This window comes from Aethalodelphis obliquidens, unplaced genomic scaffold, assembly GCF_003676395.1.
Source record: "Aethalodelphis obliquidens isolate GAN/ISIS:26980383/991018 unplaced genomic scaffold, ASM367639v1 scaffold116, whole genome shotgun sequence".
NCBI lineage: Eukaryota > Metazoa > Chordata > Mammalia > Artiodactyla > Delphinidae > Aethalodelphis > Aethalodelphis obliquidens.
Window position 1 is genome coordinate 1,607,857 of NW_020838060.1, and position 142,976 is coordinate 1,750,832.

At 43.2% G+C, this 142,976-nt stretch overlaps 3 protein-coding genes and 1 pseudogene across 55 annotated transcripts; 2 read left to right on the forward strand and 2 right to left on the reverse strand.

Moving 5' to 3' along the window:
- The first annotated feature begins 1,900 nt into the window (after window positions 1-1,900).
- Window positions 1,901-86,402, forward strand: SNX27 (sorting nexin 27). The gene is given in 13 exon segments (XM_027097841.1): window positions 1,901-2,335; window positions 2,337-2,392; window positions 25,809-26,040; window positions 55,008-55,200; window positions 56,807-56,871; window positions 58,686-58,790; window positions 61,742-61,820; window positions 64,068-64,231; window positions 72,182-72,271; window positions 80,601-80,750; window positions 81,078-81,206; window positions 81,590-81,649; window positions 82,536-86,402. Coding segments are annotated over 13 exon segments (1,632 nt in total). The 5' UTR covers window positions 1,901-2,074; the 3' UTR covers window positions 82,584-86,402.
- LOC113615425 (protein FAM117A pseudogene) lies at window positions 48,838-51,008 on the reverse strand (annotated as a pseudogene).
- Window positions 86,403-91,510: 5,108 nt separating the features above from the next.
- On the reverse strand, window positions 91,511-105,994 carry CELF3 (CUGBP Elav-like family member 3). Of its 50 annotated transcripts, none has more exons than XM_027097698.1 (14): window positions 105,539-105,683; window positions 104,226-104,308; window positions 99,068-99,116; window positions 98,506-98,631; window positions 98,289-98,368; window positions 97,100-97,240; window positions 96,754-96,895; window positions 96,358-96,507; window positions 95,876-95,941; window positions 95,628-95,633; window positions 95,511-95,569; window positions 95,432-95,450; window positions 95,116-95,199; window positions 94,197-94,324 (listed from the first exon to the last, which is right to left on the reverse strand). In XM_027097698.1, exons 1-14 carry the CDS (start codon window positions 105,681-105,683, stop codon window positions 94,197-94,199), a joined length of 1,278 nt encoding a protein of 425 aa, XP_026953499.1. The 50 variants fall into 50 exon arrangements, with proteins under 50 accessions (XP_026953470.1, XP_026953499.1, XP_026953476.1 ...); XM_027097675.1 differs by having other exon boundaries at window positions 95,056-95,199; XM_027097692.1 differs by having other exon boundaries at window positions 95,511-95,572.
- A 5,272-nt stretch (window positions 105,995-111,266) lies between these two features.
- Window positions 111,267-120,675, forward strand: RIIAD1 (regulatory subunit of type II PKA R-subunit domain containing 1). Of its 4 annotated transcripts, none has more exons than XM_027097743.1 (5): window positions 111,273-111,458; window positions 111,953-112,029; window positions 116,860-116,906; window positions 117,492-117,649; window positions 118,028-118,132. In XM_027097743.1, exons 1-4 carry the CDS (start codon window positions 111,375-111,377, stop codon window positions 117,596-117,598), a joined length of 315 nt encoding a protein of 104 aa, XP_026953544.1. In that variant the 5' UTR covers window positions 111,273-111,374; the 3' UTR covers window positions 117,599-117,649; window positions 118,028-118,132. The 4 variants fall into 4 exon arrangements, with proteins under 4 accessions (XP_026953546.1, XP_026953543.1, XP_026953544.1 ...); XM_027097744.1 differs by lacking the exon at window positions 117,492-117,649 and adding an exon at window positions 118,764-118,872 and having other exon boundaries at window positions 111,306-111,458; window positions 118,028-118,155; XM_027097742.1 differs by lacking the exons at window positions 117,492-117,649; window positions 118,028-118,132 and adding an exon at window positions 118,764-120,675 and having other exon boundaries at window positions 111,272-111,458.
- Window positions 120,676-142,976: the final 22,301 nt, after the last annotated feature.

Sequence of the window (142,976 nt, forward strand, 5' to 3'; positions counted from 1 at the left end):
GCAACTAGAGAAAGCCCGTGTGCAGCAACGAAGACTCAACGCAGTCAAAAAAAAAAAAAAAAGTGCTTAGAATAGTGTTTGGCACATAGTTACGTTGAGAGAGACAGTCCTTCATGGGTCTTTCATGCTTCTACCCACCTTCCTGGGTATGACAAGAATGCAAAGCCCTGACTGCTTTTTACCAGGGTCATTTCTCAGGGTTATGTTTACAGTTAGCAGCTGTGAGTATTGAAGTAAGCTCTCCCTCCAGGACAAACAACAGGTTTGCTTACTGCTTCCTACAAAACAGCGGGTTCCCCAGCTGTGATGTAAGCCCACCAAGTGCACAGCATTCATCTGAGCCCTTCATGTCATCCCTGTGGCACTTGGCGGGGCAAGAGGAATTGATACAAAGGGGCTGAAGCTCAAGTTGCTCCCTATGTCGCGAGTAAAAGTCCTTTGTCTCTGACCCAGGAATTCTGTGTCTTTTATCAGCATCCATGATACAGTAACAGATTAATTTATTAGCCTGCCAGTAGAGTAAAATCAAATACCAGACTTGAGCAGTTAAGTGCTTAAGTAAGCTGTTTTTCATTATTTTTGCTCTTGTTCTTCTTACTTGCCTTTGCCAGGCATTCTGCACAATATCTGCAAGTTTGTGTTCAGGTAGGTAGCCAAAAAACATCAATTGCTGCCATATGCAAAGAACTCTACTGTGTTGTTGGGGGAAACAAAATGAATTTGAAGTAACGGTAACTTCAAAATCACTGCTCAATACTGTATGCTATCATTTATACGTGGAGTCTAAGAAATAAATCAAAGTAGTGAATATAACAAAAAAGAAACAGACTCTCAGTTACAGAAAACAAACTAGTTGTTACCAGTGGGGAGAGGGAAGGGGGGAGGAGCGTGATAAAGGTAGGGGATTAAGAGGTACAAACTACTGTGTATAAAATAAATAAGCTACAAGGATATATTGTGCAGCACAGGGAATATAGCCAATATTTTATAATAACTATAAATGGAGTATAATCTTTAAAAATTGTGAATCACTACGTTGTATACCTGAAACTTACATAATATTGTAAATCATCTATATTTCAATAAGAAAAAAAAATGGATATTTTAAAACTTAAAAAACAAAATCATTGCTCAATTGAAATTATTACTTGGACACTCTAATGTCCAGGTCTAAATCACTGAGACCATATAGTTTCCTCTACATATGCTTTTTTACATAGATGGGGCAAGTTTTTATGTAGTTGCAATATATGAAAAGAAAGTTGCACAAAAATAACTGGGCCTTGGTTCCTGTTACTTAACAGCTGGATGACTTTGGTTCAGTTTCCCAATACTGAAATAGAGAAGCGAATTCATGACCCAGTTGTCTCACAAGATTGTTGGGGTCATTAAATAAAATAATGTATATAGGGACTTCCCTGGTGGTCCAGTGGTTAAGACTCCCGCTTCCACTGAGGGGATGGGGGTGGGGCGCCGATTCCATCCCTAATCAGGGAACTAAGATTCCGCCTGCGAGCCCGCGGGGACTGAAAAAAAAAGTATGTAGACACATAAGGTACTGAGCAAACGAGTTGTTATAATTTAAGACTATGTTGACACAAACATCAAGTTGTCCTAATATTATTGTTTTTTAAAGATTATGAAATGAAAGAAAAATAAAATATCCTCCACGTCAGCAGATGAATCTGTCACCTCCACTCCAGGCTGGGTTACCTGCTCACCACCCAAAAGGACACTCCTAAGAAGAGCTTGAAAGGTGAACTACAACCCCCAGCAGGCTTTGCGCCCAAATTGCGTCACATAACCTCAGCTCCGGCCCGGGCCCAGCCCTCTCCCCGCCCCCACCATTCAGAAACTACAACTCCCAGGAGGCTTCACGGCGTCTAAACCGTCCTCTTTCCCCCCGCCCCCTGTCTCCCCTTTACCCGCGCCGGCAGCTCCGTGGCCGACTCGGGTCCCGCCGTCGGCGGAGCGGGCGCGCGCGCCGGGGGTCGCGCGGCTGCTGAGAAGGCCGAGCACGCGCGGAGGGAGTGGAGGCGTAGGGTGGTGGGAGTACGGCTTGCTCGCTCGCAAGATGGCGGATGAGGACGGGGAAGGGATTCACCCCTCAGCCCCTCACAGGAACGGAGGTGGCGGCGGCGGCGGCGGTGGGGGGTCTGGGCTCCACTGCGCCGGGAACGGCGGCGGGGGAGGCGGCGGCCCGCGGGTTGTGCGCATCGTCAAGTCCGAGTCCGGCTACGGCTTCAACGTGCGGGGCCAAGTGAGCGAGGGCGGGCAACTGCGGAGCATCAACGGGGAGCTGTACGCGCCGCTGCAGCATGTGAGCGCCGTGCTGCCCGGGGGGGGCGGCCGACCGGGCCGGGGTGCGCAAGGGGGACCGCATTCTGGAGGTGTGAGTATCGGGGCTGCCCGCCGCCCCACCCCTTCCCCTCTGTCTGTCCCTGCATTTCCCCTCTACCCCTGTCACCCTCAGGCCGCACCTCCCCTCAACCCCCGAACCGGCCCCCCGCCCCTCCATGGAGATTGGCCCTTTTACCTCCCCACACCCCGGGTTTCTGGGACCTCCGCACCCTCCCTGTAATCTCCAGTGTCCCAGCGCCCCTACTGCTTTTACCCCTGCCCCCATTGCTTTGGCTTCTTTTCTGCCCCCTTGCCTTCCCCTTTGGCATGCTGCTTTCTGCTCCTCGGTGCCCCTTGCTTTCCTCTTGTTGAACCTTTTTCTGCTTCTGACTGACAGCATCTCCTTTTCTGACCCAGCCACTGTGTGTCCTCCCCAAGTTCTCATCTTGAGCATCATAGTTTCTTGTTCTCCACCACTCCTTTTAGCCCCCGTGGACCGTCCCTTCTGCCCTCTAAACCAAATAGGCAGGACCTTTGGTCGGCTTCTACTTTTCTTCCGGAAACATCATCCCTCCACGCTGCACTCCTTTTTCTTTCCTTAGTTACCCTCTCCTTATGGTTAAGCACTCTATATTTTTCTGTCCTACCGTGTGTCCCTTTCCTCCCCTCTTTTTTGTATTCATACTCTGAGAATACCTTCTTTTCTGACCCTTGCTTTTTTTTTTTTTTGATGGTGGTGTCGTCTTTGACACGATAGTTTCTCTTCACAGTAGTCCCCTTATCACACCAGTATTTTGAATCTAGCGTCTCCATCACCACATCCCTCTGAGAGCATCCCTGTTCTGGCCCCTGTCTTCACTTCTGCACCATACTCATATTTCTTTTTAGTCGGGTTTATGGTAGAGCTCTCCTTAGCTCCTGCTTCCCCCCAACTACAGCCCCTTTTGGGTCTTTGACCTCCCCACTTTTTCAGGGCATGCCATTTTCATTCTCTCTTCTAGTCTGTTCTCTTGTGATATCATGCTTGACTTTATCCTATTCTTTCTCTCTGAGGTTGTTTTCCCTTCTTTCTCTTTTTTAGGCTCCTTCATGTTGAAACCCATCCTCTTTCCTTGCTGCAGTGCCTCCCGCTTCATATTCCTTCATCCTTACTTCCTCACCGAATACCTTAAAGCTCTGGCAGGATGCTGCCCTGTCTTGCAGTTTCTTTGCAGACCTCCTCCTACTCCTTTAATCCAGGTGTTACATTTGTGTTTTTATACTTTGTATTAAGATTTGTATAGTGATTGCTGATTGACTGGTAGGTGGTGTATGCTCTCATTGTCTCCATTCTCCTCAGCAGTCTTCAATCCTATATCTCTCTCCTGCTTACTGACTCTTGTATATTCTTTTTTCACACTTTTGCCCTCTCTTTCAGTGCTAGGATTTGCCCTCATGAATCTTTCTCTCTCTTTTTTTGGCTGCTCCGCGCGGCTTGAGCGGTCTTAGTTCCTCCACCAGGGATTGAACCCAGGCCCACCACAGTGAAAGTTCAGAGTCCTAACCACTGGACCGCCAGGGAATTCCCTCTTTCTCATTATTATAAATGTTATTTTAACCATAATTTCCATAACCTTCAGTCTTTCCTCTAGTAGAACAGTAGGTTTATACAGTAGGTTTGATCAATGTTTCAAGGGGATAAGTATTTTGAAGGACCTATAGAGTAGTCTGTCCCTTCTTATTCAGCTTATGCCTCTTACCCTTATCCTTGACATTCTTACTCTATGGTATCCATTCATTCTGTTTCCTCTTACCTTCCACCTCAAGAAAGAGTAGTTCACCAAAGTAAGTGTTTGAAGCTATTATACCTATCCTCTGTCCTTCCTGTAAATAGATGCGTTCTTTTTTCTGTTAATGTCCTATGACTTTTCTGGTACTCTGGCAATATATTCTTAATTTTTTGGGTGTCAGGGCATTCAGATGCAGAATGCAGTAGTGACCTTTTGCTTTGTACCTGGGCACCTAATTCTTTTCTTTCTAGATAACTCAAAATCTGCGGCTGATGTTTCCTTCTGATAGAAGCTCTTGGAATTGTCATTTTCCTTTCCCTTTGGAAGTTAACTTTGTATCCAGCTGTTTATTTTTAAATTTAAAACTGAAGTATTTATTTAAAATTATAAATTTATCATAAAGTTCTAAATCATTTACTCTTTACTGGAGTAGAGTACTGTGGTTTTTGCAGCAGAGTCCAGATATAAACTAGGTACTCTAAAGGAGACCTCAGATGATTCCCCAGACAGACAGAAGGACTTGCCTCAGGCCCAGGTTCCAGTCTAGGCCCATTTCTTCTTCTAGAGAAAAGACATTACATTTTAGTGGTGATGAGTATACAACTTTCTCTCTTTTAGTGGGTGGGGCAAAAAGAGCACTCTTTGCTTAGAGAACCTTTTTCTGGAATGTTGTGATGATTGGACATCTACCTGGCATTGGATTCTCACCTTCCAACTGTATTTTGATTTCCAAATTCTTTGAAGTTTCTCTGCTACTATAGTGAAAATAGTAATAGTTGTAACAGAGCCAAGATAGGTGGTAAATTGTTTGGGTCCTCAACTATACAGTTTCTTTCTCTGTCCTTCCCTTCTTCCAAAGTCTACATCTTCTCCTTAGGTTTTAAAGTGAGAGGAGGAAAACAGAGAGCAAACAGACATTGTTCTTGAGGGATATCTGTATCTGCTACTTGTTTTGATCTTGGTTAGGTTGATGCTGATTTTCCTAAAGCATTCTTTAGGCAACACTTTTTTCTGTCTCTCACCCATGTTCCTTAAATTAACCTCTCTGTTGTCCCAGGTAAGCTTTGCATGTTGATGAAGTGCCATCATGTTGATGAAGTAGGGTCAGAGTAGGCATAGGTAGATTATTATTGTGTAGATGTAGTTTGTATCGAGTTATAGGTGGATGTCTGGACCTTCTTAAACAGATCATTGTTGATTAAGACTTTTCCCAATTTTAGACACTTTCCTCCAATATGCAAATTATTGTATTCCAATTTTCATATATTGCAGTAGTTTGGACAACTGATAGAGGTTTGAAAGAACAGATGAGATTTACGAGAATAGAAGCTTGGACAAAAAAGAGCATTTTTTCTGTGCATTTCTTTAAAGGCTGCTTACCAAGGCCTTGTCCTAACTGAATCTAGGAGAAGTCATTAAATTAAATTCAATATGGTTTGGTTTGTCCTTTCTCCCTTCAAAACTGACTAGATTCTAACTGGTTAGGGAAAGAGTCATGTTGCAGGGCTTGGTGCTGGAGTATGAACAAGCCTTCTGGGCTCTGAATTTTACTGCAGATGGAAAGTTTTCTTGAATGGCAATGTTAGCCTTCACCTTGTAATTTTTCCAGTGTAACATATATTGAGTGTCTTCCCTTTGATGTATATACACTTGGAGACTAGTGAGTGAAGGATGCTTTCAACAAATAGAACCAAAATAAATATGTCTTTGCACTAATCATATAGCATGTGGAGAAATATTAGAATTCAGGTGATTTTCTTAAGGTTAAGATAGTTTCAAGGGCTCTTGATTGATTTCTTGAGAGATGCCCTTAGGAGGGTTTAAGTGTGCAGTGGATATGGATATTGTACTGTCTATTTTTGAGAGATTAGGTTTGTCTGTTGGCTAGTTTGTTTTGTCTCTTTGGTGTTTGGGTAATATGGTCTTCAGTAAGCATGGACCCTAAGGTTGGCTTGTAAGCGTTCAATATCATGATATATTTATGCTAGGCAGAGAGTATATGCCTTACTTCTTTTTTAAAAAAATTAATTAATTTTATTTTTGGCTGCGTTGGGTCTTTGTTGTTGCGTGCGGGCTTTCTCTGGTTGCGGCGAGTGGGGGCTACTCTACGTTGTGGTGCACGGGCTTCTCATTGCGGTGGCTTCTCTTGTTGCGGAGCACGAGCTCTAGGTGCGTGGGCTTCAGTAGTTGTGGCTCGCGGGCTCTAGAACACAGGCTCAGTAGTTGTGGCTCATGGGCTTAGTTGCTCCGTGGCAAGTGGGATCTCCCCGGACCAGGGCTCGAACCCACGTCCCCTGCATTGGCAGGTGATTCTTAACCACTGCACCACCAGGGAAGTCCCACCTTACTTCTTGATAACTACAAGATAATATAACTTTTCTGTATTAAAGTTAAACCATAAGAAAAAGATGTTTGTGGGTGTATATATATTTGTTTAGTGATAATTTATTTTAAAAACGTATAAATATGTCATGGGCATTCTTTTTTTGTTTTTGTTTTTTTTAAATTTTATGTGAAAATTTGAAAATTGACTAAAAAGAGGTTGGGGCCACACGAAATATTTTTATGAGTTAAAAAAGTACATTCTTAGGATCTGCTTTCTCAGTTGTAGCTGAATTCTATTTGGCTTAGATTTTCCAGGTAGGTTTTGTAAATGGTGTTTGAAATCATGGTTATTGATCAAAGGAAGTTTTTATGGCTGTGATCCTCAAGCTTTAGTGAGCGTAAGAATCACTGGGTGTGCTTGTCAAAAGTATGGATTCTCAGGCTCACCCTTTAAAGGTTATGATTCAGTAGGTCTTGCACGGGGCCTAGAAATCTTTATTTTTTACTCCCTGGCCAGGTGTGGGTAATGCAGCCAACATACCCACCCCATACCTGGAGTGAAACTACAAGCCTTTAATTCTCAGTTCATTTTATTGTCGTTATGTAGAGAGTCATTAGCTAAGACTATATGAACAAAGTGATTTATTAGGCTCTTGAAATCCCAGCCCTTAGGAAAATCAGTTCAGTAGATAGTGGACTAACTGTTGTATCTAATCATCTACACTTTATTTTTTGAATCTTGATAAGCTGTTGTAATAAAGGTGAGGGTTAAGAGGTAGAGCAAGTTAATAATAATTATTATATTACTTTGCAATTTGTATAGTGTTACAGTTTGCACAGTGTTTTTACATTTGATCTTCACAAGAGCCTTGTGAGATAGGGAAAATATAAGCTCCTTGGTGGCAGGGACTATGTCTATGCTGTTTCCGTAGCTAAATATCTAGCGGCACATAGAAAGTACTCTTCTATAAACGCTTGCTGAATGAATGTACGAGTATTATCCCTGTTTCATAAGAGAGGAAACTGGGTGTTGCACTAATGAATGTTAACCAGAATTAAACCCAGGTCTTTGGAAGCTAAATCCAGTGTATTTTCCATTTCTTTGTTTTCTCAGCTATTCTTGACTGTTAATAGTCAACTATTCTTGACTGAAGTCACTTAAAATTCTTAAAATTCAGTCATATCCCTATGAAGTTGGATAGCAGTTGAACTTTGGTTCTATGATTTTGAAATGTAACCGTGTTATATCTTTATTTACCCTGTCTCTCTTATTGTTAAATTGGGTAGAAGACGGGGGACCAAAATAGGCATTCTTTGCCCTTATTTGTTGCTATCTTTATTGGTTATCAGTGAAGAGAGCATGACGATCGTAATTGCAACCCCAAGAAATACTTTTAATTCCATAGGTAGTGGAGGCGGCAAAATAATAAAACTAAATTTGAAAATAGCATTATCTTACCCACAGAAATGTCTTCTGCAACGTTGCTGTGACCAGGAAAAGATTTTTTGTTAGTAACGTGAAGATTTGTTTGGGTCATATAAGTTATGGTGAAGAACAGTTCTTTTTCCAGCCACCACTTTTCCAGTTTGTTTCAGGAGAGGGTTTATTACCACGCTCTAAAGGATAATTGTTTTTTTAGATAAGTCCCGTTGGGAATAATTCTTATGATCTGGTAGATAAGCAAAGAGACTCAGTTGACAAGCAAACATTTATGATTTATGATCACTGCACGGTGCTTTGGGAGCATGATCTGTGGTAAGTTCATTGTTAGATGCTGACATTGCTGGCACAAAGGATATTGTAGTGGTTTAGGTTAGCGCCAGTTAGGGTCATTCTGTTCTTCTACTGTCAACTATAGAGATGGTTTCTGTGCTTCACTTAGGCAGTCTAGTAAGAGCCAGTGTATGGGTGGTGCAATTCCAGGCCCACATTTGGAAAAAAAAATTTAGGCAGTTTAAAACCATTTTTAAAAAAATTGAAACTCATAGATTTTGTATTACACCCAGTTAAAAAAAAAAAACCACCTGAAACAAGTTTCACAAAACTGTGTTTATTAGTATCATGCACTCTGGTATTTTTTAGTCCGTCAGTATTTTGGGTTTTTTGTTTTGTTTTTTGAATGCTGATGGTGGCCCACTGCATTAATTTCATGACTCATTAGGTTGTAATCCACTGTTTGAAAACCAGTGATTTAGGATATCAATTTTATGATGTTGGCTAATAATCACCTCATGTTCAGCCTGGTACCACAATTAAGCACAAACTATATGTAAAGTACTGTTAGGCTTGTATGAGTCACAGAGTCCCTGCATCCCTGCCCTTGGGAAACTTACACTGCGGTGGGGAAGGTGCATGTAAACAATTTACTGCATGTAAAGCAAAATGAAATAATGGAGATAAATGAAAAACACAATGGAGTTTAGAGGTAAGAAGAGTGAATATGCTTGAGAAGATTGGAAGATTGGTGGGTGGATGGGTCATAGAAGGCTTTTAAACTGTGATTGAAGGACAGGTATAATTTTAGTAGGCAGAAGAGGGGGAAAGATTTTATAGGCTGAAGTAACTGTGTGACCAAAGGGAGGATCTTAGGATAACAAGGTATCGAAAGTTGCTGTTTGTTTTTAGACACCTGTGCTTCAGGTTAGATCAAATGGGGTTTTGATTGCCATGCTAAAAAGTTTGGATTTTATTCCGTTTTTGAGGTCAGAATATCGTTATATGTGCATTAATACCCAAGACTCCCTGAGAATTTAGTTTTTATTTAATTATTTACCTGAAGAGGTTGAATAACATTTCCAAGGCCAAAGAGGAAAATCACTGTTAGAAGAATTTCAGAGCATCTACTCTCTTGGGCTGTCTTGTACTATATAAAGAAGGGAACTAAAGACAACTAAGCTCTAATGCCCAGAGCTGGGAGCAGCTGGTGAGGAGCTGGTTGCCTTTAATTTGTATATGTATTTTACTCACAGCACAATTCAGCTTCTCAAATATCTGTTTCTCTTTCTCTTATGTTTTATATGACTGTACTTACTATTGTGTTTACAGTTGGTAAGTTTGATCCTATATGCCGTAGGTCCACTTGTGCTCTGCCCTACAGATGTTCTGTTTTAGCTGTACTCCTCTGATTTGAAGATGCCTCCTTTAATTTAAATCTTTTATTTTGGCAGACAGCATGTTGCTGGGAATTGAGTGGGACGGAAGACAGACAGAGAACTTAATATGTATAGTACTAAGATTTATACCTGAAGTCTACATTCAAAATGAAAATTCTTACAAAGATCCTTCAAATAAGTTTGTTTATTTATTTATTTGTATGTGTTGGGTCTTCGTTGCTGTGTGCGGACTTTCTTTAGTTGTGGCAAGTGGGGGGCTGGTCTTCGTTGTGGTGTGCGGGCTTCTCATTGCGGTGGGAAACATTCTCTTGTTTCGGAGCACGTGCCCTAGGCACGCGGGCTTCTGTAGTTGCAGCACGCCGGCTCAGTAGTTGTGGATGGTGGGCTCTAGAGTGCAGGCTTAGTAGTTGTGGCGCACTGGCTTAGTTGCTCTGCGGCATGTGGGATCTTTCCGGACCAGGGCTCGAACCCACGTCCCCTGCATTGGCACGTAGATTCTTAACCACTGCGCCACCAGGGAAGCCCCAGATAAGTTTAAGAATTGGTGGTGACCGTACAGTGAATTTCTCCTGTCAGTATTGTGAGGGGTACTTCAGAATTAGATTTTGTGATATGGTATCAGTCAAATGCTAGGTAGTATGTGTGTAGTCTTTTTTGTTTATTATTTATTGCTCCCTGCTAACTAATAAGGTTTTCATATAGTTGAGGAAATATACCTATCTGCAAGGTATTAAAGTTGCAGAGTAAGGTACTGCATTTGAGTACTCTTATGTGTACTTCCTTTAATGAACTTCCGTTGTTATGAAAACATCTTTTAAAAAAATGGTTTTTGCTTAAGCTATCTGAAATTGCACATTCGTATGTCAGACCTCAGAGCAAGACTAGAATGACAGGTCTGTGTATTCTGTGGACTTGAAACACAAGTAATTAGTTTACATCTCTTTGGAAAAGTACAGAGCAGTCTGCAGAGTCAGCTGCTTGTGTGGATTTTCTCCCAGCTGCTTTGAAGAGGCTGATTACTCTTACAGAACTATTCAGTGTGATTAACCAGGAAGCTCTCTCTCTCCCCTCCAACCCCCTGCCCCCGACAGTACTTTTATATCTGTGGGCCTATCTAGTTATATTTATTTAGTATGTTTTGAAAATTGATTAACTTAATATTTGGAGATGTGATGACCTCTGTGAAAGTCTTGGAAACTTCTTCCACTTCTTTTGCTGATCAGTTTAATCATGATAAAGTTTGTAATTTAGTGTGCAGTTTGTCTACTGAATGTATCATGCAGGTTACTTAATTCTTTTTACCCAAAATTATGATCATTTTGATTCTGGTAGGGTTAAAAACTATTTTTTGGATCTGTTTTCTCAAGGTAGGTAACTTGCATCTCTTTTCTTAGAAACGACAGTGAGTTTTGTTCTCTTTACCTGGTGTTTTGAATCCAAGGAAATGTGACACTAAAGTTTCCCTTTCTGAATTGTGTGCTAATAGATTATTTTAGATTTCCCTGGCCTACCAAATTATCCTTTATGTTTCTGATTTGGAAAAGGTCTTACTGTAACTTTCTTCTTATTCAATATGCTGAAATAGACTACAACTTAACAAAAACTGTACTGTAGTCTGTGTTCCTCAGCTTCCAAAAAATTGTGCAAACTTAATTTGGGTTAAAAGATGGTATTTGATTGCTGAAGGGCCATATGACTTAAAAAGTATCTATCTTGTTATTCATTTCTAAGGGCTTGTTACATAGATGAAGGTATTTTGAACTGTTTTTTCAGTAGTAGTGATAGATTTACACTTTTCCTCACACTCAAATACAGTACCTCTGGAGACAAATTGAATATTTAGGAAATGGGTGTTGGGATTCAGGGTGCAGTTTGTCACCGCAGAACAGACTTATCAGATCACATGAAGAATCATGTTTTTAATTGCATTATGTGAATAATTCAGAAATAGTAGTGAAATAGAACTTTAAAATATTAAGATTCCTCCTTTGGTAACTTACCTGACTTGCAAACTAAGGTTGTTGATAAAGCAAGTAGATTTTATTCTTTAATTAACTTTCACTGTACACCAAACTAAAAACATTGGGGAGTTGCATTTAAATTGGCCATTTAGGCAATGGTTCAAATTATAGCAGATCTCAGAGACTGAGCTGGTGTTGAGAAATGCTTTAGGACTGATTATGTTTGTTTTGCTGGTGAATAATTGATTGAGGGGGCCTGAGAAATAGGGTAGATAGGAGGAGAATGAGTTAGTCAGGTTAGGGAAACCATTATGGCTATTAGCAACTTTCTTACCTTTATCTAGCATTCATTATCCCCGCAGTGTGAAGAAGTAACCTATTTTCACATCTAGCTTTACATTTAAATTGAACCATAGAGTTGTTATATGCTGATCAAGTTTTTAAAGACCAAAGTTGAAAAGTGAGCAAACAAAAAAATCTTATCCAAACAAGATAAATGTATACTTTTATAGCTTTAGAATCGGGAAATTTCTTTAAGACTTTACTGGTAATACTTTAGCCTCTGTCGTGTGAGGAAACCCATTGTGCTTAAATTTTTTGTGTGTGTGTGTGGTACGCGGGCCTCTCACTGTTGTGGCCTCTCCCGTTGTGGAGCACAGGCTCCGGACGCGCAGGCTCAGCGGCCATGGCTCACAGGCCTAGCCGCTCCGCAGTATGTGGGATCTTCCCGGACTGGGGCACGAACCTGTGTCCCCTTCATTGGCAGGCGGACTCTCAACCACTGCGCTACCAGGGAAGCCCCTGTGCTTAAATTTTTTAACTAAATGTGGTACATTTAGTTTTTATGAGATGAAACAATATAATTATAATAGATTATTCCCAGAATTAACATAAAATACAGGCTGCTTTTTAAATGTCAACATGTTTATTTCTTATTCCTTCTTCTTACCTCATTTTGCTATCCTTGGAATCAGTGTTTATTTTTTAAAAAATTAATAAAAACAATTTACTTTTATTTTCAGTATATTTCAGTAAAAGAAAACATAGCCTCACTTTGGAATTGCTTACATAATTGAATGTCATATTTTACTCTTAACCATTATTTTTATTGCTACCCACAATAGAAAACAAAATGATCACTAATACTAAGGCTTGAAAAATGTAGAGCTTGCATAATATTTTTAGTACTTCCCTCTAAATAGTGAAACCAGTATAAAAGTTAAAAATAAGGAATTAAATTATGGAAGTGCATGAAGGAAAACCAGTATTGAGTTTATGTGCTAATCTTAATAATTTTTTTCATTCACTCAGGGAAAACTTTTAATGAGTGCTTACTACATGACACATACAATATTAGACACTGGGGATAGGAAGCTGAATGACATGTAGTCTTTGCACTAAGGAATTTTAGGTTTGGTGGAGAAAGCGGCAGCCTTAGGTTATTTCTTAAGCATAGTTGACCTGATTCTTATTCCTCCTCCCTAACCTCCCCCCGTCCTGCCTCACCACAATGGGATGAACAAGTTTAGAGCAATTCCTCCAAGCCGCCATAAGTACTCTTCTGCCCTTAGTTATCTAAACTAGTAATGCAAGTGCCTAGAGACTATGTGCATATTCACAGGAGTCTTCCAGACACAAAATGTACTAAAACTAGGAGGACTGTATAGTTTATTGTCCAGACCAAGACACTTGAAAGGGGCCCATTAATTATGCTAGGATAAAAGGTGTAAACTAGTTGTGTCCTGGCCCTGTGGAGCACAGATCCAAAGCCTTAGTAATTTTAATATAGGAGGCTGTTTTAAAATCCTAAGACTAGAATTTTGTATTTTATTAGGAGGGAAATGAACAAGTTTGTTTTACTCTTGGTGTCAAGTTGTTACATTGGCTTTACAGATAATTATCAGATAACAAATGAACTTCTGAATAGCTCGATTATAATTTTATATTGATTTTTAAAATACCTTAAAACCTTAAGCCTTATTATACTTTTTTTTATTGAATGACAAGATTCGTTTATTTAGAAATAAGTCTACCTGTGTAGATTATATTTGTTTCCTGATTGCCTTGGAACTAGAAGTTTTGAGGAATCTATTACTCCTTCCCAAGTAGTAAACCCTTGTTACTTGTGGCTGGAGGTATTATGGTCGAAAGACAGATGATGCTTATTTGTACTTTTCCTGCCTCAGGCAGCATTCTTTGTGAATAGAACACCCAGCCAAAGGTAATGGTGAGCAGCTTATTTGACACGTTATTTATTCTTTTTTCCCTCTTTGGGAAGACTAGATGCTGATTGACATACCTCTCAGTTTCTCAACCCTGCCAGGGCCATACTTTATCGTTATTAGTACTCTCTTTTGCCCAGCATTAAATTTTTGGATGTAGGTGCTTTAAAATATTGGTATAAATGTTGAATTTTGCTTTTGCTACTTAAAAAAGGCTTCGGTAAGGGTTTGTGAATTAGGGCTCTCCATAGAATGCACAGCCTCCACCATTATAAACTTCCCCCACCAGAGAGGTACATTTGTTAGAATTGATGAGCCTACATTGACACATCATTGTCACTTAGAGTCCATAGTTTACTTTAGGGTTCACTCTTGGTGATGTATATTCTATGGGTTTGGACAAATTTGTAATGACAGTATCTGCCATTGTAGTATACAGAGTAGTTTCACTGCCCTAAAAATCCTCTATGCTCTGCCAATTCATTCCTCTCTCCCCCTAAGCCCTGGCAACTACTGATCTTTTTACTGTCTCCATATTTTTGCCTCTTCCAGATTATCATACAGTTGGAATCATATAGTATGTAGCCTTGTCTTCTTTCACCTAGTAATATACATTTAAGTGTCCTTCATGTCTTTTTATGGCTTGATAGCTCATTTCTTTCTAGTGATGAATAATATTCCATTGTCTTCTGGATCTACCACAGTTTATCCATTCCTCAACTGAAGGACATCTTGGTTGCTTCCAAGTTTTGGTAATTATGAATAAAGCTGCTTATAAACATCTGTGTACAGGTTTTTGTGTGGACAAAAGTTTTTGACTCCAAAGAGCGTAATTGCTGGATCCAGGTGGTAAGAGTATGTTTGTTTGTTTTTTTTTTGCGGTACACGGGCCTGTCACAGTTGTGGCCTCTCCTGTTGCGGAGCACAGGCTCTGGATGCGCAGGCTCAGCGGCCATGGCTCACGGGCCTAGCCGCTCCGCGGCATGTGGGATCCTCCTGGACCAGGGCACGAACTCGTGCTCCCTGCATCGGCAGGCGGACTCTCAACCACTGCGCCACCAGGGAAGCCCAAGAGTATGTTATTTTTATAAGAAGCCACCAAACTGTCTTCCAAAGTATACCCTTTTGCATTTCCACCAGCAATGAATGAGAGTTCCTGTTAAGCCATATCCTCATCAGCATTTGGTATTGTCAGTGTTTTGGATTTTGGTCATTCTAGTAGGTGTTTAGTGGTATAAAATTCATTTTTTAAATTATAAAAGTAATGTATTAGTAATGTTAGAAAATTTGGAGACTAAGGAAAAAAAATCACCTATCTTATCATCCTAACACAACTACTTTTTGTATTTTGGCTGTCCTTTTTTAATGTATTTGTTATGAAGTCATACTGTTACATATAATTTGTGATCTAATTTTTAGAATTAATAGACCATTTTCTAGAATAGTTTTAGATTTATGGAAAAATTGAACAGATAGTGTAGAGTTTCCATATATACATCCCCCACTCCCACCATACAGTTTTTCTCTTATATATGGTTATTTGTTACATGTTTAACATTTGTTAAAATAAATGAACCAATGTTGATACATTATTACCAGCTGAAGCCCATAGTTTATTCTGATTTCATTAGTTTTTACCTAATGTCTTTCTATTCCGGGATCCCATCCAAGATACCACATTACATTTAGTTGTCATGTCTCCTTAGGCGCATATTGGCTGTGACATTTTCTTAGTCTTTCCTTGTTTTTGATGACCTTGACTTTTTTTTTTTTTTTTTTTTGTGGTACGCGGGCCTCTCACTGCTGTGGCCTCTCCCGTCACGGAGCACAGGCTCCGGATGCGCAGGCTCAGCGGCCATGGCTCACGGGCCCAGCCGCTCCGCGGCATGTGGGATCCTCCCGGACCGGGGCACGAACCCGTGTCCCCTGCATCGGCAGGCGGACTCTCAACCACTGCGCCACCAGGGAAGCCCCTACCTTGACACTTTTGAGGAGTACTGGTCAGGTATTGTATGCCTGACTATTAGAATTTGTCTGATTTTTTTTCATGATTAGATTGGAGTTTTGGTGATTTTGGGAGGACAGTCACAGAGGTAAAGTATCATTTTCATCAGTTCATATCAACTGTACATACTATCATCATGATTTATGACTGTTGATATTGACCTTGATCATCTGGCTAAAGTAGTTTGCCAGGTTTCTCGACTTTAAAGTTATTCTCCTCCTCCTCTCCCCCCTCTTCATACTGTACCCTTTGGATAGGAGTCACTATATGCAGCCCACACTTAAGGAGTGGGAAGTTATGCTTTTCTCCTTTAGTATGTAGTAACTGTATAATTTATTTGGAATTCTCCATAGGAGAAGAATGTCTCTTCTCCCCTGTGTATTTATTCTGTCATTTATTTATATCAGTATGGGCTCGTGGATAATAATTTTATACTTCGGGTTGTATAATCTGAGACTGCCACTTTATTTTGTTGCTCCAGTTGTTCCAGAATCAGCCATTGGTAGCTCTTTCAGTTGGCTTCTGTGCCCTTCTACCATACTCTCATCAATGTGTGTTTTTTTGTTTTGTTTTGTTTTTGAGCACTTCCTTACTTTCTGGTACTACACAGTGCTCCAGGCTCATCTTGTGTGTTTCCTGCCCCAGTCCTAGAATCAGCCATTTCTCCAAGAGGCACTGGTTCTTTTTACTGGAGAATGTTATTAGAAACCAAGATCTAGGCATTAGGTATGGTTCTTGCTAAGAGGGTGTACTTTCAGGCCCTCTCAGCTGTCAGAGCAAAGAAATATATGAGTGTTTATTAACCCCTGTATATACACATATCTATAAATATTTCTATATGTAACCATCTGTATCTATATTAAGTTAAACATGAGTTCTTACTGATGTCTATAGCTTTTCTTCATTACCATATAGATGTTTTATCCCCTTCCCCTTGCTGATTTGTACATTTCCACTCCAACAATGAGAAACTTGGCTCCCTACATCCACCATTTATTTACTTAATTTTTCAATTCCAGTATACATGTGTAGTAATACCAGAATTGTTAACCTGTACCCCTGCGGGAAACAACTTTACTAACTAGAATACAGTACTTATGTACAGTCCCTTTGGCCTTTAATCTTACAGAATTCATTCATTTCCAGTTACTTAGGTCTGTACCTTTTCCCTCCTACCCGCTTCCATGAGGTTTTTTGAAATAGAGGCCCGCGTACTGCAAAAAAAAAAAAAGATTTGAAATACAGTTAGAGTCTCTTGTTATAGCCTGGAATTCTCTGAACCTATGATTTAAGAAAAAGTTGCATACATTAAGGTTTACTCTTTGTGTGGTAAAGTTCTGTAGGTTTTGACAAGTGCATCCTCTCATGTATGCAGTGTTACAGTATCATAGGGAATAGTTTCTCTGCCCTAAAAATCCCCTGTGCTTCACTTATTCATCCCTCTCCTCCCTCCAAGCCCCTGGCAGCACACTGATCTTTGCCTTTTCTGGAATGTCATATAATTAATTGGAATCATACAATATGTAGCCTTTTCAGATTGGCTTCTTTCCCTTAGCAATATGCATTTAAGACTCCCGCATGTCTTTTTGTGGCTTGAGAGCTCATTTCTTTTTATAGCTGAATGATATTCCATTGTCTAGATGTACCACTTTTGTTTATCCATTCACTTATAAAGGACATCTTGGTTGCTTCCAGTTTTTGGCAATTATGAATAAAGCTGCTATAAACATCTGTGTGCAGGTTTTTGTGTGAATATAAGTTGTCAACTCAATTGGGTAAATACCTAGGAGTGTGATTGCTGGATCTTATGGTAAGACTATGTTTAGCTTTTTAAGAAACTGTCAAACTGTCTTCCAAAGTGGTTCTACCATTGAATGAATTGCTGTTGCTCCACATCTTCACCAGCATTTGATATTATTGTGTTTCTTTTAACCAAATAGGTATTTAATGGTATTTGCAGTTCTCCAATGATGAGTGATGTCGAGTAACTTTTATATGTTTATTTACCATCTGTATTTCTTCTTTAGTGAGGTGTCTGTTCAGATGTTTTGCCCATTTTTTAATACATTAAAAAAATTTATCTATTTATTTATTTAATTTGGCTGTGCTGGGTCTTGTGGCCCACGGGCTTCTCTAGTTGAGGCTCATGGGCTCTAGAGTGCACAGGCTCAGTAGTTGCAGAACTCGGGCTTAGTTGTGGTATGTGGGATCTTAGTTCCCCGACCAGGGTTAGAACCCGGGCCCCCTGCATTGGGAGTGCAGAGTCTTAACCACTGGACCACCAGGGAAGTCCCTGCCCATTTTTAACTGGCTTGTTTTCTTATTGTTGAGTTTTAAGGTTCTTTTATATTTTGGATACAAGTCCTTTATCAAATATGTGGTTTCTAAATATATTTTCCCAGTCTGTGACTTGTTTTTCTTAACAGTGTCTTTCACAGAGCAGAAGTTTTTAATTTTTATAAAATTCATCTTAGCAATTTTGTCTTTCATGGATCACATTTTTGTTGTCTAAAATCTCATTGTCATACCCATCACTAGATTTTCTCCTGTGTTATCTTTTAGAAGTTGCATTTTTATAATCCACTTCTTAACATAACAGTGGCCCAAACATATTTACAGATTATTTTGTTCTTCATATTTACAATTTTAAATGGTTGCTTTATAGTTAAATTGTTTTGCTGTAATTTTCTTTATCATTCATTTCCCCCTATTGCTGACTTTTTATAAGAACAGAAATTTGGAAACAACCTAAATAATAAACATACTTGTACCTTGCTTTTTCTGTGTTCAGGATTATTTCATTTCTTTCAACAAATACTTGAGAATGGTCCAAATGCCACTGTAAAGTTCTTGCCCTCATGGAGCTCATATTATGATGATTTCCTTAGGATAAATTCTCAGTAAGGCCATTTTGGGTTGAAAGAACACGAACATTTTTATGACTTTAGATGCATATTACCAGTGAAATGGCTTTCCATTTTCTACCTGTTTATGTAGTCATCGTCTCATTTTCCACATAAGTTAACATTAAGAGTAATTGAGATAATAGTTTTGTGCTTTTAAAATTGTTAACCAGATTGTTTATTAGAAAAAATGCAAGCGTTTTAGAAACCTTTGACCATTTACTTTCTCTAGTTGTACTTCTCTTGTCCTGTCAGTAAATTAGGTGTTCTAAAATGTTATTATTTCTGAAACAAAATTCCAAAAAGTTCTTGGTATTTAGTGGTCTGGCATTGTACTTTGGTACAGACACGATCAAGCTTGACTTCCTTTGGCTATTTTTATTGCTTATGCATGTCTGAATCCCTTATCTCCAGAGTGTAAGGGCAAAGTACAGCATGATTGCTAATACAATTAGTCAGTTATGTGATTTGATTGTTTGCCTAAGTTAGATATCAAAGAGGCAGAGGTGGATGAAAAGGAGTCAACCTAAGCCAGCCAGATGATTTAACTGCAAAATTTAAAAGGACATGTCTTTACATTTCAGTAGAGTAGTTCCTTGTTTTTAAAGTCTAGTGTCTAGTATAGATGTACTCAACAACTGGGCAATGAACCAGAGAAAAGTCAAAGGAAGGGTTGTTCTTTTGATGAGTTAAGGGACTGTTTTTCTCCAACTTGTAAGATCTTCACCCAATTTCCAAGAAAATATATTGCAGAGAAGATAGGGAGTTTGTTTAAAAAGCTTTGTGTAATTGAAAAGATAGAAAAGCTATGTTAAATTTTTAAAATTACCCATAGTTACCCTAACTTAGCTATTTTCATAGTTTACATACTGTGTCTATTTGGGGGCAGAAATATCTTATGTGCTCATAAGATCACAATGGACGATATTTTTATATTTTAAATGCAAAAAACCTCAAACAATATTTATAGTCTTTGTTTTTTGCATTTTACATATTATAAGGACTTTTCCATGTTTGCATATAGTCTTCTTAAATATTTTTTGAGTTGTAAGTTCATTTGCTTGATGTACTTCAATGTTATTAGAAGTTTTTCTAATGTTAGCTATTTGGCTGGACAAATTCTTTTTCAAATACTCTGTGAGAAGAAAATGCTTTACAGCCTTGAATGCTTAAAAATCTAAAAAGGGGATTCTAGGACTCCTAAAAAAGATCAATTATATTTATAATGTAATACAATAGGATTAATCAAGTGTTGAGTGAGTTTGATGTTTCTCACATTATGGCTTTAATAAACTAGACAGAGATGCTGTTGCTCTCTGGCTTAATTTTATAATCATCTGTTGCTGACATTCTTAACTACACTAGGCTTGAAATACGTGTCCTGTTGTTTTTAGGAGGTTAAGACAAAAGGCCAAAGCAGTAGTAGGGGTAAAACTAGCTCTGGCTTAATTTTCTCTTCATTATTTTGTTGAAATAGGCTTGTAAGATGTGAAAGTATTGAAGGCTTAGCTTATTTTCCACAAAGATATGGGAGGTGAAGGAAAAAGGGTGTGTTTTATCCATTAAACAATTTTGTACTGCAGATATGTGTAGAGATTCATCTATTGGGATCTTCATAACAACATTATCAATAACAGCAAAAAAAAAATTCAGAGTAATCTAAAAGTAGAATAGGGGCTGTTTCACTCTGATGATGGACTATTTTACATTTCTAAATGAGGATATTATATAATTTTATTTTAAAATCAACTTTATTGAGGTTTAATTTACATACAGTCAAATGCACACATTTTGAGAGTTTTAAATCTGAGAAAAGTATAGATCCGTTTAACTACCACCCCAATCAAGATATAGAGCACATACATTACTTCAGAAAGCTTCCTTGTGTCTGTTGTACCCCCTACCCCTGCCCCCTCCCTGACAGACAACCACTGATCTGATAATTATCACTATAGAATAGTTTTGTCTATTCGGAACTTCAAATAAATGAAATCAAATCAAACAGACTCTTTTCTGTCTTCTTTGCTCAGTGTATTTTTGAGATTCATCCATATTGTGGGCATCAGTAGTTTGGTCCTTTTTATTGCTGAGTAATACTCTGTGGCATGAATGTGCCACAGTTTATCTGTTTACCTCTTGATAGACATTTGGCTGTTTTCAGTTTTGGACTATGATGAATAAAGCTTCAGTGAACATTCAACTATAATTGTCTGTATGGACATGTTTTCATTTCTCTTGGGTAGATACGTAGGAGTGGAATTGGTAGGTCATATAGTAAATGTGTTTATGTTTCACATTATAAGAAACTGCCGGATTGTTTTTGCTTTATGCTCCCATCAGCAATGCATGAGAATTCCATCTCTTCCACATCCTTGGCAAAACTTTTTTTATTTTAACCTTTCTGTGAACATGTAGCCGTTGTGTTTTAACCTACAGAATTGAGAAGTGTCTCCTACTGCTTGCAGTTATAGGACTTTATTGTCTGTTTTTTACAGGCTGCCTCTGGGGGACTAACTACACTTTAATTACTTTCCTGCGTGTCACAGGGGGTCAAAATAATATTCTGCTTACCACATAGAATGGCTCCTTCCTGTGGCACGTATAGTGATCGGCTGTGTCATACTTCCATCCATACCTAGTTTCATTATATACAGGTTCCTTCATAAACAGTATACAAATCCTGACTATTTAGAACTTTTTTTCCCTGCTTTTTTGGGAGTGTTTATATTAGCTTTGCAGTTTCCTCAGCTGGCTAACTTTAGTTGAATAAAAGTCTTACTTAAAGCCATTCCTGTTAGCTAGCTAAAGGCCTCTCCAGTGGGGTCAAATTTTGGTCTTATGTAAAAAATGAGGGGCATTTTATTAAAATTATCAAGTGTATCTTTACAATGCTGAAGACACAAAGTAATTGGGTATCATCTAGATGCGTAAGGAAACTAAATTTTGGTCTTAGTTGTGGATGGTTGGATTTTTTGGTTGCCTTCTTTTTTCCCTAAACATTTAATTTATTTTTAAAATTAATTAATTTTATTTATTTATTTTTGGCTGTGTTGGGTCTTCCTTGCTGCGTGCGTGCTTTCTCTAGGTGTGGCGAGCGCGGGCTACTCTTCGTTGCGGTGCGTGCACTTCTCATTGCGTTGGCTTTTCTTGTTGCGGAGTATGGACTCTAGGCACGCGGGCTTCCGTAGTTGTGGCTCGCGGGCTCTGGAGTGCAGGCTCAGTAGTTGTGGCGCATGGGCTTCATTGCTCCAGGGCATGTGAGAACTTCCCGGACCAGGGCTTGAACCCTTGTCCCCTGCGTTGGCAGGCGGATTCTTAACCACTGCGCCACCAGGGAAACCCTCTCCACATTTTATTTTGAAAAATTTCAAACATACAGAAAAGTTGAAGGAATTGCACGAGAATACCCGTTTACCACCTAGATTCTATAATTAACATTTTACTGTATTTGTTTAATCACATATCTGTTGAAAATATTTGATGGTGTGTTTAAGCCTTTCTTTGTAGAAAAAGCATTGATGGGTAGAACTTACTGGGCAGTAGTTACTTTTGTGTGGTATAGGACTTAGTGGTTCTCTGATGCGGTAGTTCTCTTTTGAAGTTGACTGTCTTGTGTTTCCTATTATCATTGGTTGAGAGCTCAGTCATTTATTTTCAAATGAATTCCATCTAGATTATGTTACAAAGACAAAAGAAAAGCAAGGGAAATTGGTCATAGAAAGGGTTTGTTTGTATCATCAGGAGGCCAAAATACTGCCAACCTGCTTGCCCAGCTGATAGAAATGCTGTCACATGAATAACTACCTTTTATTGAGTGATTACTGTATTCTAGAGCTTTATCTCATTTGGGGTCTTACAATAACTCTGTTATCTTATTAGCCCCATTCTATGAGTTAAGAAATTGAGGCTTAATGAGATTGAATCATTTGCCAAATGTCTCATCTCTTAAATGGCACAACTGGTATTCAGACGGAAGTCTCTCTGACTCCAAAACCCATGCTTTGAACCAGAAGTCTTTAGTGCTGAAAGTTCCCTTTCTGCAGAATTTATAGTTTACATTCATTTTTGTCTTCAGAATCGGCCAAATTGGGCCACACCTAATATGAGTCTGGTATAGTAGCATTCTTGTGGAAAAGGGGATATCATATAAACATTTTTTTTTTTTTTTTTGTGGTACGTGGGCCTCTCACTGTTGTGGCCTCTCCCGTTGCGGAGCACAGGCTCCGGACGCGCAGGCTCAGCGGCCATGGCTCACGGGCCCAGCCACTCCGCGGCATGTGGGATCTTCCCGAACCCGGGCACGAACCCGTGTCCCCTGCATCAGCAGGCGGACTCTCAACCACTGCGCCACCAGGGAAGCCCCATATAAACATTTTTATGACTATGAAGGGCTCTTAATTCTTGAGGGAGGGCCCTTTTTGAAATCAGGCATCCTGGGGTTTTTACTGACCTATTTCATTCTCTGAAGAATTAAGGAATTTCCAGCTTGTATTAAATTGTGGAATGTATAGAATTCCTTCTACAGTTGAACCAGATAAGTATTAGCAAGTGTGTTTAGAATATGACACTGGTAGTTCTTTCCTGTTTTTTTTGTTTTTGTTGTTATTTTGGTTTTTTTTTAAGAGGGTTTTGGGGATGATAGCCAATTTGAAGCTTGGTCTTACTATTAAAGAAGTGAAACCTAAGCAAGCTTCCTTGCTCCCTGCCTGCTTTTGGAGTAAGCGTCACTTAAGTTTGCCAATTTTCAGGGCTTATTTCTGTGAGTGACCCAAGGAACAGTGTATTCTAACTTGAAAACTGAATGGGTGGAGGTATGCATTGAAAACAATAGTTTTTAACCTTTCTGGAGATTACATACTCCTTTTTTGAAGCTGATGAAAGCTGTGGGCCCTCTTCCCAGAAAACAATGCATATATGTAGACAAATATAATTTTACATACAAAGTCTGTAGGGGTTCACTGACCGCCGCCCGCCCCCAAGCCTATCGACAGAGTAGTCCAGATTAAAAATCCTTTAAAATTAGGAAAAATTAGGGAGCTGAAAAATAAGATTTGAGCATCAGTTCTTAAACTTTTTTCACAAATGCTGATCTTATAAAATTGATTATACTAACATAAAAATCATGTTTTAGTATCCAAGATATTTACTTCAGTCTCTACAGTATTAGTTTTCCTCACTTTGTTAAAAAAAAAAAAATTAACAAGGATATTCGTGAGTTAAGATTCCTAGGGATAGATCAAATTCTCTCTGTTGATTTTTAACTTTTGCCTTTTCCATTTTATTTCTTCTACCATCAAAATATTTTCCCAGAACTAGTAATTAGGTCAAAGATTCAGATGAAATGCTTTACCAATCCCCAACTTTAGGTTTACATTTATTCTTTAACCAAAATCTCTTCATAACCCATAGATACATAGTACTTCTTTCCTTAATATACTTTCTGGTATGAGTGTTCAGGCATTGATCTTGGCAAGTTACATGTTTTATTACATTAATCTTCACAACGACTCTGTTAGGGACTTATTATTGTCTCTCTTTTATAGATGTGGAAAGCAATGCTAAGAAAGGTTAAATGACTTAAGACCAGTTCTGGCAGGGCCAGGATTTGAACCCATGTAGATCTAGCTCCAAAGCCCATTTTCTTCTATTTTACCATCCTGCTCTGTGATCAAAGAACTGACCACTTTTTCTGGCCACTGGTCTGACCTGATCTGAATTTTAAAAGCTCAAATTTCCATCAGTGGAGGGAGCTCTTTATTTTCTTCTATAGCTAGCCAGTTGTAAAATTGCTGTAGTGTGTGTGTGTGTGTGTGTGTGTGTGTGTATTTAAGTTAGATTTTAGGTTGTGAAATGTCAAGAGCACTGAATTTACTGGCTAGATTGTTAAACCTAGAATAAGGAAGGAGGCTTAGCTGGATGATCTGCCTGTTCTGTTTATATAAATGGATGTTTCAGATACCATACTCCAACAGACAATTCAGTGATTGAAAAGTTTGTGGAAGGCTTGTTACTAAACCTAGCATCATTTGCAGGAAGGAAAAACCCTAATGGTTTGGAACAAGAGTGAAAAAGAGTTTAAAGCGTAGATAAGCTTTTATGAAATTGACTAAAGGCCAGGTGTGTATTTCCTAACCCTCTTGGGATAGCCATGGGGGGAACCTCCAGGTCAGCTAGCTGCCTAGTGGTTTTTGCTGAGATAATGGGCGGAGTCAGCATTCTGGGAAGGTAGTTCAGTTTGCTGAGTGAGTTTTGTGAGACTCAGCATCTTTCTTGACAAAATTATTGTTCTTCCAAACCTTGTACTTTTCCTAGTTTCAGCCTTTTTATACACAGTGGAACAGGAAGGAGAATGCGTAGGTTGATTTACTATGTAAACTTAGCGATACATTTTTTAGTTTGAACTGATTACACAGGGCTTTAAGTGAGATAGCACAGAACAGAAAAAAAAGTAGATACTAATTGAAGTGATTGGGAGAACAAAGGAAGTTGGGTCAGATAATAAAATTTTAGAGAGTTTATCTCCTTGCCTTTTTAAAAACTGAGTGATAGAGGAAACTAGTGTGTATGAAGATATATATCATTTAATTCCCAAGGTGATGAAACTTGGTATAAAGGAAAATTAAGTTGACCGATTTTAAGATATGGGGAGAAATCAGATACAAATGTAAAAGAACTATCTTAAGTCATACTTTTTGGGTCTTTACAAATTAAGGGAGCATATTTTGTGAAAAATTTCTTTTGACAGAATTCTGAATTCTAAGAAATTTAAAAAGGACGAAGAACAGTTCAAATGGCAGGATTGTTAAAAGCCACTTTATTGTATTGTATACGTGCTTAGTTAGGATGAGGAAATTGGCTTTAAAAGCTTTGTTCCCTCATCAGCTTCACCCTCCTTCCCTTGTGTTTTCCTGAGGCTGTGTGCGAGGTTTTAGCATAGAGGAAGGGTAGGTCCTTTCACCTGTTGCCATTTTTTCCCCCTGCCATAAGTTCACACACACTTTTTCACATTATGATTTGTAAAAACATAAACAGCTTTTCTGGAACCAAACTGATCTTTTTATTTTGTGGTTCATACTTCATGACACTGGAGTGGGGGCAGGAGGGTGGAGCTATAAGGTGTTTGGACCCTTCTGGTTTATGGGATTGTCTTTTTCCCTTTTTCCCCTTAGGAACGGCGTGAATGTTGAGGGGGCGACACACAAGCAGGTGGTGGACCTGATCCGAGCAGGCGAGAAGGAATTGATCTTGACAGTGTTATCTGTACCTCCTCATGAGGCAGATAACCTAGATCCCAGTGACGACTCGTTGGGACAGTCATTTTATGATTACACAGAAAAGCAAGCAGTGCCCATATCGGTCCCCACATACAAACATGTGGAGCAGAATGGTGAGAAGTTTGTGGTGAGTGTCAGCCCAACTCCATCCTCAAACACCTAGCTTTTGTTTCTCCCAATCTTATCATTTATGATATATATTAGAGCACTAGGATAAATGACTGCCACCTAGGTCAGTTTGCCTACCAGGAATATGGGTTTACACATAAATAAAAGACACTGGCCCTGATTTATTGCAGGGAGTGAACTACAGTAATGGAAGAAGAGGCATATTTCTGCTTAAGTATAACTCCATTTTATTCTAGACAGTTTTAAGTTTGGATTTGGGCCTTTTGCAATCATGTGTGAGTTTATTTTGTTTGTTCTTTTATTGGTTGTCATATCTCTTTGCTAATAGCAGTCTCTCACTGTTGACTCTGTAGAGTTATAGAGCAAGATTAATTTTAAAGTGTGGTGTGTCTTCCAAAACATTTGGGTAATACAGAGTTTGTCCATGTCAGAACCTACAAGTGCCCTATACCCCACTTCATATCTTGTTCTTTTTCATTTTCTTTGGAGATATCTGTGTGAATGATTAATTCTGGTTTTCTCCAAGGTCCTCATTATATTCTGCATGCAATTCACATGGGCTATTTTATACACTTCCAGTTTCTTGCTGTTGTAGATATGCAGGAAAGCCCATCTTGAATTCTGGATGATGTGTGCCAGCCCCTTTCCCAAATGCCTTTGTTTGTTCTTTAAAACCTAATTACAACTGATAGCCCAATCTGCTTAATTTTTCCCTTGGTTGCAGTATTCTTTATTTGCCTTTGATTATTTTGGGAGTGATGGTATAATGAGAAATTCATTAATCTTTGTGGAAAATGCAGTGCATTCTGTAGGTATTGGCAAACAGACTACATGTGTTTAAAGCTGATCTGCTGTTTAATGTTGCAGTCTCTGAAACTGAGATTTGTCCCCTGTATAGGAATGAGCTACTAGATATTTATGGTAAATTCTTTTTAATGGGGACATGAGAAAAACAAGCAAGGAAGCCTGAAAAGTTCCAGAAGGATCAAATAATGTTTGACTGCATCTGTAATTTAGCTGGAGATGATAGCATGTAGGTTTTATGTCAGTCTGGTCTATGTATTTTCCGAACCATACACACAAAATTTAGAGTTTTGTGTTTCAGAGGTGCTATACTTTTTTTTAACCATTTTTTAAATTGAAGTATAGTTAATTTACAATGTTGTGTTAGTTTCAGGTGTACAGCAAAGTGATTCAGTTATACATACACATATATATCTATTCTTTTTCAGATTCTTTTCCATTATAGGTTATTACAGGATAGTTCCCTGTGTTTCCCAAGTAGGTCCTTGTTATTTATCTATTCTATATATAGTAGTGTATATATGTTAATCCCAAACTCCTGATTTATCTCCCCCACCCCAACCTCGTGCCCCACTATCCCCTTTGTTAACCATAAGTCTGTTTTCTGTGTCTGTGAGTCTATTTCTGTTTTGTAAATAAATTCATTTGTATCATTTTTTTTAGATTCTGCATATAAGTGGTATCATATAATATTTGTCTTTTTCTGTCTGACTTACTTCACTTAGTATGATAATCTATAGGTCCATCCACGTTGCTGCAAATGGCATTATTTCATTCTTTTTTATGGCTGAGTAATATTCCATTCTGTATATGTAGCACGTCTTCTTTATCCATTCGTCTGTTAATGGACACTTAGGTTGCTTCCATGTCTTGGCTGTTGTACATAGTGCTTCTATGAACATTGGTGTGCATGTATCCTTTCAAATTAGAGTTTTTCTCCCGATATATGCCCACGAGCGGATTGCTGTGTCATATGATAACTCTATTTTTAATTTTTTAAGGAACCTCCATACTGTTTTTCATAGAGGTGGCACCAGTTCACATTCCCACCAACAGTGTAGGAAGGTTCCTTTTTCTCCACACCCTCTCCAGCGTTTATTATTTGTAGATTTTTTTTAATGGTGGCCATTTTGACTGGTGTGAGGTCATACCTCATTATAGTTTTGATTTGCATTTCTCTCATAATTAGCAATGTTGAGCATCTTCATGTGCCTCTGTGTCTCTTTGGAGAAATGTCTTTTTAAGTCTTCTGCCCATTTTTTGATTGTGTTGTTTGGGGTTTTTTTGATATTAAGCTGTATGAACTGTTTGTATATTTTGGAAGTTAATCCCTCATCGGTAGCATCATTTGCAAATATTTTCTCCCAGTCCGTAGGTTGTCTTTTCATTTTGTTTATGATTTCCTTTGCTGTGCAAAAGCTTTTAAGTTTAATTAGGTCCCATTTGTTTATTTTTGTTTTTACTTCCATTACTCTAGAAGATGCATCCAAAAAAATATTGCTGTGATTTTGTTTTGTCAAAGAGTGTTCTGCCTATGTTTTCCTCTAGGAGTTTTATAGTATCTGATCTTACATTTAGGTCTTTAATCCATTTTGAGTTTATTTTTGTATCTGGTGTTAGAGAATGTTCTAATTCATTCTTTTACACGTATCTATCCAGTTTCCCCAGCACCACTTATTGAAGAGACTGCCTTTTCTCCATTGTATATTTTTGCCTCATTTGTCATAGATTAATTGATCATAAGTGTGTGGGTTTTTTCCTGCGCTTTCTATCCTGTTCCATTGATGTATATGTCTGTTTTTGTGCCAATACTACACTGTTTTGATTACTGTAGCTTTGTAGTACAGTCTGAAGCCAGGGAGCATGATTCCTCTAGCTCCATTCTTCTTTCTCAAGATTGTTTTGGCTATTTAAGGTGTTTTGTGTTTCCATACAAATAAAAAAATTTTTTGTTCTAGTTTTGTGAAAAATGCCACTGGTAATTTGATAGGGATTGTGTTGAATCTGTATATTGCCTTGGGTAGTCATGGTAATTTTAACAATATTGATTATTCCAGTCCAAGAACATGGTATATTTTTCCATCTGTGTCATCTTCAGTTTCTGTTATCAGTGTCTTATAGTTTTTGTAATACAAATCTTTTGCCTCCTTAGCTAGGTTTATTCCTAAGTATTTTATTCTTTTTGATATGATGGTAAATGGGATTGTTTCCTTAATTTCTCTTTCTGATATTTCATTTTTAGTGTATAGAAATGCAACAGATTTCTGTATATTAATTTTGTATCCAGCAACTTTACTGAATTCATTGATGAGCTCTAGTAGTTTTCTGGTAGCATCTTTAGGGTTTTCTATGTGTAGCATCATGTCATTTGCAAACAGTGACAGTTCTGTTTCTTCTTTTCCAATTTGGATTCCTTTTATTTCTTTTTGTCTCTGATTGCTGTGGCTAGGGCTTCCAAAACTGTGTTGAATAAAAGTGGTGAGAGTGGGCATCCTTGTCTTGTTCCTGATCTTAGAGGAAATGCTTTCAGCTTTTCATCATTGAGTATGATGTTAGCTGTGGGTTTGTCATATATGACCTTTATTTATTTTATTTTAAAATTTATTTATTTAATTTATTTATTTTGGGCTACATTGTGGCTTCGTTGCTGCGCGCAGGCTTTTCTCTAGTTGCGGTGAGTGGGGGCTGCTGTTCATTGCGGTGTGTGCACTTCTCATCGTGGTGGCTTCTCTTCTTTCTTGTTGCCGAGCACGGGACCATGGGCTTCAGTAGTTGTGGCACGCGGGCTCAGTAGTCGTGGCTCGAGGGCTGTAGAGTACAGGCTCAGTAGTTGTGGTGCATGGGCTTAGTTGCTCCACGGCATGTGAGATCTTCCTGGACCAGGGATAGAACCCGTGTCTCCTGCATTGGCAGGCAGATTCTTAACCACTGCGCCACCAGGGAAGTCCCTATATGGCCTTTATTATGTTGAAGTATATTTCCTCTGTGTCCACTTTCTGAAGAGATTTTATCATAAATGGATGTTGAATTTTATGAAAAGCTTTTTCTGCATCTATTGAGATGATCATATGGTTTTATTCTTCAGTTTGTTAGTGTGGTGTATCACATTGATTTGCAGATGTTGAAGAATACTTGCATCCCTGGAATAAATCCCACTTGGTTATGGTGTATGACCCTTTTAATGTATTGTTGGAGTCGGTTTGCTAGTATTTTTTTAAAATTAATTTATTATTTATTTTTGGCTGCATTGGATCTTCGTTGCTGCGCAAGGGCTTTTCTCTAGTTGTGGCGAGCGGGGGCTACTCTTCATTGCGGTGTGCGGGCTTCTCATTGCAGTGGCTTCTCTTGTTGCGGAGCATGGGCTGTAGGCTTGTGGGCTTCAGTAGTTGTGGCATGCAGGCTCAGTAGTTGTGGCTCGCGGGCTCTAGAGCACAGGCTCAGTAGGTGTGGTGCACAGGCTTAGTTGCTTTGAGGCATGTGGATCTTCCCGCACCAGGGCTCGAACCCGTGTCCTCTGCGTTGGCAGGCAGTTCCTTAACCACTTTGCCACCAGGAAAGTCCCAGTTTGCTAGTATTTTGTTGAGGATTCTTGTATCTATGTTCATCAGTGATACTGGCCTGTAATTTTCCTTTTTTGTTATATCTTTGTTTGGTTTTGGTATCAGGGTGATGGTGGCCTCATAGAATGAGTACTAGTAAGTGTTCATTCCTCTGCAATTTTTTAGAATAGTTTCAGAAGGATAGGTGTTAACTCTTCTCTAGATGTTAGTAGAATTCACCTGTGAAGCCATCTGGTCTTGGACTTTTGTTTGTTGGGAGTTTTTAAATTACTGATTCAATTTCAGTACTGGTAATTGGTCTCTTTATATTTTCTATTTCTTCCTGCTTCAGTCTTGGGAGATTGTACCATTCTAAGAATATGTCCATTTCTTCTAGGTTGTCCATTTTATGGATGTATAGTTTCTCGTAGTAGTCTCTTATGATCCTTTGTAGAGGTGCTATACTTTTAATCATAAGACATGTAAGAAGTAGAAATCAAGATTGGGCCCTAAAAATGGAGCAGATTGGATATTGAGACCTTTGGGGAATTACCTGAGACCTCGAGAACCTCTGTAGACTTAGAAAAGGAATGAAACTACTAATTGTCCTTTTTTAAAAAATCAACTTTATTGAGCATAATTTACTAACATTAACATTCACCCATGTTAAATGTCTAGTTTCATGAGTTTTAATTAAAGCACATAGTTTTATAATCACCACAATCAAGATATAGAACATTTCATTGTCCTAGGAAGTTCCCTCATGCCCCTTTGTAGTCAGTCCTCTTTCCCTTCCACTGCCTCTGTCAACCACTGATCACCTTTCTGTTACTGTATTTTGCCTTTTTTAGAATGTCAAATAAATGGAAGCATACAATATGCAGTCTTTCATGTCTAGCTTTGTTCACTTAGTGTAGTCCTTTAAGATTGATACATGAGGGCTTCCCTGGTGGCGCAGTGGTTGAGAGTCCGCCTGCCGATGCAGGGGACACGGGTTTGTGCCCCGGTCCGGGAAGATCCCACATGCTGCAGAGTGGCTGGTCCCGTGCGCCATGGCCGCTGAGCCTGCACGTCCGGAGCCTGTGCTCCGCAACGGGAGAGGCCACAACAGTGAGAGGCCCGCGTACTGAAGAAAAAAAAAAAAAAAAAAGATTGATACATGTTGTTGCATATATCAATAGTTTATTCCTTTTTAATTACTGATAGTATTCCATTGGATGGATTTACTACAGTTTATTTATCTGTTCGCTTGTTGTTGCCCATTTGTGTTGTTTCCAGTTTGGGGCTATTATTAATGAAGCTGCCATGAAATAACATTAATGTGTAGGTCTTTATGTAGATTTATGTTTTCATTTCTCTTGAGTACATACACAGCTAGAAGTGGAATTGCAGGGTCAAATGAGAAATTGTCAAACTGTTTTCCAAAGAGGCTGTACTGTTTTTGTATTCTCATCTGTAGTGGAGAGTTCCAGTTGCTCCATAACCTCTTGAATACTTGGTATTTTCAGTTTTTTAAATTCTAGCCATTCTAGTGAGTATAGTGGTGTTTCATTCTGATTTTAATTTTGCATTTGCCTAATGACTCATGATGAGTGTATTTTCATGTGCTTAATGGCTTTTCTTATATCTTCATTGTTAAAGTATCTGTTCTGCTCTTGCCCATTTAAAAAATTGGGCTGGGGCTTCCCTAGTGGCGCAGTGGTTGAGAGTCCGCCTGCCGATGCAGGGGACACGGGTTCGTGCCCCGGTCCGGGAAGATCCCACATGCCGCGGAGCGGCTGGGCCTGTGAGCCATGGCCGCTGAGCCTGCGTGTCTGGATCCTGTGCTCCGCAATGGGAGAGGCCACAACAGTGAGAGGCCCGCGTACCGAAAAAAAAAAAGGGCTGTTTGTCTTATTTTGTTTTAAGTGTTATTTATGTATACTGTATATAAGTCTTTTATCAGATAAATGCTTTGTAAAATATTTCTCCCAGTCTGAGGCTTGCCTTTTTATTTTATTTTTAACAGTGTCTTTCAAAAAAACAAGTTTTAAACTCTGATGAAGTGTAGTTTGTCAATTTCTTTCTTTTATGAATAATGCTTTTTGTGTTCTAAGAAATCTGCCTACCTCAAGAACACAAATTTTTGTTTTCTTCTAAAAGTTTTATAGTTTTAGCTTTCTGATTTTGTAATAACTTTATTTCGAAGTATGATTCACATACCATAAATTCACCCATTTAAAGTGTACAATTCAGTGGTTCTTAATATGCTCACAGAATTGTGCAACTATCACCACAATTTTAGAACATTTTCATCATCTCAAAAAGAAACTCTAGGGGCTTCCCTGGTGGCGCAGTGGTTGAGAATCTGCCTGCCAATGCAGGGGACACAGGTTCGAGCCCTGGTCTTGGAGAATCCCACATGACGTGGAGCAACTAGGTCCGTGAGCCACAGCTACTGAGCCTGTGCGTCTGGAGCCTGTGCTCCGCAACGAGAGGCCGCGACAGTGAGAGTCCCGCGCACCGCCATGAAGAGTGGCCCCCGCTCACCGCAACTGGAGAAAGCCCTCTCACAGAAACGAAGACCCAACATAGCCATAAATAAATAAATAAATTTATTTAAAAAAAAAAAAAAAAAGAAACTCTATACCCTTTAGCCATCATTCTCCAAACCTCCTATCCCCTCTAGTCCTAGGCAACCACTATTCTACTTTCCATCTCTATAGATTTGCCTATTCTGGATGTTTCATATATGTGAAGCCATATGTATTTTCAAGGTTTATCCATGTTGTAGCATGTATCAGCCAAATGACACTCCATTGTATGAATATAGCACATTTAATTTATCTGTTCTTCAATTGATGGACATTTGGGGTTCTTTATATTTTTTGCCTCTTGTGTATATTGCTGGTATGAGCATGTGTGTACGAGTTTTTGTGTGGATACCTGTTTTCATTTCTCTTGGAAAGAAATACTTAGGAGTAGAATTGCTGGGTCATATGGTAACTCTTATGTTTAACCTTTTGAGGAAATGCCAAACTGTTTTCCAAAGTGGCCGCATCATAGTTTTATTCTTATGTTTAGGTCTGTGATCCATTTTGAGTTGATTGTTGTATATTGTATGATATAAGGGTCAAGGTTATTTTTTTCCCCCATATGGGTATCCAGTTTTAGCAACTTGTGTTGAAAAGAATATTCTTTCCGCACTGAAATACCTTGACATTATTGTTGAAGATCAGTTGAACGTATACGTGTGGTTTTATTTCTGTATACTGTTCTGTTCCATTGAGTGTATGTCTGAACATTTTAATATTTATGTCATTTTGATGTTGTTCTCTTTTTAGTGTCTTTTTCATTGGGAATGGGTCATATCTTCTTGGTTCTTTGTACAGTGAGTAATTTTGGATTGTATCCTGGGTATTGTGAATGTTACATTGTGTAGACTCTGGATTCTGTGATATTCCTCTGAGGAATATTGATGTATTTGTTTTACTTGGCAGTTAACTGTAAGCTGTGTCAGCTTCTGTGAGTTGCACTTCAAGTCTCATTTCAATTCTTTCAGCTTTTGCTGTGCTACTTTTGAGTCTGTCTTGTGTATATATCATTTAGGGAGGGATCAGCCTGAGATGTATGTGATGTTCGTTCACAGAATTAAGGCATCCCCTTTTCTGGTTCTGTCTCTTTTGGGATTCTCTACTCATTTTGGTGGCATCCATGATTGCCCAGAACCTTTCTCTCTTTCCTTTGGCCAGAAAGATGTCACAGTTTTTCTTGGAGTTTTAGTTGCTTAAGTTATGCTAATTTGTGACTGATGCCACCTCTCAGGGCAAAATCCCCTAAAAGCAGGAAACTCCCCAACTCTGTCAATTGCTTCATGTTTTGACTCCCCTTTACAATTTTAGTGTACCATTCAGAATCCTCAGGTTATTGGTTTTTGTATTTTTTGTAGAGCTTGTAGTTGTTCACTGGGAGGGTTGGTCTATAGAGAGTTTACCTGAAGCAGAATCTTCAGTTCTATCCATTTTTTCTTTATGTATAATGAAGTCATTATGTCTTCTTGATGAATTGACACCTTAAACATCTCTTGCATTGTTCTTTGTTCTGAAGTCTCTCTCTAATATTAACATATAGCCACTAATAGCCGCTTCAGCTTTCTTTTGGTTATTGTTTTCATTGGATATCTTTTCCATTCTTTTACTTTTAACCTATCTGTATAATTATACTTAAAATGGGTTTCTTGTAGACACCATATAGTTGTATCTTGCTTTTTTTGTGCAATCTGGCAATCTTGGTCTTTTACTTGGAGTGTATAGTCTGCATACTTAGTATAATTATTTTATTTATTTATTTTTAAATTAATTAATTTATTTTTGGCTGCATGGGGTCTTCTTTGCTGTGCGCGGGCTTTCTCTAGTTGTGGTGAGCAGGGGCTACTCTTCGTTGTGGTGCGCGGGCTTCTCATTGTGGTGGCTTCTCTTGTTGCGGAGCACGGGTTCTAGGCGTGCAGGCTTCAGTAGTTGTGGCTCGCAGACTCTAGAGTGCAGGCTCAGTAGTTGTGGCACATGGGTTCAGTAGTTGTGGCTCGCAGGCTCTAGAGCGCAGGCTCAATAGTTGTGGCGCACGGGCTTAGTTGCTCCGCGGCATGTGGGGTCTTCCCAGACCAGGGCTCGAAGCTGTGTCCCCTGCGTTGGTAGGCGGATTCTTAACCACTGTGCCACCAGGGAAGTCCCAGTATAATTATTGATGTAGTTAGGTTTAAATCTACCATATTCTTTATTATCTATATCTCATGTGTTCTTTATTCCTTTTTTCCTCCTTTCTTGCCTTCTTTTCGATTAATAGAGTATTTTTAATGATCCCATATTATCTCCATATAATTGTTATTTTATTTTGTTAGTGGTTGTTCTACATTTACAGGATACATCTCTTTAAGTATTATCTTCAAATAATACAATATTACTTCTCATTTAGTATAAGAATTTTATAGCAGTACATTTCATTTCCACCTTCTATCCTTTGTGCTGTTGTTATACATTTTACTTCTATATGTACTATAAAGTCCATGATATTTTGTTGTTGTCTTTGCTTTAAATAATTAAAGAGGGGACTTCCCTGGTGGTCCACTGGGTAAGAATCTGCACTCCCAGTGCAGGGGGCCTGGGTTCGATCCCTGGTCTGGGAACTAGATCCCACATGCATGCCACAACAAGGAGTCTGCATGCCGCAACTAAGAGTCCGCACGCTGCAACTAAGAGTCCACGTGCTGCAACTAAGAGTCCACGTGCTGCAACTAAGAGTCCACGTGTGGCAACTAAGAGTCTGCATGCTGTAACTAAGAAGCTCGCATACTGCAGCTAAAGATCCCGCATGTGGCAACTAAACACGCCACAATGAAGATCCCGTGTGCCGCAGCTAAGACCTGGCACAGCCTAAGTAAATAAATATTAAAAAAATAATTAAAGAGATTGAAAATGAGAAGAGTTTCTTTATATTCAAGCACATATTTACCATTCCTGGTGTCTTTCATTCCTTTGTGTAACTGCAGTTTCCATCTGGTATCATATTGATTCTGCCTGAAGAATTTCCATTAATATTCTTGTAGTGTAGATCTGCTGGCAATGAATTCTCTCAGCTTTTGTTGATCTGAAAAAGGCTTTATTTCACCCTTATTTTATTTTTTTTTCGGAGTTTGTAAGTTGTGTTCTGACACCTTTTTAAAATGTGCAGTTATGTCAGGGACACAACTTGACCCAAACTAAACCTGTGATAAGAGCTGGGTTTAAAAGGGTCTAGTTTCATTTTCCCTTAGGAGATTTTTATTTATTTTAAAAATTTTATTGGGGCTTCCCTGGTGGTGCAGTGGTTGAGAGTCCGCCTGCTGATGCAGGGGACACGGGTTCGTGCCCCGGTCCGGGAAGATCCCACATGCCGCGGAGCGGCTGGGCCCGTGAGCCATGACAGCTGAGCCTGTGCGTCCAGAGCCTGTGCTCCGCAACAGGAGAGGCCACAACAGTGAGAGGCCCACGTACCGCAAAAAAAAAAAAAATTATTGAAGTGTAGTTGATTTACAATGGTGTGCCAGTTTCTGCTGTACAGCAAAGTGACACAGTTATACATACATATATCTATCTATCTATCTATCTATCTATATATACTCTCTTTCATATTCCTTTTTTCTTTTTAAATTTTTGAATTTTTATTTTTTTATATAGCAGATTTTTATTAGTCATCAATTTTATACACATCATTGTATACATGTCAATCCCAATCGCCCAATTCATCACACCACCATCCCCATCCCCCACCCCCCCGCCGCTTTCCCCCCTTGGTGTCCATACGTTTGTTGTCTACATCTGTGTCTCAATTTCTGCCCTGCAGACTGGTTCATCTGTACCATTTTTCTAGGTTCCACATATATGCGTTAATATTACGATATTTGTTTTTTTCTTTCTGACTTACTTCACTCTGTATGATAGTCTCTAGATCCATCCACGTCTCAACAAATGACCCAATATCGTTCCTTTTTAGAGCTGAGTAATATTCCATTGTATATATGTACCACATCTTCTTTATCCATTTGTCTGTCAGTGGGCATTTAGGTTGCTTCCATGACCTGGCTATTTTAAACAGTGCTGCAATGAACATTGGGGTGCATGTGTCTTTTTGAATTATGGTTTTCTATGGGTATATGCCCAGTAGTGGGATTGCTGGGTCATATGGTAATTCTATTTTTAGTTTTTTAAGGAACCTCCATACTGTTCTCCATAGTGGCTGTATCAATTTACATTCCCACCAACAGTGCAAGAGGGTTCCCTTTTCTCCACACCCTTTCCAGCATTTATTGTTTGTAGATTTTCTGATGATGCCCATTCTAACTGGTGTGAGGTGATACCTCATTGTAGTTTGGATTTGCATTTCTCTAATAATAAGTGATGTTGAGGAGCTTTTCATGTGCTTCTTGGCCATCTGTATGTCTTCTTTGGAGAAATGTCTATTTAGGTGTTCTGCCCGTTTTTGGATTGGGTTGTTTGTTTTTTTAAAATGAGCTGCATGAGCTGTTTATATATTTTGGAGATTAATCCTTTGTCGATTCATTTGCAAATATTTTCTCCCATTCTGAGGGTTGTCTTTTCGTCTTGTTAATGGTTTCCTTTTTTTAAAAAAATTTTATTTATTTATTTATGGCTGTGTTGGGTCTTCGTTTCTGTGCAAGGGCTTTCTCTAGTTGCAGCAAGTGGGGGCCACTCTTCATGGCGGTGTGCAGGCCTCTCACTGTCGAGGCCTCTCTTATTGTGGAGCACAGGCTCCAGATGCGCAGGCTCAGTAACTGTGACTCACGGGCCTAGTTGCTCCGTGGCATGTGGGGTCTTCCCAGACCAGGGCTGGAACCCGTGTCCCCTGCATTGGCAGGCAGATTCTCAACCACTGCGCCACCAGGGAAGCCCTATGGTTTCCTTTGCTGTGCAAAAGCTTTGAAGTTTCATTAGGTCCCATTTGTTTATTTTTGTTTTTATTTCCATTACTCTAGGAGGTGGATCAAAAAAGATCTTGCTGTGAGTTATGTCAAAGAGTGTTCTTCCTATGTTTTCCTCGAAGAGTTTTATAGTGTCCGGTCTTATGTTTAGGTCTCTCATCCATTTTGAGTTTATTTTCGTGTATGGTGTTAGGGAGTGTTCTAATTTCATTCTTTTACATGTACCTGTCCAGTTTTCCCAGCACTACTTATTGAAGAGACTGTCTTTTCTCCATTGTATATCCTTGCCTCCTTTGTCATAGATTAGTTGACCATAGGTGCATGGGTTTATCTCTGGGCTTTCTATCTTGTTCCATTGATCTGTGTTTCTGTTTTTTGTGCCAGTACCATATTGTCTTGATTACTGTAGCTTTGTAGTATAGTCTGAAGTCAGGGAGTTGAATTCCTCCAGCTCCGTTTTTTCCCTCAAGACTGCTTTGGCTGTTCGGGGTCTTTTGTGTCTCCATACAAATTTTAAGATTTTTTGTTCTAGTTCCGTAAAAAATGCCATTGGTAATTTGATAGGGATTGCATTGAATCTGTAGATTGCTTTGGGTAGTATAGTCATTTTCTCAATATTGATTCTTCCAGTCCAAGAACATGGTATATCTCTTCATCTGTTGGTATCATCTTTAATTTCTTTCATCACTGTCTTATAGTTCTCTGCATACAGGTCTTTTGTCTCCCTTGGTAGTTTTACTCCTAGGTATTTTATTCTTTTTGTTGCAATGGTAAATGGGAGTGTTTCCTAAATTTCTCTTTTGGATTTTTCATCATTAGTGTATAGGAATGCAAGACATTTCTGTGCATTAATTTCGTATCCTGCAACTTTACCAAATTAATTGATTAGCTCTAGTTTTCTGGTGGCATCTTTAGGATTCTCTATGTACAGTATCATGTCATCTGCAAACAGTGACAGTTTTACTTCTTCTTTTCCAATTTGTATTCCTTTTATTTCTTTTTCTTCTCTGATTGCTGTGGCTAGGACTTCCAAAACTATATTGAATAATAGTGGTGAGAGTGGACATCCTTGTCTTTTTCCTGATCTTAGAGGAAATGCTTTCAGTTTTTCACCATTGACAATGATGTTTGCTGTGGTTTGTTGTATATGGCCTTTATTATGTTGAGGTAGGTTCTTTCTATGCCCACTTTCTGGAGAGTTTTTATCATAAATGGGTGTTGAATTTTTTCAAAAGCTTTTTCTGCATCTATTGAGATGATCATATGGTTTTTACTTTTCACTTTGTTAATATGCTGTATCACATTGATTGATTTGTGTATACTGAAGAACCCTTGCATCCCTGGGATAAATCCCACTTGATCATGGTGTATGATCCTTTTAATGTGTTATTGGATTCTCTTTGCTAGTATTTTGTTGAGGATTTTTGCATCTATATTCATCAGTGATATTGGTCTGTAATTTTCTTTTTTTGTAGTATCTTTGTCTGGTTTTGGTATCAGGGTGATGGTGGTCTCATAGAATGAGTTTGGGAGTGTTCCTTCCTCTGCAATTTTTTGGAAGAGTTTGAGAAGGATGGGTATTAGCTTTTCTCTAAATGTTTAATAGAATTCACCTGGAAAGCTGTCTGGTCCTGGACTTCTGTTTGTTGGAAGATTTTTAATCACAGTTTCAATTTCATTACTTGTGATTGGTCTGTTCATATTTTCTATTTCTTCCTGGTTTAGTCTTGGAAGGTTATACCTTTCTAAGAATTTGTCCATTTCTTCCAGGTTGTCCATTTTATTGGCATAGAGTTGCTTGTAGTAGTCCCTTAGGATGTTCTGGATTTCTGTGGTGTCTCTTGTAACTTCTCCTTTTTCATTTCTAATTTTATTGATTTGAGTCCTCTCCCTCTTTTTCTTGATGAGTCTGGCTAATGGTTTATCAATTTTGTTTATCTTCTTAAAGAATCAGCTTTTAGTTTTATTGATCTTTGTTATTGTTTTATTTGTTTCTATTTCATTTATTTTTGCTCTGATCTTTATGATTTCTTTCCTTCTGCTAACTTTGGGTTTTGTGTTTTCTTCTTTCTCTGGTTCCTTTAGGTGTAAGGTTAGATTGTTTATTTGAGATTTTTCCTGTTTCTTGATGTAGGCTTGTATAGCTATAAACTTCCCTCTTAGAACTGCTTTTGCTGTATCCCATAGGTTTTGGATCATTGTGTTTTAATTGTCATTTGTCTCTAGGTATTTTTTGATTTTCTCTTTGATTTCTTCAGTGATCTCTTGGTTATTTAGTAACGTATTGTTTAGCATTCATGTGTTTGTGTTTTTTACTTTTTTTCCCTGTAATTCATTTCTAATCTCATAGCATTGTGGTCAAAAAGATGCTTGATATGATTTTAGTTTTCGTAAACTTACTGAGGCTTGATTTGTGACCCAAGATGTGATCTCTCCTGGAGAATGTTCCATGTGCACTTGAGAAGAAAGTATAATCTGCTGTTTTTGGATGGAATGTCCTAAAAATATCAATTAAATCTGTCTGGTCTATTGTGTCATTTAAAGCTTCTGTTTCCTTATTTATTTTCATTTTGGATGATCTGTCCATTGGTGTAAATGAGGTGTTAAAGTCCCCCACTATTATTGTGTTACTGTCGATTTCCTCTTTTAGAGCTGTTAGCAGTTGCCGTATGTATTGAGGTGCTCCTGTGTTGGGTGCATATATATTTATAATTGGTATATCTTCTTCTTGAATTGATCCCTTGATCATTATGTAGTGTCCGTCCTTGTCTCTTGTAACATTCTTTATTTTAAAGTGTATTTTATCTGATATGAATATTGTTACTCCAGCTTTCTTTTGATTTCCATTTGCATGGAATATCTTTTTCCATCCTGTCACTTTCAGTCTGTATGTGTCCCTATGTCTGAAGTGGGTCTCTTGTAGACAGCATATATATGGGTCTTGTTTTTGTATCCATTCAGCAAGCCTGTGTCTTTTGGTTGGAGCATTTAATCCATTCACGTTTAAGGTAATTATCGATATGTATATTCCTGTGACCATTGTCTTAATTGTTTTTGGTTTGTTTTTGTAGGTCCTTTTCTTCTCTTATGTTTCTCACTTAGAGAAGTTCCTTTAGCATTTGTTGTAGAGCTGGTTTGGTGGTGCTGAATTCTCTTAGCTCTCACTTCTCTGTAAAGCTTTTGATTTCTCCAGCGAATCTGAATGAGATCCTTGCCGGGTAGAGTAATCTTGGTTGTAGGTTCTTCCTTTTCATCACTTTAAGTATATCATGCCACTCCCTTCTGGCTTGTAGAGTTTCTGCTGAGAAATCAGCTGTTAACCTTATGGGAGTTCCCTTGTATGTTATTTGTCATTTTTCCCTTGCTGCTTTCAATAATTTTTCTTTGTCTTTAATTTTTGCCAGTTGGATTACTATGTGTCAGCATGTTTCTCCTTGGGTTTATCCTGTATGGGACTCTGCGCTTCCTGAACTTGGCTGGCTATTTCCTTTCCCATGTTAGGGAAGTTTTCGATTATAATCACTTCAAATATTTTCTCTGGTCCTTTCTCTCTCCCTTCTTCTTCTGGGACCCCTATAATGCAAATGTTGTTGCGTTTAATGTTGTCCCAGAGGTCTCTTAGGCTGTCTTCATTGCTTTTCATTCTTTTTCTTTATTCTGTTCTGCAGCAGTGAATTCCACCATTCTGTCTTCTAGGTCACCTATCCATGCTTCTGCCTCAGTTATTCTGCTATTGATTCCTTCTAGTGTAGTTTTCATTTCAGTTATTGTATCGTTCATCTCTGTTTGTTTGTTCTTTACTTCTTCTAAGTCTTTGTTAAACATTTCTTGCATCTTCTCGATTTTTGCCTCCATTCTTTTTCCGAGGTCCTGGATCATTTTCACTATCATATTCTGAATTCTTTTTCTGGAAGGTTGCCTATCTCCACTTCATGTAATTGTTTTTCTGGGGTTTTATCTTTTTCCTTCATCTGATACATAGCCCTCTACCTTTTCATCTTGTCTATCTTTCTGTGAATGTGGTTTTTGTTCCACAGGCTGCAGGATTGTAGTTCTTCTTGCTTCTACTCTCTGCCCTCTGGTCCACCCTTATGTTTTAAAGATATTTTTACAGGGCATAATATTCTGGGGTGATGGTTTTTTCTTTCAGTACTTTAAAAATGTCACACCAAGGAACCAGCTCTTAGTTTCGTCAATTTTTTCTATTGTTTTGTTGTTGTCGTTGTTATTTAGTCTCTATTTCATTTATTTCTGCTCTGATCTGTATGATTTCTTCTACTAACTTTGTTTTGTTTGCTCTTTTTCTAGTTACTTTAGGTGTACAATTAGCTTGTTTATTTGAGATATTTCTTTTCTCCTGTGGTAGGCTTGTATCGCTATAAACTTCCCTCTTAGAACTGCTTTTCCTGTGTCACATAGATTTTGGATCGTTGTGTTTTCATTTTCATTTGTCTCCAGGTAGTTTTAAATTTCTTTGATTTCTTCAGTGACCCATTGGGTGTTGAGTAGCACATTGTTTAGCCTCCATGTGTTTGTGTTTTTTGCAGGTTTTTCTTGTAGTTCATTTCTAGTCTCATAGCATTATGGTCAGAAAAGATGCTTGATATGGTTTCAGTTTTAAATTTACTGAGACTTGTTTTGTGACCTAGCATGTTATCTATTCTGGAGAATGTTCCATGTGCACTTGAAAAGAATGAGCAATTTGCTGCTTTTGGTTGGAATGTTCTATATATATATCTGTTAAGTCTATCTAATCTAATGGGTCATTTAAGGCTGGTGTTCTGTTATTGATCTTTTGTTTGGATCATCTGTCCATTGTTGTAGGTGGGGTGTTAAAGTCCCCTACTGTCATTGTGTTACTGTCAGTTTCTCCCCCTCTGTGTCTATTAATGTTTGCTTTATGTATTCAGTGCTCCTATGTTGGGTGCATATATATTTACAGTTGTTATATCTTCTTCTTGGATTTATTCATTGATCGTTATGTAATGTCCTTCTTTATCTCTTATTACAGACCTTGTTTTATAGTCTATTTGGTCTGATATAAGTATTGCTATTCTGGCTTTCTTTACATTTTCATTTGCATGGAGTACCTTTTTCTATTCCCTCACTTTCTGCCTGTGTGTGTCTTTATATCTGAAGTAAGTCTCTTTTAGGCGGCATATATATGGTTCTTGTTTTTGTATCCATTCAGCAACTCTATGTCTTTTTTTTTTTTTTTTTTTGTGGTACGTGGGCCTCTCACTGTCGTGTGCTCTCCTGTTGCGGAGCACAGGCTCCGGACGCACAGGCTCAGCGGCCATGGCTCACAGGCCCAGCAGCTCCGCAGCATGTGGGATCCTCCTGGACCGGGGCACGAACCTGCATCTCCTGCATCAGCAGGTGGACCCTCAACCACCGCGCCACCAGGGAAGCCCAACTCTATGTCTTTTTTTCTTTTTTTTTTTTTTTTGCTGTATGCGGGCCTCTCACTGTTGTGGCCTCTCCCATTGTGGAGCACAGGCTCCGGACGCCCAGGCTCAGCAGCCATGGCTGACGGGCCCAGCTGCTCCGCGGCATGTGGGATCTTCCCGGACCGGGGCACAAACCTGTGTCCCCTGCATCGGCAGGCGGACTCTCAACCACTGCGCCACCAGGGAAGCCCATATGTCTTTTGATTGGAGCATTTAGCCGATTTACATTTGAAGTAACTATTGATAGGTTTGTACTTATTGCCATTTTATTGTTTTGGGGTTGCTTTTATGGCTCTTATTTTTCTTTTCTTTTTTTTTTTTGGCTCTCTTTCCGTATCTTTAGTGTTATGTTTGGATTCCTTTCTCTTCTTTGTGTGTATATCTTTTATAGACTTTTGGTTTGTGATTACCATGAAGTATATATATAGCAATCTATCTGTCCATCTATTTATATGATTATTTTAAGTTGCTGATCTCTTAATTTCGAATGCATTTTAACAATCCTGCATTTTTACTCCTCGCCACATTTATTGTTTTTTTTTTTGCGGTACGTGGGCCTCTCACTGTTGTGGCCTCTCTCATTGCGGAGCACAGGCTCCGGACGTGCAGGCTCAGCGGCCATAGCTCACGGGCCCAGCCGCTCCGCGGCATGTGGGATCTTCCCAGACTGGTGCACGAACCCGTGTTCCCTGCATCGGCAGGCTGACTCTCAACCACTGCACCACCTAGGAAGAACCACGTTTACTGTTTTTTTTTGGTTTTTTTTTGCGGTACGCGGGCCTCTCACCGTTGTGGCCTCACCCATTGCGGAGCACAGGCTCCGGACGCGCAGGCTCAGCGGCCATGGCTCACGGGCCCAGCCACTCCGCGGCACGTGGGATCCTCCCGGACTGGGGCATGAACCTGCGTCCCCTGCATCGGCAGGCGGACTCCCAACCACTGTGCCGCCAGGGAAGCCCACGTTTACTGTTTTTAACATCATCTTGTACATCCTTTTTTGGTGTGTGTATCCATTAACTGCTTATTGTGATATTGATGATTACGATACTTTTGTCTTTTAACCTTCCTACTAGCTTTATAAGTGGCTGATCAACTACCTTCATTGTATGTATGCCTTTACCAACGAGATTTTTCCTTTCATAAGTTCTTCTTTCTAGTTGTGGTCTTTTCTGCATAGAGACATCCCTTTAACATTTCTTGTAAAGTTGGTTTCATGGTGCTAAACTCTTTCAGCTTTTTCCTGTCTGTAAAACTTTTGATTTCTCCTTCAAATCTGAGTGATTTGAATAATTATTCAAATTATTGAATAATTTGCCAGGTAGAGTATTCTTGGTTGCAGGTTTTTTCTTTTCATCACTGTAAATATATTGTGCCACTCCCTTCTGGCCTGCAGAGTTTCTGCTGAAAAGTCAACTGATAGCCTTATGGGAGTTCCCTTGTGCATAACTAGTTGCTTTTCCCTTGCTGCTTTTAATATTCTCTCTTTATCTTTAATTTTTGCTATTTTAATTACAATGTGTCTTGGTGTGGTCCTCTTTGGGTTGATCTTGTTTGGGACTCTCTGTGCTTCCTGGATATGGATGTCTGCTTTCTTTCCCAAGTTAGGGAAGTTTTTAGCTATTATGTCTTCTAATACGTTCTCTGCACCTTTTTCTCTCTCTTCTCCTTCTGGGACCCCTGTTATGTGAATGTTATAAGCTTGATGTTGTCCTAGAGGTGTCTTAAACTGTCCTCATTTTTAAAAATTATTTGTCCTTTTTTTCTGTTCAGCTTGAGTGATTTCCTCCACTCTGTCTTCCAGTTTTCTGATCCATTCCTCTGTATCATCTAATCTCCTGTTGAATCCTTCTAGTGTATTTTTAATTTTAGTTATTGTATTTTTCATCTCGGTTTGGTTCTTCTTTATATTTTCTAACTCTTTGTTAGAAACTTCTAACTTCTCACTGTGTTCATCCAGTCTTCTCCAAAGTTCTTTGAACATTTTTATGATCATTACCTTGAACTCTATTGCATAAATTGCTTATCTCCATTTCACTTAGTTCTTCTTCTAGGGTTTTGTCTTGTTTCTTTGTTTGGAACATATTCCTCTATCGCCTCATTTTGCCAAATTCTGTGTTCTTATTTCTATGTATTTGGTAGGTTGGTATGTTTCCTGATCGTGGAGAAGTGGCCTTATGTAGGAAATGCCTATGGGCCAGCAGCATACTCCCCTCTGGTCACCAGACCTCTATGCTTTAGGGGTGCCATCTATGTGGGCTGCATGGGCCCTTCTGTTGTGTCAGGCTGACTACTGTGGGTGCCTTGGTAAGCATGGGTGGCCTCTGATCAGGTTAGTTGCCAGGCCTTGCCTAGTGCAGAAGTTGCCAGTGACTGGTGTGTGGGGCCATGTCCTGGGAAGGTTCTGGGGCTGGTGTCAGCCTGCTGGTGAGTGGGGCCAGTTCCTGACTTCGCTGGCTGTGGGGCCCAGGGTTTCCCAGAGTTGATATTGACCCACTGGTAGGTGGGGCTGGATCCCTGGGCAGCTGGCCAATAAATATATGGAGAGGTGATGATCAGCATCATTACTAATCATGGAAATGTAAATTAGGACCATAGTGAGAAATCTTTTCATACCCATTCCACTGGCAAAAATTAAGAGGATCTTTTTATATTATTACTGAAAGGAGTAAAAATTGATGTAACTGCTTTAACTTACAGTTTGGCATTATCTCCTTAGGTTGAATATTCACATACCTTATAACTCTGCAGTTCCTCTTGTAGGGTATACCCAGGAGAATCTCTTATATATGTACTACAGGGGACATATGCACAAATGTTCATAGCAGCATTGTTCATAATAGCCAAAACTAAGAAGTAGTAAAACCCAGAAACAACCTGAATACCCATCAACAGAACAGATTTTTGAAAAGCGAAACAACGAAGTGTTGTATACAACAGAATAAACAACAAAGATATATAACGTTGTGGATGAGACTAAGTGAAAAAATAAGTCCCAAAAGGCCTCATTCTGCATGATAGCCTTTTCATAAAACTAAAATACCCTTCAAAAATTAAAATAAAAAATATAAGGATTACATATAAATGCAGGAAAAAACTATAAAAAAAACAAGGGAATAACGAAACATGGTTGAGCATAATAATTTTGGGAGTTAGAGAAACAGGGAGATAGGGTGAAGGAGGCAGAGACTATATGGTTAGAAATGTTTTTGTCAAGGTCTTAGCTTTTAGTTTGCTTTCACAATGTTAAAAATAACTAAATTGGGGCTTTCGTGATGGTCCAGTGGTTAAGACTCTGCGCTTCCACTGTAGGTGGCACAGGTTCAATCCCTGGTTGGGGAACTAAGATCCCACATGATGTATGGCATGGTCAAAAAAATAAAAAATAAAAGTAAAATAAAAATAACCAAATTAAATATCCAAACAAAGAGTTTGCCAAAATGAGACTGTGTTATGAACCAAGGATTGTGATTAATCCAGTTCTGTACGCCTGAGGTCCAAATAAAGAAAATAGATACCATTTATGACCCACATTAGGGAAAACACATACACACACACACACACATACACACTAAACCTAAGTTCTTTAGGATCATGTTGTTTCCTTTTGCTTTTTTTCTTTCCAAGAAGAAGCCTAAATACTTCAGTATTTGGGAAGAATCCCTTAGTTAAGGATCTTACACCTTTCACCCAGAAATCAGCTAGCTGTATCTCCTTTTGCTATTATAAGCAGCTTATGAATAGCAAATAATGTGTCCTTTTGAAGATGAATTTTCAGCTAAAAACAAGATTAAATGGCAAGGTAGCATTGGAAACAATTTGTTGATCATAATGTACATTGAAGATTCATTCAGATCAATAGCATGGACTAGATCAGGGTCTATTTGACATTTGTAAGCAGAACTTGGGTGATGTTGTCATGGCCAAATTGTCATCATTCTTTTTTTCTAATCACTTTTGCATTGTATAAGGAGAGTCTCTTCTGTGTGTTCAGTAGCACAATTCCTGTTGGTTACTAGAGGTTTGAGGAAGTGAGAACATTTTAATATTCAGATCCTACATAGAATGAGATGTTACCATTTAAAAGCCTTAAGAAATCTGTAGGTGGGGATTAAGGAAGCAACAAAATAAAGATCTCTGATATCTGGAATTTTGGGTTTTGCTATTGAATACAGAGCCCAGATATTACTAGAATTGCTTTCCCTTCAGTGGTTTGTGCTATTGTGAGAATTTATCAGTTACTGTCTTCTGGCATTCATTCCATAGAATTAATTCATGAGGATAAAGAGAGAAATGGCATGGCGTGGATTTTCAACATTTACATATTGAGAAATTTGGAAATTATTTCAAAGCTGAAGTTTGAAACTTTGACTTGCAGAATCCAGAGAGACAAAATTAGATCACTGATCAGAGATAGGTTGTACACTTTGCCCACTCGTAATTCATTCCTTTTCCCTTATTGGGGTCTAACTCAGCAAAGAGTATCTCAGGAGGACTGTAACTTGTTACCCTTGGAAGCTGGCTTTGCAATCTGAACATTCTAACTTTTTTTTTAATAGATCTTTATTGGAGTATAATTACTTCACAATACTGTGTTAGTTTCTGTTGCACACCAAAGTGAATCAGCCATATGCATACATATGTCCCCATATGCCCTCCCTCTTGAGCCTCCCTCCCATCCTCCCTATCCCACCCTTCTAGGTCATCGCAAATCACCGAGCTGATCTCCCTGTGCTCCCTGTGCTGCTGCTTACCATAACTGTTTTACATTTGGTAGTGTATATATGTTGATGCTAATCTCACTGTGCCCCAGCTTCCCCCTCCCACCCTGTGTCCTCAAGTCCATTCTCTATGTCTACATCTTTATTCCTGCCCTGCAACTAGGTTCATCAGTACCTTTTTTTTTTTTTTTTTTTTAGATTCCATATATATGTGTTAGAATACGGTATTTGTTTTTCTCTTTCTGACTTACTACACGCTGTATGACAGACTATGGGTCCATCCACCTCACTACAAATAACTCAATTTCGTTTCTTTTTATGGCTAAGTAATATTCCATTGTATATATGTGCCACATCTTCTTTATCCATTCATCTGTCGATGGACATTTAGGTTGCTTCCATGTCCTGGTTATTGTAAATAGTGCTGCAGTGAACATTGTGGTACATGTCTCTTTTTGAATTATGGTTTTCTCTGTGTATATGTCCAGTAGTGGGATTGCTGGGTCATATGGTAGTTCTATTTTTAGTTTTTTAAGGAACCTCCATACTGTTTTCCATAGTGGTTGTATCAATTTACATTCTCACCAACAGTGCAGGAGGGTTCCCTTTTCACCACACCCTTTCCAGCATTTATTGTTTCTAGATTTTTTGATGATAGCCATTCTGACTGGCATGAGGTGATACCTCATTGTAGTTTTTTTTTTTCCCCTGGGAATACTTATTTATTTGGTCTATTAACACCAAGATCTGCAAAAAACAAACAAAAAAACACAACTTCTAAACACAGAATAATAAAACTTGAACATTAAATTCTTCGATTTTGTGTAAGCTCTGCAGTATGGAAAATATACAGACTTCAAACAGCTGCAAAAATAGTGTCTTTGGGGGAAAATAGAGTTTCTACATCGATACAAGAAAAATAGGCATTTTTCTAATCCAGCCCAGTCCTGGGGCAGGTGGAGGGTGGAGAGTCACCATTTGCCACCCGGAGGAATGCCAGTTCTCCCTCTCCCCTACTACCCACCTGGGGCTGGGCAGGCTGGGCTGCTGCTTAAGACAATCTTAGGGTGAAAGCGAGATGAAAATGCCACTTAGGAAAACGCTTGGTTCCCCCTCTGCCAGCAGCTGGATTGGTCAAGTGTTATGGCCGTTTCGAGCTGCTTTGGTCAGCTCCTCCAATGAGAGGGAGGTAGGGGGATGGGACTGAGAGGATCGGGGAATCTATTCGGGTCTCCTCATCTGTGTCTGGGGAGGAGAGGTAAGGAAATCTGTGGTGTCCCCTCTCCTTTAATCATGGCCAGCTTGCTCCATGATAAAGACATGGGCCCCATACACTGTCCTTTGGACTCACACCCAGGGGTGGGGGACCCAAGACCTTCTGGTTGAGTTTTCCACCAAGTGAGGGGGTGACAAGAACACGGGTGTGACTTGTGAGCTGCCCAGCTTCTAGTGGAGGAGGCAGGTCCCCTCACATTCGAAGGGGCAGGGGTCCATCGGAAAGAGGACCCAGGGCTTTGACACAATAAATGAAAGTGCTCAAAGGCCAGGAGGGAAGGGCTCCTTCATCCCTCATCTCAGGGGAGCTCGGGAGGGGCCTGCCACCAAGGCTCTGGTCTCCATGGTGAAGTGGGGGTGGGGCCCTCAGACCACCAGGGAGCTCTGGAAAAGCGCAGGCTCTTCTGACGGTGGGGGCGCTGCCAAGACTCGAATGGAAGCGAGGAGGCCTTGGGGGGCCTCTGGATCCTTCCGAGGCGGTGGCCTGGGGCTGGCCGGGGGAAGGGGGGACCCCGGGCTTGAGGGGCAGTTACGGAAGATGAAGCCCATGCTGGGGAAGAGGGGCTTCATCAAGCTGACGGGGCAGAAAGCCGAGCCGGTTGGGTTGAAATGGACTTTGTTCTTGTCAGGACAGGAAGTCAGGAAGGCCAGGTCAGGACGTGGGGACGTGGCCTCTTCAAACACCCGCAGTCTCTCACAGCCTTCCGGGGGTTCCCGTTTGAAGATGTAGCTGTGATTGGGCCGAGGGGAGGCGGCAAAGGCAAGGACTGGAGATGGGCTGCCCTCTTCAAGGAAGGCTGGGTGGCCTGGAGGGGAAGCTTTGTCACTGGGGATGGACGTCAGCTCCTCGGCTGCACCCTGGTGTTCCTCACGGCCAGTCTGGCCAGAAGGCTGGGGGGATGCCAGGGGCATGGAGGGAGAGCTGGCAAGGTTTCCAGGCTCCAGGAGGAGGAGGGGATGATCACAGCTGCCGCTCTGGAGGGGAGCTGGGGCTCGGTGTCCGTCAGGGATTTCAAGGATCCGCAGCAGCTCCTCCTCACCCTGCTCTTTCACAAACACCTCCTCCAGCTCTTGGTTGAGCCCTTCCAGGCTCCGGTGCAGGCAGGGGCTCAGTCGCAGGACAGAGGACCCTGAGGGGAAGCTGGGAGGGGACGCCCTCAGTGCTCCCCGCACAGCATGGTCCCCTTGGAGGGGGAGCCCCGCTCCTTCTCTTTTCCACTGCGGCTAAGCTTTGTCCTCTGCAGCTGTTGCTTCAACTTGGTAATCTCTTTTCGGTGGTCTGTGCTGCCCCAGGACGCTGAGCGCTTGTGTGTACACGAGCTGGCCCGCTCACCTTCAAGCTCTTGCCAGGACAGGGGGGTCTGGGTGGCCTTGTCATTGGTACAGCAGGTGAAGGCCCCATCAGCATCTCGTGGCCACTGGCCCAGAAGGTAGGAGCTGAGGATGGTATCCAGCGAGAATGTACGCCGGACCTGGGGTGGCTAAGGCCTACACACTGGCTTTTCTGGGGCCACGGAACACGGGACGCTGGCTGCGCGGCCACTCCCGTCCCGGCGCTGGTGCGGCTGCTGCAGCTGGAAAGGGACGGTGGCCCTGAGCGGCTGCAGCCCAGCCCGGGGAAAGCCGGCGGGGGCTGGGGGAGAGCAGCCCCGCCGGAGGCCCCCTGCCCCTCCGTGCCCTGGCCCCCAGGCACCTCCGCCTCTGCCGCCCACTGCGGCCCCCGCCATCGCCCGCCCGCCTGACTGCTGGCCTGCCTCGGCCCCACAGCGAGCCCCACACTCTCATTGTAGTTTTGATTTGCATTTCTCTAATAATTAGTGATGTTGAGCATCTTTTCATGTGCCTCTTGCCCATCTGTATGAATATTCTAACTTTTGAAGTTTTGTAGGATATGGTCAGTTGGAGAAGACAGTGACCAGTGATCATTAAATTCAGCGTGCTATCGCAAGCTTGACAAACATCATCTAATTCCATGTATGAGCCAGCCAGTCTGAGGGTTTACATTAAGGTGGAAAAATTCTAGAAGCACTGTCAGCCTGTGTCTGTCTTTAGTTCCTATTTGATAATCTTCCTTCAAGTCCAGAGAATATATTTTTTGACGGATATTTTCATTTGTAATGAGACCATGGTCGTTTCTCATGGATCATGGACATTCATGAGTTGATTCAGCAGGGAGTCAGTCATTTTCTTTGCAAATGAGTGTGTCCAAACCAGGGAAATGGATGCTAATGGATCTTGGTTAATTTTAAGGGCAAGTGAAGAACAAAGTAGTCTGTTGTGATCTCTTTTTGTATGTTTCTCATTTGCTAATAAGCACAGTTAACTTACAAACAGTTTGTGTTTCCATACGAATTGTAAAATTTTTTGTTCTAATTCTGTGAAGAGTGCCATTGGTAGTTTGATAGGGATTGCATTGAATCTGTAGGTTGATTTGGGTAGTACAGTCATTTTCACAATATTGATTCTTCCAATCCAAGAACATGGTATATTTCTCCATCTGTTTATGTCATCTTTGATTTCTTTCATCAGTGTTTTAGCCTGAGAAAACCATAATTCAAAAAGAGACATGTACCACAATGTTCATTGCAGCACTATTTATAATAGCCAGGACATGGAAGCAACCTAAATGTCCATCGACAGATGAATGGTTAAAGAAGATGTGGCATATATATACAATGGAATATTACTCAGCCATAAAAAGAAATGAAATTGAATTATTTTTAGTGAGGTGGATGGACCTAGAGTCTCATACAGAGTGAATTAAGAAAGAGAAAAACAAATACCGTATGCTAACACATATATATATATATGGAATTCAAAAAAAAAAGAATGGTACTGATGAACCTAGTGACAGGGCAGGAATAAAGATGTAGACATAGAGAATGGACTTGAGGACACAGGGCGGAGGGGGAAGCTGGGGCGAAGTGAGATTAGCATCGACATATATACACTACTGAATGTAAAATAGTTATGGGAAGCAGCAGCATAGCACAGGGAGATCAGTTCAGTGCTTTGAGATGACCTAGAAATGTGGGATAGGGAGGATGGGAGGGAGGCTCAAGAGGGAGGGGATATGGGGATATATGTATGCATATGACTGATTCACTTTGTTGTACAACAGAAACTAACAGTATTATGAAGCAGTTATCCTCCAATAAAGGTCTGTTAAAAAAACAACAACGGTTTGGCTCTTTTGGAAGCCATTCCTACCTGCATTAAAGTATTACTGAACTGTCAGGCATCCTATTTATAGTTCTGTTCCCTTTGACTTCACATTTAAGTGGAAAGAGGTGGGTGGTGAGAGGCTATTTGATGTTACTCTTCTCACCTTATAAGAAACTGAAATTTTAGGATTGAAATTGTCACAAAGGCCTCTCAAGTTGTAGGGTTCTTTCTACCCTAGGAAATGTTTTTCTAGACTTGCGATCACTCAAGTCATCATCATTGAGGAAATCCAGTCATAGTCTTTCTGTGTGTTATCAAAGACCTAGTCTACTCTTCCCTGGAAGAAGACATTGGGGAATACCTAATTCACCAATGCCACTAAGCTAGCTTTACTCCCTTCCTTCCTTCCTTGTGTGAGGAACTCAGACTGATTTTTAACACCAGTAGGGTTGTAGACTTGCTTTTTAAGCAAAGGAATGATGATGTTCTTGAGAAATTTGGGAAGTTTAGTTTGAGAAGTAAGTATATAAGACCAGGTTGACTGAATAAGACTTTCTTGAGACTGCCTGCCCTTAAGAGAATGTGTGGTCTTGTCTGAGGGGAAGACTGTTTTCCTTTTAATGCTTTTGTACTTAAGAAGGAATACTTGGTAATATGTGTGATTCATTACAATCAGTTATAAATTTGAGCGATAATTATAAGAAGAAAACTCATTGATCAGGATCATACTCATCCCTGGACACTATTTGATAGTGGTTAGAGGCTTTGCTTTCAAGTAGGGGAGGGATCATAGGAGGAGAGTTGTGAGAGAGGAGTTTTTAAATTATTGTTGCATTTAATTTATACTTCCTAAATCACAGAAGCATGGAAAAGATTCTTCCTGAGATTGAAGGAAGGGCTTTGGTGTATACATTCTCAGTGACTAAGTCTTTATTGATTTATTTATTAAATTGAAGTATCGTTGATTTACCATATTGTGCTAATTACTGCTGCACAGCAAAGTGATTCAGTTATACATAAATATACGTTTTTTTGTATTCTTTTCCATTATGGTTTATCATAGGATATTGAATATAGTTCTCTGTGCTGTACAGTAGGACCTTGTTGTTTATCCATTCTGTGTATAAAAGCTTACATCTGCTAACACCCACCTCCCACTCTATCCCTCCCCCAACCCCCTCCCCCTTGGCAACCACCAGTCTGTTCTCTATGCTCAGTGACTAAGTCTTGATTACATGAGTAGATGACCTATTTTGTGCACATTTAAATTTTTGAATGATTTTTGCTAAGCCAGTAAATGTGATTTGGGGCTAATTTTCCCATCTCTGCATAATTTGATATGTTCTGAGAATACAAAGTAACTTAGATTATTTGATGTTTTTGGATTATGCATCCCACCACTTTCCTTTATGAGGACACATATTTAAGAATTACACATACATACATTCATTTCTTCATCAAATATTTACTGAGTGCCTACTGTGTGCCAGGCCCTGTTCTAGAAGTTTGGCATGCATCTGTGAACAGTAGACAGAAATCTCTACCTATTTCTTTTTTATTTTTAAAATATTTATTTATTTATTTAGTCTGTGCTGGGTCTTAGTTGTGGCACGTGGGATCTTTGTTGTGGCATGCGGGATCTTTTAAGTTGTGGCATGCGGGATCTGTAAGTTGCGGCATGCAGGCTCATAGTTGCGGCATGTGGGCTTCTTAGTTATGGTGTGCGGACTCCTTAGTTGTGGCGTGCGGACTCCTTATTTGTGGCATGCGGACTCTTAGTCATGGCATGTGAACTCTCAGTTGTGTCATGCATGCAGGATCTAGTTCCCCGACCAGGGATTGAATCCAGGGCCCCTGCATTGGGAGCTCGGAGTCTTACCCACTGGACCACCAGGGAAGTCCCTCTACCTATTTCTTTATGAGGATTATTAACTGTTTATATGAGGAGGTCCTTAGAGTACATTTATTCTTCAACTTTTTATTAACCCTGTTTTAATGATGGAAGGGAGAAGAACAAAACTAGGGATATCTGACTTCAGGAAAGGAGTTTTTGCAAAAATGATCTATTTGGTAACAAAAATGTCACTATTGCTTACATCAGTTTTAGATCTTGTCTTTGGAAGTGTGGTTCACACACAAATATTAGTCACATTGCTTTATAATCAATTCTAATTTTTTACATCTCTCTCCAAATTTGCCTGCTTGTTCATTCACTTTACTTACCACATTGGCTTTGAATGATCTTTCACTTTCTGAAAATAAAATCTACCCTTAAAATCTGGTAATTGCCTCTGAAGATATTTAAAACAATGTGTTGGAGGTAATTGTAATATCAAAAATAAGATCATGGGCCCCCTGAAGGCAGTAGCCCTCTTTTGTACATATAATTTCAGGCATCTTTATTAAAAGTAAATCTTGTTTTACAGTGACCTTGAACATATATTCTCTGTTAAGTGTGTATCAGAATATACCTAACCGGTATCAATCTGAGCCTGACTGTAGGTGATTCTGTGATTTAATTTGCAGTAAGTAGGCTTTTTTTTGTTCTTCACCCTCACCAGGTATACAATGTTTACATGGCAGGGAGGCAGTTGTGTTCTAAGCGGTACCGGGAGTTTGCCATCCTACACCAGAACCTGAAGAGAGAGTTTGCCAACTTTACATTTCCCCGACTTCCAGGGAAGTGGCCATTCTCTTTATCAGAACAGCAATTAGATGCCCGACGTCGGGGGTTGGAAGAATATCTAGAAAAAGGTAAGCCAGCCTATTAAACTCTACTATCTTGAGTAAAAATAGGGTCTAGGTATATATTGCAGCTCCTAAACTGCATAGCTAAGTTTCCTGAAACTCAACAGTGAAAGTAAATCAGGTTTTTGACTTAGGTGTTGAATGATCTGAGCTTTGAAGCCAAGAGTAAAATGTTCAGTACAGCAATTAATAGCCTATTTTATTGACTCGCCAAACACTTAACAACAACAGAAAAATGCATAATTATTTTTTGATGCATTAAGGACCTTTATTTATTTGTAGGGTTATATTTTTGCACACAGCAAACATATACAGACTCAGCAACATGCTAAATTGATTTGGGAACTAGATGGGCAGTATTTAAGACATTTTTATGAAAGTGATTTTGGTTCACTGGCATGTCCTACTTGAAAATTCCTTATTCCTCTTACACGTGTCCATGGATAGGTTTGATGAGTTGTAGGTAAGCTAATGTTCCCTTTTTCTAAGTAGGTTATAGGTAGAAATATTAAAACTTATTTGTTATCTCAGGACCTCCAAACAATACATTAGGAGTCTTTGGATGTGGATGCTGAAAAGTTTGTCTAGAAAGGCAGGGAGAAATGACACAGATCTCCTGAATAAGATGGTTCAGTTTGTGGCTCAGAGAAGAGACCTTGTTTTGCTACGTTATAGTTACATAATTTGCTAGGCATGCAATAGGCTTTTCTTTAAAATACTAATTTAACAGAATAATGGTCTTATGTGGTATTTAATAATTCTGTGTCCTTGTAGAAGAACTAATTGACCTAGTTGAATTTTTTTTAAACTTTGGTAGAGAGCTTTATCCCTGAAGAAAAACCATTTCCCCCATAGAAGGTAGTTAAACTTCATCTATTTTTAGCTTTTCTCTAACATGGAATGGCCTCCTAACACAGCCTTTGGGAAATGAGAAAGAGTACAATTTTTTTTTAATAAAATGAAGTAAAATCAGCAGTGTAATTTATTATCCTCAGGAGAATGTTAGGAAATTAACTCTCTTAGATATAGATGATTACCTACCTACCTGCCTGTTTTCTTTTCCTTCCTTCTCCCTTTCTCTCTCTTTTTTTTAGTTGTAGTTGTTTTGAAGTTAAAGTTAGTGAGGTGAGAAGATGAGAAGATGTGCTCAGCTTAATACTTGATTACCTACCCATTTTTTTCCAAAGTGGCTTTAAATGCTTATGATTCTCTTACTGGCCTGCTCCTAGGCCAAATAGATATTTTTCTTTGTAGTTTAATTTTGTGTTTATTCCTAATTGACCTTACCCTTGCTCTATTGTCTAGCTTATTAATAGTTAACAGAAGACAGCAAAGTTAGATTTACTGAACTTTTATTTCTCTTTTACAGGTAACTTCCTTTGTCTATGTTTAATATTTTTAATAAGCTACATCTTTGTACGTCTATTATTCCTCTGTTCTGGTTCATATTTATATAAATGTTTGTTGTGCCGTAAAATATCATGTGTCAGGGATGGCATACTACCTCAGCACTGCCTGCTAATGATGATTTATACTTAAACCTTGATATGTTCTTGACTTTATATTCTTGATTTTAGGGCCTCATGCCAGATTCTGTCTTTGTTTTCTATAGTGTGCTCAATACGAGTCATTGGTGAGAGTGACATCATGCAGGAATTCTTATCAGAATCAGATGAGGTAGGTGAATACCCACTATAGTGACTATTTACCTCTTGGCTCCTTGTGGGGGAAAATAAATTAAAGATATCGATGATGGATTGAATTGCCATAAATTCTCTAAATGACTGTTTTTTCAACTTCCTTTTGTTATGTGTCCTGCTTATCCTTCAAGACCTAGTGCTAGGTCCACCTTCTCTTTGAAGCCTCCCCTGATATTCAAGGGATGCACATTGATTTTTCATTCCACCAAGAACTTCTGCAGTCAGTACACATAATTATCACCTTGTTGCTATCTCAGTCTCTAATTTTTTTTTTTTTTTTTTTTTTTTTTGTTGTGATACGCGGGCCTCTCACTGTTGTGGCCTCTCCCGTTGCGGAGCACAGGCTCCGGATGTGCAGGCTCAGTGGCCGTGTCTCACGGGCCTAGCCGCTCCGCGGCATGTGGGATCTTCCCGGACCGGGGCACGAACCCGTGTCCCCTGCATCGGCAGGCGGACTCTCAACCACTGCGCCACCAGGGAAGCCCTCTAATTTTTTATACATATAGTCAGATGATCCCTTTATAATTTTACTTTACTAGATCATGAGCTACCTGTAGGTAAGAGCTAAATCTTTTTTTTTCAGCTTTTTGAATATAATTGTCAAATATGAATTGTATATATTAAGGTGTACAACTTGATGTTTTGATATCTGTATACATTGTGAAATGATCACCATAATCAAGTTAACTAACCTATCCATCATCTCATTACCATTTCCTCCTCCCTTTTCTCTTCTTTCCTTCCTTCCTTTCTTCACTTCAGATCTACCCCCTTAGCAAATTTCAAATATAGAATATAGTATTGTTAACTATGATCACCACGCTGTACATTAGATCTTCAGAACAAGAGCTAAATCTTGAACATCTTTATATTCCCAGTGCCTTACCACAATGTCAGGCATTTTGTAGGTGCTTAATAAATATTAATTAAATAGAAGAATGACTATGTAATGCTGCTGTATTAAATAGTGTGTCATCCACTAATTATTTTATATGTATATGTTTTATTTCCCCAGGTAGATTATAAGTTTCTTGCAGACAAGGGCTTTTATAACAAAGTAATGCTTAGGATGGTTTTAGGCAATGAATAGTAGTTTTTTTAAAGTGGTAAATGAAGATGGACTTGTTTCTAAATAGTTGTTTCTCTGTAATAAAAATTACAAGGTCACAAATTTGTTAGAGGAATGTGTTAATTTTCAAAAGCAGTAAGAGAGAAAGACTTCTTTCAAATTAAGGAGGATAAGAATTGTTTACTCTTTGCTAGAAGAAAATTGGACATCAGACTAACTCAGATTCCTGAGTTTCATCAATTTTTCCTTTCAAAGGTGTCATGATTATTTCAGGGTTCAGAAAGGAACTTAGGATACCTCTTGAGCCAATCTAGCATGCCTAACCATTTAAAACCAGAGAATATTTGTTGAAACTACTGCTTTTGGTTGTTTTCTTTTCTCATTTGTGAGTTCTGAATGTTTGAAAGTAAGCCAAAAATCTTATCTGTGTTTGACCTAGACTGATTCACACAAGTTTTCTGTTTTGAGATATGAACACGTTGGGTTCAACATATTTCTTTCCTCCCTGTTCATCTTAAAGGTTAACTTCTGCTGCAGCCTAAAGTCAGCTTTATGACTTGAAATGTATTGACTTATGTCTTTTTCCCCTTTTCATTGGAACTCACTTTCTTTCCATCACAAGTTTAGGTTGTTTAGCTAGCATGTTGCAAGGAGAATGAGGATATACTGGGTCATAAATTCTTTTTTTTTTTTAATTAACTCTTTTTCTGCCTTTTCCCCAGAACTACAATGGTGTGTCTGACGTAGAGCTGAGAGTTGCATTACCAGATGGAACAACAGTTACAGTCAGGGTTAAAAAGAACAGTACTACAGACCAAGTATATCAGGTAAATTAAACTTGAACAAGTAGGCTTGACATTGGTTGGTTTAAAACTAAGAAAGATAGATTAAATGAGTTAATACATATAAGGAGCTTGGAGTATCTGGCATGTAATAAATTTATTAAATGTTAGCTGCTGCTGTTGATGTTATGATTATTAACGTGGAAGTACTTTGTCCTCCTTGAAAGAAAGATACAATAAATATCCCCAGGTTGTAATGGTTGTGATTAGCACCCCCTCTTTTTAATTGTAAAAGACTTTCTAATGTATGTGAAAATAGAATAGTACAGTGAAACTCCATGTACTCATCACTCATATTTAATAATCCTCAAGATTTTGCCACATTTGTGTTATATATCCTTTTTTCCTTTTCCTTTGTTTAAATATTTTAAAGCAAATTCCATGTTTTTCGACCTGTGTATATTTCAGTATACATCTCTAAAAAATATGGATGTTCCTCTTACATAATCACAAAGCCATTATCAAACCTAAAAAATTAACTACTTCCATGGTATTAACTAATAATAAATCCATAGTCAAGTTTTCCCAATTGTCTAAAAATGATTTTTAACAGTTGATTTGTTATAATTTGGATCTAAACAAGGTCCTTATGTCCTTAAAAAACATTTGGTTTTTATGTTTGTTTTAATATAGAGTAGTCTGCCTTCCCTTCCCTTCCCCAACTTTTTTCCCTTATGTTATTGTTTTATTGCAGAAATTGGGTCTGTGTCCTGTGGAATGTCCCACATTCTGAATTTATTTGTTTGCTTCTTTTGTCTATTTGTGTCATTTAATATGCCTTTCTGTCTACTTATATTTTCTATAAATGGAATTTTTCTCTAGAGGCTTGATTAGATTCAGGTTCAGCTTTTTGATGAGAATACTTCATAATCGGTGCTATATACTTCATATTGCTTCTCAACCGGAGGAACACAATATCTGGTTATTTACTTTTAGTGATTAATCAGTAGGTTTACATGGTAATAACCTGATGTCTCCATTGTTAAGTTCTTCACTGATCTTTTATCCAATAAGTGTATCACTGATGATTACTGTCCTAACCAGTGATTTCATTAAGGGTTGCAAAATGCTGATTTTCCAATTTTCTCATTTCTTCACATTTATTTACTAGAATTCTTCTGTAAAGAACTTTCCCTTATCAACTGAGGCTATTTAGTATCCTGAAATACAGTTTATAGGAAAAGGGGGATAAATATTTAATTCTTCCCTTTTATTGCCAGTTTTTGGCATAAAGGATCAATGCCCTAGCTGATTCCAGTGATGTCCAATGAGATAATTATTTTTTTAGTGTCATGTGGCTTTTTAGATACTCAGTATGATTTAATCAAGAACATATATTCTTTTTGGTGCTCACATTGTTCTGTCTTTGGTCAGTGGAATCTCCTTCACGTCTGCTCCTGTATTTTTGTGGTGCAACCCATTTGTTTATGATAGCATCCTTGCTTTTTGGTAGAACAAGATGCTCTGGGCTCATCTTTGTATATTTCCTATACTAGATCTTGAATGAGTCATTTCCCCAAGGAGTCTTTACTTTCAGTGAGGAATGATATTTAAAGATCATGATCTGGGTGCTGGGTATAATTGTTTCTTTTAGGCCTTTTCATTGGTCTTTAATCCTGATTTGATCAAGATTTTCAGGGAGACTAGTGGGTTTCTGGATATTAGTACTTATTTCTCCTTTGTGTCAAACAAAAACTTTACCCCCCAAATATTTACTGTATACCATGGCAAAGGATATGTACAGGATCTGAGGTATTTCAGAAATTATAAAATGGTGGATTGATTGCAAGGAAAACATTAATTTTATATAGCTTATTGATGTTTTGTTTCATTTTCAATACTTCTCTAGCAAGGCCTAACTTTTTCTTTCACTTCTCTCCTCACCCTGTTACTGAGACTTCTAGCTATAAGCCATTTTCCAAACCTTGAGAAGATTTCAGTTTCTATCTAGTGCAGTATAGAATGGTAACTTAGAACACTTACAGTCTCCAGTTTCTGCCTCACATCAGGGATGAACCTAGGTCTGATATGTGAGTAGATACAGGAAGAAGGATATCATATTTGGTTTACTGAGACACTAATACTCAATAATTTTCTCTTATTTAATTAACACCTTATTTATACATTTTGGGATTGATCTTGAAAAGGAATTTTGGTACTACTAGTTTGTGTTTTTTGCTTTGTGTTTTCTTGTTGTTATTTTTATGTAATTTCAATTTTCCTTTATTTGCATATGGAGTCTTTCAATTTCTTTTTATTTATCATGTTGGGACCTTAGTTCCTAGAGAGAAGGACTGATACTTGTTTAAAATGTCTCTGTTGTCCCAACATTTTGCTATTTTCACATGGATAAGGATGATGATAATTCTTAGGATATAGAGGTCCCCAGCATGAGACGTGGATCATCTGAAAAGTAAACAAGAATAATTTGTGAAGTATGAGCAAAATTGATAAACAATGTTTTAAGCTCAAGAACCAAAGATATAGATCTTGTATGTTAACAGCCTGTATATTAAATGTAGGCTGAATGTGTGAGACTAGATATTTAAGAATTTATTTTCTTTTTAAAATCTGTCCTTATGTAGCACATTTTTTGTAAGTGCTATTCTAAAAGATCCTCATGATATGAAGTCCTATTTCAGAGAGCAAAGCTGATATTTAAGGAGAGACTGTTATTAGCTTTAATTGGAGGGGAGAAACTCATATTTAGAGATCATAGCTGTTTGGATCAAATAAAGGTATTTTTCTCTTTTATTTCATGCATATGTATTCATACATACAAAAAAGAGTAGCTGTGGACCATGAATTTAGTTTCTATGAAACCAAGATGGCAAAACCCTTCTCTTCTCCCCATTCCTCATGCATATACCTGTCTTTTCCCACAGCACTGTCTGATTTTGTTTTCCTGAAACTAATCTATCCTGTTTACACTTTAGGCTATTGCAGCAAAGGTTGGCATGGACAGTACGACAGTGAATTACTTTGCCTTATTTGAAGTGATCAATCATTCCTTTGGTAAGTGCCAGTAACTAATATTACGTTTTGTTTGAGGATATTTTATCCTAATACTAAGAAACTGAAGCTCCCAAAAGCTGTCAAATTGAAACTGTTTGCCTAGAGAAGAAGATCTTGAAGACAAGGGGCGATCCCACTAATTGGGACTGTTTCTAACAAGCAGACAGGACAAATCCCATTAAGCGTAATCCCACTAAGGCTAGATACCTGATCACCCCTTTTTCCTCTGTTGGCAGTATCAGTTACTTACACCCAGCACTGAATCAGATACTTTCATGAGATTTTTAAAAATCAGAGTTCAAAATTAATATATTCCAATGAAACAGCCTTAAAAAGAGGGGATTTTCTACTTAGCCACAGCTTGTTTTAGCGTACTTTATGGTTTTTGTAGATTTTTAAGAATAGCTTTTTGTTTTCAGGAGTTAGAAAGAAATATGTTGATTAAAAGCCTTTGCTTTTTAAAAAAAATTAATTAGTTTATTTTTGGCTGTGTTGGGTCTTCGTTGCTGCATGCGGGCTTTCTCTAGTTGCGGCGAGTGGGGGCTACTCTTCGTTGCAGTGCGTGGGCTTCTCATTGCGGTGGCTTCTCGTTGTGGAGCACGAGCTCTAGGCGGGCGGGCTTCAGTAGTTGTGGCACGCGGGCTCAGTACTTGTGGCTCTTGGGCTCTAGAGTGCACGCTCAGTAGTTGTGGTGCGCAGGCTCAGTTACTCCGTGGCATGTGGGATCTTCCTGGACCAGGGCTCGAACCCATGTCCCCTGTATTGGCAGGTGGATTCTTAACCACCGCTCCACCAGAGAAGTCCTGCAAACCACTTTTGACACGTTTGATCAGTCACAGCACCTTCTCCATACATTGCACAAATCTTTTTTTGCGTTTCAGTTGCGCTTTTACCTTTCTTGAAATAATAAAGCATGTTATGCCGAAAATGTTGCTTTTTTCTTCCATCTTCAATATTAAAATGGCTATACAAAAATTCACCAATTTTGATAAGTTTTTTTAAATGCATGCTGATATGATAGCTGTCACAATACAATCCGTTTCGAATGAAGTTAAAGACAACTAAGCGCTACTGGAGCCATTTTATGGAAAAGACCGAACGAACTTTTTGGCCAACCCGGTGTTTAAGTTTGTGTAAACAGATATCCTCTTCCTAGGAAGTTTTATTGCACTGTGACAGAGATTTTCTCTTATATATTCTTTTATAAAAGCTAGGGATAGTTGCACTGAGACCACAAAGGGGAGGAAGTTGGAAGGCTTGCTTTAAATGACAGATTTCCTACGGTTTATGGGTCTTTTCCACATCATATATGTACAGGGCTAAGGCCAGAAACAACAGATAATATTGACTGATCAGAACTTCCTCATCCCGGAAAGGGAGAGAGTTTGGTAGATTTGAGTCGCCTTGCCATCCCAGGTCAAGGTAGAACAACTTTGATTCCCCCTAAAGCAGCTATCTCCCAATTGTTTATTGTCTTCCCAAATCTCTGCAGTCTAACTAGGCAGATATAAATATTACAGAGGATTGCTAAGGATCCAGGACACTTGGATTCTAATCTTACCTTCTTCTCTAAGCTTTAGTTAACAAATAAAATGGGAAATATTAAATCTGTCTTTTGCTCTGTTATAAAGCCAAGTAAACATCAAGAGAAGAAAACTCCCCCTTTTTAAAGAAAAACAATATAGAAATTAAAAGTGGTAGTGTTTTATACTGCTTGAGCATTGTTAGGAAGAGGAAGTAAGGCTACCCAGAAGTCACTTTTCTTTGGTAAATGTCTTAGACTTGTGGGGGGATGTGGAGAGCCTTTCAGCTCTTAACAATAAAAGCTGTTCATTGAGAACTGCCACATGAGAGACTTTGAATGCACCATAACTGGGTAAGAGGGGGAGGCTTGCTTTAAAGATGTTCAGTGGACATTGCTGTAACTTAACTCAGTTATGGATCAGATTTTTTAACTGACTTTGGAGTAGGTGATGTCTGCAAAGTCAGCATGTTAACTGAAAGGCATGTCATTCAGGTGAAAGATTTCAGTTAGCTTGAGGCTCAGTTGGCCAGTCATATTAGAAGGCGTAGATTTGGCTAGGCAAATTGATATTTTGTGGTCCCAAGGCAGAGCTCCTGGATGGAACTAAGCTGATGTGCTGGTTAATGATAACCTCCATTCTTGTCTGCTTTACACAGTTCATACTAGGGAGATGCCTTGTATATCTTCTCACTCTAGCTTTCTTTGCTTTGTCTTCTCTTTAGTACGTAAGCTGGCACCTAATGAATTTCCTCATAAACTCTACGTCCAGAATTACACATCAGCTGTGCCAGGCACCTGCCTAACCATTCGAAAGTGGCTTTTTACGACAGAAGAAGAAATCCTCTTAAATGACAATGACCTTGCTGTTACCTACTTCTTTCATCAGGTGGGTGAACTGATCTCCCTGGAAAGGCCTGATTTCTTTTTCTGTTTGTATGTAGTGGTCATTTGCCAATACAGTGTGAATCCTTAGGTAAGCTGTTTTGTCTCCTGGATCTTAGTTAAATTTGTAAAATGTTCTGTCCCATTTTGACAAAAGATAAGTTTAAGAAGGTGGGGGGACTTCCCTGGTGGTGCACTGGTTAAGAATCCGCCTGCCAGTGCAGGGGACACGGGTCCGAACCCTGGTCCAAGAAGATCCCACGTGCTGCAGAGCAGCTAAGCCAGTGCACCACAACTACCGAGCCTGTGCTCTAGAGCCCACAAGCCACAGCTACTGAGCCTGTGTGCCACAACTGCTGAAGCCCACACGCCTCGAGCCTGTGCTCTGCAACAAGAGAGGCCATCGTGATGAGAAGCCCTCACACTGCATTGAAGAGTAGCGCCCACTCACTGCAACTAAAGAAAGCCGGTGCACAGCAATGAAGAACCAACGCAGCCAAAAATAAATAAATAAAGCCATTAAAAAAAAAAAAGTTTAATAAGGGGATATCCTGGAGTTCAAAATGTATTTATTATTATTTTTTAAAACAATAACAAATGAACATTATGGGGCTATGTTCTTTTTCAAAAAATTTTTCATCACAATTATACATACATAGAGCTTAAAGTTCTACACAGGTTATTATGAAAAATATTAGTTATTCCCACTCTTTTCCTCTCATAGGCAACCATTTCATCTCTTTTAGCTTGTTTTTTGTTTTATTTCATCTTTTTAAAAAATTTTATTGAAGTATAGTTTATTCATAATGTGTTAATTTCTGGTGTACAGCAGAGTGATTCAGTTATACATATATATTCTTTTTCATAGTCTTTTCCATTATGGTTTATTACAAGATATTGAATATAGTTCCCTGTGCTACATAGTAGGTTCTTGTTGGTTATCTATTTTATATATAGTAGTGTGTACCTGCTAATCCTAAACTCTTAGTTTATCCCTCCCCCAGCCTGTTTCCCCTTTGGTAACCATGAAGTTTGTTTTTTATGTCTGTGAGTCTGTTTCTGTTTTTTGTTTTGTTTTGTTTTTTGTTTTTTTAAAATTTTATTTATTTATTTATTTATTTATGGCTGTTGTTGGGTCTTCGTTTCTGTGCGAGGGCTTTCTCTAGTTGCGGCAAGCGGGGGCCACTCCTCATCGTGGTGCGCGGGCCTCTCACTATAGCGGCCTCTCTTGTGGAGCACAGGCTCCAGACGCGCAGGCTCAGTAGTTGTGGCTCACCGGGCTAGTTGCTCCGTGGCATGTGGGATCCTCCCAGACCAGGGCTCGAACCCGTGTCCCCTGCATTGGCAGGCAGACTCTCAACCACTGCGCCACCAGGGAAGCCCCTGTTTCTGTTTTGTAAAGAAGTTCATTTGTGTCATATTTTAGATCCCACATATAAATGATATCATATGATATTTGTCTTTCTCTGTCTGACTTCATTCAGTATGATAATCTCTAGCTCCATCCATGTTGCTGCAAGTGGCATTGTTTCATTCTTTTTTATGGTTGAGTAATATTCCATTGTGTGTGTGTGTGTGTGTGTGTGTGTATGTGTGTGTGTGTGAGTGTGTGTATACACACACACATACCACATCTTCTTTATCCATTCATCTGTCCACAGACATTTAGGTTGCTTCCATGACTTGGCTATTGTAAATAGTGCTGCTATGAACATTGGGGCGCATGTATCTTTTCAAATTAGAGTTTTCTTCAGATGTATGCCCGAGAGTGGGATTGCTGGGTATTATGGTAATTCTATTTTTAGTTTTCTGAGGAACCTCCATACTGTTTTCCATAGTGGCTACCCCAACTTACATTCCCACAAACAGGTATAGGAGGGTTCCCTTTTCTCCACACCCACTCCAGCATTTGTTATTTGTAGATTTTTTTAACGATGGCCATTCTGATTGGTGTTAAGTGGTATCTTATTGTAGTTTTGATTTGTATTTCTCTAATAATTAGCGATGTTGAGCATCTTTCCATGTGCCTATTGGCCATCTGTATGTCTTCTTGGGAGAAATGGCTGTTTAGATCTGCTGCCCATTTTTTGATTGGGTTGTTTATTTTTTTGTTATTGAGTTGTATGAGCTGCTTGTATATTTTGGAAATTAAGCCCTTGTCAGTAGCATGGTTTGCAGATATTTTCTCCCAGTATGTAGGTTGTCTTTTTGTTTTGTTTATGGCTTCCTTTGCTGTGCAAAAGCTTAAAAGTTTGATTAGCTCCCATTTGTTTATTTTTGCTTTTATTTCTATTGCCTTGGGGAGACTGACCTAAGAACACATTGCTGCAATTTATGTCTGAGAATGTTTTGACTGTGTTCTCTTCTAGGAGTTTTATTGTGTCATGTCTTATATTTAAGTCTTTAAGCCATTTTGAGTTTATTTTTGTGCATGGCGTAAGGGAGTGTTCTAGCTTCATTGATTTGCACACGGCTGTCCAGCTATCCCAACACCACTTGCTAAAGAGACTATCTTTTCTCCACTGTATATTCTTGCCTCCTTTTCAAAGATTAAGTGACCATAGGTGTGTGGGTTTATTTCTGGGCTCTCTATTCTGTTCCATTGATCCATATATCTGTTTTTGTGCCAGTGCCACACTGTTTTGATTACTGTAGCTTTGTAGTATTGTCCAAAGTCTAGGAAGATTATGCCTCTAGCTTTGTCATTTTTCCGTTTGGATTTCTTTGGCAATTCTGGGTCTTTTATGGTTCCATATAAATTTTAGGATTATTTATTCTAGTTCTGTGAAAAATGTCATGGGTAATTTGATAAGGATCACATTAAATCTGTGGATAGCTTTGGGTAGTATGGCCTTTTTAACAATATTAATTCTTCCAATCCAAGAATATAGGATATCTATTTCATTTTATATTTACTTCCATACCTCTATTATAATTTGATTATATTACTCCTACTTGATGTTTCCTATTCAAGCAATATTGCTTAATTACCTGCTATTGAAGATGGGACTTTAGCTCCATTTCCTCCCCCACTCCACTACATATTCGTACCTTTTCGTCTGTCCTATCTTCTTACTATAGTCAAATTACAGTATTTGTTAGATTAATATTCAGTGTTTATACTGCTGTGACTGTAAATAATAAATTTAGCAGAGCCATATAGAGAATACTATCCTTACTTTTTACTTTCTTTTAAACATTTTGTTTTAAAATTATTTTGAAAATAATTAACCCATTTCATAACACTTTATAAAGTATCCCATTACAATTCTAATTGGGTTTTTGTTAAATTTATAGTTTAACTGAAGAAGAGTCACTATTTTTATTAAATGTGGTATTCCCAACTAAATGTGTGATGTTTCTGTTTTATTCATCTCATCTTTTGTTTCCCCAAATAAAGTTTCTGTTTTATTCATCTCATCTTGTTTCCCCAAATAAAGTTCTGTCATTTTATGTTTCACATATGCCCCTTTAAATTATTCCCAAGTATTTTATATTTTTATTACAATTATGAATGGGATATTTTTTCTTTGTATTGTTGGAATGGAGTAATTATTTACCAGGAGTCAGAATATCTGGTTCAAGTACAAGCTCTCCATTGGGTAAATCCTTAACATAACTTTGCTGAGATCTGTTTTATGATCTATTAAAGGGTAATAGTAGTACCTCACATTTTTTTAATCAGTATCAAAATTTAAACAAAGCAGAGCTTGTGAAATTACTTTTTGAATTATAAAACTGTAAAGCAAAAATAAAATATTTAGGTATATAGAAAGAAAAGCTGTTATTTTTGTAGCAGTATCTCATATGCAACAACTTTTCTGAACTCTTCTGTTTCTTCAAACAATTTTTTAAACAGCTTTATTGAGGTATAATTGACATACAATAAACTGAACATATTTAAAATTTATAATTTAATACTTTTTTTTTACCCCCTTAACCATTTTAAAATGTACAGTTCAGTAGTGTTAAATATATTCACATTATTGTCAGTGGAATCTCAGAAATTTTTCATCTTGCAAAACTAAAACTCTACCCATTAAACAACTCATTTCCCCCTCCCCTACCTCTGGCAACTACCATTCTACACTCTGTGAATTTGACTACTTTAGGTATCTCATGTAAGTAGAATCATACGTTATTTTTCTTTTTGTGACTTGCTTATTTCATTTAGCATAATGTCCTTAAGGCTTTTTCATGTTGTAGCATATGACAGGATTTCCTTCCTTATTAAGGCTGAATAATTATATTTCATTGTACATGTATATCACATTTTGTTTATTCATCTGTGGATGGACATTTAGGTTGCTTCCACCTCTTGGCTGTTATGAATAATGCTGTCATGAACATGGTTATGTAAATATCTCTTCAAACTTCTGCTTTTAATATACCCAGAATTGGGATTGCTGGATCATATGGTAATTCTATTTTTAATTTTTTGAGGAAATCGCCACACTGTTTTCCATAGCAGCTGTACCATTTTACATTCCCAGCAGTGCACAACAGCTCAAATGATTTTTTTGATTGACTAGGTAAACAGTTGTGCCTTTTGGAAAATAATACTAAATTTTTTCCCTCACTTAATTTTAGTTATTTTTTTGTATCGTATGTTGATGTTGGGAATATCTCATGCATCTCGTCAATTCTAAGATGCCATCAGTTGTAAGATGCACTAGTATTTTATGTACTGCCAAGAGAAAAAAGCTACCAATTAAACAACACACGTTGATTATAAGATGCATCCCAATTTTAGGAACAATAAAATGTGAAAAAATGTGCACCTTAGAATTGATGAAATACTGGATAATAATGATAGTAATGTGCCTTTTCCTTAAAAAATTGATAAGGTCAAAATCCATAGTAGGATATATTTAATTTCTGGCTAAGCCTGACAGACTAAACATACTTTTAAACTACTTCTTCCTGAAAGCTCACTAAAGTAACATTAATGGATTTTAAGAGGCATAAACCTGCAAAGAGAAGAGGATGAGACACAGCAGATGAGAACAGTCAACAGTTTTTAGAAAATGAATGTTTGAATGAATCAGCATGACTTTGGTTATCGTGGAAGAATTGGTGAGAGGCATGTGGAAGGTTACAAACAAACAGGCAGTTAACCTAAGAGGAAAAAAAAAATGTACAAGAGAGGAAGCCCTGGTACAGTACATGATTTAGTTGTGAACAATGTTTACATGCTTACAATAATCAATACTCATTATTGATTTAATTAATTAATTAATTTTTTTTTTGGCGGTACGTGGGCCTCTCACTGTTGTGACCTCTCCCATTGCGGAGCACAGGCTCCGGACGTGCAGGCTTAGCGGCCATGGCTCACGGGCCTAGCCACTCTGCGGCATGTGGGATCTTCCCAGACTGGGGCATGAACCCGTGTCCCCTGCATCGGCAGGCGGACTCTCAACCACTGCGCCACCAGGGAAGCCCTTGATTTAATTTTTATTGAGGTGTTGAAGGAAGAAGAAGTGAGAGTGTAGGAGTGGTATAAGAAAGCTAAAACTTATTTATTTATTTTATTATTATTATTATTTTTGGCCGCACTGTGTGACCTGTGGGATCCTAGTTCCTTGACTAGGGATCGAACCCATGCCCTCTGCAGTGGAAGCATGGATTCTCAACCACTGGACCTCCAGGGAAGTCCCTAAAACTTATTACTTTTAACAGCAAGTCAACATTGTCTAAAATTGATAAGTTAAAAAAAAAAAATTGATAAGTTAGGAATTAGCAGCATAGGCATGACATTTAGAATTATGAAAGGAATATCACAAAAAACTGTTTACAGTGCTTTAAAGTATCTGTGTAATGAGGCTGTTGAATCAGGAGACTTTTTTTTTTTTTTTTTTGGAGACTTATTTTTATTAGGCACCTCTTAGTAATACACATTTAAAAAATTATGTATGTCTTTTACCTTAATAAAAAATTTTTAATTAAGGGAAAAAGGAATCTAGTGTGGTAATATTTATGTTTTTCACTCAGGGCTAGTCAAGCAGTATAATCCTGATTAGAAATGAGTGAGGAGAGAACATTTTTACTGCCCCATGTGAAAATAGGTCACTTAGAGCTGCTGGAGTAGATGTTCACTCTGGGTAGATGACCCACCTCTGCCCTGGGGAAACATTCATCAACATTTAAGTGCTGTTACTAGTCAGACACAGTTCTAGGTATTGGGGAAACTGAATAGATAAACCAGTATTCATTTGTTTGTTTTCCCTCTTTACTTCTCTCCCAGCTTTTCAGTAACTGATTTAAATTTGACCTGGAGCAGCTGAGTCTTTTGGCGATAAACAACAGAATGTTCAGGTTCTTCAGGACGTTGGTGGCAGTTCTTGTTGAGCATCGCCTCTGTGAATATGATCCTCTCTAAGTGAATCCTTGCTTATACGGCTAGGGCTGGGGAGACACTGGCATAATCTTTCCATTAGGCAGTCCCAGGCAGGATATTAATTAAGAAGGATATTAAATTCCTTCTTAGAGGAATTTAACAGCTAAATGATGCTAATATAAATGATAGTAATAGTAACTATTTATATATATTTATATATACTTTACAAAACTATTAACATCTTTTATCTCATTTTGTTGTCCACCTACAAGATGAATGTTATTCCTGTTTTACAGACTGAGAGGGTTTAAGTGACTTACTCAAGTGCATATTGGTAGGTGACAGCTAGAATTTGAACTAGTCTCTTAACTTCAGTCCTGAATTCATTCTGTTATGCAAATATTTTCCCTTAAAAGACTATGGGGAATGATTTCTGCCTTAAGGAAATCAGCAGTTTTCTGATAAAGATTTAAGTGGGCCCCTGCCTGGTGTCTGTGTAGAGTTGTCCTTTCAGTAACTCACTGAGGTTAGATCCTGAATGCCCTAGACAAATGGTTCTATTTGTTCTTTTTCTTTTTTTTCCTCCCAAAGATCAGTTTTCCCTTCCATTAGATTTTTTACGTTTTTCTTGGAGTGGAGGAGGAGTAGAGTAAGGTTGGAAAGGGGGTGTATGTTTCATATGGCTGAACCAGGAATAGTTTAGAATTAGCATATTAGAATATTATATCTGGGTACCTTCATGCCTGTATCAAGTCCTCTCTGAAAGTTTTTCGGTTCATGGTCTCAGATTTATCACTTCCTCTCTTCCAGTTGTTACCACCCTAGATTAAGGTCTTGTTTCATTTCATGCTTAAAGTACCACAACATCGTTGATCTCCCTTGTTTCATTCTCTCCTTGGCTTAAATCATTTGGGCAGTCATATACAGATCAATCTTTCTTAAAAAACAACAGTAACAACAGTTTTTTTATTATTTATTTTAGCTCTCTACTCTCCTTAAGTCTAAATTCCTGTGCCTGCTCTTTAGGATCCTTCATACCCTATTAACCTACCCATTCAGAATTATTTTTCATTGTCCCCTAACATGTACCCTTTATTCAAATCAGGCAAGTCTGTCTCCTGAATGTATTTAAGGTCAAACCCATTCCTGTTTCCTGACTTTAGCTTGTAGTTTCTTCTATTCAACCTCTCCTTTGAGGTCCAACTGAGACTTCCTTGATAACTATGGTTAGCAATAAGCTCTCCTGTTCTGGCTGCATGTATCACTTACTATTTATGTCACACATTTTTTGCTACTTCACTATTATCTTTAATACAGTATTGTATACTATCTTGCAGTGTTCTGTAATTCTTTCTCATGTATAAATTAACCAGAATTTAAATCTCTTAACAGGAGAAACCAGATCCCTCACGTGCCTAGAACAATCCTTGAGCACATACCAGACACTCATTAAATACTACTTATTCCAGTAAATATACCCATGTGGCAGAGTTTACTGGTGATAACAGATGGATAAGAGTTATTGTGAAAATGAATCTATGTCTCTTTATTTTTATCAAGAATGTACTTGATACTAATTTTTACATTTCTTTCTTCCCTGCCTTGTTTTGGTGACAGGCTGTTGATGATGTGAAAAAAGGTTACATCAAAGCAGAGGAAAAATCCTACCAATTACAGAAGCTGTATGAACAAAGGAAAATGGTCATGGTAGGTTTATGTCCCCATAATCTCTTTATAAAATGCCCCTTTTTATCTCTTTTTTTAATGTAATTTAATTTTATATTGGAGTATAGTTGATTTACAAAGTTGTGTTAGTTTCAGATATACAACAAAGTGACTCAGTTATACATATATCCATTCTTTTTCAGATTCTTTTCCCATATAGGTTATTACAGAATATTGAGTAGAGTTCCCTGTGCTATACAGTACGTCCTTGTTGATTATCTATTTATCCCTATTTTACATATAGTAAAATATAGAGTGTATATGTTAATGTGTATATGTTAATCCCAAACCTCCTACTTTAATACATATAGTGTGTATATGTTAATCCCAACCTCCTAATTTATCCCTCCCCCCCCACCGTTCCCCTTTGGTAACCATGAGTTTGTTTTCGAAGTCTGTGAGTCAGTTTCTGTTTTGTATATACATTCATTTGTATTATTTTTTAGATTTCACATATGAGTGATATCATATGGTATTTGTCTTTCGCCTCCTGACTTCCTTCATTTAGTATGATAATCTCTAGGTCCATCCATGTTGCTGCAAATGGCATTATTTCATTCTTTTTTATGGCTGAGTAATATTCCATTGTATATATGTACCACATCTTCTTTATCCATTCCTCTGTTGATGGACATTTAGTTGTTTCCATGTCTTGGCTATTGTGAATAGTGCTGCAGTAAACATTGGGGTGCATGTATCTTTCCGAATTTTGGGTTTCTCCAGATACATGCCCAGGAGTGGGATTGCTGTATCATATGGTAGTTCTATTTTTAGTTTTCTTTGGTTTTTTGTTTTTTTTACTTTTTTATTGACAGAATTTATAGCAGTTTCATATTACAGAAAAAACTAAGGAGATAGTACAGAGTTCCTATCTTAATATGGTACACTTGTTATATATTAACTAAAGTCCAACAATTATTAATTTCCTTAGGTTTTTTTTTTACATCTTTATTGGAATATAATTGCTTTACAATGTTGTGTTAGTTTCTGCTGTACAACAAAGTGAATCAGCTATGTGTATACATATATACATATATCCCCATATCCCCTCCTTGTTGAGCCTCCCTCCTACCCTCCCTATCCCACCCCTCTAGGTTGTCACAAAGCATTGAGCTGATCTCCTGTGCTCTGCAGCAGCTTCCCACTAGCCATCCTTTTTACATTTAGTAGTGTATATATGTCAGTGCTACTCTCTTACTTCGTCCCAGCTTCCTCTTCCCTCCTCAAGTCCGTTTTTTATGTTTGCGTCTTTATTCCTGCCTTGCCACTAGGTTCATCAGTACCGTTTTTTTAGATTCCATATATGTGCATTAGCATACAGTATTTGTTTTTCTTTTTCTGACTTCACTCTGTATGACAGACTCTAGGTCCATCCACCTCATTACAAATAACTCAATTTTGTTCCTTTTTATGGCTGAGTAATATTCCATTGTATACATGTGCCACATCTTCTTTATCCATTCGTCTGTCGATGGACATTTAGGTTGCTTCCATGTCCTGGCTATTTTAAATAGAGCTGCATGAACATTGTGGTACATGTCTCTTTTTGAATTATGGCTTTCTCAGGGTATATGCCAAGGAGTGGGATTGCTGGGTCATATGGTAGCTCTATTTTTAGTTTTTTAAGGAACCTTCATACTGTTCTCCATAGTGGCTATACTAATTTACATTCCCACCAACAGTGCAGGAGGGTTCCCTTTTCTCCATACCCTCTCCAGTATTTATTGTTTTATAGATTTTATTTTTCAGTATTTTTAATGAAGTTTAGTTGATTTACAATGTTGTGTTAATTCCTGCTGCACAGCAAAGTGATTCAGATATATATATATATATATATATGTGTGTGTATATATATATATATATATACATACACACACACACATATACACATACTTCATTTTAATATTCTTTTTCATTATGGTTTATCATAGGATATTGAATATTGTTCTCTGTGCTGTACAGTAGGACCTTGTTGTTCATCCATTCTGTATATAAAAGCTTACATCTGCTAACACCAACCTTCCACTCCATTTTTCCTTCAACCTCCTCCCCCTTGGCAACCACCAGTCTGGTCTCTGTGTCTGTGTTTCTGTTTCGTAGATAGGTTCATTTGTGTCATAATTTAGATTCCACATATAAGTGATATTATATGGTATTTGTCTTTCTCCTTCTGACTTCATTTAGTATGATAATCTCTAGTTGCATCCATGTTGCTGCAAATGGCATTATTTTGTTCTTTTTTATAGCACTGAGTAGTATTCTATTGTATATATGTAACACATCTTTATCCATTCATCTGTTGGTGGACATTTAGGTTGTTTCTATGTGTTGGCTATTGTGAATAGTGCTGCTATGAACATAGGGGTGCATTTTTAAAAATAAATTTATTTATTTTATTTATTTTCATTTTTGGCTGTGTTGGGTCTCTGTTGCTGTGTGCAACAGGGCTTTCTCTTGTTGTGATGAGTAGGGGCTACTCTTCATTGAGGTGCGCGGGCTTCTCATTGCAGTGGCTTCTCTTGTTGCCGAGCACAGGCTCTAGGGGCACGGGCTTTAGTAGTTGTGGCACTCCAGCTCAGTAGTTGTGGCTCGCGGGCTCTAGAGCACAGGCTCAGAAGCTGTGACGCACGGGCTTAGTTGTTCCGCTGCATGTGGGATCTTCCCAGACCAGGGCTCTAACCCATGTCCCCTGCATTGGCAGGTGGATTCTTAACCACTGCACCACCAGGGAAGCCCGCATATATCTTTTTGAATTACGGTTTTGTATAGATATATGCCCAGGAGTGGGGTTGCTGAGTCATATGGCAGTTCTATTTTTAGTTTTATGAGGAACCGCCATACTGTTTTCCACAGTGGCTGCATCAGCTTACATTTCCACCAACAGTGTAAGCATGTTACATGCACCACAACTACTGAGCTGGTGTGCCACAACTACTGAAGCCTGTGCACCTAGAACCTGTACTCGGCAACAAGAGAAGCCACCACAATGAGAAACCCGTGCACTGCAACGAACACCCAATGCAGCCAAAAATAAATAAATAATTTTATTTATTTATTTTTTAAATTAATTAATTGTATTGGAATAAGAATGGAAACAAGTTAGCCACTGAACTTAAGCCCATAGTCTTATATCTAGGTGGAATAGTTATTTTATCACTCATGTAACAAAAAGGGAACCATCCACCAATGTTCTGCATACCAACAGGCTGAAATAGACAACACAAAAATCTTTTAAATAGAATTAAGTTTTGGGACTTCCCTGGTGGTCCAGTGGTTAAGACTCCACGCTCCCAATGCAGGGGGCCTGGGTTCAATCCCTGGTCAGGGAACTAGATCCCACATGCCACAGCTACGAGCCTCAACTAAAAAGATCCCGCACACGGCAACGAAGATCCCGCATGCTGCGGGGCAGCCAAATAAATAAATAAATATTTGAAAATAAATAAAAATGTTTTTTAAAAAATAGAATAAAGTCTTGGCAGAATTTTGGTAAAGGGAATTTTGCTATGTGGGAGACAGGATTTTAAAACTCAACTTCCACCTCTTCTTTAAGATAATGGTATTGTCTTCTATATATTAATGCATGATTCTGACCAACACATCTGCATCTTCTACGAAAAGGGCTATCCACCTCTGCAATAGTTCTTTGCCTTTGTCAAAGCCAGCAGAATCAAAGTAATTTCATAAGGCCTTCTGAATATGGAATACAGATTGTTTCTTTGCACATATAGCACTCTAAACACACTAGCTTCCATTTATACATTTAACAAAAAATATTTGTTGAGCACCAAGTGTGTGCCAGGCACAGTGCAAAGTGCTAGAGAAATAAATAGGTTTGGGTTGTTCTGTGGCAAAATATAGAAAATCTGAGTTTAACAAGCATAGTAATCTATTATGAAATTATTTTTTAGACTCAAGTTTGTATCTTGTAATCCTCAGTTAAGAACACAAGTGCAGTTAGTACATTGATAGGTTTCCCCGTGGGTCATCTGAACTGAGTATAAAATATGCTTCTCTTGAAAACCTAGTGCCGGTGTACAAGTGTGTACCGGTCCCATAATACTGCAGTCCTATTTTAAAGACCTCCCCCCTGACAAAAGTTTGGGTTTTATTCAGGTATCAGTGTTCAAAGACATTAGCCTAGTCAATGGTCAATACATTGAAACTACCACCTCAGATGGACCCTTCAGAGCCCGTAGGTCTTGATACCATTGTAACAACTTAGCACAGTTGATAGGCCTGAGATTAGGCCGTATCACTACGATTAGTTGCCAGATCACTGTGAGACCTTCAGCAATTCACAAACTTGTCACTTTCAGTTTCTTTTCTGTAAATTGGGGATGTTCAGGTTGTTAGCTCTCAAGTAGAATCTTGACAAAATATTCCAAAGTTAACAGATAAATAAGCTTTGTGTAAGTTCCCTTGCTCTCTGAATACAGAGGACAGCTCATACCTTTGCCATAGTTTGTAATACCCAGTGTGATCAAAATGTTTTTGTTTTTTACCGGTTTGCAAAGTTAGATTGAATCTCAAATTAGGATGGTTGAGAATATAGTGTACATAAGACTTGTTTTTTCTTTTTTCTCTCTCTCTCTTTTTTTTAAGTCTTTAATATTTATTTATCTTATTTTTGGCTGCGTTGGGTCTTCGTTGCTGCACGTGGGCTTTCTCTAGTTGCAGCGAGCGGGGGCTACTCTTCGTTGCGGTGCACGGGCTTCTCATTACAGTGGCTTCTCTTGTTGCGGAGCACGGGCTCTGGGCGCGCAGGCTTCAGTAGTTGTGGCTCGCGGGCTCCGTAGTTGTAGCTTGCAGGCTCTAGAGTGCAGGCTCAGTAGCTGTTGCACACAGGCTTAGTTGCTCTGTGGCATGTGGGATCTTCCCGGACCAGAGCTTGAACCCGTGTCCCCTGCATTGGCAGGCGGATTCATAACAACTGCACCACCAGGGAAGTCCCTCTCTCTTTTTTTTCAACTCTCACACAAGCAGTGAACACGTGTAACTTATATCTTGCCATTGTTGAACTGACAAATAAGAAGTTTCTGGGTTTGGGGTTCCCTGGTGGCGCAGTGGTTAAGAATCCGCCTGCCGATGCAGGGGACGTGGGTTCGAGCCCTGGTCCAGGAAGATCCCACATGCCGCGGAGCAAATAAGCCTGTGCGCCACAACTACTGAAGCTGCACGCCTAGAGCCCGTGCTCCACAACAAGAGAAGCCACTGCAATGAGAAGCCCGCGCACTGCAACGAAGAGTAGCCTCCACTCGCCGCAAATAGAGAAAGCCTGCATGCAGCAACGAAGACCCAACACAGCCATAGATAAATAAATAAAATAAATAAACTTATTAAAAAAGAAAAAAAGTTTCTGGGTTTGTGTTTGTCAACATAATTTTTAATGATTTCACAAAAGGCAGTATTATGTGGAAGTCAGTGTTTCTCAAAGTGTAGTTGCCAGCCCAGTTACATGGGAATCACTTGTCAAGCCTGCTCAAAATGCAGATTTCTGGAGCCCACCTCACATTTACTAAACCAGAACCTCTACGGGTATGACCTAGAAATATTTGTGAAGATTTTTACAGAAGCACCCTAGTGAGTCTGCAACTTTAGGTGCTTGAGAAACACTACCCTTGGAATTTGGGAGAGTTGGCTTCCAAGTTTCCTCTCAGGCCTTTATTTCAATTTTAGATCTGGTTTGACCCTTGGCAGGTTGTTTGGGAGAACAGAGAGTTCTCCAGAATGGACCTCCATCCCTCACCTAAAGTGTTTTGCTCTGTTAAGTACTGTCTCTGCTTTAATAACCGTCCTGTTTCAGTATTTACCTATCTTGCTGAACATTGAACATTTATAAAATGTCCCATGCCATACCTGTCCTCTTCTCTTGCCTGATGTGCACCATCATCTAAGTGGTATACAAGTCAAGGAGGGTAATTTGGGATACATATTTAGCTACTCAGAATTTAATATGAAAGGAGAATAGACAGGATAATTTTTTGTTTGAAGTACATAGCTACACCCTTATGTAAACATGTTTGAAAACAAAAATTAACTTTCCTTTGGAAATTTGGATGTATGTAAAATTTTAAATATTTCTTCTCTATGTTTTCTGCAAATCGAGGAATGTAGAGATTGCCCACTTAAAACTGAGAAATACTACCTGACCTGATAATCTCGGGAAAACCTTAAATTTCCCCAATGACACCTTACCTTAATGGAGCCTTTAAAATTTTTTTTTAAAGCTGTCATGTATTGAATACCTAATTATGTACTAAGTACTATGCTAAATACTTTTCAAGGTCACAAATAACTGTATGGTATAGATGCTATTATTATTTCCCTTTTTTAAAAAAAATTTATTTTATTTATTTATTATTTTTTTTGCGGTACGCGGGCCTCTCACTGTTGTGGCCTCTCCCATTGCGGGGCACGGGCTCTGGACGCGCAGGCTCAGCGGCCATGCCTCACGGGCCCAGCCGCTCCGCAGCACGTGGGATCCTCCCGGACCGGGGCACGAACTCGCGTCCCCTGCATTGGCAGGCGGACTGTCAACCACTGCGCCACCAGGGAAGCCCTATTATTTCCCTTTTTATGGAAGAGGAAACAAAGGCTCCTAGGATTTAATAATTTGCTAGAGTTCAAATAACTTGCCCAAGGTTACAGAGTTAGGAAGTTATGGGTCCAGGATTCAAGCCTGGGGCGTTCTGGGCCCAGGCTCTTGATCACTACTCTGTGCTGTTTGCTGCTTGTTATAACCCCAGAAGAGTTCTCTCCTATCATCGACTGCCTGTCATATTTACCAAAGTATAGATAGTAGCCAGCGATTTATTTTTGTTCATAGTGCCAGTAGAAGGCCTAAGCAGTTTATCACTGGTTCAGGATGCATGATGGTCAAGGGGGATGGATGGGGTAATGGAGGGAGACAGAGAAGAAAAATGATGCAAATGAAGTATTTTGGCACTTCTGTATTGACCCTGTCCCTGTGTTCTTGCTACCCCTTTATAAGTTTTCACCTTTAAAGTTGCTATTATTTTACCCAAGCAGAAGTAAATACAAAGTAGGGAAGGGAGCCTGTGGTGTAATTTTTTTCCCCCTGGGCCCTTAGGTCTTCCCGGAAAGTCCCTGGTGGCAGTAGAGACAGTCTTAGGTGCCATTCCTTGGTACCAGAGCCATAGGTTGCCTAGGGCCCTTTTTGTGCCTGTCTCTTCTTTTCTCTCGGTGAGGCGGAAGGCAGCTCTCCAGTGTATTCTAACCTCCGTACCCATCTAGGTGAAATCAACTAGGGTGCTAGACCTTTGTCTTCTCTCTAACTCTCTGCACACATCACCACTATGCCTTGTTCTTCCTGTGTGACATGCAGATGGGGGTGTCACACAGACTTGAGACTGTTTGCTTGTTTCCCCGGCAATCACTGAGGAAACCAGGTCAGAGTCCCTGCATCTTCTTTTTTCCTTATCATCTTTCCCTATTTCTCTTCTCTCCTTCCCATTCATTATCTTTTACTCTCTCCCCTCTCAACTCAACATAGTGAGTTAAGTAAGAGAGAGGCCAGCCTTAACTGTAGAGGAGAAGGGACAAAGAGTTCAGAGGCCTCTCTGGGTCAGTCTTGGCGCATTGTACCTGTGAGGGTCACGTATGTCACTTGTTCTGGGTCTAGATGCTTTTTAAGGAGACATATATGCGGGAGACCCAGGGGCAGTGGGGCTAAATGGGACTAGTTGGTAATAGAGAAAGGATCAGAGGCCTAGAAATTAAACCTGGCTTCTAATCCTGGTTGTGCCACTTACTATTACCTGTGACATTAAGCAAGTCTCATTATTATTCTGAGTTTCTGTAAAATGACTAACTTTTAAAGTTTCCTTCAGCTTAAACTTTTTATGAATGTGAGATTTGGGATAGCTTAATCCTCATCACTGAGATCATTCTAACTTTTGATTGGAGAAGAGATGAGAAACATTAGCTCTCTTACCTTAATTATAAGGATAGATTTGATTCCATCCCTTAGGTACAGTGAAAATAGAGGGCTGGGCTAAATGGCATTGTGAGTTCCCTCTAGTCCTAGGGCTCTTGGTTGCGGTATCTCTTCTGGCTTCATTTATATATATAAGTAGAGAAAGAGAGCAGGGTTGGAAGTATGGAGTTGGAAGTTAGAAGGATAGTGGATCATCTAGGAGCCCTGTCCCAGCTTGGCAATGGACGTGAGACCAGAGGCAAGGTCTCCAGGTTGCGAGGTTTCTCTCGGTTCTTTTGTGTGCCATCGCAGCAGCTCCTGATGACGGTGTAGTTCCATAGTAACACTGTTTCTCTTTCCTTTTTTCTCTAGTACCTCAACATGCTAAGGACTTGTGAGGGCTACAATGAAATCATCTTCCCCCACTGTGCCTGCGACTCCAGGAGAAAGGGGCATGTTATCACAGCCATCAGCATCACGCACTTTAAACTGCATGCCTGCACTGAAGAAGGACAGCTGGAGGTGAGAGTTCATTTAGCATGTAGCTGGGAAGTCAGGGGGCATGGTCCAGGAACACCGGGAATACTTTGATACTCACTTGCTATGTTTTAATTCCTCCTTGTGGGGGAAATGATATCAAGACTGTTTTGACTGGGGTAAATAGGCTCTGGATCTACACTGCTCCTCACCTTCACTGGCTGCTTACACTGACTTTTATTCTTCTGTCACAGTCTTTTCCCTGAAATGATGTAGACCTCTACTGATTTCTTTTCTGCTGTCTGGTTCAGAACCATCTTACCTAAGCTCCCCAGCATTCTCAAACTTATGCTCTTGTTCTCGGTTGTTTAGAACCAGGTAATAGCATTTGAATGGGATGAGATGCAACGATGGGATACAGATGAAGAAGGAATGGCCTTCTGTTTTGAATATGCTCGAGGAGAGAAGAAGCCTCGATGGGTTAAAATCTTCACACCATATGTGAGTGGTAGTTGGGGAAGCATGCACGGGGAAAGTAGATTGGGCTTAAAGTTCTCCTTAAGCTAAATGCGTAAATGGAGAGAGCTGTAGAGCTGTTGTTTTGAGATCTGAATCTGTTTGAATCCTAGAGCCCCAGGTTCTTCCTGACTTTCCTTTAGGCCTGAGTAGGATTGGCAATTTCATATCCCACTTGACTCACAGTTAACCACTAGAAGGAGCCAGAGAATAGCAGATGAGCCAGGCCTGGGTTTTATGGAGCTTGTTAAGGTTTTTCTCTAGGCTGAGCAAGTTTGGAAGGTGACTCTGGGCAGGAGTTCAAAGGCATGGTCCTTTGGTGCCTGGTCTTGAGAAGCCAGTGAGTGTTGCTCTGTTTTTTTTTTCAGTTCAATTACATGCATGAATGCTTCGAGAGGGTGTTCTGCGAGCTCAAGTGGAGAAAAGAGGTAATTCTAAACAATCTTGAATTGACCTTTTTATCTTTTTTTGTTTGTTTGTTTAAAATGTATAGTCCTGTGGCCAAATACCTGGGGCCCTCATCTCCATCTGTCTAGGAGACTGGTTATCCCATGTGAGCCAGGATATTCTTCCAGAGAGGTTATTAGCCTTGGACGCTAAACGGACTATGCCAAAAAGCCCTTCTTCCATCGTCTAGAGATTGGCCATTGGCTACAGGCTATTCCATCTCTCATGACTTCATGCACCCTCCTCTGCTTGTTTTTTGTCAGTCGCCCTCCGTGTTCTTCCTGACCCAGAAGGGCAGCTGTCCTCAGTTTTAGCCATTCTGACTGGGTGAGACGTGAAAGAGTCTGTCTAGGCTAACCAGGAGTGCGTGTGCATGAGAAGGTTTTTGCTGCTGCTTTCCTGCTGTCTGTATATGCCAGTGCTGGAACAGAATTTAAAACGTTCAGAATAATTAGCTACTTACTCTCAGAGAAGATGTTTCCAAGGTTCAGAGGGTAAAGTCAGGAATAAGAAAATTTATATTCTTGGTATAGTAGAAAGAACATTGGGCTCTGGGAATCAGATCTGGATTCTCTCCCAGCTTTTTTTCTCTCTGTGATCTTGGACAAATCAGCCTCCCTGGATCTCAGTCTTCTCATCTTTCCTCATCTGTGAGACAGGAAGGCTGAACCAGATAGTTAATATCCTAGGTCCCTTCCAACTCTAAAAGGCTATGATTCTTGATGGAAAGTTATATCAAGTGAAGAGGCCAATCAGATCAAGTCATCCATCCAGTCATACGTTTTCTGTGTGAGGGGTTGTCTCTAGATGGGAGGAGATGAGGACACCTAAGGCTTCCCAGTAACTCTTTTCTTTTTTTCCTTTCAGAACATTTTCCAGATGGCGAGGTCACAGCAGAGGGATGTGGCCACCTAGCCTTTCGTTACCCTCTTCCCTTCTCTTCACCCTCATCCTCTTATCCCTTTCGTCTCCCATGTCAGAGTAACCATTAACACGAAAGAAGAGAAAAAGGAAAAAAGTCATTATATTCAAAAGCCCTAAACTAAATATTATTAATAATCCCTCTGAATTTCATATCTCTGGAATTGAGCTGGTAGAGAACAACAGATGGGTCAGCACCAGGAGTCAACTGAGTTAAGACAGGAAAAGAAATAAGCCCAACCGACTCGCCAAAGGTATCTTTGTCTTTTCAACTGGGCCTCATACCAACAGACTCTCCTTGTACTATATTTTTAGAACTGGAACTATGAACTCCATCCATTTGCACTGTTCAGGCATATATATGTATGTATGTAAAAATTATATATACACAAATTAGCTGCACGTATATACATATATATATTTCTTTTTAAATTTCATATTGATGGCAGTACCTTTTTTAGCTTGTGTTTTTACACACCTTTCACTAGAATTCATGACTTCTCTCTTGCTCTCTTTATTTTGAAACAAACTTTAAAAAGGAAAAAAAAAATTTACAGGGAAAAATACCTCTCCTCATGAAGGACTCGAAAAGTTTACAACCTGCTTGGGTTTTTCCCCCCTTTTTTGTATTGAATGAAGATTCTGGATCATGGGTTGCCATAGAGTCTGAGGAGCAAGGAGCATAGTTTCTTTATCTTCCAAGAGGCTGCTGGGGAGGAGAAAGAGGTGTGTTTCTCAAGGGCAGCAAGGCTGCAGATCTGCAGCGAGAGTCTAAAGACTTGGTGTGGTCTCTCTTGATTCCAAGACAACTTTCCTGGTCCATCTCTGTCTCTTCCACTCATGGCTTTTAGCCACATTCCACATCTTCCTGCTTCCCGAGGGCCCCCTGTATGGTTTCCCTCAACAGGCCTAGAATGAAGGGGAGGGCGGGCTCAGGAGGTTGACGCCACAGACACCTGAAACACTTATTGGTCATGATTTCCCATTTCCCCGCTCGTTCTGAAGCAGGGATGGTACTCGGGACCAGAGTTAAAGCTGATACCTTTAGGCACAAAGATTGGACTTAAGTAGGGGGAGGGAAAGAAGAAAGTCCCTATGAATATAAGCTTTTCCCTACTCCATTGCTGACCAATAACCACCCGTAACTATTACATTCTCTGTGACTTCCTTAAACGCCCATGTTGGGGAAGGATCTGACAGCATCCCCAAGGCCTTGGGGAAACTTGGAAGGGTCGGTGGCCCATGCCGGGCAAACCATACCCCGTCCAAGCCAGCTGAGGACCCAGGAAGGAGCAGTAGTAATATGGTTGATTTGGGTTGGATCTCAGCTTTGAATTAAAAGGAACCTGAAGGAAAATCTTTTTGTCCCTCAAAGAGCTCCTCATCTGATCTTGCAGTTAGACCTTTTGAGACCTGAGAGCTACATGCCAGGATCTGGGGCCAGGACTGACTGGGGTAGAGCAACATTCTCAACCCCCAGCCTCCAAAGGTACTGCATTGGGAGCTCTGATGCAGTCAGGCTCCGATGCACCTGAAACATTTTTGAGCCTTCTTTACTTTTTTCCTTCTCTACCTTCTAAACAGAAACCTCCATAGGATGGCATCTTTTGCTTTGTCTAACTGGGAGGCAACCATAGTTGGTTGTAGTCGACTCCACTGAGCAGTGTTGGGGTGGTTTGAAGTTTCTGTTTTTGTAACTTGTTTTTGCAGATTGTTGTGAGGCCACTTTGCTTTCTCTCTCACTCTGTTGTCTTGGCAGGCGCTTGCCCCAGGGGGTGTGGGATCACATAGGACATCCTATCTTTCCTCACCTTCTCCAAACCCAGGTGGAATCACAGAGTGCGAAATGTAAGAAAGCTGAATGTTTAAAATTGCAGGGCGTGATCCCTGATTTGGAGGCTTTTGCACAGAATTAACTTCTTCTGGCTTAAATGAATTTAATAATGAGCCAAGGGACCCTGGAAGGAAGAAGGTATGTTGATTGCCCACTCCAAGATGCTGAAGAGGCTTTTGGCACCAGCTTCGTTCAGACTTTAAAAATAGCAGTTTGCCCCTATTCCTTCAGAGTGGGAGAGGAATGAACAAATCCGGGAGTCCGTGGGAAGCCCAGATGCTGACCTGTGATGTGAGAGTAGCGGGGATGCCTTTAGCGTGCATAGACGCTGCTCCTGTGTCGTTCTGACCTGGCACTCACTTGGTGCTTGGAGACTGGGTGAGGGCCCTGTAGGTAGTTAGCCTGTTTAGCCTCTGCTTGAGACTCTACCACTAACAAAGCCCCAGCTACAGTGAGAAGGGGAAAGCAGGGAAACCCTGGAGCACAGCGCCTTCTTCTCTCCCACCCACAGCAGTGTCCTGCAATGGAGGCAGAGGTCGCTGTGGCTGTACAGCTCCATCCAGTCAAGCTCTTCTTTGCACGAAGCAGTGTTAGTGTGATACCCTTTCCCCCTTGCTCTGCACTTCCTTTCTTGAATCCCTACCACCTTTCTCAGTCCAGGGTTCTGCCCAGGGAGTCTTCTGCTCAGTCTCTTTTTGCAGTTTGTCTCCGGGAAATAGAGAGGCTCCCCTTTCCCCCTGCTTTGCCCCAGCAGAGCCAGCAGGATCTCTCTGATCTCTCGTTGTCCTCCCTTCCCAACGGAGAGTTTCTATCCATAAAAACTCAGAGTTTTTATGGATCAGGAGAAAATGCAGGCCCCGAGACACCCATCCCTGCAGAAAGGGTTCCCTTGGGCCATGCTTTGGGTTTTCTGCTCCTTATATTTTTATTTTACTCTCCATTTTTCTGCCCTCCCCTTGCCCTAGGTCTAAGCTCAGCACAGGCGAGTGCTCGGGGCAGCTCCTAGGCCTGGACAGCTCTCAGGGAGGAATTAGAGAAATGTTCAGCATCCCCGTGCCTGGCCCATCCAGTTTCATCCTTTAGTTACGCAGGCCAGTAGCTTCGGGTTATCCCCTCTTATATCTCCAAACCCAATGCTTGGAGCAGCAGCTCTAACAGGAGGTGATACCTCTCTCTTTCATTTCAGAATTTGCCAGCTTAGGGGCCTGGCTCTTGAAGGCAGTTTTCTTAAAGGGGACTGCATCCTGGGTGACCCGAAGTCTCCAGACCTAGAGGGACAACTGTGCCCTCCCTTCTCTGGTTCATGTTCTCTGGCTGGATTGATTCAGCGGTAGAAACCATTTGGTCTTTTGCACCCCAGCATACCGCTAGGTTCCTTCCAGAGTCACTGTGTCACATTAGCTTCCTTTTGGAGGGAGGGTGACATGGTTAAATACTTAGATAGCAGAGGCAGTGGGTGCGCATCTTTAGTTCCCCATCTTCCGGTTTCACCTCCTGCCCTCCTCTTGCCCTAAACCTGAGCACATCGTGCCAGGCCTCACTCATACAGGATGGTGTCAGCTCACTCCTCAGCAGTAATCTAGGGTGTGTGGGAAGCTTAAGGCTCTGGGGAAGAACAGAATCGAAGAGGGGATGATGTGGGTGGAGGCACTGGCCAACTAACTGCTAAACTTGGACACCAGTTTTATATCACATCCCCCTTTGTAAGCCAGTGAGCAGGGCTTCAGTTTTCCCCAGACCATGCACACTTTTAATTTATTTGAGAGAAACTCTAATTGTATTTTCACTGCAGTATCTTGTATTTTTTATTTGTGATTTAAGAAATGTGAAGAGAAAATACACAGACACATAATGGCTAACAGTGTTTCTTTCATTCCTTGTTCTAGAGCTAACCACTCTAAAATTGTTTGGTAATGTCACTTAGTGTAATTAATTGTAACATATTCTTTTAAATAAATTGATTTATTGATGAAACTATTCTTTGGTTTCCTAGACTTACAAATCCTTCGGGTTGTGTGGGAAGAGGTGAAGAAAGACGTTTGAGATTTGAGTTTGAATGATCAGTCTGAAAATGGGAAGGAACATCTGACTAGTTCTCCTGACCAACTAGCTAGTGAGGCGGTTGTTTGAGAGCAGGAGATGGGGAAGGGTGGGAAATGGAGAAGCTGGGAGGCCCCTGGTCCAAAGTTCTATTTCCAGAAAATTCCTCCTTTGAAAATTCCTTCTTCCCCCTCAACCCTCAGGGTTGGTTGTGCCAGCTTGCACAAACTCCACGTTAAGACTCACAGGACTTCTGTTCCTCAGCCTTATGCAGATAGAGCCTGGCAGAGCCCTTGGGACAGATCTTAGCACTGTCCGCCTGCCCCCAGCCACATGTATATACTTTTTCATTTTTTAAGTTACTTAGGAAACTTCTCTCTGGAATCTGAACTGAATGGTACCTCTTACCCCTAACGAATGCCAGCTCAATACCATGTCCTCTGGGTGATTATATTCTCCCCTCTGCCCACACTCCTGAGAATAAGCGTGGTCTTGCATGTTCTTTGCTTTTGCGGAGGAATCTCAGGTGTTGTAGCCTGAGTACCTACTCTTAAGGATGCCTACCCTACTCTGTCTGTGTGTTAGTTTATGGGCTGAATCTATTCTGAAAAGCTCAGCATTTGTGTTAGGTCGGATATTTAAAATTATTTTTTATAAACCTTCCTGTTTTGTTTTTTTAATCCCTAGCCATGTGCTTTTGCTCCTTGATTGGAGACCATAAGAGCAAGGTGTAGTTTGACATTTGGTTTGGCAGTTCGGGGAGAGACATTGCTGTGGGTCTCTCACTGAGCCGTCAGCATTCAATAATTGAAATCTGGTAAATATTACTGTGCTAATGGGGAAAAAAAATTTTTTTTTCTTTAACAAGGGAAGAATCCACAGAGAAGTAGAAAGTGGAACTCCAGAGTTAGAATTATAGAAGTTAAAGTCAAACTTTTATTGAACATCTACTGTGTGCACGGTATTGTGTTAGATACTGCAATAGAGACAAAAGCGAAGTAAGAGACACTGTGCTAACTTGCAGCCTCTCAGAGGAATGACCATATGACCTAGCTGTGGAAGGGTTAAGTGCCGGAAGGACTAGAAAAGGAGGGGAGAAAGATCTCTGGGTGAAGGCAATGAAGGAAATCTTTTTTTTTTTTTTTTTGCGGTTCGCGGGCCTCTCACTGTTGTGGCCTCTCCCGTTGTGGAGCACAGGCTCTGGATGCGCAGGCTCTGGACGCGCAGGCTCAGCGGCCATGGCTCACGGGCCCAGCCACTCCGCGACATGTGGGATCTTCGCGGACCGGGGCACGAACCCGTGTCCCCTGCATCGGCAGGCGGACTCTCAACCACTGCGCCACCAGGGAAGCCCAATGAAGGAAATCTTGATGAAGAAAGTGAACTGTTTAGAATGAGCAGAATTTCAACAAGAAGGCATTCAGCAAGCTTTACTGAGCCATTATGTGCCAGACACTAGTAATTGGGAATGAAAAGACATGGGTGTGGTGGGGATCAAACTTGGCCAGATGAACAATGAATAGTCCTGTTTGATTAGAACTGAAGGTGTGTGTAGGAATAAAACAGAAGATAAACCTTCGAAGAGCCTTAAATGCCAGGTGAAGTGCTCTACGTTAAAAAAAAGAAAAGGGAGGGGGGATTCCCTGGCGGCCCAGTGGTTAGGACTCTTCGCTGTCACTCCCGATGGCCCAGGTTTAATCCCTGGTTGGGGAACTAAGATCCCACAAGCCACGGCACAGCCAGAAAAAAGAACCAGAGAAGTTTTGTTTTTCATCAGCTCCGCTTTAGAAACACTGATATTTCAGAATACATACAGAGGGATCAATTAGGAGACTGCTGTGATTAGTTAGTAAGTGGAGGCAGTGATAACTTGAAACGAGGGAAATGGGTATGAAAAAACTGTGGAAGTACAATCATTTATGATTTAGCATTAAACACTGAGTTGATGTGAGAGGAGTAAAAGACTCCCAAGGTTTCACGGCTAGGTGAACCTTGGGGAAGAAAATATTTTAGCTTTGGACCGATTATAATTCAGGCATGTGTGAGAAATCTAGATACAGGTGTCCAGCAGTTATTTCTTAATTATTTGCTGAGCACCTTCTAATGTTCTGGGCACTGATGAGGATGGTGAGGATACAGTGGTGATAAGGCAGAGTAAATACCTGTGAATGAATTCGTAGAAGACAGGTGTCTTCTCTGGAGAGCACGTTGTAGGAGAGGAGGAGGGGAAATGCAGAGACAGGTAAGGAGGATACTGCAGGCCTCCAGTGGGCGAGGGTGACCTGGACAGTGTTGATGGCGGTGGAGATGGAGAGACAGACATGAATACATCACCAATGCATTTTAGAGAACCAGTAGGGCTTTGCAGTGGGGTTGGATATGAAATGTGAGAGAAAGGGTGTAATCAGAGTTTTGGCCTGGGTGGATACACACTGGTGATCTTTACAAGCAAGGAGGACTGAGCGAGGAAAGGCACTACCGAAACTGAGTTCAGGAGAAACATTAGGTTAGAAACACATAGCTGGGAGTCGTTTTCACTGAGCAGATGGGAAGATGCAACCCCATTTATGGGGAGCAAGAGGGAGCTGACTACTCAGGGAGATAGACCGAAAGAGGGGCCAGAGAAGGGAGAATCTAAGAGCCGGGAGCTTGAGCCAGGGCTGCTCAAGTTCTCAGATTTGGAGACGAGAATGAGGCTTGGCCATGAGTGGCAATTCCTTCAATCACAAATACAAGCAGCCAAGGCTGTGACAGCCTTTGAAATTTTAGCAGGAGGATGAAAAGACAAAGGCAACCCTGAAAGTCAGAGAGAGGGTGTCAAGCTACTGAAGGGTCCAACCCTAAGGAAGCAAGACACTTTGCATTACATTCATACATTTTAAAGCTCAGAAAATACAGACGGGATGAGAATGCATTGAAGGAACGATCCAGGGCTTCCCCTGCCACATTCTCATCACCACGGTCCCCCCTAAGTGAGGATGTTTTTCTAAATGTCTGTTTTTGTTTCTAAAACTAGAAGGCTTCTCCCAATCCCTGCTACTAACCTGTCAGCTCCACTCTTCTGCCTCGAGAAGTTATTTTCCTTCTCTCTTCTCTTTATTCTGCCATTAACATTTGAACAGTAACTTGATTATTTTAGAAGAAACTGGTGCTGAGTTTCATCTTGTTTGGTCTGAAGTTAGATCCTATTGTCATCATTTTCTGTTTCTTCTGCATTTTATTACTGGGGCCTCTTCTGCTCAGAAGAGATGTTAGTGGACTTTGGTAGTTAGCAGAACTATCCCTCCTTTATACCCTTCCTACTACATTTGAAGCCAGTATGATGTCTGAAAAAGTCTGTGTTCATACAAGAAACAAGTTAGGAGCTTCCTTTTCCGTCTCAGATGGCCTCCTATGTTTTGCTGTCAAAGGGCCTGGAGAATCCCTGCCCAGATGTTGTTTTGACTCCCCAGCAGAACCCTTTGTGTCTTCTTCATCCCCATCATTCAACCTGACTTATCTACTGCTCCTCTGGAGAAAATCTGGCTGCAGCCTTGCAGGGAGAGGGGACAGCAGTGAGCAGTGACAGACAGTAAGTGTAGTCTTCAATGTTTGTGTGAAGGGCTACCACACAGGGGCTGCCTGAGATCTGGAAAGATGCCAGGAAGGAGGAGCCTTCCGAGTCCCCCCAGCTCCCACATCTCAGGAGAACCCACCAGTCAGTAAATCACTCTGGGAGATGCCCTTTGGTTTAAACCCAACCTTCCATCTCTCTGTCCTGACCAGAAACTGTTGCAAAGCCACGGTGAGCAGCTCAGGGGAAAATTCATAGTGTTAATACCAACTCCTGTTACCTTCCTCCTTGCACACCTCTTCCCATCTCTGCACGCACATGCGCGCGTGCACACACACACACACACACACACACACACACACACACAATCTCTATTTAACTGAGATTTCAGATGCTGCGTACTTGGCTCAGAATCCTGACTGGATTCTCTTTCTTCTGAGTAAGTCCCATCCTTGATGTCTTTCCAATCCTAGAGACGTTTTTTCCTGAAACAATGTCCACAGATAGTCCCTATAGTGCTGCACATGTTACTTCTGTTTTTAACTCTTCTTAGTTTGGGGCAGTTTAAGAGAAGGCAGAAGTATGGGGCAGAGTGAGGGGTGAGTTGTGGGGATTTACTCATCCTGGCCTCAGGCCAGATCTGGGCTGGAAAGTGAGCAACTTTATAAGCAGGACGTAATGAGGGTGGGGTAGCAGGTAGCTGCCTAGAAGCAAATGGCCCATATGTTGTGAAGTTAAAGACGATACCTGTGTGAAGCCCAGCCTGAAAGCAATTCACAGAGAGGAATCTAGAAACTGCAGGGACCTTAGGGCTAATGCGTCCACCTTCACTGCTCCAGCCTGCTAGATACTCCTTGGGATCTTTGCCTGAGGTCACAGAACAGGTAGTTGAAGCTATGAGACAAGCACCTCATGGGCTTTGGGGCCTGGGTTCTATTCCTGCAGCCATCCCTTAGTCGCTCTGTGACACTGGGTAAGTTAACTAACCTCCAAATCCTCCGTTTCCCTGTCTGTAAAATTCTGTCCTGCCTCATAGGGCTGTTGGGAGGTTAAATGAGAAAATGCACATTACGGGCCTAGAACAGAATCACATGCAGAGCAACTGCTTCATAAACGGTGATGGTATAGTCAGCTCCCAGTAGCCCCACTGGCCGGGTGCTGGGACAGCTCCCTCACACGAACAAGGGAGAAGTGGAGGTCTGGAGTGTGAGGCTGCACGTCCTCAGCCTTCAGAAGGACAGGGCTGGATGCGGGAGAGAGGCCTGCTGACCTGCTTTCTTCCCTCTGTGCCCAGCTCTACAGCGCATTCCAGAATTAAGCCCAAAAGAAGGGCAGAAGAATAGGATCATGAAGCCGTGATCAGTGCCTGGACACTGCTCAAAGGCAAGGGCTGGGCCTTCCTGATAGAGTTTCCTCTCCCAAACCTCACTCTCCTCACATCCCTCCCACCCCGTCCCCGATCCATCCCCTACCTTCAACCTCCCAAGACACTTATTTGATGCTTTTAAACTTTTTCTTTATTTAGACAGAAAAGACCAACTCTTTAAAAGTAAAATGCAATAAATAAATAAGTTAAGCATAGAGAAGTGTCTGAAACGGACTCCCCACTCTCCCCGGACCACTCCCACCCCCACCCCATTTCTCTTCCCTAAAACCTCTTTCTAGAGAAAATGATCAGGTAATAAACCCCTTTAGCCCGCCCCACACCCCTCCTCCCAAATACCCAATTACCCCCCAAAGCAAAGGGAGAACTCAAGAGAGAGAGAAAATCCAAGGGAAACATTGTCTAAACCCCCAGAAAGAGAAATGGCAGCGTCCGGGCTGGGCCGGGCTGGATAACGCACGGGTGGTAGTGCTATTTACACGGAGGGGCCAGCAGAGACTGTAAACATTTTTAGGGGTTTGGGGGAGGTCTTTTCCTCGTGAAAGGAGGAGGGTCTCTGTGGCTGACTGGCGGAGAGGCAGCCCTCAGGGCTCCTCCACGTTCTCCTTGGAGGGGGCCCTTGGGGGAGGCAGTGAGTTTTAGGGCTGGGAGCCCAGGGTTCAGGGATATCCTACCTCGAGCTGAGGGTGGCCACAGGGAGTGTGACAACCAGCTTCTGAGAAACCCCGAATATGGGGGCGAGGCTGGGGCGAGGGTGGGCAGGGAGCATGTGGGAGGCCCCTGCTGCCCTCCCGGGCCGCACAGGTAGAAGAGGCCCGCTGCTGGGGGAGGCAAGTGCGAAGGCTGGGCGCAGAAGGCCCGTCACAGGAGCCCCAGCAGAAGGCAGATACCCCAGAGCCTTCGAGCCTGTTCCTTGCTCCCTCACAAAGGCCAAAAGGGCACCTGGGAGGAAACAGGCCCTTCGGGGAGGCGGGGTGGTGGGAGTGGGCCGGTGTCCTGTGCCCCCAGGGCCATGAAGCAGCGTTTGCCCCAGAGCCCAGTCAAGGCCCAGGGCGGATGTGCAGAGAGGGCTGGGGCCAGTCGTGGGGCGAGGGGGTGAGGCGCCCCTTCCTCTGGTGTCTCCAGGCCTGTGAAGGAAGGAAACGTGGGTGAAGCTGTGGAGAAGATGGCAGCTGAGGCAGGTCCCAGGCCCTGGGTGAGGAGAGGGAGCTGGGGCGGCTGAGGAAGGCAGGTCATCAGAAAGGCCTCCGTCCAAACTGAACCATCCGGCCCCCCAGCCATTCGACAAGGGGCAGGGATGGAGGAGACGGGAGGGAGGGACGAATGACACAAGAAACCAAAGGATATTAGGAAGGAAATACTCAAACAGCCCGTGAGGGAAGGAACATGGAAGATAACGGAGACAGGGACTAGAGGAGGAGGGGCAAAGAAATGAGACAACAAACAGGCAGGCAGAGGTGACTCAGAGAAAGGAGGAGGGTGCAGTGTCGGGACAGACACCTGGAAAAAGAGCAAGGGGGCATCCGCAAAAGGGCGGCAGAGCAGGCCAGGGTGGAACCAGGGCTGGACTTAGGGCTGGAGTCTACTGGGGGCGAGCGAGACCCCCCAGCCCCTAGGGGGCGCTCTCATTCCTTTTTGGAAAGGAACAAAGAAAGCGAGAGAGAAATGCACGGAACACAGACCACAGTCACCAACCACTGTTGACCAAGCACATCCCGCGAGCTGCCCCCGGCCCTGACTCTGGGCTGGGGGGCGCTTCCCTCCGCGGACCCCTCCCCAAATAACAAACAATCGGCTCCAAAGACAACACGCTCGTTCCATGCAACTTACAGGGGCCCGGAGCAGGGGTCCGGGGATGGGGGCTTCGGCCGACAATGGACACGGGCCCTGGGCTGGGGGGCCCCCAGGGTGGGAGGAGTTAAGCAGCCAGGATTGGGGGGAAAGGGGGAAAAACAGAAAATGTGGGGATTGTTCTTGGGTTGTTTTTTTTTTCAGGGGTTTGGTCCAAAGGAGATTAAACAACACAAAAGTAATGAAAGCTCACAGCTCTGTGGCCATGAGGTTGGCGGCTGGCGGGCAGTGGGGAGGAGGGGACCTGTTAAGTGAAATTCACAGGCAGTCCAGCATTCCAGCTGCCTCCACCTGAACCAAAGCTGCTCCCCAGAGCCCTGACACTCGGACTCCCCCCAGTCTGTTCTGTGTACTCTCCCCTGTCCCGTGGGTCTGCTGCCACATGAGGGAAATCACCTGGGGTCCAGGGCACCGGGACCTGATGTCCCCACTTCTCAGGCCAACAGATATTCTAGGAGCCAGTGATTCTAGGACCCTCCAGTACCCTAAACCAGCCCCCTATTCCCCAAACCCTACTCCCCTAATTCTACTCCAACCTAAAGGAAAACCAGAAAAAGAGACACACAAGACACATGGACACTGACCAGACAAACGAGACCAGATATTGGGGAGGTTCTAGGGAGTGGACACAGACATATACAGACCTGGCTCTCTCTGGGGTCACAGTGTGAGTGTGTGTGCACACGCGCATGCATGTGTGTGTGCGTGTGTGTGTGTATGTGTGTGAGAGAGCGAGAGAGAGAAAGTGAAAGAGAGAGAGACTTGGGTGATTGAAAAACAGCTGAGGAAGCTGCTGCAGATCCCTGCCTCCAGTGCCCAGAGTCAGGGGTGGGCATCCCTGAGGGTGGTGGGAAAGGGGGTGGGGGCAGTCCAAGTGAGGGCCCTGGCTGCCATGTGAAGGGGCTGCAGAGGTCACAGGACGGGAGCGGGACCCACCTGGGGCCCTCAGTAGGGCCGGTTGGCATCCTTAGGCCGCTTTAGCTGGACTTTGAGGCGCTTCATGCCAATCTGGAAACCGTTCATGGCCTGGATGGCAGCCTGGGCACTGGCCGGATTGTCGAAACTCACAAAGCCTGAGGTGAGAGGGGCATAAGGCCTGGCCCAGCGCCAACCCCCCCCCGCCCCCCCCAGCCCTGCCCCACTGTCCTGTGCTTAGGCCGAGGCCTGCTCTTTGCTTTCCCGTCACCACCCTACTTCCTCCAGGTCTCCCAAATGCCCGGAAAACTGCCCAGCACACAGGAGGCTTTCGGTAAGTAGTTGTTGGTTGACAGGCTGAGTGAATGGGTCCAGTCCAGCCTCTCACACACCCTGGGACATTCCTTTCAGCATTCTTTGAGGGGCGGCAGCCCCTTCCTTGGCCTGGGTAGCTCAGAACCTGCCTTTTGAAACCTCCACTCCGGACCCTAAATGACTTCTGAAGCCCAGAGGACAAGCACGTCCCCTTTCTCCCCTGAAGCAGCCTTTCAAAGAGTGAAGGCAGCTAAACCCTGCTCCCTAAGCCTTCCTTTTGACAACTGAACTTCCCCAGTTCCCGAGCCTCTTCCAATCCTCACAGAGCATGGATCTGACCAGTTCTTAAGGAGAAAAGATGTGGTTTTCTGGAGGAAGAGATGGGCCTGGGCCAGCAGCTGGTATGGGATGTCAGGAGTGTAAAAACTGGTCCTTTCAGACTCTTGGACAATCTGGATTTCAACTACTGGGTCCATTGCAACCATAAGTGCCTGCAAATGCATCAGATCTTGACCTCATCTGGAGTTTGGCCAAAATGTGCTATATTTTATCTTTTAGATCATCATATTCTTACCAAAACACTTGCTCTGATTGGTGGCCCGGTCAACAAAGACTTTGGCTGAGATGACGTGGCCAAAGGGGACAAACATCTGGAGGATCTCTGAGTCAGTGAACTCCTGGGGCAGGTGGTAGATGAAGATGTTGCAGCCATCAGGGCCTGGGTGGCAGTGGAGACAGAAGGAAGAGCTCAGTGACTGGGAGACAGACTCAAGGTACAGGGGGCTGGGGAAGGCAGCCCCCAACATGTGGGCCAGGGCGCCAGCCACCTCACCTGCCCCCCTCCCCCCAGTTTCATCCCCACACAGGGGACCAGAGCTGGCCTTGGAGCCCACGGCAAGGGCACCCCAGCCCTGAAGGCTCTTGGCTGGGACTCCCCGCCCAGGCCGCACCTTCCCGTTGCTGCTGCTGCTGCTGCTGCTGCTGCTGCTGCTGCTGCTGCTGCTGGGGGGGAGGCGGAGGCTGCTGGGCCACCAGGGCGGGAGGCTGTGGGAACGCGGGCGCCACCAGGCTGTAGGCTGCCGGGTAGGCTGCTGCGGGGGGAGGACAGAGAGAGCTAATGGGGTTCCTGAGAGGCCCCTGCCCCACCTGGCCCTCCCAGCCACCCCAGTCCCCCTCTCCCTCGCCCAGGCCGATGGAGTGGACAGGGCCGAGAGGTGTCAGAGGGGGAGCTGCCTCAGACCGTGCCCGTAAAGGCGTGTCCTCACAGGTATGGCCTGCTGGGAAGTCTGACGGGGTGGCTGGCAGACAGCACGAAGCCCAGGCCCAACTTCTGGGCCTCTTTTGCTCTTACCAACCCTTCCACCCAGGCCGGGGCCTGCGCTGGGGCTCCTCACCTGTATAGTGCTGCATCCCCGCGTAGGCCTGCTGCAGGGGGTCCACGGGGGCCGCGGGGCTCTGGGCTGGGGAGAGCAGCACTGACCGTGAGGGTGGGGCTGGGATGCTGCTGGGAGCCCCACCAGTGCCTCTTGGAGCAGAGGTCAGGCAGGTGGGGAGGAGAGCCTCATGGGAGAGCATGGGATGTGAAATGAGAGGGTGGAAATGCACAGAGCCGTAGGGAGAGGGGAGAGCCTGGCGTTAGCAAGACTTGAGTCTGTGACTGGCTGTGCAACCCTGGACGAACTCACTTCGCCTCTCTGTGCCTCAGCTTCCCTGGCTGAGACCAGGAAGGAACATCCCTGCCCAGGGTGACAGAGCAGGAAAAAGCGCCGTTATCACCCCACAGCCTGGAGAGGGAAGGTGTGTCATGCCTGCCGGCAGTGAGAGCGATAGCTGGGGCGGTTGCTGGGGAGAGGGGTGGGTAGGCAGAGAACCCCACCTGGGTAGGGGTGAACCCCGTTGGGATACAGAGCATCAGGGGCAGGCTGCCCAGTGGGCTGGGTGGGCACCGGGCTGTAGCCGTTGACGCCCAGGGCAGCAGGGATTGCAGAGACGGGCGTGGCAGCGATGGCAGGAGGGGTGCTGGTTCCTGGGGAAGAGAAAGCGGCAGAGACAGAACAGAGAAGCAGACACACACATACACACAAATGCAGAGAAGCAGTCAACAAGTCTGAGGGCAGAGGGGAGGAAGCAGGCTACTCTCTGACCCCTGAACCCCTCCCAGCCCCCATGGCTTCCCTGAGTGATGCCCTGTGCCCCCCTCCCCTCCCCCACCACGTGGTAGCTCCCCTGACCTGCCCCACTCACACCCAGCTCAGCCCTGCCTGGACCTTACCTGAGGATGGGGTGATGGGGGTGGCGATGAGGCCATTGGCATTGATGGCGGCCATGTGCTGCATCTGCACGGCAGCCATGGTGGCCATGGGGCTGAGGTAGGCACTGTGAGCCGCTACCAGGGCCGCCTGCTGCTGCATCAGCTGGGGACAGGGGAAGAGAGGAGAGTGGGGCCAGCCCCCCTGCACCCTGGCCTGGCTCCCCTCCCAACCCTGGTCCTGGGCATTGGTGGTGGGGGCGGGGGGGGCAGGACGCTGGAGAGCGTGGGGATGGGCCCGGCCCAGCACGGGGAGGAGGGGTTGGGGGGCGTGAGGGCAGGGCGGGGGGTGGCGGGCAGTGCTCACGGCCTGGGTGTAGGCGCTGTAGGCTCCGAACTGGAGGGCGATGGGGCTGAACATGCCCAGCTGGGTGGCCACCTGCTGCATTCGGCGGAGACCTCGCTCCTTCTCCGTGTCAGCAAACTTCACCACCAGGCTGGACGAGGCACCCTGGGCACCGGCCCCCCATGTGGTCAGAGGGACAGAGTCGGGGTCTTTCTTCCCCAGAGCCCTCACGTCCTGGCCTCAGTTCCACCACGCGTGGCTTGGCCTCTTTGGGAGGGCAGCCATCATTGTGCCTATGTCAAAGCGGGGAGACTTTCATCCCACCCTCCCCCTGTGCCAGACTGTGCAAGAGACTAAAAAACGTAGAGGAATGTGCTGGGAAAGGGAAAGTGCTCCCAGAATGCAAAGGGCAGTCCTGGCTTCTCCATGAAGATTCTGAGCCGGAAATCCTCCCCAGGGTGGATCAAGCCACAGCAAACGTTTAACCTCAAGCTCGTCTTGCCTGGTAGCTACCCCACCCCCTTACCTCACCCCATGCTCCCACATCCCAGTCCTCACGGTGTGCTCAGGGATGCAGCCTCAAAGTTTCATACCAGCCTATGCCAAATAAAAACCAGCCTGGAACATTTGCAAGGACTGTTGTGGAATCCTAGGGTCTGGAACGCAGTTCTCTATCTGATGCTGCCCAGGTCCCTGCTAAGTGTTTGCCCAGCCTCTGCTGGAGAACCTCGAGTTATAGGAAGCTCACCTCCTTGGGAGCTAGCTAGTTCCTTCTGAGAGGTTTGTTCTGCTGGGGGAGCCCTCTGCGAGATCAGTCAGCTGACCCACTGCTAATGTGTGGGGCAGCAGGATGAATGTGCAGAGGGCACGCGGGGCCTCTAAGCAAGTGTCCCGATGCCCAGCCAGTGAGGCGGGGGGGGGGGGGGGATGCGATATGGGAAGGAGGGAGAAGAGGTGAGAGGTGACCAGGGCTGAGGGCTGGAGGAGGCAGGAGAGGAGGGGCTGGGAGATGTTATTGGAAAGGGGAAGCTGTCCCTAAGAGGTTTGATTCTTCTGCCAGAAAATTCTTTTTGAATAATAGTCATTCAATAATAGGCAGTCCATTCTGGATAGTAAAGACCCTATCCAAAACGGACTGCGCCCTCTGAGCCAGGGTCTGGCATGGGCCCAGCCAGGCTGGAAGAGGCCTGAGGGCTGGGGCAGCGGGACTCACCGGCAGGGTCCGGCTGCTGTGAAGGGTGTTGATGGCGGCCTGGGCCTCGGCGTGAGTCTGGAACTTCACGAAGGCGCAGCCTGGAGAGTTCAAGAGGGAGGAGGAAGGGGTGAGTGCCCACCCTTGAGGGCCCCGACAGTCCCCATTGCCCACGGAACCAGTGGGGGAGGGGCAGGAAGGCGGAATGCCCGGCGGGGAAGGGGTATCTGTGGGCTACCTTTGCTGGTGCCGTCTGGGCCCCGGAGCACAGTGCACTCGTCTATGGTCCCGAAAGGCTCGAACATCTTCCGGACGTCCTCATCTGTCTGCTGCTTCCCTAGCATCCCCACAAAGAGCTTCCGGTCTTCTGGCGGGTAGGGCACAGGAGGAGGGGCAGGTTCAGGGCCTCCAGGCTGCTTTCCCAGCCCTGCTCCAGCTTGGGACAGGCAGAGAGACCCCTCCCCTTCGCCTTCAGCTCTTCCCTGGAACTCCCCTCACCCCTGACCGATGGCTCTAGGGCGTGAAAGAAGGGATGGTTGGGGGATGGGCTGCAGATACATAGACTGTGCATACCAGTTCTGAAGGACTGACTTGCACTCCACTCTGGGCCTCAGTCTTGCCGTCTCTGCAATGGGCTGGATCACATCCCCTCTGGCCACCCTGACTCCTATGCCCATCTTGACTGGGAACCCTTCAGAATTCTCAGACTTTCTTCCTCAGAAAGCCTGCCCCTCAGCTACTCCAAGTCCTAGGCCTGCGGACTGAGGGAGAAGGATTGAGTCCCAAGGTACAGAACCTACCTCCTCGGCTCTCGCTGTCGGCTGGCTTGACCTGGATCGGCCTGTTCATCTAAAGGAAAGAAGAGAAAGCAACTGCTGGGGACCTCCTCTGACCACCCCAGGAGGCCTCCCCAGGCCAGGACCTGTGGAGAGGCTAGAGGGAGTAAGCCCCAGGCCCAGCCCTCCAAAGTGCTGATGGGAAGGGAGGGATGGGGCTTAATCTTGTTTAGGATTGGACCTGAGGGGATTAGAGGTAGTGGAAGGAGAGGATGTAGAGGAGGATGCTCCTGGGGCACGACTCTAAGCTCAGGTAGGGCCCCAGATGATTTGGCCAGGGAGAGGTGCTGCCCTCCTTAGGGGGAGAGTGGGGCTGCCCATAGGACCCGGGTCCTGAGTTAGAGCCCAACTAAGGGCTGTTCAGCAAAAGCTGCCTCAGTTCTACAAAGTAGGAGCAACAGAGGCCACCCCCTCAAGCAGCCCCAAGGAAGACTCTAGACTGAGGGAGACCCCACAGATGCCCCGACTTCCTTCTGACCCCTAGAGGTGTGTTTGCCTCTCTTTCTGCCCCCCTACACCCCTTGACCCCTGGGGGAAGGCACTCGGGCAGCACAAAGGGAGCAGATGCCCAGTCTCCGTGGCAACGGGAGAATGCGCGCCATGGCAACCGCCCACTCAGCCTGATTTATCCGTCCCCGTCGCCCAGGCGACCATGGTGACGTCATCACTTGTGCTGCTCCACACACCCGGAGAAGGAGTGGAGAGGGGGGGTGGGAACAGGGTATGCTGGGGGTGGAGGATTTGGTGGGGGCTGGGAGGTGGGGGAGGGGCCCAGGAGAGCTTCCTGATTCTGGAGGGAGGCGCTGAGCAGGCCCTGCAGGGGCCATACTGTCCAAGCTCCTGCCTTCCTCCTCCAGATCAAATCCTTGATGTCTCACCGCCAAGACAGCTCTAAAGGAGGAAATGCTGTCCTGTGCTCTTTCGCGATTCTCCGGGTACCCAGAAGTCCTCCTGAGCTCTACCCTCTCCCTACTCCTGCAGCATCTCCCTTTGTTCAGCCTCCAGTGGAAATGCAGACAGTTCCCCACTCCATGTTCCTGTCTGGTAAGAGGACTTGGGAATGACTCCTGCAGGTTGATTTCCTTAACCAGTGTGGGGAGCATCTTAGGAACTGGAGAGGGAGGGAAGGACTCAGTATTTCACATCTGAAAATATTTTGCTGTTGAAGGCTTTGACCGCTGGGGCCACACCTGGCCACCCCACTCATCTGATGGTGGGGCAGCCCTAGTTCTAGTGACCAAAAAAATAAGTAAACAGAAGAAAACATTCATCCAAATTCTGAGGTGGGGCCAAAGTTACCCTCAGGAAAGGCACTGGACTTCGAGGACTGGCTCTGCCACTCACTGGCTGGGTGACCTTGGACAAGTCATTTCTCTCCTCTAGGCCTCAGCTTCCTCATCTGTAAAATGGGCTGGATCAGGCGATCTAGAGTCAGGTTCCCCTCAGCTCTAGTATTCTAGCCTTGAGGTCTTGTGTGTCAGCACTTAACACAGAGAAGTGCAGAAATGATAGTTGCCCCTGCCCCTTCTCACACTGCACCCTGTTCCCAGGTGTCACGCCATGCCAGTCAGTCTGGCTGGACTCTGCAGGTGAGGTATTTTCAGCCCGGATCAAATCTAGGCCCCGCCTCAACCACTACTTCCTCCCTGTCCACCCCTCCCCCCCAATCTCTGGATCTGAGAGCAGCTGGGGGTGGGGGTGGGGGTGGTGGAGGGGGAACAGTCACACAAATCCTCCGGCCAATCTGCCCCAGCTTTATCCTCCACCAATCTGGGATTATCCCATCGGAGGTTCAATCTCCTCAGGAGCGCGTGTGAGTTTGTGTGTGTGTAGCAAGGGGTGGGGGCCAGACACTCAGGACTCTTGGTCCTTCACTCCCCTTCTCTCCCGTACTCCAGTCAAAGCCATCAGGAAGTCCTCTTACAGGCAGGTCAGCAGCCAGCCCCCCAGCTCCCACTACAGGAGAGGTAGGATTGGAGTCACAGCTTCGAGGAATTCTTATGCTCGGCACTAACCCCTTCCCAACAGGCCCCTGGGGATTTGTTGCTCTAGCTGGGGATGGGGAACCTGGGATCCAGGGAGAAAGGATGGTGTTCCCTCCCTGCAAGGCTCCCAGGCACAAAAATAGCATATCAATAAGTATCCACAGCTGACATGGATTCGCACAAACACACACACAAGTGCGCAGACCACAGCACAGACCACGTTGACGGAAGGCTCTCCCCACTCCCTCACAGACAGACTCCTCCCTCAGTGGCCCCCAGTGCCCCGTTCCCAGCCTCTCCTCCTTGGCCTGGCACTTCCTGTGGGAAGCTCGGCCTTTGTTAGCTCAGCTCGGGCACACCTGCCTCCTCCCCTGAGTCCAGCTGGACCCTGTTTACCGGGCAACCTGGCGCCGGGCGCCTCTCTTCCCTAGCTACCACCCGCCAGGTGATAAGCCCTCCCCAGGGCCTCCCAAAGAAGAAGGGGCTATTTATACTCCTACCAAGTATCCCTGAGGCCCCTACCAACATGGTCACTTGTAAGTAAGTCCCTCTCACCAATAGCTAAGACTCCACTTCCAAGAAGAGCTCCCCATGCCCACAGATCTAATTTTCCTGAGGGCACAGGCCTGGTGCCCTGCCACTCCCGACTCCAGACTTGCGCCTGGTGTCCCAGACCACACACAGGTCCTCTCCATGGAGCCAGAATCCACCTGCCCAACGGCAAGATGACGGGGAGGACCCATGTCCCCAGAGTGGGATTTTGGCCCAAGTAGAGGGGGAAGCGCAGGCCAGACAGGGGTCCTTCCCACCACCACCTCCAGGAGGTCACACCCTGCTCCTAGGAAGAATCCAGGGACCTGTGACAGAGCCTCTCCTGGGAACTCTTAGGGGAGAGAGAAGGAAATGCGGTTCCATGGCCATAGGCCCAGCTCCCATTCTTTCTCTCTGCAGCCTGAAGCGTCACTCAAATATGGTGGCATCTTCCGGATTCTGAGCTGACAAAGATGAGGAGAAAGGAGAGCGAGTAAATGCCCCCATTAGAGAAAGAACCTGCAGTCAGGGCACGGAGATTAGACAGTAGGAGGAACTTCCCAACACAGTTGTGCAAGAGCGGGCACACTGGACACACACACACACACACACACACACACACACACACTCAATGACTGTCTGAGGGGAAACACTGCTGCCAGAAAGGCAGGTGGCTGAGAAAAGATCTGGGGGCACAAAGGGTCAGGCAGAGCTTGGTTATAGACATCTGCTCCCCCAAACCCCCAGCACGGGGGGGCCCCTTGGATGATAGAACCCCTCATTTCCTACTAAAGGCTCTGTCAGGTGCCTCTGGATTCTGTCCCCTGGGGCAAGGGCCAAAGTGGAGGACTCAACCTCACCTGGGAGCTTGGGGCAAGGCTCGACAATTATTAACTGGGGCTCTCTTCTCACTCGCCTCCCACCCTGGGCCTTATTACCTCAGGAAGAGGAGGCAGCGCCTTTCCACACCCAGGGCGTAGCCCCGTCTGAGCCACACAGGCAGCTGGAGGGGGACAGAGCCAGGGCAGAAGCCCCCAGCTGGCACAGATGGCCCTGGGGCTCCTGTGCACCCGGCGCCGTCTCTCTCACCCATGTCCCCACTCCAGTACCCCTGCTTTCTACCTTCTCCCTTGTCCCTCTCTGGTTTCCGCAGGGGCTCTGAGAGATAGGAGACAACAGAAAAAGAGAAACGGCAATGGAAATGAAAGCTGATTTGTGGGGGGCCTCCCCAGAGGAAAGAGAGAGGAGAGTTGTGAGGTCATGTGATGGGAACAGGGCTTCATGTGCCCAAACACACACACACACACACACACACACACACACACACGCTTCTTAGAGCCCGAGCCTGCTCACACATACACAGATCCTTAACTCTGTGGGCGATGGCTCTTCTGGGCTACCTTGCCCCCGACCGGATAAGATAGTGGGGTGAAGGTGGGGAGCTGGCAGCAGATCTGCTTTCCTATAGTGGTATTTAGGGTTGAGGGCCACAGAGGGTCACAGAGCCATGGAGGGGGTGAAGTTGGGAGTGGTGGAGACAGTTCTAATTTTCCTAGATCCCCCCCGCCACCCTTCCCATCTGTTTTGTCTATTTCTCTCCCAGGAAGAGCTAGAGGATCGGGCTCCATCTCCATTCCCACACGAGGGAAGGAGAAGATGTGACAGGTGTGTCTCCAGCACTCAGACTGTGTTTAGCAAATGTTGGCTGGAGGGAAGGGTGGAGTTAGCTCTCAAGAGGTACTTTCCAGGGAAGACAACAGAAGCCGATAGATACAGAAAGGGAACGGCACATCCCTTCCCCACAGGATGGGTAACTGGGGGGCAGTCTGAGATTCTTTATTCCTGTCCGTGCCAGCCCAGGCCTGGGATGAGCTGCAAGGCTGCCTGGGAAGAAGACAAAGAGCTCTGACCTTGCAGGAGGGAGGCCACGTCAGAGGCACCCCCTGCCTCCCTGGGCACACTTGGTGGGGTCAGGCCTGATCTTCCACACTGATGGCTGCCCCTGCCCTTGTCTGCTGCCCGCAGCCCCCCTCTGCAGGGCTTACTCCCAGCCCAGGCCCACCAGGCCCTGACCACCCTGATGCCCTGTGGCACTGTTCCCGCGGCTTTTCCTGGGAGAGGCGAGGTGAGCCTGTTCGACCTCAGAAGTCAGCACAGAGATGCCAGGCGGGCAGGCACCAGCTGCCCATCTCTGGCCGCAGGCACCCCTCCCCCATTTCACAGGCAGATTTCCTCCCCAGAGCCAGAAAGAGTGCCTGAGTGCCTCCTGCTCACTCGGCCCTGCACTTGGTGTCCAAAGTCTTCTCCCCATGCCTCCCAACCAGCTAAGTCCCTCCTCTGAGTGCTGCCCCAGGGGCAGGTTGGGAAGTGGGGAAAGGGCTACCTCTGCTCTTTGCAAGGGTTATATCTACTCTGCTCATCGCTGTTTTCCTTCTCTCTTGGTGAGAAGAAATGCGTGCATCTTCAGCAAGGAGGCGGGGTGCTACAAGGAGGCAGGGGCTTCCCGGTGATGAGAGGAGGTGGAAAATACACTCAGTGTCTTGGGAAGGTGGTGCCCCTTCTAAGGCCCTTCTCAGCCCCCTGGCCTTGAAAAGGCCGGGACTCACCCCTGGAAGCGTCTTCTGTTCGTGCAGGGCGCTCTGGGCCTTCAGGGCTGAATCGCGGGCACAGTATGTCAGGAAGGCACATCCTGAGGAGGGGCAGGGGCAGAGAGACCGGGTCGGGGGTAAGTCCCCGGTCTCCCCTCCCTAAAAGGCCCCCTACCCCCCACGAAACTGAGGACTGGGAAGCTTGTCCCTTCTTGCCACCTTCTGCCTGCTGGGGTGGGGAGGTGTCTGAGAGGGGGTGCACATTCGTCCCCGGAGTCCCTGGGCTGATGAGCACAGGGCAGAGACCCCGAGACCAGGAGGCTTACATGGTGGGGTGATGGAAGAGGGAGAACGCCTGGGCTGTGGGAGCTGGGGCTTTGTGTGGGGGGAGGAGAAGGGGCATGTGATCTCCAGACAAGTACGTGTGGTGTGGTTTTCTCTCTTCCTTAGCTGGTCTCCTTTCCCCTTTCTCCTTTGCCTCCACCTCCCTCCATCTTGGTCATCATCAGCCCTCTCCTCTCCCATTTTCTCTATTTCCTCCTCTCTCTCCAGCTCCATGGGAGGCAGGTGGAGGGTGGAGAGCTGACTAGAGAAGGAAAGGGAAGAGTGGGGAGCCGGAGTCCCTGGGCCGGTGGAGGGGGAGGCAGCGTGGCCCCTCTGACTCCCAGTGTCTGGGGCTCTCCAAGGCCTGACCCCAGGCCTGACCCTGCTTAGCTGCACAGCCCTTTGGCCTGAGGCACATCCTCTTTCACCCCCAGCTCCCTTAACTTTCGAGTCCCTACGCTTCCCAGATCTTTACCAATCTCTGTCCTACACTGTTTCCCAGGTCCCCCTCTTTAGTTCTGGAGCTGCCCTGCCCACTCCACGAACATCCACTCTTTCCAGGTTGAGCACCTGACCCTGTGTCCCGACCCCATCCCAATAGTATCTGAGGCTACTAAGACTCTCAGTCTTGTGCGTGCTGCCCCCCTCCACACACACACCGCTGCCCAGCTCCTTATCTTTCAAACCAGCTCTCTCGTTCCTCCATCCTTCCTTGAGTTCATCCACATCATCCCCCTTAACTTTGGGGTCCACATCTCTGCAGCCACCTGGACAACTCTTCCCCCAGAGAGGCTCTCCTTGGTCCTCCACCTGGGGTCTCCTGCTCACCCTAGCTGAGTTCTCTTCTAGCTCCTCCATCCACACTCCCCAGCCCATGAACTCTTTTCCTTCCAGATCAGCCTTCTCCAGCCACTCCATCCCTCCAGCCTGGCTTCCCCACCTCCTCCCAGCCTCCCAACCTCCCAGCCCACTCCCTGAAGCCTCTCCAGCCTGGCCTGACCCCTCACCCTTGTGCAGCCCGGTGTACTTGTCCTTGATGACAGTCAGCTCGAAGATCCGACCAAACTGTTCGAAGATGGGTTTCAGGTCCTTTTCCTCCAGATGCCTCGGTATCTGCCCCACAAACAGCTTGATGGCATCCGGTTCCTTCATTGGGGCGGCCCAGGAGAAGGGGCCGAGGGGAGCAGGGAGAGGCCCGAAGGCCAGGGGGAGCTGCCCAGCAAGGAGGCAAGTGGCTGGGGCTGGCTTTCCCTTTGGCCTCAACCACAGTGCTGAGCGGAGGGGCCGCTCTTCACACAAAGGAGGCCCAGGGAGTTGAGGGCTCGGGGTCAGGGGTCTAGGCAGACACTGTCATGCCACCAGGGGGCATAGCCCAAGCAAACGATCTCCCTCCCAGAGATCTGGCAGATATCCCAGGATGGGGGGCAGTGTGGCCAAGACCTGGAGGGTTAGGGTGGTAGCAGGGGCGCTGGGAACTAGGGGTTGAGATTAGAGCTGGAGGTGGAGGAAAGGGCCTGAGGAGGGTGATGGGGTTGCAGGCTGAGGGGTTAGGGTCCTGGTATGGTTGCCAGCAGCGTTGGGGGGGGCACTCCTGATGTGGGGCAGGTGGAGCTCTCGTTGGCTTCCCTGGGAGGACACCTCCCCTGTGGCTGATCCTTCTGCTGGGTCCGAAGATCCCTGATGCCAGATGCTTGATCTCTGATGGCGGCAGGGCGCCGGGGGTCCCTTTGGCCCTGCCGCCTCCCTTCAGGTCCTCCCCTCAGCCCCCCTCCCACCCCCCCCCCGGTCCCCGGGCCTGGGCTGCTGCTGGCTGCTCCCGCCGCTGGGGCTGCCTGCTTTCCCGGTCACCTGGGTCCCGGAGCTCTGCTCTCCGGCCGCGCTCTCCTCAACAAAAACCTCCCCCCTCCACACCCCCCTCCCCACTCCCACCTCCTTTCCCCTGACATCAGTGATGTCAGTCTCAGGGGTGGAAGACAAATTCTCTACCCTGGAGAGGGACGCACAATCCAGACAAGAGCCACGCCCTCTTCCTATCTCCTTCCTCTCTGACTCCCTTCCCACCCCCAGAAGAGCAGCTGGTCCTGTTGATAATAACCCTTCCCCCATCTTACTCCCTAATCACGAGTTGGGCAAGGCACTAAGATGGAGAATTTATAGAGGAGCCCTAAGGTGGGGTCCATTGTTCCGGGGGCTGGAGCTGTCCCCGGTGCTGGAAGAGAAGACCCAGGAGAGGGGAGCAGGGGGGAGGAAGAGAGAGGAGCTGGCATCTGGGGAGACTGAGAGTGGGGAGCCAAGGGAAGAAAACAGGGAAAAGAAGATGGCATAGAGATGGCTGGGCAGATTAGGGGCGGGTGGGGAGAAGGGTGTAGCTGGGGAGGGAAGCAGGTCGCAGAGCCTGGGGGAAAGGGCAGAAGGGACCCAGAGAGAAAGATGGAAAGGGGGCTGTGGAAGAGAGAGCAGGGTGAGATGAGTGCAGAGAGGGAACTGTGTTTTCCAGAAAGGGAATCAAGAAAAACTCGATCTTGCTGGCATTTGCCGACGCCCCCTTCTCGCCCTCTGGGGCGTTTGTGTGTATAAGTGCGTGGGCAGGGAGGCAGCAGTGGTGACAGCGGGAGCTCGCACTTGGAAGCTGTTTGAAGACCAGGACACTGTTTAATTCAGCTTTTACTGTTCACAGTGTCCAGCACAGTGTCTTGTTCACACGTAGTAGGAGCTTAACAAATATTTCTCGAATAAGTAGTCAATGCCAAGAACCTCTGATGAGAGTAGATTCCTGATTCCTTCAATGGGCAGAATCACAGCTGGCAAGTTCCCCTTTAGGGCAGAGGAAACCCCCAAATTCCTTCCTTCTGCTTCTCCCCTCCCCCCCACCCCAGTTATGTTCCCTGACTGGGACTCTCTAATTGAGTCAGGTAACAAAGAGGGATGAGGGAAGCATATTTGGGGGCCATTACTCCCCTAAACAGTTAAACTTCTACAGATGATCAGTTTGCCCTGTGATGTCGAGGGAGCTTGACCCCTCTGTACACTGGGCTCACTCACAGCTCCCCCTCAATGCAGGGAGTGTCTGCTGGCATCAAACCTCTTGGACGGGGCAGCCCTTGCCTGCCATCAGGTGCTCACCGACCTGGGCTCACAGCTTTTGTGGAACTCCTTGCCTCCTGTCACCCCTTCTTCACCCCAGAATGGGGCTGATGTCTCCACAGTGGTGCTGGTGTCTCTGAAATGTGTCCTGCCTGAATCCCAGCAGCCCTGCCTCAGCTCTCTGGACAGGCAGGCTTTTCTTCTGGAAGGGAATTAATAGTACTATCACTTAGATGGCTCTTACGGTGTTGGTCCGTGTCATAGGCATTGTTTAAGTGCTTTAGATTTACTAACTTGTTTAACCCTCAGCACCACCCTATGATGTAGGTTCTATTGTTATCTTCGAGTAAAGATGAGGAAACTGAGGCACAGAGAGATTAAATGACTTGCCTAAGGTCACACACTGGAAAGAGGTATAGCTGAGAGTGGAGCCCGGACAGTGTGGTTCCAAGTCCATGCGTTTAACTTCCCTGTCAAATCTCCTCTTGGGAATGGGGGGAGTGGTTGAGCCTGGTCTTTCTTCCTCTTGTGTCTTCATTTGAGCCCTGGGTGAGAGCTATCCTTCCTTCTACTGCTTGATTCTCCATTCACCACCATCCATCCTTCCCTAGCATCATTTCTGTGGCCTGAAGCCACATTCTGACAGGTATGTATGTTTGAGTGTGAGTGTGTGTGTGTGTGTGTGTGTGTGTGTGTGTATGTGTAGACGTGATTACACTTCATGGTACGGATGTCCAGGTGCTCCCAATAGGGTCCTCTAAAATGGGTGGGTAGGGGGAGATGGGAGAGGACCCAGTGCAGGGTGGTCAGAATATGCGATGGCAGTGCCAGGGAGTCAAGAGTGCAAATACATCTGGAAAGTAACTTTCCACCCATCTCCCCACCCCCACTGCTCCTTCCCTTGCCTCCTAATCTGATCTTGGTATTTATGGAGATGCTAAACAGATCACGCCCTCTGAGGATGGAGCCTAGGAAGACCCCATGGCCCTGTTGATCTCATTACTCTGTGTCTTGTCAGCAGATCTGCCGCCCTGCTGCTCATTCAGGCTTGGGGCTGATCATATTAATTGAAATATTAAACATTCACAAAAATGAATTATAATGAACTCCCCTCACTCCTCCTCCCAGTCAGCAATTGAGGAGACAGCTGCAGGCAGCAAAACGCCTCCAATCCTTCGTTTAGTTTGTGGTCCCCAGACGGAAGGCTTCAGTATGAGAGGAGAGGTGGGGTTTAGGAGAGAAGATGTGGGAGCTCTCTTCAGGCCCTCCTTGCTGGGCGACTGTGGGCACCTCTCTGTTGTCCTTCAGGCTGTAGGGGAGGGAAGCCCTGTGGGGTGAAGACTGGGGGGAAAAATGACCCAGAGGCGCATACCAGGGAATTGCTCTCCAGGAGGAGGTGAGGCTTCCAACTAGGTTCCTCCAAGGTACTTTCTCTGCCCACCATCCCCAAGCTCACCCTCTTTCTTATTCTCTGCACTCAATGTTAAGATGCACTACATTAAAAGATTATTGACTTTGTAAAGAGAGAGCTCACTCCTGGTTTTAGATTCTTAGGAAACGAGACATGCTAAATAATTGGGGTACTTTTCAGAAAGGTCAAAATGTAGTGATGGTATGTGTGGGCAGAATGGCTAGTCATCAAATACTTGCTGGCCTCACTAATTGAAAACAGAGTGAAGACTTCTGTAGCAGAATCTGTGAGAGTGTACAAAGAATTGATTATATAATCTTCCTTCCCTCGAGTGGCTTCTACCTCAAGTGGAGAGGTAAGAAAGGCCAACACCATTTACAATAGTGAGAACTGAGGTGCTGTTAAAAAAAGAAAAGTAGCCTCTCTCATTTACACATATGTGTATTTGGGGTTTGGGCCATGGGATGTGGTCAGTCAAGAAAGGCTTGACTGATTCTCAAAGCACAAGAAGATCATAGTTTAGCAGAAGGAAGACGTTAATTATTTTATGCATGGGGGTGGGGGATGGAGGGAGTTGTGCATGTATATGCCTGTGTGTGTGTGTGTGTGTGTGTGTGTGTGTGTGTAGATTTGACAGTCCAGACCAGCACCATTTACTGTAATGCAAGCTGTATATATAATTTAAAAATTTCTAGTAGCCACATTAAAAAAGTGAAAAGAAAAAGTGAAATGACTTTTAATAATATATTTTATTTAACCAGTATATTCAATGTATTATTCAACAAGTTTATATGATATATCCAAAATATTCAACATGTAATCAATGTAAGGATTATTAGAGATATTTACATTTTAAAATACCAAGTCTTCAAAATCCAGTGAGTGATTTATACTTACAGCTCATCTGACACTTTCAGCAAATTTCAAGCGCTTAATAGCCACAGGTGGCTCGTGGTGACCACATTGGATGGTGCAACTTAGAAGTTCCAACACTAGCTTCTCTGGGGGCGGAGGGGTGGGAAGAGACAGGTCTTAGCCAACAGGAACTATCACGTCTGATTAACCTCTGCTCCTGCCTAAAAAAATCACTTCTGACAGATGGCAGCTTATCTACCTCTCACTATAACTCTCGCTCCTAAAAAACAATCAAAATGATTACTACCCAGATGGGGTTTCTGAGAAGAGGTTTGTAGCCCACTATTTAATTTACCTCTTGAGGTGTTTTTCCTGGCTTGGGAACTGCCAACATTTTCACTTCTTTTCCTCAGTCTTTTTTTTTGGGGCCATGTTGTGTGGCTTGCGGGATCTTACTTCCCTGACCAGGGATTGAACCCAGCCCCAGCAGTGAAAGCACGGAGTGCTAATCACTGGACCGCCGGCGAATTCCCTCCTCAGTCTTTTCTGAGAGGCAGATGGCAGAGAGACCCCCTCCCAGGCCATGGCCTAATGCTGGGCTTGTTAAGCTCTTTCCTTGCTCCTTGGGCAGTTTTCTCAAATCTGAAAAGACTGCCTCCTTTTGGGCTCTTCTCTGCCTCTCACAAGGTCTCTGCTGCTCATGATCTCCGAGGGGGTGTAGAAATTCAGCACTTGCGTGTATTGTCAGACAGCCTCCTGCCCTTTCTAGGTGCTATTTTCAGCTCTCTGGCTTTCTGTCTCACGTTCTCTTCTTAATTAGATAGCAGAAGAACACATCTTGAAGACCAACTGCCTTTCCCCTCCCCTACTCCATTGGGAGTGGGAAACATGATTTTGAATTTATAAGGAGCAGTTAATCTACACAAGAAAGTCAGTCCAAGAGGGGAAACTTCTGGCAGCATGTCCCCAGGTCCTTTCCAGCATTTTTAGTCTGAGAACATTCCTTCCTTTGTAGAACTCGGTTCATTCCATCCTATGGGGTGCTTTCATGTTGTGTTAAGAATCCAAGACTTCAGGGTCAAGTGTCTGCACTTGAAGGATGGAAGGGTTTGGCTTCCGGGCCGGTGGAAAGGGAAGAAGCCTAGATTTTCCTTCCCTACTACTAGGCTTTAAATGAGAGAGTCAGGAACCAGATTCTGGGAGACTCTGCCTTAGGAATCCCTTTTCCAGTTATGCTCTAGAGCTAAAGAAAAAACTATTTGAGGTTGGGTGGGGTCAAGAAGGGCTCATTTTCATATGCAGTCAAGATGGGAATTCAGTCCCCAAATCTGGGGAAGGGGATCCTTTTGACACCTTCTAGAGCTTACTCCTCGGCTTCAGAGTGGCCCCCTTATTGCTTCTTTCAGCCCCGCCCCCTTCTGGAGAGGGCGGGGCCAGGCCAGGGGCGGGTCCTCACCAGCCGCGCCTCCCGTCGTCTTGACGACCGCGACAAGATGGCGACCCTGCCGGGCGGGATTCAAGGGCTGTACCCCGAGGCGCTGAGCCCCGAGCAGCTGGAGAAGCTGCGCGGCTTCAAGGTGGGTGCGGCCCCCGACCTCCGCCTCCGTTAGACTGCAGCTCCCCATGGGTAAGGGCCCCAGAGAAAAGGGACGTGGAGCCTGTTCCCAGATAAAGGGGCGGAAGGCTCGGTGGGTGGGGACACACCCGGCGGACCCTAGGCTTCTGGAGCCCTGAACAGAGCCCGACAGGCGCCTGAAAGTCCAGAAAAAAACTTAAACAGGGATGGGCCAGAGAAATGGACCGAAATGACTGCCGGATACTTTAACTTAGATACAAACAAGAACTTCCCAACGGTAGAGACCCGACCTTAGTTAAGGCCCCTAAGCCTGAGCCGGAGGCAGCATTGAAGATGTTGATCTGTAAGAAGACAGATGGCTTCAATGGTCAAACGCCCAGGGAAGAGACCCGGGTTAAGTGCGCACGTTGTTTCCCCAAGCCCCCCACACCTCCAGGGCTTGAACCCTGAAATCTTTCTCCTCATGAAGCATGAGCTTTTTCTCTTGCCCTCCAGATTCAGACTCGGATTACTAATGAAAAGTACCTAAGGACCCACAAAGAAGTGGAGTTGCTCATAAGTGGTTTCTTCAGGTAGGTGGTTTTCAGACTGGCCTTGAGCAAATAGTGGAAATCTCGTTGGGGATAGATGAGTGTGAGTGACCTCTTCTTTCTTTAAACACTACTTGTTGCTTCCTTTAGGGTCTGAAGTTTAGAAAATATCCTGAGATTGAATATTTTCTAGCGCCGGGGTCTGTGGCACCCAGGGTTTTCTTGTTATCTCTAGAGGTTTCCTTCAGTTACCTCAAAATTCTCAAAAATATTAATATGCATTCACTTTAGCTCTAAGGATCAATACATACCTTCCAACACTTGGAAGAGGGAATTTGGCATTGAGAAACTCAGCAGGCAGCCATTGGGTGTAGAACCCTATTCTCTATCAGAGGCCTTTAACAAGGTCACTAGAACTTAAAAAAAATTCAGACGTCTGGCCTTTCTTTACCTGAGAACATTGGTGTGGAAAGACTCTCAAGGGTTGGAAGCCACTCCCTTGTAAGTCATGGGGAAAAGAAAACCATTTTCCACCATGTCTTGGAGCACCTTTTTCCTTCCCCCACACTGCCTTTCAGCATGGCATTTGCTTGAATGAAAATGTTCCTAATAGGATGAAAAGCAAAGAACTGAGGGAAAAAAAAATCATGGAGCATCAATGGATGAAAACAATAGAGCTATGTCGAATACTGTTTGGCTACAAACAGATAGGCACGATTTAAATAATAATGGCTTCCATTTCCAGGCACTGCTGTTGGTTTCCTACATTAGCAGTTATCACATTGTATAATTGCATTTTCTTTCTCTCCCTGGACCAAAGCTCTAAGCTGGTGGAGCCATGTTTGTGTCCCCAGGGCCCACAGTGTATGACATTTTGGTATATTTTTGCTGATCCTCCTAGCAAGTCTACAAAGATAGTTTATTATCACTTCCATTTTACAGGTGAAATACCTTCCCCAGATTGCTGAACCAGGATCCAAACCCCTGGTTTTTCCACTGTGTTGCACTGTAAGCACACAGGAGCTGGGGAGCCAGAGGTAGGGCTCTCCTTTGTCTTTTTAAAACTAGGCCTGGAGGGGTGTCTTTTTTCCATGCTTCATTGTTCTTCAAAGTGGCAGCCGATTCTCAGAGGGCAGATAGGGGAAGGGGAAAGGGAAAATGGAAACCTGTCTGTGAGGTTTGTTTTTTGGGGGCCAGGCTTAAAGCTTGGGCAAAAGATAGTTTAGGGGTCCTCTGTCAGTGTCCGCCCTGGAGATCAAGCCATCACTTTCTGTACCTTTTCTTCTAAAGGGAGATAAAGGACGATATCTTTCCTATCCTGGGGAGCTTGCAATCCAAGTTAAGAATGATTCCAGCAGCGAGATTGGGGATAGATGTTAAAACCTGAATTAACTCACCATTTGCAATGTTCACAAACAAAAGGATTAGAACCCTTGGGGGTGGTGAATAAAGAGGGTGTTGTTTTAGTCACATGGCAGGGGTGGCCCTGCTTCTCTGCCCAGGAACAGTTTCCAGGAGGAGCTGGGTGTCTGCAAGGACAGCTCTAGGCATCTTCCCTTTCCTTCCTTATCATCCCCTCCCTGGGCCAGGTAGGCCACCAGGCTTCTCCTTTTGCTGTCCTGGAAGCTCCTCTCCTGAAATCCTCCTGGCCCCTTTCAGGCCTTTCTCTTTCTGAGGGGGAGGGGAGAGGGGAGAGGAAGTGTTTGAACTTTGAGGGCTTGCTTTTGGTTTTCTTTTTGGTGTGATTGTTATTTCCTTTGGATAATACCAGAGTGAACCAGAATCAGCCCCTCGTCTGCATTGGATGCTTCAGATGGTCCTTCCTGTGAGAAAAGAGGAAGGGAGAAGAGGGGACAGAATCCTGGGCAGCATGCCTGTCCTCACCTGTCTGCAGGTCTCTGCTGTACACTCACTGCAAGCCATGAGAAGCCCCACTCTGTTTTTGTTGGGAGGCAAGCTCACCACTTGGGTTTTGCAGATCCTAATGATTTATGGCCATTCAGCTACAACTCTCCAGCCTATACTCATATATACAGTATATGGAACTCTTAATGCCTTGAATTTTAGAACTGAAAAATGTTAGAAATAGGGATCTAACTTATTTTAGGCATCCAGAGATCTCAGGTTTTAGGCTGGAGATATGATAACAAAGTGTGAAATTGTAGACAGGCTTTATTAGGTGTTTTTGTAAACAGCCAGGCAGATGAATCTTCCCAAACCATAGCACAGATCATATCATTCCTTGGCTGGAGAAATCTTCAGTGGATCCACAATATTGCCTTTTTTTTAAAAAAAACATTCTATTGAAATATAAAGTACAGACAAGTGGCATATCCTAAACTGGCTGAACTTTCACAGGCTGAGAACACACATGGTACTAGTGTCCAGATCAAGAACTAGAACCTGACTAGCACCTCAGACCCTTTGTGGCCCCTTTCAGTCACTTCCTCCAAAAAGTTAGCCAGTATCCTGACTTCTAATCACACAGATTCATTTTGCCTTTTTGTGTACTTTATACAAATGGAATTCCACAATATGTGCTCTGGCTTCTTTTGCTCAGCAGTATCTTTTTTTGTTTTTTTGCGGTATGCGAGCCTCTCACTGTTGTGGCCTCTCCCGTTGCGGAGCACAGGCTCCGGACGCGCAGGCTCAGCAGCCATGGCTCACGGGCCCAACCGCTCCGCGGCATGTGGGATCTTCCCGGAACGGGGCCCGAACCTGCGTCCCCTGCATCGGCAGGCGGACTCTCAACCACTGCGCCACCAGGGAAGCCCCAGCAGTATCTTAGATCCTCCATTCTCATTGCTGTGTAGTATTCCACTGTGTGACTCTACCACGCTTTGTTTATCCATTCCCATTGTCTCTTTTTTTCTTCTTTTTTTTTTTAAATTTTATTTTTATTTATTTTTGGCTGCGTTGGGTCTTTGTTGCTGCAGGCGGGCTTTCTCCAGTTGCGGCGAGCGGGGGCTACTCTTCATTGCGGTGGCGCATGGGCTTAGTTGCTCCGCAGCATGTGGGACCTTCCCGGACCAGGGCTCAAACCCATGTCCCCTGCACTGGCAGGCGGACTCTCAACTGCTGTGCTACCAGGGAAGCCCGTCTCTCTCTTTTTTTAAAATATAAATATGTTTATTTATTTTTGGCCGCGTTGGGTCTTCATTGCGGTGCGTGGGCTTCTCATTGCGGTGGCTTGTCTTGTTGCGGAGCACGGGCTCTATGCCCATGGGCTTCAGTAGTTGTGGCACTCGGGCTCAGTAATTGTGGCTCGCAGGCTCTAGAGCGCAGGCTCAGTAGTTGTGGCACATGGGCTTAGTTGCTCTGTGGCATGTGAGATCTTCCCGGACCAGGGCTCAAACCCGTGTCCCCTGCATTGGTTGGCGGATTCTTATCCACTGTGCCACCAGGGAAGTCCCCCCACCATTGTCTCTTGAACTGAGTATGAATGTCTCTCCCTGGTCTTCAAGGCCCTCCATACTAGGGCCTCCTTCGCTTCCCACTACTCCCTGCACGTGCCCCCACTCCAGCCAGACTGGACCTCTCTGATCATTCCACCGCCCTCTGCAGGGGCACTGACACTCCCTGAGTGCTCTTCTAGACCCTGGGGAAACAAAGGTGGATACGACCCAGTTCCTACCCTCTGGAGTTCACTGTCAACAGGACATGGGCAGTTCTCTTTAATTTTGGGGCCTTTATTCCTGCTGCTCCTTGGTCTGGAAGGCTCTTGTCCCTCAGCCCTCATCCCATGTGTACCTCAAGGGCGCTCTCAGACGCCAGCTGCTCTGTGAGGATTTGGGGGTCTTGCCGTAAGGAATCACTCTCTCTCCTATGATCTCCCAGCACACTATTTCGTACCCTCCCGTAGCACTACCTGGAGGTTACTTGGCCTTTTGGACATTTGGGAACTTACCCATTTCCTTTCACTTGACAGTAATTCCTTTGAGGTGGGGCTATGTTTTATCTTTTTAAAATCAATCCCCCATATCTTATATAGTGACTTACACAGAATTTGTGCTCAACAGTTCTCAAATTGAATTGAAGGAGAAGAGGGGAAGCAAAATTCCTGAAGCTTGGGAGGCAGGGGCCTCCTGGACAGGGACAGCCTTCCATGCTGGCGGGGCAGGGCAGCCACGGCCACAAGGCCATGTTGTAGAGCACTGGCCTTGGAACCACAAGACCTGGGCTTCCTCTCCTTTATTTACGTGCTTTATGAACTTGGGCAAATGGTCAACCTTTTGAAAGCTTGCTTTCTTCATAGGTAAAATGGGGCACAGTCATTGCTGTTTCACAGAGTGTAGAGTGAGATAACGTTTATGAACGAGCTTTATGAGCTATAAAAGTCGGTGGGCTATAAGGCAGTTCCAGCTTCCCAGTGGCACCGGCGCCCTTGGTTTTGTCCCAGTGTCCACTGTATGCAGGGCCAACAACCATCTCAAGTCCGTCCTCTCAGCGTGGTTTACTGTGCCCTCCCCCCCACCCGTGGCAATTCCTGGTTACACTTCCTTGGAAGGTTGTGGGTTGCACATGTGTCCCACCACACCTGAGTCCCTTGAGGAGGAGGCAGCGAGCTCTTCGACTTGCCGCCTGGCCTGGGCCTGGTCTCTGGCTCTGTGAAATGTTTGTGGAGTGAATGACAAGCTTCACTTGGCTGCAGCACTTGCTGTCTTGTGAGGTGAGCACTCCCTAGGCTTCTTGCCATTTAGAATGTCTTGCTCCTGGCCTCAGATCCTGACTAGAAGGAAAATCACGAAGGAAAGGGTCCTTGGCAGGAGTCCTCTGGCTTTCCGCCTGCCAGGACGGGTGTGTCTCGGGTCATCTGCCCCGACAGTGCAGGACCTGCTTTACCTCCTCCCCTTATCCCTTGATGTTTTCCAGAGAAATGCTTTTGAAAAGACCAGACAACATTCAAGAATTTGCTGCAGGTGAGTAAGGCAGCGTCCATTTTGGGCGTTTGATAAACGAGCACCAGGAGTGTTACTGTGAATTTAGACTCGGACAAGCCCAGGATTCTCCCTGCAGAGTCTGGGGTGCTTCTTTATCCAGTGTCTCCCAAGGGAGCTTTTTTCAAAAGGCTCTTTCCTCAATGTCATTTCCTCAAAATGAGGACAGATAAGAAACGAGGCAGAACTTCCTCGTGGTAAAGATTGTTAAGAATTTTGAGATTCCCTAAGGAACAGACTGGCAGCTCTTTCCCTGGGAATCTTAAAGCAGGGTTCTCAACCCTGGCTGCACATTAAAATAATCTGGGGAATTTTAAAAAAATATTGATGTCCGGGCCCACCCACAGAGGTTTTTATTTAATTAGTCTGGGGTGGGGCCGGGCATCCACAGTTTTAAAGGCTCCCCAGGTGATTCTAATGGGCTCCGCTGCCCTGAGATGGCTTGAGGTCAATGGTATTTAAAGGGAAGGGGCTGGGCTTGATGATTTCTTGGGTCCTTTTAGCCCTGGGATTACAGCCTCAAACCGTTTCTGACTGAATCTAAGTATGTCTTTGCTGTCACAGCAGATGCTGCCTCTGATTCACGTTATGCTGGGTATATAAAAATCCTCTTCTGTCGTCATCCTGCAAGAGCCTGGCTCTCCTCTGAGAGGATATTCTCAGAGAGGGCGTGATGTCTCAGAGACAGGAGCCAGCAGGCCGAGCTGAGACAAGAATAACACTTGGTATTTATTTGGGCCCCAAGATGGGCCTGGAGCAGAAAGCCAGAAACTCCCTCAGCCCTCTCATGGCTCCCTGTGCGTCAGCAAGCTGACAGGCCAGCGGCAGGGCGGTGTGGAGGGGACAGGGACCGCCCTGTCAGCCCTTGCTGGGAACGCTGGAGCTGGAGGCTCAGAACTTCTGGGGGGGGGGGGGCGGGGGGGCGGGGAAGACAGTGACCTTGGGATTTGTTGTGGCATCTCATATTACATTGTAAAGCAGGACCACCAGTAACAGTCCTGCTAAGACAGAGCCTTCCTGGCTTTTTAGCAGAGTGAGCTGTCTCTCGCCTAGTCTTTTTCCCTTGGGTTTAGATGATTTCTTCTTTTTAATTCTTATCCCAGACTATTTCACGGATCCAAGACTTCCCAACAAGATTCACATGCAGCTAATTAAGGAGAAGAAAGCGGCTTAATTAGCAAAATCATGATGCTCAGCTGTTGAGAGAGAACAGAAAGCATGCAGCCTCGGGGTGGGTGTTAACCTCACTTACAGTCAGAGGCTTCTTTACTCCTGTGAAAATAAGCACTGGTTCCTCGGCCCAGGGTGTGAAAGAAACCAAACAGAGATGCTGCAGAGAAGTTCCGTGCAAGTGTTTCATTTTCCTGACACTACTTTAGGGAATGTGAAGAGAGGCCCAGGGTTTGTCTGGCATGTCCGTGGCAGGGAGAGACATCCCGTCTTCTTAATCTAGTGACATGGATCAAGAGAATGGAAGTTGAGTAGTTCTGGAGGAAAGAGAGAGCCAGGGAAATGGGGTGGGATCCGTTAGTATCAAGAGCCTGCTCTCAGGCTGCAGAATTCCTGTGTGCTTCTGCAGGTGGCCTTTTCCTTGTGTCTTTGGCGGCGGGAGTAGAAGGGCTTTCCCACTGCTTCTGGAAAGGGTGGGGGCAGTTTCCCTCGTTGCATTTGGATTGGGCGCTTTCCTGCCCCCTTCATCGTCAAACCAGGCTACGCCGTGAGGGCCATCACACATTTTTCAGGCAGGATTTCTGAAATGATCTTGAAGGTTGGGATTTTTAAATGTGAGGTGGGAAAAAGCCACACTCCTGATTTAGCAGCACCATTTCTGTTTTGCAGGGTCATCTGGAAGCGAGAAAGCCCTGTTGCCATCAGTGTGGGTTTCCGGGCTGTGTCTGCTGTTGCAAAGGCTTTTAAAGATGCTCATTAAAAACAGACCTCCCTGTTCTCTCTGCTTTATTTCACTTAGAAGGAAGAAGACATCCTTCACGGGAGGCTGCTCTGCCCCCACTCGGACCAGGTAGGTAGTAGGCCTGTTTCTCTGTTCGTGGCAGAGGCCTCTGAGCTAGGTCAGTGGGTGTTTCCACATGTGCCTCAACCCCGTGTACTCCCTGCCCCTTCAGGCCACTCACTCCCAGAGCCAAGACCGGACAAAAGAGCAGGGGTGGGGAATCCTGAGAGGAACACAGCTGGTCGTGGTTGTACTCAAGCAGAGTCCACGCTTCCAAGGTGGCTTTTGTTTTTTATCTTACCTCCGGGGTTATTGTACAAAGTGTACAGGTGATGATTAACTTTTATTTCCATAGAAGCAATAGTCAGAGGAATTGGGTTGGGTGGACGGAAGAGCGAATGAGATTAGACACAGAAAACCCATTCAGGGCCATGAATATTGGGAAATAAGAGCCCCATGGGTGACTCAGAGGTGGTGGACTTTGTTCTTGAGGATTTTTAGGAGCAAGCTGCCCATCCATTTGATTTTTAGCTTAGAGGCAGGAGAGTGGGCCGGTTGGCCTGGTAAGTCCTTTCCAGGCCTAGGAGGCGTGGAAGTCTTGCATGTGTGTGTGTCCTACCTCTCTGGCCTCCAAAACTCACTGGTTCCACTGTAGGAAGGACCTCTCACCTGTGTGTCACTTGTCAACTTCACTATGGCAACAGAAGCAACAAATAATACAGACCGAAGTGGGGGCTGTATTATTTTTATTTCCCTTGTCTCTGCTGTCTTGTTCCCAGCTACCATCATCTGCAGTAGTAGAAAGGGCAACAAAATGGGGCATTTAGAGAACTATTAAAGCTACACATAATAAGCTATGGGGTAGGTACCTGAGGAGTTATTTTAAGTGCTTTCAGAATCACACTTCAGCAGCCATGGCTCTGACAATGAGGTATCCCTGTTTAGAAAATACAAACGAAGCCTTCAGCCAAACACACATCTACTAAGGATCTCTGATGTGAAGTGTTATGTTAGACACTCTTGGAACCTTTTGTAGGGGAAGAGACCTGCAACAGTGTGGGGAGAGAGCAGAGTGTTTTTCAAGATGCTTGAGTGCGTGATTTAATACACGAGAGTACAGCGGCTCATGCTTGGGGAGTTTCCTGGTAGAGATAAGAAATGCATTTTTAGGTCATAGTGCACCTTCTCTGTGTGAGACGGTGTGCTCGGTCCTGGGGGTAAGGCAGAGCGATCGTTCCTCCCGTGCAGCGGTTCATGGTCTGGGAGATGGGCTGCTTTTCTCCCCAAACCTTAACTGTCTGAATATCTCACTTTTTAGACTGAAAGCTCCACCAGGGCAGGGACCAAACCTAAAAATCGAACTTGGTCACTGTTGAGTTCCGGACCCCTAGCACAGTGTCTGAATATAGCAAGTGCTTGGTATGCATTTGTGGAGAGAACGAATGCTTGTATAGTTGAATGAGCAGTCCCATTATGTCGACTGCTATCAAGACTGTTGTATACCTATGATGGAAGTAGGGACATGATACGGGAGGCGGTGGAAGAAGGAACACCTGGTCTTCTTGCGAAGTGAGGGAGTGAGGGAGGCCTCACGGAAACTGGCATGTGATGTGTAAGAAGGGATTTGCTAGGCAGACATGGCAAGAGGCATGGGGTAGTCAGGGTGTCGCGGTGCTTACATTCTGCTGAGCAGGATGCTGGTGGCCTGCTGATTTTTAATAAATTTATTTATTTATTTATTGACTGTTGGGTCTTCATTGCTGTGCGCGGGCTTTCTCTAGTTGCGGCGAGCAGGGGCGACTCTTCATTGCGGTGCGTGGGCTTCTCATTGCGGTGGCTTCTCTTTGTTGCAGAGCACAGGCTCTAGGCGTGCGGGCTTTAGTAGCTGTGGCGCGTGGGCTCAGTATAGTTGTGGTTCGCGGGCCCTAGAGCGCAGGCTCAGTAGTTGTGGTGCACAGGCTTAGTTGCTCCGCGGCATGTGGGAATCTTCCTGGACCAGGGCTCGAACCCATGTGCCCTGCATTGGCAGGCGGATTCTTTACCACTGCGCCACCAGGGAAGTCCTGGCCTGCTGATTCTTATTACTCCTTTCTTCCTTGCTTCCAGAGCTGAAGGGGGCAAGAGAAAAGGAGGGGGAGCAGCTGTTGGGTCAGTCCCGAAGCAGTGTCTGCCGTACCCTCCCTCCCTGCCTCATTCTCCACGTGGTAGCTCGAATGATCTTTTAAGAAACCTAAATCTGTATGTTACTTTCCTGCCTAAACCCCTTTAGTGGTCTTCTGTGCGCTTAAAGTCCGGATGGCCTTCCAGGGACTGCAAAGCTTCACGAGCCCCTCCACCTCTCGGTCGTCGGCTGCTCTTTTCCTCCCGCCTCACGGGGCTCCGGCCACACCAGTCTTTTCTCTCCTCCCCGACCATGCCAAGGTAGTTCCCACTTTAGGGCCTTCGAACTCTGCCTGGATTTCTCTTCCCCAGAACCTCACAGAGCTAATGGTCCAAGTTAGGATGCTGTGTGCTGGAAGCAAGAAGAAGACTCTGCTAAGTGAGGCTGTGCTTTCCTCACGTGGCAGACCCGCAGGTGGCGGCTACTGGCGTTGTTTCAGGGGCCGCCTCTCTGCCGTTCCTTCCCTCCCTCATGGTCAGAGGAGACGCAGGAGGACCAGGAAGGGACTGTGCCAGTGGTACTTGTCTGTTTTCTCAGGAAAGCAAAAGCTTCCTCAGGACACCCACTTCCGCCCCCCAGCTTCCACTACCATCTCACTGGCCAGAGCTGTTTACGTGGCCCCCTCTTGAAGGGAGGCTGGGAAGTTGAGGATTTAGCCATTGAACAGTGCCCTAGATAGCTTCTTGTCACTTCCTCAGAGAGTCCTTTTCTAGGGAGCAGACTGAAGTTGCTTCCCCCAGGCATTTAAACATATTTAATTAGAAAGGTATTCCCGCTAGCTGTTCTGTCACATCCCTCTGTCTGGTTTTCTTTACCACACCTATCACTGTCTGATATTGTCTTGTCTGCTTATTTTCCTGTTACTGTCTGTGGCCCCAGGAATGTGAGCCCCCGTGAGAGCAGGCCTTGTCAGTCGTGCTCGTCACTCCGAGGCCAGCACCTACAGCTGTGCCTAGCACGTGTAGCTACTCAGTGCACACTTGCTGAATGGTTGCAAGGATGGGTGGGTGGTGGTTAGAAGCCTGACTGCACGATGAAGGCTTGATCGAGGCAGTGGCATGAAAACGGGAGATGAATCTTAGTTGTTTTTAGGAGGAGGAATTGGCAGGGCTTGTGATTTGAATGGGGCAAGGTTATAAGGGGGCATGTAGATTCTAGACTGACTTCCAGGTTTCTTGTGTGGACAAGGAGAGGGATGATAGGATCATCGGCTAATGCAGAAAGGAAGTCGACACGGGCAGGAGAAATGGGGAGATGAATTTATTTTTTTAATTTTAAAAATGTTAAAAAAATTTTAACTTATTTTTTGGCCCGTACTGTGTGGCTTGTGCGATCTCAGTTCCCCAACCAGGGATTGAAGCTGCGCTATGGCAGTGAAAGTGCCAAATTCTAACCACTAGACCACCAGGGAACTCCCCGGGGGATGAATTTAGGCCAGAAGGTTTCCGCTGATTTGCAATTGGGTCGTGCGTAGAATTAATATGATTAGCTTCAGTGGGGTTGACAGAAGTGAGACTGCAGTGGGCTTAGCAGCAATTGTGAGATGAGGTTGTGGAAGTGGATGCATGCTGCCCGTGGAGATGACCTTCTAGGAGCAAGGCTGTGAGGTGGACGGAGGAAGCGTAGTAGCTAGAAGGGGAGGCAGTGTTGAGGACGGGCTTTTGTAATGGGAGACGCTTGAGCATCCAGGGGTTTGACATTTTCCATATCTTCGGGTCTATTTTACTTTTAGGCTAAAAGACATTAGGGGCTTCTTGGAAGTGTTGTGCAGATTGGCCCTGATGTCCAGAAGTAATGGGAACTAATGGGCAGGCCTAACTTTGCCACCACGTGACCTAGAGTGACCTCTGTGTCAGGTTCCTGTCCTCACAGTTGGAGCAGAAGCTGTCACAGGCTTGCAGCAAGGATGGCCTCCGGCTGGCTCTCACTGGATGGGAAGGCAGGGCCAGAGCTGGAAAGCTCATCGCTCTCATCTCCCTGGATGGGCCTCTGCTGCCCCCTCCTGGGCAAGACACGGCTCCGCTCGGAGAATGCCCGTGCCACGCCTGAGTGGAGTGAGCAGGAGGGAGAGAGACAGGGCTGGGAGTGGGAGAATGGTCACAAATTTCCAGATTCCTATAATAGAAAGTTTCCTCAGAAGTTGCAAAATCCAGGGCCTAATCTCTGGCAGTGCTGTTTCATGAGCTCCTTAGATGTTTCCTTCTTAGAAGTGTCAGAAGAAAGAAACCTTGCAAGGTTGATTATTCATTCACTTGTTTGATCACTTATTCACTCGTTTATTCAGCAAACATTAGGGTACATTATATACTCAGGCTGCAAACTTTTGGAAGTCAGATACATTTTCCTCAAGGAACTCGTAGTCTAGTGAGTGGAGATGGATTAATAGATAATTATAATCAGTTTCAAAAGTGAAATGATAAGAGAAAAGGGCAAGCCACTGCAGGGGCACAGAGGAGGGATACCTAACTGGCGCTGTAGTGGCAGGTGGGCATGATGGGGGCTTGGCCAGAAAATGTTTCCCAGCGTGGGAGCTAAATGCTAACAGATGATTAGGAATTACAGGCACCAAGTTACTGTCTAATATCATATCTCCCCGTTATTAAATCTGAAGGGCAAGTCTTGCTTCTTCCAAGGAAACTTCTTCCTGAAGCCTTTCCTCACTGTTATCTTAGATATCACTGTTATCTAACAGTCTCATAGGGCCTTGGTTTTCGTATCTGTAAAAAAAAAAAAAAAAAAAAAAAAGTGGGGCACGCTACTAGATTTTATCTTTGAGCTTTGTTGTCATCGTGAATCTGAAATCCATGAATGCTAACATTTGCTTTGTAAAAACAGCTCCCTGGGAGCAGGCTGGCACATGCATATGGACATACAAACCCAGAAATTTTTCAGCATCCATGGGAAAATTCGGCTTTAATCCAAAAGAATCAAATGTGCTTTGCATACAGTAGCTTTTCACTAAATGCTTGTTGCAAAAGAACAGGCTCTTGGCACTGTTAAAGCATTCCTGTTGTCCCCTTGGGTTGCTGAGTTTCTTCATCTATAAGGGGGATAACATGTCCCTTGTGGACTTGTGCGGGGTGTCATTACACATGCAGGCACCATTCCCATGTCTGGCCTATGGTAGGCCTTCGTAGATAGCAGCTATTGTTTCAGTGAGGTAGTAATTTAACCTGGCACAGGGGACAGTCACTGAGGAGAGTCACAAGGAGAAGAGGGAGTACACTAAAATTAAATGCAAGTTGATATGTTGGAGTTTAGGGCTATTTTGTGTGAGACTGAAGACTTAGCACTTTCTCCAGAAAGCTTCTTCGAGGCCCAACACAACAGTTCACTAGTCACACTCCTGACCCGTCTCTCACAGGCCCCAAGTGGCCTGGAATCTGAGGCGGGTCCTTCAGGAGCAGGACTTCACAAAGTATCCTATTCTTCAGTCACTGGGCTGGATAAGTGACAGCACAGAACCCTCAAAGAATTGCAGCGATAAGCGCATCTCAGGAGACTGGAAGAACAAACTCCTAATGGCTGTCTGGTAGCTGTAGGATAGGTTAATTGTTCAATTAAGATGTATCTGCAAACTAAATCTGATGGAAAAAGGCTAAATGGATTACTGCGTTTTGTTTCCACACTTTATGATTAGAGAAATGAAAACCAGATGCCAAAGGGGAGGACTGAATTGTAGAATTTGTTCAAGTAGAAATTGCCTTAGAGATCAGCCAGTCCAGTCTTATTTTACAGATGAAGAAACTTATCCACAGATGACAGAGTGGCACAGGGGGCTGACACTCTCCTGATTTCCAATCTAATGTGATTCCAGTATTTCATGCTAGGAAAAAAAATACCTAGACTCCTTTAGCTTGGAGAACAAAAAATGGCTGGATGACAGTTCAGGAACATGGATGTAGTTAGTACGCCTCTGGGCAATTAATCTATCATTCTAACTGTAGGTGAGGTCAAAATCCATTCGTTTATCGACAAACATTTTGAGTGCCAACTATCTCTCATTCAAGGTCATTTCCGTCTCCATGATTTTCATTTTTCAGTTTGCTGTTCTGTATATCGACTTGCACTAGATGTTATGGGACAATCTATTGAGTGTAAAGAAAAGTAGTCCGCCCCTTAGAGAGGAAGGTAAGAGGCACACTGTATGCTTGGTCACATGTATTCAATAGTTCATAGAGATGTTAGGACTAATATATAGTAAAATCTTAATAGTGTCTATTTGGTTTTGGAATACACCGTTTTTCTCCCCTCGGCTGATGACCCTTCCAGCAGTAAAGTAACTGATTGTAAGACCGCACACACCAAACCATCTAAGAGGGGAGAGAAGTTGTCTATACCTGTCCCAGGTGAGAAGTATCAAAAAATATATATATATTCTACTTCTCGTATTTAAAGGTCCTATAGTGGATGCCATGGTGTGCCATCCAGATACCCCTCCTTAGGACTGAAACACTCAACCCTGTGGCCTTCCTTCCTGCGCAAGGTGTGGGTAGTTTTGGTGGCTAACATTTCTAAGCTGAGACCCCTCTAGAAATTGCCCTCAACTGAAAAATCATCCACGGTAGTGCCCCCTCCTTAGACCGCGTGTATTCACTGGTCAGTATGGGAGTTCAAAGGCCTGATTCCCTTGCCTCTATGGGGGACAGCACTGAAGGGTCACCACAGCTCCATGGCTCCTTCTGTCCAGTCCTGTGGCCTTCACTTCTAACAGGTGTTGTTGATCCTGACAGCACACCCTAATAAACTTCCTTTACTCAAATCTCCATCTCAAAGTATATTTCCCAGGGAACCCAGCCTGGCAACAGTTGGTGCCAAGAGTACTGAGGAAGCAGATTCCAAAATGTGACTTTAAAGCCAAATCACCTGCTGGCCGGCTGGCAATGAGGACCCAGTCGCTGGTGGTGGGTAGAGCATGGATGGCCCCTGGCACACTGGATGGGTGCAACTGTCAAAACTTTCACTAGCGGTGCACTGGGATGGGATCCTGGTGGGAGGGAATGCATTAGTGGGGGAAATATATCAGGTTTGAGAAGTTAGAAAGACAGTGGAATTGGGTGGCTGCTGCTGGAGGCCCTCAGTGCACTGGAGAAAGGCAGTGAAAGGCTGCGGGTGATAGTCACTAACTGAAGCCTGTGAAAGCCAGAGGCCCTCCTTGGCAGCTTGTGAGAGACTTTTAGTTCCTGCGTCTAGAGGACCCAGAAAGCTGAGAATAAAGTCTAGGATTTAATTATAAGAGTAGCAGAACTCTAGATAAGTTTTTTGTTTTTTAAATTTATTTTAGTTGTTTTTATTTTTGGCCATGTTGGGTCTTCATTGCCACGTGCAGGCTTTCTTTAGTTGCGGTGAGTGGGGGTCACTTGGTATATGATGGAAGAAGGTATCAAAGGGGTCAAAAAAGTTGGCAAGTTAGAGTGAATATGCCAGTTTTATATGCTACATCAAGTGAGAAAAGTCACCAAATGATTATGTTCTATCAGAGGGCCCAAAGGATATTTTATTTACTGAAGTGAGAAAGAATGTGCTGGTGAGATGAGCACCAGTTTCATTGAGAAGCTCAGGGATGGCCTTGCTCCGTAGGCAGGACTGAACTGTCACAGAACCAGGCTCACTGATAGTAATGGGGACCATAGGACGCTGAAACGGGCAAGTGGTGGGTGCCTAGCCATTGGCATCAGAGTGGCTGAATTACTGTACTGAGCAGAAATGTTGCAGAGGCTGCTAGGGTCTGACTGGCAGAGGGCTTTGGAGATCATTAATGAAATACAGCTCTCTTGGGAACAAGATAGGTGGCGCTCAACAAGGATATCGCCCAATCTGTACAATTAAGAGTAACTGAGGACGGATGATCAGGAGACTGAGGGCAGCCCCCCCGATAAAAAGTTGTAATTCCTTGCTGTTTCTATACCTGAGCCAGCTTAAAAAATAAATCTTTATTGAAGTATTTATTTACATTAAAGTTCACCAATTTAAAACATACCTTGGGCTTCCCTGGTGGTGCAGTGGTTAAGAATCTGCCTGCCAAGACAGGGGACACGGGTTCGAGCCCTGGTCCGGGAAGATCCCACATGCCACGGAGCAACTAAGCCCGTGCGCCACAACTACTGAGCCTGCGCTCTAGAGCCCACGTGCCACAACTAGTGAAGCCCGTGCACCTAGAGCCCGTGTTCTGCAATAAGAGAAGCCACCGCAATGAAAAGCCCGTGCACCGCAATGAAGAGTAGCCCCCACTCGCTGCAACTAGAGAAAGCCTGCACGCAGCAACGAAGACCCAATGCAGCCAAAAATAAGTAAAATAAATTTATTTTTAAAAATACCTTTAATAAGTTTTTCAAATATATACAGTTGTTTAACCATCACTACAAGATAGGTAACATTTCTGCCACCCCACAACATTCCCCTGTGCCCAGTGGTGTGCTGGAGCCAACTTACACCAATTGTGGGATCCAATTGTTAGCTAGCATTCTCTCCCCTACTCGGTGTTTAGTGATGTCATATTGGTCATGTGAAATTGACAATGAAAGAGGTATTTACACCATAGACACTGGCAAATGCCACAAACCAGGGCTCCCTCCTCACTGAAAGCTGGTGGTTAAACATTTACCAGCCCATCACTGCTCGTGCCCCTTTGCAGTCAATCCCCATCCAAAACTCTGGCTCCTAGCTACTACTGATATTTTGTCACTAGATTTTGCCTTTTTAATAATTTCACATAAACGGAATCATACAGCATGTAGTGTTTTGTATCCAACTTCTTTCATGTAGCATATGTTTAGTTTTATCAATGTTGTATGTATCATTAGTTTGTTCCTTTATCTGCTGAGTAGCATTCCATTCTTTATCTATGCAGCAGTTGATGGTCATGTGGGTTATTCCATTTGAGGAAATAAAGCTCTTACGAACATTAAATATATTATTAGTAACTTTTTATTTCTCTTTAGTAAATACATGGGATTGGGACTGCTGAGTTAAATGGTAAGTGTATATTTAACTTTGTAAGGAATTGCCAAATTCTTTTTCTTTTTTTAATTAATTTTACTTATTTTTGGCTGCATTGGGTCTTCGTTGCTTGTGCATGGGCTTTCTCTAGTTGCGGCGAGTGGGGGCTACTCTTCGTTGCAGTGTGCGGGCTTCTCACTGCGGTGGCTTCTCTTCTTGTGGAGCATGGGCTCTAGGCGCACAGGCTTCAGTAGTTGTGACTCATGGGCTCTAGAGTGCAGGCTCAGTAGTTGTGTGCACGGGCTTAGCTGCTCCGCGGCATGTGGAATCTTCCCGGACCAGGAATCGAACCCATGTCCCCTGCATTGGCAGGCAGATTCTTAACTACTCTGCCACCAGGGAAGTCCACCAAATTTTTTTTCAAAGTGGCTACCCCATTTTGCATTCCTACCAGCAGTGTATAACCAGTTTCTCTGTATCCTCACCAGGATTTGGTGGTGTCACAATTTTTTATTTTAGCCATTCTGATAGGTATATAGTAATATTTCATTGTGTTTTTAATTTGTATTTTTCTGGATCGTTATCTTGAACATCTTTTCATGTGCTTCCTTTCCCTTGATAATATCCTTTTTGGTGAAATATATGTTCACGTCTTTTGCCCATTTTCTGATTGGACTGTTTGTGGATTTTTTTACTTTGAGTATTTATTTAGATATGTTAGACATATGGTTTGCAAATATTGTTCCCCAGTAGCTTGTCTTTTCATCCCCTTCACGTGGGCTTTCCAGGAGCACAAGTTTTTAATTTTGATGAGGTCTGAATTCTTGATTTTTCCTTTTATAGAGCATGCTTTTGGTGTCAAATTTAAGAACTCTAATTCCACGTCTTGAAGATTTTCTCCTTTTTGAAAGTTTTATAATTTTACAGTTTACATTTAAGTCTGTGGCCATTTTGAATTAATTTTTTAAAATAAATTAATTTATGGCTGCGTTGGGTCTTTGTTGCTGTGTGCCAGCTTTCTCTAGTTGCAGCGAGTGGGGGCTACTCTTCATTGTGGTGCATGGACTTATTGCAGTGGCTTCTCTTGTTGTGGAGCACGGGATCTAGGTGTGTGGGCTTCAGTAGTTGTGGCACGTGGGCTCAGTAGTTACAGCTTGCGGGCTCAGTAGTGCAGGCTCAGTAGTTGTGGTGCACGGGCTCTAGAGCGCAGGCTCAGTAGTTGTGGTGCCCGGGCTTTGTTGCTCCGCGGCATGTGGGATCTTCCCAGACGAGGGCTCGAACCCGTGTCCCTTTCATTGGCAGGCAGATTCTTAACCACTGCACCACCAGGGAAGTCCTGAATTAATTTTTGAATAAGGCATTAGACTTAGGTTGAGTTTCATTTTTTGCCTATGGCTGTCTAATTGCTTCAGCATCATTTGTTGAAAAAGCTATCTTTCCTCCATTGAAATGACTTTGGTATCTTTGTCAAAAAAAAAAAAGTTGGGCATATTTGTGTGGGTCTATTTCTGGGATCTCTATTCTGTTCCACTGATTGATGTGTCTATCCCTCCACCTATAATACACAGCATTAATTATTGTTGCTATATAATAAGTCTTAAAATTGGGTAGACTGATTCCTTACACTTTATTGTTCTTTTTCAAAATTATTTTAGCGATTCTAGTTCCTTTGCCTTCCAAATAAATTTGGAACAGTATTGTTTATGTCAACAAAAAATGTTGGAATTTTGATAGTAAATTTCATTAAACCTGCATATCAGTTTGGGGAAAAATTGACATCTTTACTAAGTTGAGTCTTTTGACCCATGAACACAGAATGTCTCTCCATTTATTTAGATCTTTATTTCATCAACATTGTATAGTTTTTAGAATATAAATTTGTATTTGTTTTGTTATTTATACCTAAGCAGTTTTTTGAGCAATTGTAAATAGTATTTTTAATTTTGGTGTCCACATGGGGTGTGTGTGTATGTGTACCATGTTAATTTGTTCCTAGGAGTTTTTTGGTTAGATTCATTAAGATTTTCTACATAGAAAATTACAGCATCTGCAAATGGGGACAGTTTTATTTTTTCTTTTCGAATCCGTATGCCTTTTAACTTCCCTTTCTTGTCTTATTGCACTGTCTAGAACTGCTAGCACTATTTTGAACAAGAGGGATGAGAGCAAATATACTTGCCTTGTTACTGATTTTAGGAGGAAAGCACTCACTCATACTTTTCACCATTAAGTATAATGTTAGCTGTAGGCTTTGTAGGTACTCTTGTCAAGTTGAAGAGGTTTCCCTGTTTTCCTGAGAGTCTTTTTTTTTTTTAATCATGAGTGGGTGTTGAATTGTGTCAAATAATCCTTCTGAATCAATTGATATAATCATGTGATTTTCTTCAGAGTCTTAATGGTGGATTACATGGGTTGTTTTTTTGTTTTTTTGTTTTTTTTTTTGCCGTACGTGGGCCTCTCACTGTTGTGGCCTCTCCCATTGCAGAGCACAGGCTCCGGACGCGCAGGCCCAGCGGCCATGGCTCACGGGCCCAGCCGCTCCCGCGGCATGTGGGATCCTCCCGGACCGGGGCATGAACCCGTGTCCCCTGCATCGGCAGGCGGACCCTCAACCACTGCGCCACCAGGGAAGCCCCATGGGTTGATTTTTGAATACTGAACCAGACTTGCCTCCCTGGAATAAACTCCACTTGGGCATGATGTATAAATCTTTTTATACATCGCTAAAATCTATTTGCCGATAATTTGTTAAGGATTTTTTGATTTATATTCATGAGAGATATTGGTCTGTACTTATCTTTTTTTTTGTACTGTTGTTGTCTGTCCCCTTCCCCTACCCTCCCCCGCCCCGGGTAATATAGTTTCATAAAATGAATTGGGAGGCAATTCTTCTATTTTGTGAAAGAAATTATATAGAATTGGTGTTAATTTTTCTTTAAACATTTGGCAGAATTCTCCAGAGAAACTATCTGGCCCTGGAGAGGTTTTTTTCTTTTTGGTGGGGACGAGAAGGGGCAGTTTAAAATTATTAATTTTCTTAATTGTTACAGGTCTATTCAAATGATGTATTTCATATTGGGTTAATTGTGATAGTTTTTTGCCAAGGATTTAATCTGTTTTGTCTAAGTTATCAAATTTATGTGTATAGCGTTCATAGTATTCCCTTCTTTTTTTAAAAAATAAATTTATTTATTTATTTCTGGCTGCATTGAATCTTCATTACTACACGTGGGCTTTTTCTAGTTGCAGAGCGGGGACTACTATTCATTGCGGTGCGCGGGCTTCTTATTATGGTGGCTTCTCTTGTTGTGGAGCATGGCCTCTGGGGCGTGCAGGCTTCAGTAGTTGTGGCACACGGGCTCAGTAGTTGTGGCTCGCAGGCTCTAGAGCGCAGGCTCAGTTGCTCCGTGGCATGTGGGATCTTCCCGGACTAGGACTCGAACCCGTGTCCCCTGCATTGGCAGGCAGGTTCTTAACCACTGCGCCACCAGGGAAGCCCTTCCTTATCGTTTTGATATTTGTGAGGTCTTTAGTGATATGCCATGTTTCATTCCTATATTTGTAATTTGTGTCTTTTTCTTGTCACTCTTCCTAGTGGTTTGTCAATTTTATTGATTTTTTTCCTCAAAGAACCAACTCTTTGTTTCATGGATATTCTCTACTTTTCTTTTATAAGTTTCATTGATTTCTGTTCCTTTTCTTATCTTTTTTTAATTTCCTTGCTCATGATTGTTATGGGTTTAGTTTGTTCTTTTTCTAGGTTCTTGAGGTGGGAGTTTAGATGATTGATTTTTAGACCTTTCTTCTTTTCTAATGTATGTGTTTAGTGCTATAATTTTCCCTTAGCATTGCTTTAGCTGTGTGCCACAAATTTTGATATGTTGTTTTCATTTTTATTCAGTTCAATGTATTAAATTTTTTTTTCTTGAAACGTCTTCATTGACCCATAGGTTATTCAGAAGTGTATTGTTCAGTGTCTAAGTATTTGGAGATTTTCCTCTTATCCTTCTATTATTGATTTCTAGTTTGATTCGTGGTAGTCAGAGGACACATTGTTTGATTCAATTCTTTTAAATTAGTTGAGATTGGTTTTATGGTCCAGGATATGGCCTATATTGGTATATACTCTGTGGGAGAATTAAAAAATGTGTATTCTGCTGTTGTTGGTTAGAGTGTTCTATAAATGTTGATAAGGTCCTCTTGGTTGATGGTGTTGTTGAATTCTTCTGTATCTTTGCTGATTTTCTATCTAGTTGTTCTTTCACTTGTTGAGAGATGGGTATTGAAGTCTCCAAATATAATTGTGGATTTGTCTACTTCTCTTTTTAGTTCAGTTCATTTTTGCTTCACTTGTTTTTCAGCTCTTTTGTTTGGGGCGTATACATTTAGGATTGTTATGTTTTCTTGGTGGATTGGTCCCTTTATTATTATGAAATGATCTTCTTGGTGTCTGGTAATTCTTTGTTCTGAAGTTTGCTTTATCTGATATTGATACAGTGATGCCTGCTTCCCATTGCTTAATATTTGCATGGTATAACTTTTCCCATCCTTTTACTTTCAACTTGCCTATATCATTATATATCTATCTATCTTCCAGTTTTATTGAGATATAATTGACATACAGCACTGTATAAGTTTAAGGTGTACAACATAATGATTTGACTCACATTTATCATGAAGTGATTATCACAGTAAGCTTAGTGACCATCCATTATCTCATATACAAAATTAAAGAAATAGAAAAAAATATTTTTCCTTGTGATGAGAACTCTTAGGATTTGCTCTCTTAACTTTTATATATAACATACACCAGTGTTAATTATATTTATCATGTACATTACATCCCTAGTACTTATTTATCTTAAAACTGGAAGTTTGTACTTATTGACTGTTTTAATCCAGTTCCCCTTCCTCCCATTGTATCATTATATTTAAAGTGAGTTTCCTGTAGACAGTATATAGTTGGGTCACATATTTTTTCATCCACACTGTTGATCTGTCTCTACTTGGTGTATTTAGACCATTTACATTTAATGTATTTATTGGTATGGTAGAGCTTAAGTCTGCCATTTTATTTTTTATTTTTATTTGTTTTCTTTTTCCTGACTTCCTGAGGATTTCTTGAAAAAAATTTTTTTTTCATTTTTAAATTTTTTTAACATCTTTACTGGAGTATAATTACTTTACAATGGTGTGTTAGTTTCTGCTTTAAAACAAAGTCAATCAGCTATACATATACATATATCCCCATATCTCTTCCCTCTTACATCTCCGTCCCACCCTCCCTATCCCACCCCTCTAGGTGGTCACAAAGCACTAAGCTAATCTCACTGTGCTGTGCGGCTGCTTCCCACTAGCTATCTATTTTACATTTGGTAGTGTATATATGTCCATTACACTCTCTCACTTTGTCCCAGCTTACGCTTCCCCCTCCCCGTGTCCTCAAGTCCATTCTCTAGTAGGTCTGCATCTTTATTCCCGTCTTGCCCCTAGGTTCTTCATGACCTTTTTTTTTTTTAGATTCCATATATATGTGTTAGCATACGGTATTTGTTTTTCTCTTTCTGACTTACTTCACTCAGTATGACAGACTCTAGGTCGATCCACCTCACTACAAATAACTGAATTTCATTTCTTTTTATGGCTGAGTAATATTCCATTGAATATATGTGCCACATCTTCTTTATCCATTCATCTGTCGATGGGCACTTAGGTTGCTTCCACGTTCTGGCTATTGTAAATAGAGCTGCAATGAACATTGTGGTACATGACTCTTTTTGAATTATGGTTTTCTCAGGGTATAGGCCCAGTAGTGGCATTGATGGGTCATATGGTAGTTCTATTTGTAGTTTTTTAAGGAACCTCCATACTGTTCTCCACAGTGGCTGTATCAATTTACATTCCCACCCACAGTGCAAGAGGGTTCCCTTTTCTCCACACCCTCTCCAGCATTTATTGTTTGTAGATTTTTTGAGGATGGCCATTCTGACTGGTGTGAGATGATATCTCATTGTAGTTTTGATTTGCAGTTATCTGATGATTAATGATGTTGAGCATTCTTTCATGTGTTTGTTGGCAATCTGTATATCTTCTTTGGAGAAATGTCTATTTAGGTCTTCTGCCCATTTTTGGATTGGGTTGTTTGTTTTTTTGATATTGAGCTGCTTGTAAATTTTGGAGATTAACCCTTTGTCAGTTGCTTCACTTGCAAATATTTTCTCCCATCTGAGGGTTGTCTTTTCATCTTGTTTATGGTTTCCTTTGCTGTGCAAAAGCTTTTAAGTTTCATTAGGTCCCATTTGTTCATTTTTGTTTTTATTTCCATTTCTCTAGGAGGTGGGTCAAAAAGGATCTTGCTGTGATTTATGTCATACAGTGTTCTGCCTATGTTTTCCTCTAAGAGTTTGCTAGTGTCTGGCCTTACATTTAGGTCTTTAATCCATTTTGAGTTTATTTTTGTGTATGGCATTAGGGAGTGTTCTAATTTCATTCTTTTACATGTAGCTGTCCAGTTTTCCCAGCAGCACTTATTGAAGAGGCTGTCTTTTCTCCATTGTATATTCTTGCCTCCTTTATCAAAAATAAGGTGACCATATGTGCATGGGTTTATCTCTGTGCTTTCTATCCTGTTCCATTGATCTATCTTTCTGTTTTTGTGCCAGTACCATACTGTCTTGATTACTGTAGCTTTGTAGTATAGTCTGAAGTCAGGGAGCCTGACTCCTCCAGCTCCGTTTTTTGTTCTCAAGATTGCTTTGGCTATTCGGGGTCTTTTATGTGTCCATACAAATTGTGAAACTTTTTGTTCTAGTTCTGTGAAAAATGCCAGTGGTAGTTTGATAGGGATTGCATTGAATCTGTAGATTGCTTTGGATAATATAGTCATTTTCACAATATTGATTCTTCCAATCCAAGAACATGGTATATCTCTCCATCTGTTTGTATCACCTTTAATTTCTTTCATCAGTGTCTTATAGTTTTCTGCATACAGGTCTTTCGTCTCCTTAGGTAGGTTTACCCTAGGTATTTTATTCTTTTTGTTGCAATGGTAAATGGGAGTGTTTTCTTGATTTCATTTTCAGATTTTTCATCATTAGTGTATAGGAATGCCAGAGATTTCTGTGCATTAATTTTGTATCCTGCTACTTTACCAAATTCATTGATTAGTTCTCGTAGTTTTCTGGTAGCATCTTTAGGGTTCTCTGTGTATAGTATCATGTCATCTGCAAACAGTGACAGCTTTACTTCTCTTTCCCGATTTGGATTACTTTTATTTCTTTTTCTTCTCTGATTGCTGTGGCTAAAACTTCCAAAACAATGTTGAATAATAGTGGTGAGAGTGGGCAACCTTGTCTTGTTCCTGATCTTAGTGGATATGGTTTCAGTTTTTCACCATTGAGGATGATGTTGGTTGTGGGTTTGTCATGTATGGCCTTTATTATGTTGAGGAAAGTTCCCTCTATGCCTACTTTCTGCAGGGTTTTTATCATAAATGGGTGTTGAATTTTGTCAAAAGCTTTCTCTGCATCTATTGAGATGATCATATGGTTTTTCTCCTTCAATTTGTTAATATGGTGTATCACGTTGATTGATTTGCGTATATTGAAGAATCCTTGCATTCCTGGAATAAACCCCACTTGATCATGGTGTATGATCCGTTTAATGTGCTGTTGGATTCTGTTTGCTAGTATTTTGTTGAGGATTTTTGCATCTATGTTCATCAGTGATATCGGCCTGTAGTTTTCTTTCTTTGTCACATCCTTGTCTGGTTTTGGTATCAGGGTGATGGTGGCCTCGTAGAATGAGTTGGGGAGTCTTCCTCCCTCTGCTATATTTTGGAAGAGTTTGAGAAGGATAGGTGATAGCTCTTCTCTAAATGTTTGATAGAATTCGCCTGTGAAGCCATCTGGTCCTGGGCTTTTGCTTGTTGGAAGATTTTTAATCACAGTTTCAATTTCAGTGCTTGTGATTGGTCTGTTCATATTTTCTATTTCTTCCTGATTCAGTCTTGGCAGGTTGTGCCTTTCTAAGAATTTGTCCATTTCTTCCAGGTTGTCCATTTTATTGGCATAGAGTTGCTTGTAGTAATCTCTCATGATCTTTTGTATTTCTGCAGTGTCAGTTGTTACTTCTCCTTTTTCATTTCTAATTCTATTGATTTCAGTCTTCTCCCTTTTTTTCTTGATGAGTCTGGCTAATGGTTTATCAATTTTGTTTATCCTTTCAAAGAACCAGCTTTTAGTTTTATTGATCTTTGCTATCATTTCCTTCATTTCTTTTTCATTTATTTCTGATCTGATTTTTATGATTTCTTTCCTTCTGTTAACTTTGGGGTTTTTTTGTTGTTCTTTCTCTAATTGCTTTAGGTGCAAGGTTAGGTTGTTTATTCGAGATGTTTCCTGTTTCTTAAGGTAGGATTGTATTGCTATAAACTTCCCTCTTAGAACTGCTTTTGCTGCATCCCATAGATTTTGAGTCGTCGTGTCTCCATTGTCATTTGTTTCTAGGTATTTTTTGATTTCCTCTTTGATTTCTTCAGTGATCACTTCGTTATTAAGTAGTGTATTGTTTAGCCTCCATGTGTTTGTATTTTTTACAGATCTTTTCCTGTAATTGATATCTAGTCTCATAGCGTTGTGGTCGGAAAAGATACTTGATACAATTTCAATTTTCTTAAATTTACCAAGGCTTGATTTGTGACCCAAGATATGATCTATCCTGGAGAATGTTCCATGAGCACTTGAGAAAAATGTGTATTCTGTTGTTTTTGGATGGAATGTCCTGTAAATATCTATTAAGTCCATCTTGTTTAATGTATCATTTAAAGCTTGTGTTTCCTTATTTATTTTCATTTTGGATGATCTGTCCATTGGTGAAAGTGGGGTGTTAAAGTCCCCTACTATGAATTTGTTACTGTCGATTTCCCCTTTTATGGCTGTTAGTATTTGCCTTATGTATTGAGGTGCTCCTATGTTGGGTGCATAAATATTTACAATTGTTATATCTTCTTCTTGGATCGATCCCTTGATCATTATGTAGTGTCCTTCTTTGTCTCTTCTAATAGTCTTTATTTTAAAGTCTATTTTGCCTGATACAAGAATTGCTACTCCAGCTTTCTTTTGGTTTCCATTTGCATGAAATACCTTTTTCCGTCCCCTTACTTTCAGTCTGTATGTGTCTCTAGGTCTGAAGTGGGTCTCTTGTAGACAGCAAATATATGCGTCTTGTTTTTGTATCCATTCAGCCAATCTGTGTCTTTTGGTGGGAGCATTTAGTCCATTTACATTTAAGGTAATTATCGATATGTATGTTCCCATCCCATTTTCTTAATTGTTTTGGGTTCATTATTTTAGGTCTTTTCCTTCTTTTGTGTTTCTTGCCTAGAGAAGTTCCTTTAGCAGTTGTTGTAGAGCTGGTTTGGTGGTGCTGAACTCTCTCAGCTTTTGCTTGTCTGTAAGGGTTTTAATTTCTCCATCAAATCTGAATGAGATCCTTGGTGGGTAGAGTAATCTTGGTTGCAGGTTTTTCTCCTTCAACACTTTCAATATGTCCTGCCACTCCCTTCTGGCTTGCAGAGTTTCTGCTGAATGATCAGCTGTTAACCTTATGGGGATTCCCTTGTGTGTTATTTGTTGATTTTCCCTTGCTGCTTTTAATATGCTTTCTTTGTATTTAATTTTTGACAGTTTGATTAATATGTGTCTTGGCGTATTTCTCCTTGGATTTATCCTGTATAGGACTCTCTGTGCTTCCTGGACTTGATTAACTATTTCCTTTCCCATATTAGGGAAGTTTTCAACTATAATCTCTTCAAATATTTTCTCAGTCCCTTTCTTTTTCTCTTCTTCTTCTGGAACCCCTATAATTCGAATGTTGGTGCGTTTAATGTTGTCCCAGAGGTCTCTGAGACTGTCCTCAGTTCTTTTCATTCATTTTTCTTTATTCTGCTCTGCATTAGTTATTTCCACTATTTTATCTTCCAGGTCACTTATCCATTCTTCTGCCTCAGTTATTCTGCTATTGATCCCATCTAGAGTATTTTTCATTTCATTTATTGTGTTGTTCATCATTGTTTGTTTCATCTTTAGCTCTTCTAGGTCCTTGTTAACTGATTCTTGGATTTTGTCTATTCTATTTCCAAGATTTTGGATCATCTTTACTATCATTATTCTGAATTCTTTTTCAGGTAGACTGCCTATTTCCTCTTCATTTGTTAGGTCTGGTGGGTTTTTATCTTGCTCCTTCATCTGCTGTGTGTTTTTCTGTCTTCTCATTTTGCTTATCTTACTGTGTTTGGGGTCTCCTTTTTGCAGGCTGAAGGTTCGTAGTTCCTGTTGTTTTTAGGGTAGGTCCCCAGTGGCTAAGGTTGGTTCAGTGGGTTGTGTAGGCTTCCTGGTGGAGGGTACTAGTGCCTGTGTTTTGGTGGATGAGGATGGATCTTTTCTTTCTGGTGGGCAGGTCCATGTCTGGTGGTGTGTTTTGGGGTGTCTGTATACTTATTATGATTTTAGGCAGCCTCTCTGCTAATGGGTGGGGTTGTGTTCCTGTCTTGCTAGTTGTTTGGCATAGGATGTCCAGCACTGTAGCTTGCTGGTCGTTGAGTGAAGCTGGGTGCTGGCGTTGGGATGGAGATCTCTGGGAGATTTTCGCCGTTTGATATTATGTGCAGCTGGGAGGCCTCTTGTGGACCAGTGTCCTGAAGTTGGCTCTCCCACCTCAGAGGCACAGCACTAACTCCTGGCTGCAGCACCAAGAGCCTTTCTTCCACACGGCTCCTTAATTTGGGATGATTCGTTGTCTATGCATGTATTCCACAGATGCAGGGTACATCAAGTAGACTGTGAAGCTTTAATCCGCTGCTTCTGAGGCTGTTGGGAGAGATTTCCCTTTCTCTTCTTTGTTCTCACAGCTCCCAGGGGCTCACCTTTGGATTTGGCCCCACCTGTGCGTGTAGGTCGCCGGAGGGCGTCTGTTCTTTGTTCAGACAGGACGGGGTTAAAGGAGCCGCTGATTCGGAGGCTCTGGCTCACGCAGGCCGGGCGGGGGGGTAGGGAGGGTCACGGAGTGTGGGGCGGGCCTGCGGCGGCAGAGGCCGGCGTGACGTTGCGCCAGCCTGAGGCGCGCCGTGCGTTCTCTCCAGGGCAGTTGTCCCTGGATCCCGGGACCCTGGCAGTGGCGGGCTGCACAGGCTCCCCGGAAGAGGGGTGTGGATAGTGACCTGTGTTCGCACACAGGCTTCTTGGTGGCGGCAGCAGCGGCCTTAGCGTCTCATGTCTGTCTCTGGGGTCCGCGCTTTTAGCCGCGGCTCGCGCCCGTCTCTGGAGCTCCTGTAAGCAGCGCTCTTAATCCCCTCTCCTCGCGCACCAGGAAATAAAGAGGGAAGAAAAAGTCTCTTGCTTCTTCGGCAGGTCCAGACTTTTCCCCGGACTCCCTCCCGGCTAGCCGCGGTGCACTAACACCCTGCAGGCTCTGTTCACGCCGCCAACCCCAGTCCTCTCCCTGCGCTCAGACTGAAGCCCGAGCCTTAGCTCGCAGCCCTGCCCGCCCCGGCGGGTGAGCAGACAAGCCTCTCGGCTGGTGAGTGCCAGTCGGCCCTGATCCTCTGTGCTGGAATCTCTCCGCTTTTCCCTCCGCACCCCTGTTGCTGTGCTCTCCTCCGCGGCTCCGAAGCTCCCCGACTCCGCCACCCTCAGTCTCCGCCCGCGAAGGGGCTTCCTAGTGTGTGGACACTTTTCCTCCTTCACAGCTCCCTTCCACTGGTGCAGGACCCGTCCGTATCCTTTTGTATCTGTTTATTTTTTTCTTTTGCCCTAACCAGGTACGTGGGGGGTTTCTTGCCTTTGGGGAGGTCTGAGGTCTTCTGCCAGCGTTCAGTAGGTGTTCTGTAGGAGTTGTTCCACGTGTAGATGTATTTCTGGTATATCTGTGGGGAGGAAGGTGATCTCCGCGTCTTACTCTTCCGCCATATTCCCGGAAGATCCGAGACTCTGAATCTTAATTTAAAACTTCTGTTTTAACTGACTTCTGCTTTAACTGACTTTCTCTTACACTGCTTTGGCATGGAAGGGAGAAGTAGGTCTTCATTGCTGCCAGGTAGAATTTCAGATTTCACACTTCACCTCCATTGACAACCAAGGGACACAGAGCTTCTCTTTACTGTTAGGTGGGGGTGTGAGTTCCAGCTCCCTGCATGGTCTCCACTGATACTATGGTGGATGTGGCCTCATTACTGCTGGGTAATGGTGAAAGTGCTGACTCTATACTAGGCCTCCTCTGACTTAACCATGTAGGAGCGGAGAAGGGTGCCTCTTTTCTGCCGGGTGAGAGTGAATTCCAGGTTCCCCGCTGACACCATGGTCTTTACTGACACCAGGGAGGGGTAGGAGGACTCATTACTGGCTGGTGGGGAAGAAAGTCATAGTTCCCTATTTGATCTTCTGTGACACCACCTGGCAGGGGTGTTGGGGCCACTTATAACCTTGTGTTATAACCTTGTGAGGATGGAAGTCTAGGTTCCCCACTCAGCCTTGGCATGGTGGGCAGTAGGACCACAGTGTTGTCTGTGGTGTTTGGCTAGAGTGGAGCAGTTATTGTCTAAAAGTTTTCTTGCTAGGCTGCCCCTTTCCTTTGGCTAGCAGGAGCAGGCTTTTATTGAGGCTTATTATTATTTTTATTTTATTTGTGGCCCAATTTGGCATTTCCAAATTGCTGGTTCTTCAGCTCAAAGTCTGGGATAAATGAGGCAAAAAGAAAACCCAAGGGACTCACTGCAGTGTTGTTGGGTCCTGCCATTCCTAGGCAGTTTGTTTTCTTCTTTCCACCTCTCAAAGATATCTTATGTTTGTTTTATGTATAATTTCTAGGGTTTATAGTTGTACTAGGAATGGTGAAAGTATATCTGCTCTACCTTCCTAGAAGTAAAATTCCATCAGTGTATTTTTCATGTCAGGTATTGTATTTTTCATCTCTAGAAGTTCCATTTGGGTCTTTCTTATATTCCATTTCTCATTATATTTTATTTGCCTTTAGTCTTAAATATATGAAGCATATTTATAACTGTTTTAATTCCACCATCACTGTCATTTCTAGGAAGATTTCTCTTGGTTTGGGGTAACATTTTCCTGTCTCTCTTTATGTCTCTTTTTTATGGTAATATTTAAATGGGTATCAGACATTGGGAATTTTATGTTGTTTAGTGTTTATTTCTTTTAAAGATATAGCTGTTTATTTTTATTTTTAGGCTGCATCAGGTCTTAGTTGTGGCATGCGGGATCTTTGTGGCGGTGCATGGGCACTTCATTGGGGTGCGAGGGTGTCTCTTTAGTTGTGGCGTGCGGGTTTTCTCTTAGTTGTGGCGCATGGGCTCCAGAGCGCGTGGGCTCTGTAGTTTGCGGCACACAGGCTCAGTAGTTGCGGTGCGTGGGCTTAGTTGCCCTGCGGTATGTGGGATCTTAGTTCCCTGACCAGGGATTGAACTCGTGTCCCCTGCATTGGAAGGTGGATTCTTTACCACTGGACCACGAGGGAAGTCCCAGATTTTTAAACAAATATTTATTTGGCTGCACTGGGTTTTTAGTTGCTGCGTGTAGGATTTTTGTTGTGGCATGTGGGATCTTTAGTTGCGGCATGCAGGATCTATTTCCGTGACCAGGGGTCGAACCCAGGCCCCTTGAATTGGGAGTGTAGAGTCTTAACCTTTGGACCATCAGGGAAGTCCCTAGTGTTAGATTTTATGTTTGTTGCATTTCTTTCGTGAGTGTTGGTCTTGGTTCTGGCATACTTGGTATTAGTTTGATCCTTTCAAGGCTTGCTTTCAAGCTTTGCATGATGGTCCAGAGTAGCCTTTATTCTAATGTCCTTTTGAGGACTCCACCTGGTGCTCTACCCACACTGGCTGTCAGGAACACAAAACATTCCCAATATTGTGTGAGCTCTGGGAATTGTTTGGCTTACTTCTTTCTGGTGTTTCCCCCACGCCCGGCCTCATGGAGTTTCACCTGATGCATGCACAGATCAGTATTCAGACAAAGATTTGAGGGGACCCCGCCGCAGATCTTCAAAGCTCTCTGTATCATTCCCTCATCTACAGTGTTCTGCTTCTCAATTTCTCGCCAACTTATCCTCCATCAACTCTAATCTCTGTCTTCTCCACTCACTGAGACTGCTGGCTTTACTTGGGTTCCCCCTTCTGCACTGCTCACAACAGTACAGTGCACGAAACTACCTCTAGGCTGTAAACTCAGGGCTCACCTCATTTGTTTCCTTTTTCTCAGTTAACAATGTTCTGCCCTACCTGCTTTCCAATACCTATAAACATTTCTTTTTTTTTTTTTTTTTGGCTGCACCATGCAGCCTGCGGGATCTTAGTTCCCCGACCAGGGATCGAACCTTGGCCCACAGCAGTGAAAGCGTGTTGTCCTAACCACTGGACAGACAGGCAATTCCCTATAAACATTTCTTTTTAAATTTTTTTCTGGCTTTGTAGTTATTTATAGTGGGAGAGCGATTTAGGTAGTGGTAATTCCTTTATGGGTAGAAGTGGAAATCTTTCTGAGTCAGTTTTTCAGCTGGAAACAGCTAATGAAAGATGTTAGGTCCCCAGGAGAAAGGACCATGAAACATCATGTCAAGAGTATAAGGTAATAATTCCCCCAGTCCTATCCTGTAGGGACTTATGACCATTTATTTGCATAATACACTTTGGAGAAAGAGGAATATCCAACTATTTCAAGACTGTTGGATACAGGGTCCTATTTGACTTTGAAACCAAGTATCTGAAACATCATCATGGCCCCCTGTTAAGAGTGGCAGTGTATGGGGCTAGGTAACAAATGTATTCCAGGCCCAGGTCTGGCTCTTAGTAAGTCTACTGTGTTCACAGATCCACCTAGTGGTCATTTCACCTGTCCTTAATTGGACAATTGAGATGGACATAGTTAATAGTTGGTAGACCTACATTAACCATGACAGGTTAAGAGCTATCATAGTGAGAAAGGCCAGC

What these genes read in the sequence shown, in the direction of transcription:
- RIIAD1 (XM_027097742.1), top strand. Translation starts at nt 111,375, where the DNA reads ATGGCGACCCTGCCGGGCGGGATTCAAGGGCTGTACCCCGAGGCGCTG. An exon ending in AGAAGCTGCGCGGCTTCAAG is followed by an intron (nt 111,459 to 111,952) that starts GTGGGTGCGGCC and finishes CTTGCCCTCCAG; the next exon opens with ATTCAGACTCGGATTACTAA. An exon ending in CTCATAAGTGGTTTCTTCAG is followed by an intron (nt 112,030 to 116,859) that starts GTAGGTGGTTTT and finishes GATGTTTTCCAG; the next exon opens with AGAAATGCTTTTGAAAAGAC.
- CELF3 (XM_027097668.1), bottom strand. Translation starts at nt 105,683, where the DNA reads ATGAAGGAACCGGATGCCATCAAGCTGTTTGTGGGGCAGATACCGAGG. An exon ending in GTACACCGGGCTGCACAAGG is followed by an intron (nt 104,309 to 105,538) that starts GTGAGGGGTCAG and finishes GCCCCTCCTCAG; the next exon opens with GATGTGCCTTCCTGACATAC. An exon ending in CAATCAGAGCAAGTGTTTTG is followed by an intron (nt 94,325 to 95,055) that starts GTAAGAATATGA and finishes CTCTCACCTCAG; the next exon opens with GCTTTGTGAGTTTCGACAAT.